A 144179-nucleotide genomic window follows, 5' to 3' on the forward strand; every position below is an offset into this window, starting at 1 on the left:
AATAAAAATAATTGAACATATTTTCTTATAAACTAGAAGAAAAATAAGTAACATCTGACTTTCAGACAGGACAGCCAAAGGTGTATTCTCATGAGCATTAAAAATTTTATGTAATTTTGTCTTTCCATCATAATCACAAAATTGATGTTTCTTCCCATTTAAATGTTTTGAAAGCATAATCTCGATGAAAATATTTCTTTCTTTTTAATTTTTATATTCTCATTAAAATAATTGCAAGAGAATTTTCTAAACTACATGCATTTCTTTAAATAAGAAATAAAAATAGCCTCCTGCAAGCCAAAAATTTCATTAGATATAAGAAAATTAAACATTGTCAGTTTTTAAAGAAATGAAGAGCAGTAAAGGCCAAGACTCACTGCTAAGCATCTATAGGAAATAAAGTTTGTTAAACCAGGTGTCATCTGATTTTAGAAGTGTTAAAGAGCAGAAAAAAGTAAGAGCTATTTATTTTAAAAGATTAGAGAAAAGAAGAGGAAAATATGGAAATGAGACATACAATAACAGGAGGTATCAATTGTACAAAAAGCCTATAAAAATACGGATTTATTCAAATGCAAGTTAAAAGAATTAGATCTATAAGAACACAAAACTTTCAAATAATTCCCCATTTGATAGAAGATGCATGCACCTTTCCATTTTAAGGCTGAGAAAATAGAAAACCCAAGCCCCAAATCTCTATGCAATATTTGCTTTCTCTGTGAAATTCATATTGATTTTCTCTTGCTTTTGTTTGTCTTTGTATTTTGCAATTGCATCTTGGATTTCTACTTATTATTATGGCAAGAAATAAATCACACAGTTACGGTCCTATTGTTTACAGCAACAACTAATTATCCTTTTCTGGAAAATAGCACTACTGAGGTTTCTTGCTGTGAAATTTCTATTCAGTTCCTGGCCAACAGATTTGAATGTTTCTTTATGACAAAGGAACTACACCTACCACAAGGCAGTGGGAAATAAAATAGAAAATAGAGTTTAGTATTGTGATTAAATAATAGAAATAGAAATGTCTTGGTTCCATTCAAAGACAGAGTATGCTTGGATAGGTCAGATCAATGCACAATAAAATAGTTCTTTTTTATTATATCCAAATAATCTTATCATAATTAAAAACGTTTTTAACATAAAAATTTTGAATTACATTTGGGTTTGAAATATGTTTAAGAGAGCATTCAGAATTTAGCATGACCAGGCAGGTTTTGAGTCATAATGGGAATCTGAAATACCCTATTACATGTCCCTTAACCCTAGCAACATTAAAGAATAAACTAAGAATGAAAATGATGACAGTACCCACCTAAAGTTTTTTACATTTGTGACTATCTGATGAAATAGGTATCTGAGGAATATATTGGATTTTCCATTGTCACATAAACACAAAATCATTTACTTTTGATAAATTGCCTAGAGCTTTTTAAAGAGTTCATTACCACCTAGGCACATATTTAGGGGTTACTGGTTTATTTGAAATCAAGGTTAACCACATCAATTACATGATCCTTTTCTCTTTCTGATTCTGGTATATTTCCTTCATTGATTGCTGTTTACTTATTTCCACAGTTCCACAAGTTCTGCATAGATAGAGATGGTGGAAGTGGTGCTTTTCTTTAGTGATAAAGTAGTTAGTGTCATGATCTGACAGCACAATACCTGCCTAATGTGAGCAAGCTGTCATTTCCTTTGATCCTAAGTTTGTCTTACTAGCTTCAAACATCTTTCTTGGTGTTCAAAATTACTTCTGATAAATTTTGGTAGCCAACATCATTTTTATTCATCACATATTTCTTGTCTTCCAGTCAAAGAAGGCAGACAGAACCTACTTTAGACACACACTTGAGAATTCCATTGACATTCAAGTAATATGTAAAAATGATGGCCTTAATTCAGGCTTAAAAAAAAATCAATTTTCCACTGACACATGACAGAGCCTGAGTATATATTTGGCTCATGCAATGACAGAGTTGACCTGAAGTCTAAGTGTATTTACTGGCTTTTGCTGCAATAAATTTTTTCACAGTAGTTGGTATGAGGCTGCGTTTTGGATTTGAATAGAAAGAGTCTTGATAACACAGGGAAGTTTTAATTTCTTCTGAGCAAGACCCTTTCTGCCCCTCACAACACCCCACCAATGAGGAGCCTTGGAGTGCACAGGGAGCTCTGGGAGAGGAAATAGAAGGGACCGCTGGCACCAACTAACCAAGGTGATATTCCAGCCCTCATGTCATCATGCTCAGCATATAAAAATGGGGTTTTATATTTTTAAAGCCACAAGGGTTTTTTTCTGAAATTTGCCCTTCCAGTTCTCCCCATGATCCCACCAAAGGGGAAGTGAGCAAGTGGCTGCGTGGTGTGTATTTGCCAGCCTGGATTAAAACGCAACAGAAGGCAGAAGTGTATTGAATCCAGCCAGGATGAGGTTAACTTTCTTCAAAGCATCCTGTATGATGCTGTGTTTTGAATTTGTGACTAAACCAGTGTTGACAGCATACAAGTGTTTTATTGATGAACAGGACTCACACAGAATCCAGGCCTTCTCTGTCTCCCACTCTGCTCTCACAGTGAGCAGGGTAAAGGTGAAGAAGAGATTGAGACACAGATGGGAAAGCTGACCAGAATTGAAAAAAGGAATATTTCATGCCATATGACACCATGCACTGTGATAAAATCTGGGTGGTATTCTCTTCAAAGTAACTTTCTTGCTGGGTGGCTGTGCATCAGTCTGCTTTTTGGACAGAGCAAATAATTGTCTTTGTGTCTTTTGCTACAGGAAATTCCCCCCTTCCCCTGTCCCCCCATTTTCCTTCACTTTGTGAACTGCTTTTGTCGTGACCCACAAATTTTTCTCACTTTTGCTCTTCTGGTTCTTCTCAGGGTGAGGAGGAGTAAGCAGCTGGGTGAGTGCCCACCACAGGAACAGAACCTTTCTAGTCAATCCCCATTTTACATAAATTTATAGTAAAGGTTGTTTGTGTTTTAATAACAAGGCAATAGAATGTTCAAATTACAGGTTAACATTATCACATTCCAGACATTAACCAAAGCTTCAAATGGACAATATCTGACACTAAAATTCTGGTCTAAGCTGTAAATAAGAGCCATAATAGCATACTATAGTAACAAGAAAGAACTCTATCACAGTTTGAAACAGAGTAGACCTACAACTATCTGTTTCTTCCTCTTTCAAAACTGAGGTTTTTTTCTTTCTTTAAAAAATTACATTTCCTTCATTTTCCCCATCCTTTCTGACTCAGTACTATTTTCACTGATGTACTTCTGTACACAAACATGGAAATTGTATAATTGAAAGAGAAGGCGGGAATGAAATGCCAGTACTCTCTTTGTAACCGATGGTTTATTCCTACCATGTGTTTCAATAGGAAGACTAAATGTCAAATATTGGCAATTACACGATGAATTCATGACATTTTATATATGTGGTGGCTAAAGAAGGGGGAAAATTCTCACTAAAATTATATTTTCATTGAAACTCTTGTATGAGTAAGAGCATTATTAGTCTCAGTTCAAGTAAAATTTCACATATTCAATACTTTGAGTATCTTAGTGCAAACTTAAATACATTGTGTGACATCTCAGAAAGAATGAGTACCATGACTGAAGGGAACAGAAATGTGGAATTTTAATTTTTCTGCATGGATTTTTAGTGCTCAAGGAACTCGACTGACAACACTGGCAACTGAAGTCCCTAGTAATATCTATGCAATACATATCTTTAATTCAGCTGACCTATAGAGTTTACAGCTGTGGACCTCACATTCGTATTTAATTTAGATAATTTTTTTTACATTCATATACTTAGTACCAGGAATTCTCTGTTTCTATTTAATGTTCTAGTGCAGGTAATCAAGTAATTTTCATTTGGAGATAAGCAATGTGATAAATTGCCTTTTTGCACTTGTCAACCACATATAATCACCTTTGATACTTAGTCACCAAGTAAACTGCCACTTCCCAGAAACATTAAGCAGCTGCCCCGATTAAGAGTCTTAAAAATAAAACCTGGTTAGATTTGTCTTTTAACTTTTCCCAAATTGCTATACACTCCTTCATATGTGCAGTAAAAAAGTTCTATGACTAGGGTAAGAAGTTTTCACATTTGTACCAACAACAGGTTTAAGTTACAGTATTTTTTCTTGAAAAAAGCTGTAAACAAGTGTTTGTACATTAGACAAGGGTGCATTCCATCTACCCAGCACAATGCACTCAGCATTGTTACAGTGCCCTGGAGAGCCTGTAGTTACTGTGCTTCAAATCCATTGTGCTTGTTATGTAAGACCATATCTTTTTTTTTTTTTTTCTTTTTATTACCTTGCTGATAATAAAGGTTGAATTAATGGTGCTAATGTCTTGGTTCTTCAAAGAGCCAATAAAACCTCTTGTGGTATAATCACGTATTATGCTTTTATAAGTGGAAACTTGGAGAAATTTTTATCAGCATTGTTTCTATAAGGATTTTCCTAAATCCAGGTGAAAATTTCTCATATTAAACTATCTGATATAACATGGGTGTACATAAATAATATTGGGAGTCTTGGGAAGACTTGCATAATTTACATGAGATTGCTGGCTTTGAGTAGGAAGATCAAGTTTAACTTATGACAATAAATTTTCATTAAACATATGTCACTGTAATGTACTTTCCAACTATCCAGCAGAAAAGCCTAATTCAAATTCACCTTTTCACATATCCACAGCTTTGGAACTTGGACTCTAACGCTTCATATAATTCATTGTTAAAAAATAAGTATCCTTTTCACATTATTTATTTTTCCATGATAAATAAAAAGCATTTACAGAATCCTTCAAAAATATTACTGGATTTAATTTTGTTTCTTCTGAGGCTTTCTTTGATGACAGCATTTTGACCATTTTATTTAAATTTAATTTCTTGGAGAATTAAATATCATGCAGACTGCAATCTTTAAAACTCATTTGATGTATTTTATTTATAGAGGATATATGAAATAAATATTTGAAATATGATTGAAAATGTAATTCCACATTTTAATTTTGATCTACTAAAAATTAATATTTACTACCAATTAATTGGATGGCTGAGGTAAAAAGATGATTGATGACTTCATATGTCTTTAGTTTCATTCTAGAACACTTCTCCAACATATAATAAATTTTGGACAGGAATACAGTGTGAAACATCATTCCCTGCATTTTAACATAGTGACTCATCAAAGCACTACTGAAAACCTGTATTAGCATTCTAATTATGATTTTGTAAAAGTGATGGACACAAAACTGCTGCGTAATGCTGAGCACTGAAATTTCATCATAACAATTCATATTATAATGATGGAGGGTACTACTATATAAGTGGCATTAAATATTGCCAGTGATGGGGCAACCACAGCTTCTCTGGGCAACCTGTTCCAGTCCATCACCACCCACTCAGTAAAGAATTTCTTCCTAACATCTATTCTAAGCCTACTTTCTTTTACTTAGAAGCTATTCCCTTGTCATGCCACTGTAAAATGACCCCCTCCATCTGGTTTGCAGGATTCCTTCAGGTACTGACAGCCACAATAAGTCCAGAGGTCACCAGGCAGACTTTTCCACACTGAGCAATCCCAATTCTCTCAGCTTTTCCTGGTAGGAGAGTTGCTCTATCCCACTACTCAGCTTGGTGACCTCTGGACTCATTCCAACAGGTCCACATTCTTCTGTGATGGGGACCCCAGAGTTGGATGCAAGACAACAGGTGGGGTCTCACAAAGACAGAGCAGAGGAGCGGAATCCTCTCCCTCACCCTGCTGGCCACACTTCTCTGGCTGCAGCCTAGGGCACATTTGTCTTTCTGGGCTGCAAATGCACATTGCCAGATCACATTCAGCCTCTTATCCACCAGCACACCCTGGTCCTCCTTGGGTGGGCTGCTCTCCAGTCCATTAACATATATAATAAGTGTGCCATTGACACAAGATAGACTAGTCAGTGGCCCTGACTGTCAAGAGTTTCAGATTAAGAGTATCCAATATAAGACATTTGAATTAAAACATGAAACTGCATTATCTACTTCATTTCATCTCAAATAATTCTACAGTTTAGGCTCCATGTTAGTCTAAAGTTAGTTGAAATAGTTCATAGAAGATTAGATAAAGATTAGATGTGCCTTGAATTCCTGCTATAAAATAGTTGTGGGTTGCACATACTCACACATTCACCTTTGTTTCACTGTGAGCTCAGTCTTCCCGTTCGAAGATGTCATCAGTAAAAACTAACACATTCTGTTTGGTTTGTGGTCCAATCTATGCATTTTCAGTGGACTTCTGACTGTTACTGTCACAATATAGATGAAAATACAATTCACTTCACTGAGAATGGTTCCTGTTTTTTGTTCCTAACCTTTCCCATAGCCCAGTTGCATTCCTGTTCATACATGCGTAAATATATCTCATATAGCAAGTCCTGCTTCTCAATATGATGAGAAGCATGTTTTACAAATAATTTAAATCTTCTCAGACTAGCACATCATGCCACAGGAGTGTAAATGCTACATTTTTTATGGGATGCAGAAATTATTTGTGGAGCATTTATATGTGTATGTTCAAGTTAATCCAGCATGATTCTCTACTTCACTATATACTTGGGAAGAGAAGGAAGAGGCCATAAACAATAGATGGGTAGTTAGGGATTGCAGAGACTGGAATAGTGGGGAAATGTGGTTTGATAAAAAAAGCATTATACTACAGAGTTTGGAAAGTCAGGTCTATTAAAATGCTGATTCCTAGCAACAAAATTATTAATTGCATATTTACGATTTTCAAAAACAAGGTAAATCTTCTTTTTTTCCCCCTAGGAAAACTATACACATTCTATCAAGAATTTTTTAAAACCTATTCATGTTTTACTTTTGCCAAAAATATTCTCTTTTATGAAGAAAATCTTGCTTAATGGAGTCATAACATTGTGAATATTTGCACTAATTGTGGGATATTTTCTGTTTATTGCCAATCAACAAATTTGTGACAGATAGATATGTAGGCTGTTGGGGTCTTTTTTATAATGCATATAGACACATCTTTTTTCATTATTTAATCTTTGAACAGATCATATAACTGAGATCATATAATATACTGGCTAGAAATGCATGGTCTGCTCATTCCAGAAAAAAAATACATACTGTTGGAAATATTATATGCCTCAAAATAGCTAAAGTCATTGATGGATAAGTAACTTTTCATAAATATTGTACAAAGCAACTGACATTATATGCTTGTCTATTCTCACAGCCCTTTGTTCATTACTGAAATAAAATGACCCGCTTTTTTTTTATTTGTATTTGATCCTGATCACTTTAAAAATTATTTCATCACCTTACAAATGTTTGATACACTCATCATTCAATTCTTCTCTGTTCAAAAGAATAATAACCTATTATGAAAACCAATATTTTTTTTCTACTTTTCAGTTTCTTCCTAGAAAATATTATAACATGCTCTATATCAGATTAATTCCTAACTGCTTTTGGTTGTAGCAAAGATGAAATTTATAGCATTCATACCTTTTGGGTTACTCTGTTTTTCTCTCCCTTCTTTCTCTTATGTGCTTGTCAGAGACTGAAATGTTAATGATTCAAAGCTTAACCATTGTTATGAAGAAATTTTGGCCACTATGGCAAAACTGTATAAAGAAGCTACAGCCACCAAAGCCCTCATCTCCCTGAAGATGCCTCCTAAGGAGAACTTAGGACTGTGAGTTACGCTACCTAAGGGAATACAAGATAAGACACTATTGTTCAATCATCTCAGGTCCAGGAAAAAACAAACCAGGCTGAGGAGAAGAATGCCAAACAAGAAAGCCAAACCCAGCAGCTGTGCTGAGAATCATCTCTGACTGGGTTTGGGGTAGGGGAGGCCACAGCCCACAGACCCATTTGCTGGGGTCTGTTTACACAGACTGCCCCAAGTGGAGTGGGGAGGAGGAGGTTTTGGGTGTGTGGTATCATCTCTGATCAGGGGCTGTGAACATCCATCCTCCATTACACAAACTGACTCAGTTGTAAATGTCCCTGCTGCAGGAATATCCCATATCTATGGGATATTCATGGGAGAGGCAGCTGGGTGGGTGTCACAACCCATCAAAGACCCCCCAAAGCTCTCCCCAGAGGCCTTGCACTTCAAGATGCACAGTGATGCAACAGATCCAGACTCTGATACAAGACAGTGTCAAACTTGCCTCCCCCAGGGGAGGAACCTGGGTGTTCCCACGTGGCCTGAACGTATATTAATCTGTTGGATTCTATGTTTTTTGAGGGATCTTCACCATCAAGAAGACCAGCTAGAGAGGATCATCGTTGGGATTCATGGAATGGTGATATTTTCTTTAATCTGTCTCTGTCACTATCTTTCTTTTACCCACTTCCTTTATATTTCTTTCTCTTCCTTTTCCCTTCTCTCTCATTTTTACTATTTTATAAAATCCATAGTATTGACTCTGGCATATGGTCTCATTTGCACCTTAATTTGGGCAGAGACATTTCTATTACTTTTAATAACCAAACTGTAACAATGCTTCACTAGTATTTGTTGCTCACTGTTAAAAATCATGAATAGTCATTCAAAAATTTGACATATTAGCCTAATGAAGTAATAGAATAATTTTTATTAAGAGTGTCATTCTTTCCTGCCACATCCTGCAACTTCCAAAATCTCCCCCGAGTAAGCTTCATGCTTCTTCAGAGTAAAAGCAACCTTCAGTTTCCAGAAAGATAATCAAAGAAATACATAACAAAGGTAAATAATGTAAATAAATGCAATGACTCTCTGCAGTCTGACTGCAAATAACTGCAAGTTGTTATTATTCTTGTTTCAAAAATTCTATTGCTTTCATATACCTTTTTTCCTATATGATTAGATGGTTTGCTCTTGGCATTCATTCCACATCTCCTGTACTCTAAAAATATGCATCACAGTTTTCAGGAGTTGAATGACTTGGAGCTTTTATTTGTCATTTACAGTACAGTATCTTCACACAGTTTATTAGCTTGTGGGGGTTTCTGAGCTCTGTAGTATATTCTGGGCCCAAGATTACTTCCAGTAGAAGACTATCCCTTTCATTTGTGACAGTATCAGCCTGTTAGCAAGACATACAGTAGTATAAAATACCCTAGGATGCCTATTAGCCCTCGGAGTGAAGACATAAAGTTGACATGTGTTAATTTTGCCTGCCAGTTTGCATCAGTTGGTAATAAACGGATGTGATATATTGTGGTGACATGAAGACAAGCATTGGAGTTTTCTATCAATAGACAATCTCCTTTTTAACGGTTTAACTGAACAGATCCTCCTTCGCTTTTCTCATCTAGAACCTGATAACATGAGTGTTAACATCACTCAATAAAGAAAATGCCATCAAAACTCAGAAAATATGGCATACAGGGGAACATTTCTTTTTTCAGTTCATGTAGGCCATTCTGCCCAGGGACTTCCTAGAAAAAACAACAGTGCAAAACATGACCTCTTTATCATCTCTCCCATATTTTAGATCACTTGCTTCTAAAGATATACACTGTCTTGAAATGTGCTTTTTAAAATGTAGCCACAGAAGGTTACAAGTACAGTTCTTGTTTTCTACATGGCATCTAATTTCTTTGACACCTTTCCAACATTATTATAGATGTATATAAATATCATTATATTTGTAAGTACCTTTTTAGATTTTGTTTACTGTAATATTTTGACAAAGAGTAGATTGAGCATCTTGTGAGATCTGTTTATTTTCCACTGGATGGCTTTTCTAGCCCAGAGTCTACTAAAACCTAACATAATTTTGCCTTGAGCACAAAACTTTCATGAATTCCAGCTAAACCCAGGCCCCTTTAATTCAGGACATTGTCTCTAGCCTTTTTGTCTTGTTGATGCAATTGTAGAAAACCCATCATATTACCACTAAGGCCTTTGACTGTGAATAATTTTATGTGTTTTATGACCTTTATTTGCTTTCCACTTGCAAGATTTAATGCACTGTACACTCCTATTTTCTTGTCTTTTCTTATTTTTCATATCCACCCTCATTCATCTTCTGACATCTACTTGCTTCAGTGCCTCCTTTTTCCAAGCTATCCCTTTCATTCTTCTGCAGACTATTCCTTCCCTTTTGTTACTTCCCTATAGTTTTGTATTATAACTATGTGAAATCAGTAAATTTTGGGCATGTAATCCAGAAAACAGAAGTTAATTATTTTCAGCTCAGTTAATTATTTTCAGCTCAGAAAAATTATTTTCATGCCTCAGTTTCCTTACAGTAAAGAACTGGGGAATTTGTGACCAAATGTTCACATCCACTTCCTGCTCACGTACAGCTGTTCTTGTAGGCATGACAGACCTAAACAGTATGTGAACCTCCTAAAAATTAATTCCGTGAGCAATAATAATCTAACAAATATTTCTTCCCTGCCCAAAAAATTATTCCATTAATTCTGATGATCTACAGATATATATCTTTAACAATAGACACTGAAGCTATGTGGCATATGCTGAAATATTCAATGAAATAAAAATTGAGTTGTGTATTTGCTCAAACAGACTGAATGTGTTTATATTCCTGTATTACCATCTGAATAGTATTAATATTATCAACCATATTAAACATTACATGATTTTGAAACTTAGACTACATTTAATACCTAAAATTATGCAGACGATTTTAAAGGAAGTCTTATACTGCAGACTCAGCTTTAAGTGCCTTAAAAAGCTAATACAAGTTTCCCAAATGGGTTAGGTTTCCTGAGTTAGGTAGAAAACAATGGACAAGAAATCGTTAGGTTCTGAATCCATCTTCAATATTAGATACATATGCAAGATTCACCATTGTAATTGAAATATTTCTCACCAAGTTATAAAGGTGAGCTCTGAGGTGTTATCAGCTGAGAATATGTACTCATGAAGGAATATTTCTGTTTACCTCTTTTAGTTGCCAGACACTTTTGTGGCTAAGCAGATTCTTATGGGAAAGATCAGTCCTAAGACTTGGTCTTTAGTATTCTGTTTCTCATTACTGTCTGATTTAGCCTCTTTGACAGAGAGACTTTTTTATGGGGGTGATCAAATTGTAAAACAGTGTAACTGATGTGAACATAAATGAATAAAGCAACATGACTGCAAAAATCATAAATGGAAAAATTGAGGGAGTGATATTCACTTTTTTTTTTTTTTTTTTTGTAATTTCAGTCAGGGAATTCAAACTGATTTCTCCTCATATTTACAACATATTCAAATTTTGCATGAATTGCAATTTGATTCAAGCAACAAATATCTAGAGATCCCTGATCTACCTCAGTATTCAACATTAGTATTTCAGTTATGTTCTGGGAGCATTCTACTAAATTACTGCCATTCCTTTCTTTTCCTCCCTTGTCATGATTTTCCCACAGATCCTTGATGGTCCTTTCCATGTAAAGAAGGCCAGGAAGGACTACAGACTATTTCCTAGTGAAAATGTGATATTGTCAGCAAAGAAATGGATCCTAGAGTACTGGAAGGAATGTCAGGAGATTGTCTTGCTTATCCAACTGTCTCAAGGCATGAACAACAGCAAACTAGTGAATTCTGAAAGATGTTTGTGTAGCTTGTTCTTACTGCTGAAAACATTTTCCTAATGTCTTACCTAAATACCCTCTCTGCACATCAGCCATGCATACAGAGAAAATATTTTTGGAGATCTAAAAACTGTTCACATTCCCTTGATCCCTTAAATATTCAGTCTTGGATATCTTCTTCAGACTTCTGGATAAATTAAACACATTTTCTATACTTCTCATTATTTAAACTTGCTGTCCACTGGACTTTGCCAAAGCAGCCATTGTCTTTTCTAAAATCTAAAAACATCTAGAAGATTAATAGTTCTAGTTTATGCTTTCCAGTGTGCTCAACTTCTGAACAATGTCATGACCCTTGTTTAGCTTGAGGTTCAGTATAGCTCATGGCTGCTATCTATCTAGACAATATTTCTTCTATATTTAGGCAGCTGATTAATCCTACTAACACATATAATTTTTACTTTTCCCTCTTGAATTCCATCTTGGGTTTTTCAGTTTATCGGTTTAATTTGTCAAAATAATTTTCAGTTTTTATCTTGTCCTTCAATATACTTGCTGTCTCTTCTAGCTTGGTATTGTTTGCAAATTTAATTGGCACACTCTCATTTGTCAATTTCTCCTTCTAGCCACAGTCTTGTGGATCCTATTCCTTATGTCTGAAATCACAAACTAAACACTAAAAATATTTCTAAAATATCTCCTGTGGCAAATTAGACTCTTACCACAATATTAATGCATATTAAGTAAAATATGAGTAATATAAAGGAATCACTTATGCACTTAAATCATGTTACAACTTTACACAGAGGGCATTTATAAATACTGGATAGTGCTAGAAGTTTATTTTATAAACTTATACCAGTATTGCAAGGAAAAATATTAAATTATCTTGTCTATTTATAATACTTATGAATTACATTAGAGCATTCTAAACAAACAGTCATAAAATATTATGTCTTTATCAATTCTGCAAAGTGAGTGGTGTGAGTTTCAGGTATAATTGTCTATTAACTGGTTCTAGGAGAACATTTAGTATTTACTTTTGTGTCATATTCCCCTTAACAGTGGGAGTGCAAAGCGAATACAAAAATGTAAACTTCTTAATTGATGGGAATGGCAAAGACATTCTGGAAATGAACAAATTATATTCATCAAGCATCTTGAAAGTATCTAATTTTTCAACTATTTGTTTATATCACACAGCATTTTACAGATGCCCCAATGTTATGGTTTAATTTAGTCTTGTTTTTCCCTTTTTTTTCTCTAATAGGCTGTTTATTTCAGTTCTAACATGACATTTGTACACTTCTAAAATTGCCAGTATGTTCACATGTATCAAAAATATCTCTAATGTGATATCTCCTGTCTGAGATTTGCCAAGGTCCCACCCTCACAGAATTTACAATAATGTTAAATAATGGAGTCATCTGATTTTAAGAAGGGCTTTTTTTCTTCCCCATCAATTACAGTGTGGCGTTTCTTTAAAGCATAAGGTATCAAAGTACTTTCTAATATGATCTAAAGGATCTGTGGACATTCTCATCCATTTTTTCAAATCCATATAAAATTTTGGCTTCAATGATATCAGCGTTGCTCTGTTCCATGGTTATGTTATGCATTTCCTATTTGTCATATCTCATGGCAGAACACCTCTGACTGAAGCAGATGATACTTTAGGGCCAAGGAAAATAGTCTTCTCTATTTTATCCTTTCTCTCTTAAAACCTGTTTATTGAGCTATATCAGTTTTTATCCAAAGGTACTCTGCTGTGTAAGTGAAGTCTCATGCAAACCAGATACTGAACAGCAACTCACTGCTCCAAAAAACAGGCTCCCTTTTTTTCTGACACCTTCCTAGTACAATTCAGGTCCTGGTCTGTGCCTAGTTTGCTGTTCCATTAGTAGAACCTTTAATATAAAATACAATAATGCAGTAATAATGATATTCCTATTCATAGTATACAACAGTAAGGGATGTTATCCAATTTTACAAAAAACTCTCACACTGGAAGAAATAACTGTATGTTTATTTTTATAGACATCAGGAAAATTATGAACATTAGAGATACACATAATAGACAAACACATAAATGTTTTTAAACATGTAGTTAACTGTTCCTAATAAAAATAAACTGTTTTTATTTGAAGTCATGGAAACAAGGTTGTATAGAGTCATAATGAATGTGCGTGAACTTTAATACAAATCTGTGAACTACCTCCTTAAAGAAATGAAAGAAAATGAGTATATTAAATTCAGCATGATGTCTGAACTAGTGATAAGTAAAATGAACAGCCAGAGTCCACAGAAGGATTATTATCAATGACCTAAGCAAATTAACAGCAGACATCCCCCAGGGGAGAAGACAAAGTAATCACTTGATTGCCACAGAATTTGGGTGAGTACTCTTTCCATCTTCAGTGAAGGAGGACAAAATGAAGCACCCAGTCAATAAGTCTGACATTTCTGACAGGAAAATGACATTCTGAGTAGCCAAAGACCCCAATCAGGTCTGTCAAGATAACTACCCAACACCTCTTTCAGAAATCACCCACAATAAAAAAATCCACAAAATGGCAGCATTTGTTATGAGCATTCAGAAAGATACTTGGAAAAATAATTTTCCCTTCTGTGTGCTGTTTCCTCTAGCCTTCAAATTACTTTAAGCAGTCCAATCTACCTTTTAGCCCAACATCAACAACAGATCTTGCCATCATTCTGTTTATTTCTTACGTGTAGAATCCTATATGAAGTTATTTCAGTGCTCCTGAAGTAGGAATCATTTTCCTTGTATTTTTCCCATTCAATGGAAACTTGTTATGGCTACTTTTATTTCCAAATAGTCATACTTAGTAACAGAATTTACTGTAACTGAAGTTTTGTACACCTACTTTCTGAAGTTGCATTCCAAAGACACATTCATCTTATTTCTTTCCACCACTATCTCTAAAATTCTGTAGTATACCATAACATACTAATTGAATTGACACTCATTTCAAGATTAACTGCTGTGTTTAAAACACTAGCAAAAGTAATGAAAAATTTAATGTACCTTAAAATTTTGAATATATTTCTGTACATGTACATGGTTATAAGCTGCACTGTACTAAAGAGATGTACAGGAATGGCTTCCATCTATATTAGTATATCCTTAATACAATTTTTTGTGTTTCTAAGCCTTGCATGATTGAATTTTTTTCAATTTTCTTTCAAGGAAATGAGATGGACTTCATGGACTCTGCTGAGTTCTTTTCTTTGCAGGTTTTACTAAACATATTTAGGGTCAAAGTTTTACTGTTGCTCTATAGCATATAGTTTCATTAAGTATGTGCATGTAAGCATACAATCATAGATGTCTCTGAACACAAGGGAATTAATTTCTGAGTTGTTTACTTTTATGTAATCTTCAGAGGTGGAATAAAACACCTGAATTATTAGCAGTATGTACATCCTTTTTAAAAAGTTAGATTTTTAAAGAAAAAAAGTGAAACTTCTAAATGGCATGGTTAGTATAGATGCATTTGCAAGTCATTCTATTCCCTGATAATCCCACATGCAAATATCTTATCTAAACATGTTGAAAGGCAATGGATGGCATCAGCAAATGCAATAACATTGCTACCCCAAATGTTCCTTAAATCTAGAATGGAGAAATATAAATTTACTCACGGACTAGGAGACCGAGGAGATATCTATTTTTTTCACCATTTTGTGTACTAAGGTGTTCTCCTGCTAGACTCTACATGATGCTCTAACTGCAACCCTCACAGTCACATATTAAAAAAAAAAACAATTAAAAAGTGGACTACATATCATAGGTGTATGATTTTGGTTTTGCAAATTTCTTATCAGTTTTAAAAGTAGCAGTTCAATAATAAACTCAGCTGGAAACCAGGCTCTGAAACTCAAACACACAAAAACAGGATAAAGGAGAATATTACAGCTCTCTTTCAAACTTATAAACTATTGCAACATAGCTCTTATCTTAAATTGTTGTGGTTTATCTGCCTGCCATTGTGATATGAATCCTCCAGAAATAGCAGGACAGCTTTCCAGCACACTGAGGGCTTCTAAAGACTTCTCAGACAGGGAAAACAGTGTGAAGGAGCACTTGCCCATGCTCTCCTATGGCATCTTCAGAAAAAGGTAAAATGTTGCCACAGTTTTCCAAAATGAGGATCTATGATGAAAATCTTCTACCTTCTATTACAGTCCTATAAAACATTTTAGATAAGAGCTCCTAGAACTGCTTTTTAAAAAGTATTTTACTCTTTCTCCAAGTTATGTCATATCAGACAACAACAAAGGAGATGGGTAAGTCTTGAAATTACTTGCAATTTTAATAACTTCCTGGTTCTGTAGTTGACATTATACTGTACTCTGTATTCTCAGGTATGCTCTGCAAAGAGCTGCAAAGGAATACCAGAATCTTTATTGGCCTCACATCATAGAAAATCTGTTTTCCTTACTGTAAACTAACTAATGAACAAAACCCAAAGTCTCAAAAGTTCCCTCTACACCCCAAAGATGAACAATTATAGAGAGTAACCTGTAGTAAGTACTCATTGTAACTTATGAAGTGGCATAAAAACTAAGTTGTAAGGGAAAGGAAGAGGGCTAAAATATTCTGATAATTAAAAGTGGGAGGAGGGAAACTAACAACAAATAGACAGTAAAGTATGATGTTATTTCAGGTTTTAAGTTCCAACATTGATCTATGGCCTTGAATAACTTGCCGGAATAACTTACAGTAACAGAAATCATAAACCAATTTAATTGCAAGAACATAATAGTGGCTTGGAATAACAATTTCAGAAAAAAAAATAAAGAATTTCACAACAGCTATAGGAAAACATAGGAAGAAATCATATGCATGCCTAATAAAGCCTCTTATCTGGCCTTATTCTCAAGCGGTGCAAGACAGCTCAGGAGCCCAGCCCTCATGGGGACAGGGGGCCCAGAACCAAACTAGCTCAAGGCCGATTGCCACGGGCCAACCTCCTTAGCAAGCTCGGTAGTGATCAGCTCTATAGTGGTATCAGCTCTCTTAGGATCTCAGCTCTTGCTTGCTAGGTAGATTTCCCTTGGCTGAGGCTGCAGCAGACGGCGAGAGAGAGAGAGAAGGAGAGGCACTGGGGGTTCCACAGAGATGGATTTATTGGGGCAGTCTGTGAAGGGTGCCAGCGACAGCTCTTCTTCTGTCGAATGGGCTAAAGTAGGCCTCTTTTATAGGGTTCGGGGGGATCCAGATTTGACCAATAGTAAGGGTTTAGGTATAGTGGCCTATAGGGCTACAGAGAGAGACAGGAACTCCTGTTGCTGTCTCAGCATTCCTATTGTTCAATTCTCCATGGAGCTTTACCTAAGTCCATGGGGTTTACTACACATGCCCATAGATCTTGAGCTTATTTACAGGATGATGACCTGTATCAAGCAAAACACAGATCCATCTCTTCCAACCAGCTTCTTCAAGGAGGTTTCTTCTTAATGAGACAGAAACTTCAAAAGAAGATGGTGTATTGGTGATGTAAATTCTTTCTGCTCCCTTGCTGAAGCATTTTCTCAAAACTACAAGTGGGATATCATCCCTCTTGCTACTGACCTTACTTATTCAGAACATTTCTGCATAGGATGATCCATTTTACAGACAACTTCTGACTACAAGTTTTATGAGTAATGTTTCTAATGATGAAATGTGTGACAGGGAAGTTACAGGACTTTCTCTTTTTCCTCCACAGTTAGATGGTAACTACAGAGCATAAATGATTATGACCTCACAGCTGTGATTTCTCTCTCTTCTACAGTTAAGCATGTACAGTTGTCTCTCACTGCATTATAATGATACAAAAATTAACCAAAAAATGGAGCAGAATATTTTTTTTCAGTTTGAGTCATCATCTTGGTGATATTTTTCTTAAACACAGACTGAAATTAGATTCTCAAAGATCTTAGTGTAACCATGCATCTGTTCTTTAAATTTTCACATCTCTTGCTACTTTCATGAACAAGATTTCAATCTTATTTTCCCCATTAATCAACTGAAATTATTAGGTTAATTTTCTTCCATATATTTCAGAATACGTCATAACATAAAATACGAGTTATATATAGCAAATGGATTTTAAAATGTTTTTGAAGTACACAAGCTGTTTTTAAATGGAAATATTGATTTGCGTCTATTTTATGTAGCATACATAAACCAAGGCGCACATTTCTTATTGTTTCTTTGGCCTTTTTTTGCTACTGAGAATAAAAGGTAGAGGCTTTACATTAAGCCTGAATCACCAGATGCAGAAGCCAGCCTTAATATGACTGCTTCTACAACTCAAGTAAAATGCTATTGACAGTGGCAGCCTTATTATTTACCTAGGATGGCTTGGGGAAGAAGTAACCTTTTATCTGCCAAAGTAAAGGATGTATATTGTGTTGAGTTCCTCAGCCTTAGTATTTCCACAGCTACATTCTCCAGTGGTTAGGCATCATTTATTTTTGTGTGTATGAAATGAGAAATCAAAAGTTCACTAGAGCACAGTGGAGAGTGGGAGTAATCAGGTCTGCAGCCTGGTGATTAAGGTGCTCACATGGGAGGTAAAGAGGGGAGGCTGGTTCTAGACCCAGCTCTACTGTCTCTGACTATGCCCAGTACACACCTGGAACTCCTTGGCACTGAGAGAAATTGGCAAGATATGTGCTATATTAATACTACTAAAGGCTCTCGATCTTATTCAAATCACCTTGGCCTCTTCTATCTCTCCAGATGGTGCCTTGGGTTGTCTTGGGTCATGCCTATGTCAAGATTTTATCAGAACAGATGATAGACAACAGCAACCAGAAATATTTTCTGACACTCTCCGATTTATTGATATTAATTAAGAGGTAGTATTTGAATATTTAATCTAATGATTGTTTCAGATAAAATTAATAAAATATTCATTTAATTAAATCACATTCATATAACTGTTACAAATTCTATTATAAAGGGTATACAGACAAGTACATGCTTAAATAAAAATACCACTAAGACAAGAAAGAAAATTATGATTACATTAAGGTTTCAATTAAGATTATATTAGATTAAAAGTATTTCACCATCTAAAGTACTGGTAATCAAAACAAGTTATGACACTAAAAGAGATTATTACAACATACTCTCAACTTGGGAAATTTAAAGGGGAGCTTTCAGTTTATGAATCTCATGAGGTTTAACAAGATTAAGTGCAAGGTACAGCAGCTGGGTTGTAGAAACCCCTGGTATCAATACAGGCTAAGGGATGAAAAGATTGAGAGCAGCTGTACTTAGAAGCACTTTGGGGTGCTGGTGGATGAGAGGCTGGACACAAGCCAACAATGTGCACTTCCAGCCTGGAAAGCCAAAAGTGTTCTGGGCTGCAGGGACAGCAGGGCAAGGGAGGGGATTCTGCCCCTCTGCTCTCTTCTGGTGAGACACCACCTGGAACACTGTATCCAACTCTGGGGTCCTCAGCATAGGAAGGACATGGACCTGTTGGAGTGACCCCAGAGGAGGGACTTCAAGCTGAATGGAGGGATAGAGCATTTCTCCTACAAGGAAAGGCTGAGACAATGGAGATTGTGCAGTCTGGGAAAGGAAAGTCTGTGGGGTAACCTTATCGTAGCCTTCCAGTACCTGAAGGGAACCTACAAGACCAGCTGCAGAAGGACTTTTAAAAAGGCATGTAGTCACAGGACAAGGGGGAATGGCTTCAGTTTAAAAGGTAAATTTATATTAGATGTTAGGCAGAAATTCTTAACACAGTGAAGTTGTGGGTGCCTCATCCCTGAAGTGTTCAGTGCCAGGTTGGATGGAGGTTAGTGCAGCTTGGTCTAGTGGAAGGTGCCCCTGACCATGGCAGATGAGTTGAATCAAAACAATAGTTACAGTCCCTTCCAACCCAAATCATTATGTGCTTCTATGATTTTATGTCCCAGACACTGTTATAGCTAATGCAGCTGACTGACTTAGGCAAACACAAGCAAAATTATCTACAGATTGCCAGCATCACTTTTTTTCTGAGTCTCACTATTCCAGTTTGTTCAAGGTAGTAATTGAATCTCCTTTCTTTTGGAAGAAGCCAACCTGCCCTATGTCACATTAGAGAACTTTTGTTTGCCTATTTTCTTTCCATTCACACAGGTATACAGATTACTGTCTCACCCTGAACTCAAGGGTGACTGTTAATTTTATGTGATAGAAATCTTTTAAAAAGCACTATGCTTAATGCATAAAAACCTACTGACATTTTAGTGATTGACACTAAAATCTTGCAATACTGGATGGCCCACGTCTATACCCTAACATATCCTGCACAGAAAGAGAAAAATCAGTGTAACTGTAAATTCAATCAGAAAACAAGTTAGTTTTCAGGACCTTTAACTCCCAAAGTTATTAGTTACTAGATTTTGAAGGCTTAAAATACAGATGATTTCTTCCATCAGTGCTTGGATGGCCAAAACACCTGATATATGTATTTCCTGATTTCCCAACCTGATTTGTGTTGGGACTTGCTGTCCCAACACAACTTTAGAGAATAAAGAGTAGATAGGTGCAGTTGGCTTTATGACAGGGAAAAAATGGAGAAAAGAAAGTCCAAAAAATTTCACTGCTTGTGTTTTACAGGGATTATTCTTGGTTATTTCTGCTTCAGTAATAATAATCTTCCATGAATTTGTGACAAATTAGACTAGTTGAAATATTGAATTAGAAGCAAGTCATCCTCTTAACATATCACCTAAATTTGTAATAATAACAATCATCACCTTGTGATAGCACTGCAAAATATCTCTGCTCAGAGTTCCCTGTTGATTCTTTCTTTCTTGTATATGTCAGTTGGCTACTTCCTATACCATATAGTGAATATATATCCTATACCTATAGTAAATTCTATAGATGTGTCCTTTTTTGGGGGGGGTTGGGCTTTTTGTGTGTTTGGTTGTGGGTTTTTTGGTCTCTTTGTTTGTTTTTCTTCCCAGTTTTTGGCACTTTTTTATTAGCATGCTATATAGTACAAAGTCATAAATCTCAAAAAAACCTAATTTATTAAGTGTGATCTGTTTCTTTTATAATCTAGTTCACAGTCAAATAAGAAAATTCATCTGGAAAAAATTTTTTAACATAACATTAAAAGTCCAAAAGTAATTACATTTTTGTAATTTTTTTTTTGAGACGTTCTAGAATCAGATTTTTCTTTTACTGTTCTGTATGGAATATATATCAGACACCCAGGATAACTGACCTTTCCTTTTCTTTCCCTTTTAAAGTGCTCTCAAATTTCTCACAAATTTTGTTTTATGATCACTCCATCTAACACTTCAGTAGTCCCTGTGGGGATGTTTACCTTATAATTTTGTAATCCTTACCAATCTCAGATGCATCTATATTTTATATTCTGTTCCCAGAAGACAGGATATCATTCTTTTTTATCTTTCAAATACTCCAATCTGCTTTGAAAATATGGAATTACTGATGATGATTGCTAAATAAGTTTCTTAATCATTAAGGAACATTTCATGGCAGCAGCTTTCTTTCATGCTTCAAGATTATCAGATGCGTCCTTTCTAGTTTTTCCTTCTGTAAAAGGCAGGTTTTGTGTGACTGATTTGCTGTTTCTCTTTTTTCTGAATTCCATATTTAGAGAATAAAAAGCAAAACCATTAAGGGATTATGCAGATAGTGCTGCAAAGACCATTTTACTTGTTTAACGACATTTACTATTCTACAAATCATCCATGTATCCATGTAGCTTTCTTTTTTTTTTCCTCCTAGAATCAAAGGTTTTTAAGGCAGCTTTGTTTTTTCAGTTTTATTTTAACTTAGAATACTGTTACAGGTTTCAAGAGCATTACCTTCTGAGTTCAGGGCCTTTAGTTGCAGCAGTTTTTATAGTAAAAACTGAATTGGTAATTTCACAACTCACACTTATTTTTAATGTGAAAAACATGAAGAGTAAATTACCTTACTTGCACTGAAAATTGATAGTTATATGATATACAGATAACCTTCTCTTTGCTCAGATCAGCCTGAGAAATATGTCAACCTTTTTTTGTTCAACATTTTAATTTCCAATGGATTTATGCCCAAAACCTATCCACATACTCCCTGATAAAAGATCAATAAAAAAAAAGAAGGTATCCCTTTTTGCCAGAGATATAGCAATGTAGTTATCTTTGTCCACTTGAAATTTCTCCTTCATTTTCAGTAGGACAAAAAATGCTTACACACAAGTATACACATGCTTCTTAAAGGATTTATATAGTTCTACATTTCAGTGCTGTCAAAAGGGATACTCTGATGTGTAAAGATAAGGTTTTAATCACTGTTATTAATAAATATATTTAATGTTTAAAATGGTGATGTAACCTACATGTATGTGCAAAAAACCAAAATTTCACCCACTACCTAAAATATACATAAAGAAGCAATCAAATCAAGGGTTTTTGTAACTACGCTTTCATATCCTTCAGAATAGAATATATGAAAACTTTTAAGCTACATGAAACAAATGTTTAAACCTCTTTCTTTTCTAAAGATAATATATTGCTTTTTGTGTTCAGCTTGCCCCACAGGTATAAAATGTTTCTGCATTTAAAATTAAAGCAAAAGTAATAGCCAAAAAATAATCACTCAAATTTTAGAGACTTCTATAATTTCCATTTAATGAGCTTAATCTTGTAAAACATCTTTATCTGGACCTGGTTGTCACTCTCTGATTTGACCACAGATGTATCACCTTCATCATATTAGTATGTGTGTGATCAAACTAGTAGTTCTATGAAGAGGTAGTTCTCATTAAATAAGTCAAAGGACTTGAAAAAAATTTTTATACAAACATGACATTATGAAATATAAATAAGTAAAAAAATAAGGCAGTGAGTACAACAGTGAAAGTAAGCTTTAATGCTATTTGGAAATCTTTATTAAAAATTAAAAAGAAGTGGCACAAAGAAATATATTAAAGCTAAACTTTGTTAGAGTCTTTTTTCATTATTCAATTCTGTGTTCTTCTTTTGTTTGATCATTTAATTGAGTACAAAGAACTACAGCTCTCAGCTTGGTTTGGTCCATTTAACTATGGCAACATGTGCTAGACCAAGATTTAAAGAACCTCTTACAGATTAGTACAAATGAGACTGTTTCTTATCAAGTGGGTCAGAATTCCAAAATAGGAGAGGTTCAGTATATACTCTTCAATTTAAAGGAACACAGTCTTCATTAGTTTTGCTATTTTCTTGACCTGAATATATTTATAACCATACATTTTTAATAGAACCCATTAGTTAGGCCTGGGCTGTATCATTGTTCAGAAATCATATACAATTTTTAATCAAGCAATGACTTATATTCTTCATTTTTTTCTAAAGATTTATTTAAAAATATATTTCAAGATATAACGTTCACCTTCCCCCCACCCTTTTAAACTATAAAAAGTTTTAGAGGGCGATAAAAAGACAAAAAAACGACGAGAGAATGTCTATTCCTATGACAGAGTAATGAAAGCACTTCATTTTCTATAGTAGAAAGAGGAAATATATGTGCAATTTACAAGAACTTAAGCCTCACTTGTATGTGAGGCTTAACATGTTATTTACCTCACTTTAAATGCAAAGCAATATAGACTACATTTGGTAAGCCAGAGGTTTGACAGAAAACTGACAAATAATAAAAAGCAATGCATGTGCTTGGGCTCCATGAAAACTAGTTATAGTTAAAGCCAAACCTTGGAAGGCAGCAGGCACCCTTTTAGAGCAATGAACACTAATATGTCACATAAACATGCACAAATTCACAGACTTCTGTATTCCTGTCCCCACTGGGTTTGAGCATTTGCAGAAGCTCCTCAGCACTCCACTGAAGTGCAGCCTTGGTGCAGCTGCAGCTGTCAAATGCAGCAGTTAGATGATGCCTGTGCTAAATTACTGAGAGCATGTTCTAATATTTACAGTTGTGGACTCGTTTCATAAAATTATTGGGGGGAAAAACAGTTGAAAAAAAAAGGCAGAAAATTAATTCAGAATTACTGTAAAAGTTGTAGCTTTCCCCTTAAAAATCATATTACATCAGTTACTTTTCCCTTCCCTAAAAAATAATGTAACAGGCCAGTATTCATTAAATGCACAAATGAATTCTAAAACTAGAATTTGTTCTCAAAGACAAGCACAAGATGTTTTTTATCAAACAGCATGAGGCAAATGGAGCTCTGGTAGATTGATGGAGTCTCGGCAAAGGAGTAGATGTGTGCAGTTCTCTCATTTGTCTCACTTGATTCTGTGCTCTGGAGCTATAATCAAGCTTTTTATCCAGTTTGAGTCAACCAGGATCATAGAATCACAGAATGCTCTGGGTTGGAAAGGGCCTCACAGATAGTTTAGTTCCAAACCCCCTACCATGGGCAGGAACACCTTCCACTAGACCAAGTTGCTCACATTTCCATCCAACTGTATATGGGGGGAAAAGAGATCAGCAAGGGCGTAATCTCTGAGCTGAATGGGAAACATTGAAAAGGTGATAACTTAGGATAGAAAAATGGATACATCATGTACAATGTACAAGCAAAATTAAGTTTAGGGCATCTGAGGAATGAGACCAGAAGAGGAAGAACAATGGTATCCTGAGTATTTAGGAAAACGGGGATAAAACCAATTCCCAGTGATTATTCAAAAAGTTAGGAGGAGAATTGAGATGTCAGATGTGAAAATACTCTTATGAAATGATGAAAGTCTAGAAGAAGGAGGTTTTCAGTGGTGATGAATTAAATCAATAGAAAGGTTTCAGGTCATCTGCAGAAATACAGACTAGAACATCAAGCCAAAAAAAAAATGTGCTAGTATGTGTCATAAAGGCAGATTGAGATGGAGTGGATAAAATGGGAAATTAAGCAGTATGATCTGAGTACAAAGAGAAATACAAAAGAAAGCTTTTTATTTAATCCATCATTTGGAAATGGAAGGAGTGTGCTTTGTTGGTTGTGGAGCAAAGAGGGTCAGTAGTCACATGTGAGACAGGAGAAATATCTTGAAAATATTGACTGCAGATGCCTCTCTGTTTACAAAATCAGTTGCCTGTTCTTATATACACAGTCATACAGTCTGAAGTTCTAACCACTTTCCTACATTTTTAACACTTTATTGCCAATATTAAAGATTAACATAATGCAACCACAGTGCACTCCAGAATTTTAAAAATGAAGGAGTAGTGGTCATATTCTATTGTATTTTATTTTAATCAATTTCACAGTTTTTTCTTTTTATCTTGAGTATTCCTTGAAGCTTATTTTAAACTGGAATGACAATGTGGTATACAATTTCTTGATCATCCTACAATGGTGATGATGCTTGCTTTAGTTGAATTTACCAGCTGCATATATTTTCTCAGCTTTCCCTCAAAGAAACAAACATGTCTCTGATCTACAGATAATTGACTCAATGAGCTGATGAAATCTTACTCTGGGTTTACTTACACATTAGCTTTCAAGTGTGATATTTTTAATAAAGCTTCAAAATACATATGATGCTAGCCAATATTTTAAAGGCAAAAATTATAGGAATAGCCATCACCATGAATGACATAATGCTCCCAATGAAGGACTCCAGATCCTGAGCACTCAGTGCAGCAAACTCCACCACTAACATTAGCATGAAACCACTAACTCCACAACCTAGAGGAGAAAGGGTGATTATAACACCAGGAAACGTGCTAGAAACTAGGAAGTGAGTTACAATTTTAATTGCATTATTGCTATTATGATGACTTTTTCTGAACATAAGTACTCTACCTACATTATTATTATTCTTTTTTTTTCCCTGCAATAATTATATCTCTAGACTATTAAGATTTTGCTAACAGTAAACTGTTGGCTTAAGTTGTATATCTATAAACTGTTAATATGGTTTTGCCTCTAATAAGTACTTTGAATGCAGCCACAATACCTTTGCAATGAAGTTTATACATTTCATATGGGAAAAGAATTCTCTTAAATTCTTTATGTTTACTGGAGGGCTATATAGTAACATTCTGAGTGGAATATTGGCATTGTTTCCATTAAAAGGTATCAGAATAAATAAAGTGTGTAAAGCTCTAACTGAGAACTTATACATAAGACTTCCTGGAGAATTTGAAAGGTTGACATGTGAATTTGTGGCTACTTGCATTTTCCCTGTACTATTTTTTCCTCACAAAATGCTGCAGTTCTAGATTGTTATGTGATATTGATGTAGTCATGTGTGTGACTATTCCAATGGAGTTTCTGAATATATTTTATTTTGTGTTTGGTTGTCAAATCACATTTTTTATACACTTCTAATACAAAAGCAAAAACTAGCAAAATTATAAACAAAGGAGGATTAATTAATATTTCAGTCAGCTCTAGTTACACATTTTTTAGTCCTAAATTTGAGGTTATTTATCAAGCTCACATGCTCAATAGATATCTCTTATCATGTATTGTCAGTGCCATGCTTCTTCTTATGGTCAAGAGCCTCTGTAGACAACTTCAAATACTTTTATAAAACACTTGGTATTCTTAGTATTTTTCAGTTTTGATCTTTTAGATTATAAGGATGTTTGTCAATCGGATTAACACCTTTTCCTGAAATATTTTCTAGTTTATAAAGCTAAATAAAACAATATAAAGGAATTTTCTAAAGAAACAGAGGGAAATGATGTGAGGTAGTACTAGCATTCCAAAGTTTCTTGATCTTGCCAGATGAATAGCATCCCACACAGACAAAAAAGAAAATGGGCACAATAATTCTACAACTTGCCATGAAAGTTATTACTTCCTGTGAAAAACAAGGCCAAAAAGGAATGCAGCATATGTTAATATGTGTACACAGAGACATAGAAGGGGGAGAGGATAAATTGAAGCCAATCACATGGTAAATGTAGCATTTCTGAATGTATGACCATTGCTTTCAGAAGAGGAATACTGGATGCTTTTCAAATCCACCAGAATTTAAAACCAGGAAAATACAATAAGCAATCCATCTTTACCTTGCTTTTATTATATCAATAGGATATGAATTAGCATAAATCTTTAATAAGGAAGCTACCAGAGTAAAACTTATAGCTTGTAGTACAGGGACCTCCTAGCCCAGGGAGCGAATGAGCAATGTGTTATGTCTGGGAAGCAGTATGGGATTAGTCTAAAGTGGCACACTTTCATTTTTCTTCACCATTTAGGAGACAGAGCAGCACATCTTATATTCTGAACCTGTAGGTAATAGAATGCACTTCTACATATGCATATATATGGCTTATTCCAGGATGAAAGTACCGCTTTCTTTAAGACTTTTCCAAGTGGAGTTTTCTTACTGGGCTTGAATCTTCATGGGTGTTTAATATAGCAGGTTAACAGATCCTCTTCAGCTGGGCAAATAAAAGATAAAAAGCCCTCAGAGAACTGCAAACAATATTTGACAATACTTCCTGTGGAAAATATGCATTCTCTGGTGTTCTTTTCCCGCCTGCTATATTTCAGGTGTCCGCAGCAGTCTATAAATATAACGTGTCTTAGTGCAAAAGAAAAAAAGAAAGGTCATTTACAGTGATTAATGTTAGCCCCACAAGACAAGAGCAATCAGCTTGCCATTTTACATAACACCCATATCGCACAGCTCTATCTCACAAACAATCTGCAGCTGTTCTGTAGGTTAGTTAAGGCTGATTTAGATATGCAGTTAAGCAGTAATCTCTAATTCCTCTAAAATATTTTGATTTAATCCCTGATCACATATGGATATTATATTTTTTTCAAAATAAATTTTGCAGTCTTAAACAGAGACCATACTTTGTGTTTATTTTCTTTTGCATTGAGATGATATATTTGGGTGCCACAATCACAGCTGCTAGAAGTCACATAAATATCTGTGTCTCTAATCACCACTTTTTTTTTTTTTGCCTCGGCTTAATTGTTTTCTTGATATTAAATTTTCTTTTGGTTTTTTTTCTGATGTGTTGTAAATTTCCTACCCAGGCTCAGACAGCTCAGCAAAGAAATCTGAGTTAGAGAGAAGTATGAAGGATTGTCAAGAAACGTGAATGTCACCACAAGGAAATGGTGAAACTGTTGGAATGACATTCTTTTGATAAATAATAATTAAAAAAACTCTGTTTTCATCTTGCCTGCCTAACAAGATCATGCAGAACATCACTTAATTTAAGGTTCTCATGTTTGCAGGTGATATTCTGTAAGTGGGCTATGATAGAAGCTACAACTTTGTGTCTGAGTTATTTTTATCATGTTTTGGATGCATGCAGCAGTTTTCTTCTGTATTGTATATAAAGTTATTATGAAAATGGAAAAAATTAACTATTTCAGCACATCATAACCAAACACAAGTTAATTTATTTTAGACTAATGATTTGTTTACTTTTACAGTTTACATTCATGAAACCTGATTCTTTTGGAGTGTTTTTATACAGCTGTTTATTTTATATATCTACATATGTCACGTAAATAAGCAGCTACATCTCTTGATCTATACTGCTACTAAAATATCATCATGAATGCAGTAGTACTGTAAGATATTGAAGTAGAGATTACTAATTTGAATATTTAATGAAATCTGAAGTATCAATATTGTCCCCTAAGTAGCAAATATAAAGTAGTGATGTTGATACACTCTTTATATATTGTGTTAAATGTTCTTGACTGAGTATTTATATTTAAGGAATATTCAAGGTAATGTAAAGGCAGATTTTTTTTTTGTTTAATTTTGTCAGGCAGTGGTATCTCCTGGAGTTTGTATCACATTAATCCCATGGGTGTTTCTTTTACCCAAGCGTGCTGTAAAAAGGAAAAATACTACCAGGAAACATGAGTAATGTTAGGTTAGAAAGGACATGGGCCTGCTGCAGTGAGTCCAGAGGAAAACCACAAAGAAAATCAGAGGGCTGGAGCACCTTTCCTAGCAAGAGAGAGCTAGGGTCATTCAGCCAGGAGATGAGTCAAAGTCGTTATTGATTTATTCATTCTGCATATTATACACAAACTAGTCCAAACATGCATCATGAAAAATATTTTAAAATATATTTTTACTTTTAAAAATGTATCCGGACATGCATAAATTGCTTCATTTTCTTCTTTATTCAATTTATCAGAACAGTAATTCACATTGTTTCGTTCCTCTGTCAAGAAATGGTCACTTCTACATATCTATGATGAGCTTGTCTGGAATAAGTGCTAAAGTCTTCTGAAACATTTGCTAGAGTAAACAGGCACTGAATCTACATATTTTGCTGTATTTAAAATTTAACTATTACTTGAAAACTTAATCCAAAAATTACACTGAAGAAACTTGTTCTCTTGACCACATTTCATCTTGCTTCACATATTTTATAATAATTATTTCTTCCAGATTATTATCATTATCATTATCATTGTCGTTATTGTTATTATTTCCTCTGACTGAATGTAAAAAGTCCAAAGTCTTATATTCCCAGATTTAATCTATGCCTATAGTAATTGAATCTGTGTGATCAAAGGTTATTTGTACATTTCTAACTAGATTGTGGTGTGCCTTATCAAGCTAAGGTTTTCCTGTGAGATCTAAGATAAGAAACTGTGCCACTGACTTCAGTATGTTTTAAAAAAGACAATAAAATCCTTGGAAGAGAAAGAACCCTGACTGGAATGTTTTCATTATAATTTCTATCTAGATTTCTATCTAGATTAGTATTTCAGATATATGTGACACTTTTCTTTACAGTTCAGGTACAGTTCTGCAAGCCGAACATAGCAGCTTCATATTTCAGTTCATTACTTAAGTCAAACCCCACGGTAACTCTACAAAGTAGGTTTCAATTTATTTTATTCAGTTGATTTCACCTGTCTGGGGAATTCTCTTTGGAATTTAAAACAAGCCCAGAGGGCTGTCTTACTGAAAGATAATAACAAAAAGAGAAAAAGCAGAAAGTTCATGTGCTGAGCAACAGTCATCATTTACCCTTTCAGCATATAACAATATAGTAAAGGAATACGATAAACTGTTTCCAACTAGCAGCAGAGATTTGATAAAATTTTAGAGAAATATGATATTGCTATTTCAGTTAAGTTGCTAACATTTTTATGGCCTAATTCATTTTGACAAATGCAAGGCAGAAACTCTCAATTAAATGGGAGAGTAGGCAGAGGCGCTATCTTAACAGTTAAAAGAGTTTTCTGATCTCACAGGATGTTAGAACCATGTCCTAAGAGAAATTTCCTTGACTTATCTATCTTTTCTGGTCATTTTACCATCTCATAGAGACCTCTGGCAATTGGAGCAACTGATGCATGAAAAGCTCATACTCAAAATGTCTTTAGTACATTTTGTTTTCTTGGCTTATAATTTACCTCAAAGCAAAGAGAAGCAGCAAGACTAGGACACTCTAGCTCTGTAAATCTGTGTGTTGTAGAAGAGCCAGGTTTCCTGGACCCCCATTTAAAAGCATCTAACACAATGGTCCTAGAGCTTCGTTTACTAATTCTGCTTTGAAACGTAACAGAAAGTTCTGAAAGCATTACCATCCTCTCAAAGCAGCATGAAAAACATAACACATCATCTTCACATCAATATCTGTAGCGCTGAAGTTTCTTCATACACATATTCCAAGAAAGAATATTCATTTTCTGATATTCTTTTAGAAAATCTGGATGTAGTACAATTTTTCATTTTAATTCTGTATAAAAATAATAAAAAGATTTCTGCTCTTATATTTTTTAAACATTTTTATTAACATTAGTGTCAGAGGCAATCCATACAGGTATAGTTTAATACAATTATTTGTATTAAACAAGCAAGCAAAGCTGTTTTTTAAAATTTCTTTATAGGTTTGCTTAATATTCTGGACAGCATATCAATGACACCTCATTCTTTCTGGAACTTATAATAAAAGGTATGATGGGAGTTTAGATAGCAACAGCTTAAATAGAAAAGTTACTTTAGTTGCAACTGTTTTTTCTCAAAACCAAGAAAACAACCAGAGCGTTTGAATTACTAAGTCTATAAAAGAAAAGATTAACAGAACATCATAATGTTTTCACTTTGAAGATAACTAAATTTGCTACTTGATTTAAAAAAAAAATGCTCAGATTGAGATTCGCAGCATTTCTAATTCTTAGTAGAACTGCTGCCCAAAACATGTTTTTGAACCAAATTTACGGTAATTTATTTCTGTAGTGTTTTGTGAGCAGGAAAGTATATTTTAGAGGTTGCTAGGAGCTAATTAATTTACATATTAGTGGCAATAGCAAGGAACTAAATTATAAATAATTATATACTTTTCTACCTATTCATTCTAATATACCAGATTTTTTATTTAAAATAAAGGAATGAAAACCCAGTACATTTAATGTACACTGAATCATGAGTGTTTTCACGTGCAGTCTTTGAAGCTCTTTAACAGAACTGTGACAGCAGAATTATAGCAATGATTTATTGAAACCAAAAGCTGGGGTTTTACCAGTAACCAGTGGTCTCTTCAATAAAATTATCAAGGTTTTACAGAGACAAAAGATGGGAAAAATTTCAGGGAGATACCAAAATGTGTCAAAAAGTGATACAATAAAAATACTTTTACCTGTCAAGTCTCATTAAGAAGGACTACATTTGCTCTAGTGTTTTGCATACGGTATGTCATTGGTATCGGGTATTCTCAGCACCCTTAAAATGATAGTATGAGGTAAAATCTTTCTATACAAAAAACCCTAACCTGGTTCTTGTAGACAGAAGCTTTTTCATTTTGAGTGAGAGATTTTCAAGGCTTTTTAACCTTTGAGTGAAATGCCTTGGATATTGTGTTTAGCTTGTAATGAGTCAAAGATACCAGAAATGTGACCAGGGAAAAAAGACAGGAAAGCAAGCAAAAAAGGAAAAGAAAACATAGAGAAAAGAAAGATAGAAATAAACCCAAAGTCCAGTATGAAACAGACAGGGATTAACAGTGTATTACTCTGAAATTATTTTGAATGTATATGACAATAGGAAATAAGATTGCTTCCTGTTACCTTAGCCCCTCAGAGACTGCGGTCTGAGAGTCACCCTGTCCAAGAAATGATGACCTCAGTTGTAGGAGTTATAAAGACATCATTGGATAAATCAGAACTTACAGTGGTAAATTTCTTATTGCCTTAAGACTCTTGTACAAAGAAGGAAATTCAGAATTGTACCATTTATAAAGGGATATTTGTTTAAGGACCACACTCTAAATATGTCATTATGTTATTATTGCCAGCATTTGACTCAACAACATGTACACATTTCACAGACTAAACTTTTTTCTGGTTTCTTTGGCATCTGAGTATGTTTATAAAGAAATTATAAGAGATTATGAACTTTTTAATAGAACAGAAAAATACTTTAATTAAGATTTTGTTCATAACACTCATTTTCACTCCAAACGTGCTCATATTTCTGGTAAACACAGGAAAAAATCTGTTTATAACCAAACATTTCATATTTCTTGAGGTTTTTAAGAAATAAATAATGAAAAACACTCTTGGGACCTTGAACATAATGGAAAAGATGTTATTTTGTTTGGAACACATTAAATAAGTGGGGTATCTTTTAAAAAACATTTAAAATTATTCATATATTTTTTTGGTTTAGTAATGTGGAGAATGAACAATGTCAGGCAACAGAGCCACTTCTTTACACGGGAGGCTAATCTAAAGGTCACCTCTTATGGAAAAGAACTCGTGAAGGTCAAATTCAGTATGAGAGAAGAGTCCAAATAAAATGAACCTTAGGCAAATATAAATACTTCCTTGGACATTTATTACAGAATGTTAATAAAATGAGAAGCCAAATACTGAGCAACCTTTGAGGTTAGACTTTAACGGGCATAGGGCATAAGGACTTCACTACTTTTAAAAAATTTCTCAGGACCTCGTCTTGAATGTAACCAAAGTTTTGCTATTTGATTTAAATTTAGAAAGGAATTCAGAACTGACTGAAGTGTCCTAAATGGTGATCTCAACTATTCTGCATTAGATAGCAGAGTTCATACCAATTCTGTCTTGGGGGAGTTTCTAGTTCCATAATTATTTGTGGTTAGAAATATGACACCAGTTTTACACATGCATCGCTTAAGCTTAGTTGGAAGAAGAGGAGAGATGTTAGACATTGCCCAAAAGAAAGATGGGATCCTGAAACATGTTTAATTTCTGCTGCTAAGAATATATCATTCTCCATAAAGTAGCTATTTTTATGGTATTTTTTCCATAGTGTTATCTCATTTATAGAGAAAACAGTCCACCATAATACTTGTATAAATCCTAAGTGTTGCTGGATTGCTCAATGACTCTAAAGCCAGATGTAATTGCTAATTAAGTATGTTGTAAACACTGAAGTCTCTGGAAAAATTCACTCAAGGGGTTGGTTTCACAAACTCCAAAGCATCTAGTATTTCTTGTGACACAGGCAGCTAACTGCCTAGGAGTAGTACTTGTGCTTTACAACAATCACCAAAAAGATATCTCAGGCGACACACATTTATTTAATAGACTTTTTTGTCCGACTTTCAGGTAATTCGTGCCAGTTTTCAAAATGGCTGGCAGTACTTCAGGCATTCACATTAAATTTCAGAACAAGAAAGTACCTAAGAGTTTATTTTATTTTGTGAATATTTGTGTGCGTACACCACATTTTCACTTTTTAATGTTATTATTCTTCTAAAAAGTAGGCCTTTCATTGACAGAAAAAGCTGATTTGTCAGAATTCAAGATGCTGACAATGACCTGCTGTTTGCAACCATACCTTCTTCTAATAATGCTCATTTCTCTGTACTTGTTTTTAACAACTAGCATTGGCCAAGATTAGATCTCTAAAGGTTTAATTCAGTTATTATCTTCCTGAGACTAACTTTATAAAGTCTACCTATAGGTGATTTCTTCTTCATTAGAATGAACTCTTTCAAAAAATTAATTTACTAAATTGAGATTACACCTTATGGTCACTATTTGGATTTAATATTTGCCATAAAGACATCAAAATAATTTAACAGAAATTATTTCTGGGAATCAAATCTCTGTTCTGTATCATCAAAAGCAGTGAAATCTTGCAATGTGTTACTCTCCTGTCTGTATTGTATTGTAGCAGTAATACTGTAGTAGCATAGTGCTTAAACTCCCTGCTCCACTCTGTTGTGATTTCAGGGCACCTTGGAAATCAGCGGCAGTACATGCAAGGCATGGTAGATTTTCATAAGCATGCAAGGAGGAATTTGCATTAGCTAGCACAAACACCATTACACATTGCTTTTGGGCATACATACCTGTCTTTTCAATGAGTTCCATGTCCAGCCTGACTTGTCACATGCAGAGTTCTGCAAAGATTCAGCTAAGCATAAGGTTTCATTTTCGCTGGCAAGAGACATCTACCAGAGATAGAAATGTCCCCTGTAGCAGGGGAGACAGTACTATATTACCTCTCAGCAAAAATAAAAGCTTAAGTTAATTAAAAATAGGTATGGTGGCCACTCTAAGAGACATATTATGAGGTGTCAAAGACAGAAATGGTAGCAACAAGAAAATAATTTACTCAAGATCATTGGCTTCTGCTAGAATGATAAATACTGCCCTGGTCAATGCAAGTCCAGGGACTGTTTAGTTATAGCCCACTGCACCAACTCCTGTGGATGTGGCTAGTGATGGCTCAAGCTGATCATGCTAGCAGCATTTCCCTGCTCTAGAAGCTCAGCTGCCCTAACCACAGGCAGCAACTGAATTTTAGGAGTTCTCTATCTTTGCCATATCATGTCACTCTTTTCTCACCTTCTTTGGTACAAGATTCCAATCTTCAGTAGCAGTTAGAGCACAAAGGCTCTGAGTTTGGAGCTAATACGTGCCCAGTGCTATCTGATGCCTGTGGAAGTTCCCCTGTAATACACTGCATGAATGTTTTCCCTTTTTCCATTTTCTCTGTGTTTTTCTTGCCCGTTGGCAACTGTGCTGGATGTCAAAATGTTATGCACTACATCAGAAGAATAAGTCTAACCTTACCATGAAATGACTTTTGCATAAATAGTTTTCTAGGACAATTCTGTCAGCAAAAATATTTGTATGTTTAGCAGATAGCATTAAACCCAACATTGGGACTGACAATTAAATACTTTTAATTTTGAAATCTGCAAAAAATTAATGCTATTTGCAAGTGAACTAAAACAAGAGCTTGCCTAAAGGAATACTCAAAATCTGTATCACCCTGCTTTGAACTGTGGGAGAACTAGATTTATTATTGCAAAGGAACTTTTCAACCTTAGATTAAAACCAGGTTTTTTCCTCTTCTATTACTTACATGAACTGCAAGGGAAGGTTCCTAAGATTTTGAGCTTAGCCTTCTTATAGGGCATAAAATACTTTATTCCAATTCTTCTTCCTGCATAAAGTTAGAACACTAACAAACATACTTCCAGTTAGAGCAGAGGCTTGGACAGTCATAGGCTTGGACTGGTTCACCTTGAGTCTACCTAACACAACTACCCTTTGTTTGTCTTTGCTTCTTTTCTCTATTTCATTGTCATTATATTTTTTTCCTCTATGTTTGTGTTCCTTTAATCTGTGTTTCTATTATTCACTCATCTTCTGTCAGTTTTATCTATCACTGATGACTCCACTGCTTTGTTTTGCTCTCTGTAGCATCTGTTCATGTTAGACCTACCACTCTCTATTTTATAGTCCTTTTGCCCATTTGCTTTCTTTCATTTTAGAATATTATAATACTGTACTGACCCCCTATATCTACTGCAACTCACAAATGAAAAACCTTTTTTCTTCATTTTCAATACCTAGCCCTTCTGCTTTATAATACAGAAAATAATAGTGATAACATTTTGTTTTCTTAGTCCAGGAGAGAAACAAGATCTGAAGTGGGGAAGAGAGGGAGGGAGGGAGGAGAAGGAGCATCTCTTGTTAGTTCTTCTAATATCTCAGGGGTGTCAGGTGAAGAAAAGAATAGAAAATGGGTTGTACAAGCAAAAAAAAAAAAATTAATAAGTCAGAAGCAGTTCCTGGGGAGCTGACAAGCAACCTCTCGGTACATGTTGGCTAGAAGTAATTGCAAGCAGTTTGGGCCATAAATTGCTCTTTGACTTTCTTTTGAAGCTTCTTTCAGTTACTGTTGACATTCATCTTGCCATTACAAACCTGAAGTTCTTCTTTGAGGTTAGTAGAAGCAATTCTGAAAACTGATGCTTTTTTCACACAGCTATTGCTCTACTTTTTGCCGCATCTCTGGCAAGTAATGTTCACAGTGGGAAACAGTAGAAGCTATTTATTTTTTTCTAAACTTATCAGGTATTAGAAATAATCCTGAAGGTGAATCTTCCCACTTGGATTAATTTTATTTAAAACTTGCTTTATATAGGGAAAAAAATAGCATTTACTATACTTTGATCATATAAACCGTTTAACTAAATGTTCTTTAGGAAGGAAAAAGTAGAATTTTCATGATGTGAAAATTTACAATAGGTTTGAATTAAAGGACAGGTGGTTTGGTTTATAGACATTTGAGAACAAAAAAAAACCAAATAATTTTGTCAAATTGCCTGAAATGGGTAATGATTTGTGTATGTTGACTGATTTTGTCCAAAACATTAATGTATTTGGCAGTATACAAAAACAATTCTATATGTGCCTGACCTCTCTGAATAGTTAAATGATTGACTGATAGATTGATTGATTGATTATTGCTCAGTCATTGGGACTTTATAGGTTCTGATATTTTCCCTTGAATTTTTGCTGACATGTAGCATATATTAAAGTCTATTAAAAGCAAGATTACGTATGTACTTGGACTGCTTTTTTTTCTATTTTTTTTCAATATTTTGTGCTTTGAAATTCCCCTTGAAGCCCTTAGATTTTTTTAGATCATATACTGTATATGACTTCCTTTATTTACTTGTCATCTTCTATATTATGCTGTGCATAAAAAGATTCTGTGTGTGTGCACTGCATTTCCAAAGTCTGTCAGTGCACTTAAGGATAGCTGTTATCTATGTAGCTCTAAAAATGTACTGTAGGGATGATACAGTACATTTTCTTTGTATGTCAGGCTACTTCAAAATGGAATCTGAAAAAATTTGTAAATAAATTTTCTTCACACCTGTAAAATCTGCGCTTTGCCTGAATGTGCAGAGTCTTATCACTTTCATGAACATATATATAAAAATAGACAAGAAGCATACACTCATCCAACAATCACAGAAGTTGTGATACAATTGTATTGGTTTAATCTTCCATATTGACCATGATTTTGATGATTTTCATTTGAAAAATATAATGTTAAATCTTGGCAAAGGTGTCATATTCAGATGAGAACTTGCTTTGTTATTTTTTTTAAAAATATATGTCAGCTATTACACTGATTTATTTTTGAGTCCTGATGTACTTTAGACATAATCAATCCTCAATCATTCAGATGCTGATTTACAAAATGCAAGGTTTTCCTGTATAATTACTTTAGGAGGGTGTAGCTTAGCTAATTATTTTAATAGAACTAAACAGAATTGTTGATATCATAAGTTCTTTCACTGAAATACTGAATTTGTAAGTAAAAACAATGGACTATTTGTATATTCCATTGGAAGCAAGATGGTATATAAGCAAACAATTAAGTACTTGCATTATAAATAAAAAAATAAATTATGTTTCAATGAGTTCATCTCACTTAGCATGTGGTTTCAAACTTTGATCAGCTAGTTTAGCTAAAACAAATTCTTGAACACTGTCGGTTATTTATGTGTAGTGGTTAAAATTAGTGGTTTTTTAAATTCTCCAGAATACTATCACATATTGGTGATAATTTGAGGAAAGATTTATTATCTCTGCCTATTACATTAAATGAACAGTGTGTGACATATTTGATCTGCTCTTTCTGATATGTGTTAAACAACTGTTTAAAAATCTGGTTGTAACTGAAATATTAATTCCAAACAGTAACCAAGAGAAGTCATTTATGGAGAAAGCATAGGGAGGAGTTCAGATAACTGTGGTGAACTAATTATGCTTCTGTGTTCAAGAGACTGACTGTTTAAATTTATTGAGCCTTAACAATGCTTGCAGGGTATGAAGGATCATGTGATTGTGGAAATGTTACAATGCTGCTGTATATGGGGGTTTAAAAAGATTGATTTACCAAATTGGGGGATTTAAGAACGTGATATAATTTGAAGGCTGATTTTTGGAAAAACCTTGTCTATTCCACTTGGAAGAAGAGTTCTGAAGAAAAACCTATTTTTTCTTGGTTTTTTTTTTTTTTTTCATGTGTCTCTTCCTGTCAAGAAATCCTGCTAGATACTGCAATTTAGCTCACTCGAATATAATTAAAAGAAATTAGCTTAAAACCAATATGTCCTTGCCCAAGTTAAAAAGAAAAAAATAAATAAATAAACCAGCTTTATGGTGACTGAGCTGTTAACTCACATGTTTTTTTAATGACCAGAGTTAGGATAAGATTTTAAATTTTTTAAGTATTACAAAAAGCATGAAATCCATAAGCCAAATTGCTCTAAAAATAAAACCTGAGTTGAAAAGCAATTTTGCAAATTATAATTATTGAGGATGTATTTTTTATTGGATGGAATAATTTATTTTCAATTTTTTTTCTTCAGCTGTCTACCTTGTACTGCAATATTATTTGAGATGTGGTAATTTAGAACTGAACATGCTATGTTTATTTTCCAGACAAAAATATATCAGTTTCTGTACCTTGTAAGATTCTTTTTTAACCCTTATACATACTTATATATACCAGTAGGTATAAATATGTACGTGTATTTAAAGACATATATGCATGTATACATATATATATATGTATATAAGTACTTTGTTTCAGGCACTAAAAAGAAAAAAAATTAAGTCTTTGTATAAATATTGCCTAATTTGTGCTCTCTCCATCATAAGTAGGTCTGTATTATAAACTACATTCAATGTCATATAGTGCTTCTTACATCACAGCATGATTGTCTTTAGCCCTCACTTTTGAAAACAAGCAATGATTGAGAAACTTGAGAAATAATGAAAAGCTGATTACGGATATTATAAAAAACTAGAGTATTTTCAAAAAAAATGCAGTTAAAAATGTGTCAGTTAAGGTGGGAGGTGTTTTCCTAAATGTACACATTCACCTTTGACTTTGGAAAATGTACTAGCAAATACCAAAAGAAATTGTTTCACTTGTAAGCAGTATTTTAATATTGCTGTATAAATTAGAGGGTAGGTCTACAGTTTCAGAATGGGGAATCTCAAGATAGGTAAAACAGGGAAAATTGTATAAGGAGAAGTGGACCACTAGCTTAGCCACACTCTGAGAAAAAGGGATAAAAAGGCTGGGGTTACCTTAGTACTCTGGAAATGTAACATTTAATTAAGACACAGGTCTATTTTCAGTACAAGTACTTTCTGTCATTTATATCTTTCTCCACTATAAGCATAAAGACGCCAGAGCTGACATAAGTGTAGGAAGTGAAAACTACTTTAACGTTAACTGCCTTCAAAAAGGCATTCTGCCTAGGATTGGGGGTCATAGCAGCTCTGAAGCTACTGCTTTATAAACAGTTCATCACCTTTTCCAAGCTGGCAGATGTGTCCACAATAGCATCTTTTTGGAACCCAAAACTGTGATTTCTTAATTCTGGTAAAGAGGAGGAAATGCCATATTGTCTAAGTGAGAGGCAAATCTTCCATTCACTACCTATCAAATTGCTGAACTTATTCCAGTTTACTGCTGTTTCAGTCACAAGGCTCTAGCCTTTTTGTTCATTGTGCGATAAATAGCAGAACACAATTTTCATATTAAATATCTTCATTTCAAATCACTTGAAACAACAAAATACTATGTAAGACCCTAGGGTCTCCTGTGCCTTTTCTCTAGCATGAGGCTAGATATTCTTCTTTTTAAAGATGTGATTCAGAACACATCTTAAATCCTTGTGTATTATGTTCAACTTGCAAGTCCTGTTTTATGAGCTTAGACAGTGTGATGTGCTTTTCGCTACAGGGCTCTTAGGCACAGTTTACTGCTGTTCTGTGCACAATAAATATATAAATAATTTACTTGCTCTAGTCTGTATAAATGATTTGTTTGCTTAATGTGTTGGAAATAATTTGACATATTATAGTTTCTGTTGCCACAACATTACTACAAATAAGCAAGATCTATATCTTGTTCAGTCTTATGGAAACAATTTTTGAGCTCTTTATTTTAATGTTATTTTTACAAGTTTTCTGCTAATAAATACACAGTGGTGTTATGCCTTGAGAAACAAAGACTTAACAAAGTATTTTTTTAATAATTAGTCTCATTCTCATTTAAACGAGTATTTTTATTCATACTCTCAGTAACACAAAGCATATAGAAATTAATCCATGCAAATTGTGTAAAAAATTCTTGTAATTCCCCCCCATATGACCTCAGAACAGTATAACTCAATTTTTACACAATCTTTCCCTTGTCATCTTCATGTATCCCAGTCAGAAAATCTAAAATAAATCAGGAAACTTTGCCAGTCTTGCTTCCTATGAGAAACATGACAGAATTTTTTTCTTGTCAAAAGCCCAAGTCAAATTTTTACATTAAACCTATGGAGACATGGAGATTTCTGTCATGATTATGAGCACTCTATTAACCTCAGGAAGACCAGAGAGCAACTTTGGTGTGTACAACAGTTATTTCAGATTAAAATACCTTTCAAGTCTACTAGCAACTGGACTATGTATAGTCTATGATTCACTTAAAATTCACTTTCTTTACTTTCTTGCAAGATGGCTTTTACCTGTTTTCTTTCTCCCTTTCAGTGTGTGCCTCTTGGCCTTACTATGCACTATTTCAACTTTGCTTCAAGTTAGAATTATTCACTTCTGCATGGATTTTCTGTGTAAACATAAACAGAACAAAGGAAAAAGATATATTTTCATGTCTTCATATCCAATGTCACTTTCTTCTCTGTGGGAATCTTAAATCAGAGAGGCAAATGCCTTTCACAATGAGTGTGAACAGATTTTCTCATACCAATAAGAAAGGCTTTGGAGGGCTGTCTTTAAACTTTCTATCTCTTTACCATTTTTCAAAAAGTGGCTTCTCAGTTGACAATCAAACAAATGTTGTTTTTACCCATATATTTTTTTTAAGAAGTTGACCATAAGTGACATTCTGGAATGTTTTTGGACTTTATTTTGGTCTTGTAGTCAGGATCCCCTCTTTCACTGCAAAATCTCTGGCACAATTTTTTTCCTATTTTTAAAATCACAAGTGTACCAAATAGATACTTTGTCCAAACTTCTGATTTTCCATGGTGTTTGGAAACAAGCAGAAAAATTTTTTAAAAAGTTACTGCATTTCAGAATTAAAGAATCAGAAAGCAATTTCTTCATCTCTGATATGACTGTTCTTTATTTTTAAAGATGTCAAAAAGAAACTCTTATTCTGAGGCTATTGCTGAAGTATACTTTTCTTGAATTTATTTTATTACTTTGTTTGCATATCTTTTCCTATGAAGATAAGAAATATTTAAAATATTTAAGCTCATCAGCTGTTTACTTGGTGGAAAAATTTAGCTTATGTCTCATTACACTACACAAATTTGCTCAACTTACCAGATGAATGCAATTCATATATTTGAAGGGAGCCTATAAGTCTGTAGAACTGTACAGCCATTCAGTTTTAAGTTCACGTGCAGCAAGTCCCACAATGAGCTATTACTATTTCTAGTCTAGCTAAAGTATTAATGACAGACATGCAAATGCTTGTCTGTGGATGTATGTGTGAATTATTCTGTCAGGAAGAAGAAAAGAAAGGGACTATTGAAGCTCTGGAATTTTGAAACCTTTTTTTGGCAAATAGTAAAACCTATTTTTATAAGGCATTATATATAAGCTTTGCATTGGAAAAAAATACAAAGTGGATGGAGCACCCAGACAAAAAGTTAATTCATGGATACTCTACTCTCTAATTAAAATCTATTATCAAAACCAGAGAGGGGTAGAATGTTCCAAGTCCATTCGCTATTTGTTACAGCCTCCATGACACAAAATTTTTCCTCAGAATTTCTCTTATGGTTCTTGATTCACAAAGTTCAACAATGCAGAAATATGAAAGGCCACATACACGTTATTTCCAGGTACAACCAGGGTTTTTTTCAAAGAAAAATACTCATGTTTTTTTTCTTTTTTTCTTTCCTAATAGACGCTTAAGTTCAGACTTTAAGTAATTTCTTACTACCTGTTCTAGAAGAATTTGTTTGACACTTGCTCGTAATAAATTATAACCAAACCTGTGGCCTTATTATTTCATTGCCATATTGTATGGGCCTTAGACATCAGTTTATCTTCTTCTATATACTCTTTCAGTTTTTCTGGATTTTTTGACAGTAAATAGGTTGGATTTGCGATATGATGCCAGCTTGTTAGCTGTATTTTAGAAAGCTTTTCTCTAATCTTCAAATGTCAATAAACACTGAGGACAAACCATAGAGTAGAGAGTAGAGTAGAGAGTAGAGAGACAGGAAGCCTGAGTAAATTTTTTTCCACTCCACAGCAGTGGACAGCTCTCTGTCTCAGGGAGTTAAGTGCAGGTAAGAGCACTGGAGGAATAAATGCTAGATAAGTTTAAAACAAGGGCAAAAAGGACTGGGAGGCAGTATGGCCAGAGGAATGTATCACCCCAAAAGGGACACAATCTGTGTCTTGGGCTGCTGAATATGGTGAGCAACACTACTTTTTTTCTCTACCCACCCTCCTTCTCTCATGATGTATGTGCTTTAATTTTTATTTTTTTCCTCATGAAGAGTCCCCTGATCAGCAGCAGAAAGGGAGAGAGACAGAAGAGAAGAACAAGGAGTGACAGCTGAGTACAACAAGCAGAAGAGGGCACTGGTTATTGCTGTCTCAGGGATGAGCTACCACTCTAAGCACTCAACCTCCTGAATGGTGCTGAGCTGCCCTCTGCCTTGCCTACCACCCTTCTCAAACTACTTCAAGACAGAATGAATTTCATGAAAAACTTATTGTGTGGATTTTTAAGTGTTTGGAACATTTCCCATCTTTAAACAAAATTACCTCAATCATAAAAGAACTAGTGCTCCACTATGATAAACTAAACTAGCCATGACTAATTCACCTAATTTTTACATAATATCATCCTACTTTGTATTATAATATAAGAACAGCCACACAGGGATAGGATGGAGATATGGAGATAAAAAAGTGCCTGAGAAGGTAAAGAAAGAGTAATGATAAAAGGATAGTGTCCATGCCCCCTCTCTTTAGTACTCCAAACTCCAGCTATTTTCAGCCCAGGGAACTTTCCGAGCAGAACATGGTTCTGTATATGTCACCACTTCTAGAGATTTCTCTTCCATTTACTTGACCTGTCTCTGCTTGAATTCTAATGGGTTAAGAACTGGTGTCGGCTTGTGTATTAAAAATAGAATTTGGCCTATTATTTTCTTCTGGGTGCACACACACTTCAGCAGCATTATACATGCGTTTTGCCTCCCAGCAGAACTCAAAGTGAAAAGGCTCTTCCTTTCAAGTATGTTGCATTGGGAGTTTGAAATTCATAAAATGATAAAATTTAAGACCATGGCCTCTTGAAATGCTGATAAATCTGCACCCACTTTGTAGACTTTGGTTAATATCTGTGAGGAACTCTTTCTGTGGACATTTAAACAAGCATGAACAGTACAGACAGTTGCAAAGGTGTACCCTCATTGGCTATGGTTTGAAAATATCTGCTATTTCTTTCTTATTCAGTCAAAAATTCCCAAGTATGAATCTGTGTATTAAGATTCAATCTAAAAAAAAGCAATCTTCATTAGAACCAAATGTAAAAATATTGTCTTATTTCTTATGGTCTGTTGTAGTGCGTTTTTATATTTTGTAATACTTTGAAGTAGTTTTGTTTTGTATTCCCATATTTTTCCCAAATGATTTATCCCAGACTGTACCCCCCCTCCCTTTACCTGTGTTATCCCTCTCCTGGGATGAGATCATCCCCAAACCCCCCACCCTGGCTCTCTGTCAATCACTCAGCATCCCATCCCCCAGAGATACCTATTGGTTGGTAAAATGTTATCTACTTTTGGTTTCCACCTCCCTTTAAATGTAACCTTGGGACATCCCCCGGGGCTCTCGGCAGGAGACCCCCTGAGGTGCAGGAGCTCCTTCGGGACTCCAAATAAAACCTTGGATTAACCCCTGCTGGGAGTCGGCCCCTTCTCTTCTACCGATGTCTCTGGTGTCTCTGCTGCAGCGAAGGCAACCAGCCTGAGTGCCCTCAGTACCCTCGGGGCACACACAGACAGTGTCTCCCTGCCAGCCCAGGTGCCCTCAGCACCCTCGGGGCACACACAGACAGTGTCTCCCCACTGTCGGCCGTGTTGGGGCTGCTCCCCCCAGTGTCTGCTGACTCGGGACTGGCCCAGGGGCTTTGAGAGGCTTGCAGAGAGACCGAGACAATGGTCCCTACTTAAAGATTCACTACTGCACAGAATATTGAAGAAAATGTATCTGAAAATATTATCATTGCTGATATTGTTTCAATTATATTCATTACTCAGAGAGGCTGTGAGAAGTAAGCAAGTTCAGATGAGCTCCAGATATCTCTTTAAACTTGAATTGATCTATAATTCTGTATGTCTAAGTAGAAAAATACTCCAGCCAACAAAGAAACAACAAAAAACAGAGAGAGAGACAGAAAAACCACAAAAACCTACCAACTAAGCCCTAACTAAACCTAAAACCAAATCAATTTATCAAGAGCTGATCAATTTATAAAATTGCTGATAACTACTAAGACACCATCTTATATTCTAAATTACCAGATTTCACTCAGGCAAGCTTGTCTTGATATTAAGTTGTGAAATTGAATATGAAGATATTCTAGAAGAAAAGGTTTATTTTGTAGCCCTTATTAGTCTGCTCAAAAAAAGACTAAATAATTGTAGTTTTAGCAGGACACAAAGTGATGAACTGAATTAATCAAGCATTCAAAAGTAGAGTGAGAAAACAGAAAGACACTGTTTTAAACATATTTCATGTTGAATTTCTCAGAAGACAAGCATGTGTAGATGTGAATGGAACTTCTAATATACAATGTAAGTTTCCAGTTTAGGGACTACTGATTTTTAGACTGCAGAGTTATTCAGTTTCTTGTCCAGAGAAGAGAAATTATTTGAAATTTAGAATTATTTGTTTCACAGAAAAGCCTATACAAAATAAAAAAAAAGACAGAATATTGAAAAGATGTAAAATGCAAAACGCTGATAGATAGGCTTATCAACCATATTTACAGACTTATTTGCAAATTTCTCCTGGTTTGTGAAAACAAACTCTGTGTAACGTTCAGCAACTAGCTGTGATGAATATTGCAGTTATTCAGCATCACCTTTAATTATAATGTTTGATTTGTTAGAAGACATTCTGTTGGTCCTTCAAAATGGCTGAGCACTTTATAAAGAATACTGTATGAATAACCAATAGAAGTTCATGCTAACAGGTAGAAAAGTACCTGCCATATACATTTTTAGTATTACAAACTTGTATTTTGTGAACACTATTAGTTATCCAAATATCATTTGTTGGAATGAAACTGACCCAGATTTGTTATGTACCACTGCCCTCCAAGTTAAACCTTTTCTTCGAAGGATTGTATGCAATTCAATTGGTGCATAAACTTCATGTTTACTGTTAATAAAGGTGCAAATTGCATGTGGAGAAAATACTGTTCCTAACACTGTTACCTCATTCAATTACCAGTTGAATTAATTATCTTGTTCTTCCTTTTCAGTTATTAACTTACTATTTGTCTACCACTACTTCTGATAAAATGTTTTCCTATCTAATAGCCACAAATTTCCTGTCCTTGATGGCAAATTGCTTGTTTAAAAGCCCTTATTTGACACAAAAATTTTTATCAGCTTTAGTTTACCTCAAAACCTCAACTTCATTTTGTGGGGTTAATTCTTTTCAATTGACCAGGTTACTATTCTATATTTCTAGAGTCATTTATCAGTTTTGCTCCTTTCTTCAGGTATTTACCTCAGGAAGAATAGGATTTTGGTTGTTACTTTTTAAATAGAGGGGAAAAAAGCTATTTATGGAATGGTTCAAAAACAATTTGTTGATATTACTTGCTTGTCATGAATGAATACATCTTCAGGGCTCTCTTCCCTTAGACCACTTCTCTGTATATGTGTAAGTTAAAAAAAATCATTCAAGAAATTTTATGTGGTGTTTACTTATGTTAAAATGTGTGCAATAAATAAACTATATGTATTTTTACAATGTTATTCACAAAAAAAATTTCAAACACACTGGAGGAAATTTCATACCTAATTATAGTATGTAAGTTTATTCTCTCCATAATTTTTTTCCTTAATATTTGCAAAGAAAGATGTGCTGAATACTGTGAAATATTGTAAAAGGGAAGAATAACCAACCAAATTAAAAACAATAAAAAGAGAAAAGAACATTTCTGAGTGTTTTTCAAAACATGTTTTAAAATGTGAAAAACTTTAACAGTAATGAATGATTCTGAGTTCTGTAAATTAAGCTGGTATTTTCTTTGCTTTTTCTATTTAAGTGTGATAAGTAAATTACCTCTGCTTGTTCTATTTACCTTGTCTGTCATTATGATCCCAGTTTGCAATTCTCTTTTTTACATTATACTATACACATTCCAAGCAATGTCTTTTTGCAATTACATTTCTTGTATTTTTGTAAAGAGATTTTACATTACTTATTATTAGTTATTAGAATTCACAAAACAGTTTCTCCTACAGAAGTCAATCTTTAGCTTAGAGCAGCCAGGTTCTTGCAACTTATTATGTAACTTTTTTATGAAAGTGAGTCAGCTATAGCTATCAGAGATGGCACCTACTGTCATATTTGCCTTTGCAGATATCCTAGCATGAAAAAATATACATATAAGTTATGAAAAACTAAGTCAAAGCTACTACTGAATAAAGCTTAAAACAGATTCTTTTTATATAAACCTTAACGAAACACCTAAAAATTTAATGAAAGAACTAAAGGAAGTTGTACTATTGCTTCTTCAATATGTAATTTTTAAGAGAATCCTCACTGCAAAATTCAGTCATAAAAGTTCATTACCTCTTACACACACTTTGAATGGTAAAGCAGCATGATGCAAACTTGCAGCTTATTAAATGTACAAAGTCATGGTGCTGAGTGCACTATTAGCCTTTACTCCCCTTGTCCATGTTTCTGTGGCTCCCCCCATCTCTGCCCACAGACCAGTTTGGGATCATCAGCAAACTCATTAATGTTGCATTCAATTCCTTCTTCCAGATCACTGATAAACAGATTGAACAGGAGTGGCCCTGGAACTGCACCCTGAAAAACATTGCTGGTGACCAGTCACCAGTCAGAGGTAATTTCATTCACCACAGCCCTCTGAGCTCTGCCCTTCAGGCCCTTCTTCATCCAGTGCACCATGAAGCCTCACATATATCTGTTAGCTCCTTCAGAATGCTGGGATGAGTCCCATCAGTCCACATGGATGAACAATTTCAATGTTCTCAAGTGGAGAGTCACTGTTCCCACAAATCATGGTCCTCCAGCTCAAGACCGGACAGCCCAAGCTCTGCTACCATTGCTAAAGACTGCAACAGAAAAAGCATTGAATGCCTTCATTTCTTCTTCATCCCTATTAGTCAGTTGGCCATCCCCAACAAATATTTGTCCAATGTTTATATTCCACCTCCTCTTGGTATGTTAATTGAAAACATCTTTAAAACATCTGCTGCTGAATCAGCAGCCATGGTGAAATCACTCTCCATGGACAGATGCATTCCTCTTCCCAAGGTTATGTCAGACACTACAGGGAGATACTCAACCCATCCCTTACTAAGAGGTATGGCTAAAGTCAGTGAAGCTCCACCTAAACATAAAGAAATAGTACAAAAGTGAATTAGGAATGGGGAAGAGTTGGGGAAGGCTCCATCCTAACTTCTGGGATCAGTCAACAGGCTAAACGTGACTTCTCCCTCATAAGAAGATCTATTGTGTAAGAACCACACTCTGTGAGTGATGATCTCACACCAGTTTTTATTGGGTATTAGAGCTTTTCTGCACAGGGCTTTGAATTAGAATATTACTTTAAACATGTTTTTGCAGTCAGATGCTATCATCAGCAGTCTTTGAACCTTAATCTGTCACAATCCTATTAAATAAGAGCATTATTCAGTACACTGTTAATGCAAGTCCTTCAAAAACACTGGCAATCTCTGGCAGTGGGTAAAGGTGGAGACCCAGGAGGGAGCCTCTCTGTTTGGAGTGTGACTCTGCACAAGTTGGTCGAGCCACCCTCTGATGTGATGAACTGCTCAGTGAATGGTCCTCACAGTGGGACATCAACAGATTAGCTGGGCAGAAGGGTCTCAGATTTTCTGAGGCTCTGACAAACTAATCAAACACTAAGGGTTAGAGTAAATCTACCCTTTTCATGTGACAGAGGAATCAAAGTAAACTCAACCAAAACCATTGTCTTTAGGCTCATAGGCAAGGCTTCCTTGACTTGAAATGAAGGATTATATTCCTCCGTTCCTCAGTACTTCTAGCATTCTGCCAAAATCTCTAGTCTATCAACATACCAGTCCACACTGTTAAGTCATCAGGACTGTCTTGAGTCATCAGGACTCAAGAGTCCTGACTGAAACCTAGTAGCCTCTCCTCATATTTTTTTTACACATAATGTTCCAAAATTAAAGAGATTATTAATAACAACTCATACTGTCATAGAATGTCTGCAATCAATGAATATATTATAATCCAAAATATGTGAAGCTCTCATGAAATAAACCTATAAAGATCTCTGAGAAAATATACTCTTTCACATTTCATAAAAAAAAATCACTTTTCAAAGCTCTTTTCACATTCAGGACGCAGATAACCTGTAAACCAACATAATCCAGATGTAGTACCCTCAATAAAGGTGATGAGACAGCCATAACTGTTTCAAGAAGCTACCATTCTTTCTTGCTTTTCCCCTATTTTCTGCTACAAATAAGCATTCTATTAATAAACACTTCCATTAAAATGAAACATTACTATAACAAAGACAGCAAAGTTTAGATATATTTCTAAATAATTTTTATGAAGATTAACAATGTCAGTATCAAGCCAGAGCACTGAATTTTTTCTGGTAAATATTTTCACAAGGACCAGCATCTACCACCACAAGTATTAAATTCTTCACAATTACATTATATAAATTTTAATAGAAAATTCACAACATAAAAGGAAGAGCTAGAATTCTAACCTTGAACACATACATAAAATACATTTATTGAACTCATTTGAACTCTAAATTGATTTTTACTAAACATCACTCAAGGCTAAGTGAATTTTAGTTAAAGAGTTAGTGTGGCATCATCTGTCCCTCTAACAAGGATGTCAAAAATAGCCTCTGGTCTGCTTCCAACTGAGCTCTTATCTTTTGCAGAAACCCATCTGCTGTCACATCAATGAAGATGATATTTTTTTCCCAAGTATTTTTCAAATGCATTAATATTTATCTTAGGTACTGTAATAGGTATGTGTAAGTTAACTGTAGACAACAAAAATAATCTTTTTTTTTTTTTTTTTAAGGTCCATGTTATTAATTTAAGGACGATTTGTAAACCAAAGCTATTTTAAGTATTTCTATCCTTTGATATCTGAATTCCTTAACAGAGTGACTAGCTTCTCAAGTGAAGATTATAAGGGAGGAAAAGGATGCTCCTGGAGATACTGGATCATATTTAGACCAGCCATAAGAAAATACAACCTCATTGGGTATTATGTGCAGTTTCATCGCAGCTGAAATGATCTATATCTATGAAATTTACAGTTTCTAAACACAACAAGAAAATAATGCCACTGTCACAACCAGAGGCAATGGGCACAAACTGAAACACAAGAGAATCCATCTGAACACAGAGGAGGAGTTTTAATGGTGAAGGTTACAAACATACACAGGTTACAGCGAGATGTTTAGAGGAACTCAAAAGCCATCTAGAAGTAATCCTGGACAGCAATCTCTAGATGGCCTTACCTGAACAGAGGTGGGGTTTTAACAAGATGACCTTGATGACTTTCCAGCCTCAACCTATTCTGTGAATGAAGCAATGACCTAAAATGTCCACATAATGAAGAGTAAAAACTGGATGAAGATTATGGCACACTTGTCAGCTACTTGGTTGTGCTCAAAGATCAGCAATGTGGGGACTAAGTTGACTTTTTTCCCTAAGCTTCATGAGTATCTTTTTAAATGAAATTGGTTCCTTGGCTATTCAGAATTATCATCTATAAAATATGAAGACTTTTTGTCTCTCTTACTGACATGTTGATTAATTCATGCACCTGAAGGTATTTTACAGAAGTAGCTAGAAAACCACTAAATTTATTAATAATAAAATGAATATAAAGTAGTTGTAGTAAAACTGGGAAAGAAGTTAAAAAAGGGAGATCAAGTAGGAACAGGGATTGTTTTGAAGATTTGGTTGCACAGCTGAAGACTTTTTCTGCACTGCTAATTTGAAGTATAAATATTCCTTATTTGCCATTGTACATACATAATATATCAAAATAGGTCTGGTAAGAGAAGTTAAGCTTTACTTCAGGATGAAGTACATCTAGTCTCAGTGTTGAAAAAATAATGAGTCATGTAGTACTCCTAGGGAGGTAGCAATAACCATTTCACATTCAAGAAAGACATGATTACCTGTTGCATCTCTCTTTGGATAAAACAATGTCTAATTGAATAAACAATTATTCTATCAACAAACAGATCTCTAAATGGGATGTCTGATCCATCCTTAGTATCCTTCTTTATACAATTAAGACAAATTCAAAGATAGCACCTTGCGTATATTTATAACCCATACTGTGCAATGGCACCACATGCTTACTTTTAACTGTTTGTTGATTTTCTGACTTAAATTTTAGGGTTTTTAACAATTCAAGTTTAGGCCCAAGCAGTAGATATTTATGAGGAAAATTAAAGGGATAAAAACTCCCTCCTCTCATTATTAAATATATTTTTTCATATTCAAGGGGAAAAAACATCTACATAACTTCAACATAATTATTCTTCAAGTCTTCTCAACATTAGAAGTTCAGATAAAAGACACATTTCAGATCAACATTTGTATCTAATCCATGGCAACTGTCTGTTTGTCACAGAAAATGTAGTGCATTTCAATTTAGTTTAGCCTGCCTCTCACTGAGGGAAACTTAAACTAGCATTTGAGGGTATGGGACCACACAGACCAGAGATTAAAAACAAAACAAAAAAAAAAAGCCATTCTGAAGGAAAAACAGCGTTATAGGAAAAAAATGTTTCTCAGATTAAGACAAGAAGTACTTGGGGTGGGATACTTCATTGGGATGAGGAACAGGTGCACAGGTGTGTCTGAATGCTTGGAAGCAAAGGGAATCTGTGATCCTACTGGCAAGCCACTAAACCATACTGTTTGTAAAATGGGGGTGATTACTTCATCATTTTTTGCTATCAAAATAGTAAAAATTAATCTAATAATCCATCTGCATTTACTTGTGGAACATATATCTTATTCCATTCCACCCATAATAATCTTCAATTGATTGTTGGCGAGATCCAGCTAAAAGGGTTAAAGGGAGGTGAATTTTCCTTCATAAATAGTAATAAAATTTTTATAATTTCTCTGCATATTTTTAAAAAGTGCACCTTGATGTTATGAATTATTTTAAAAAATACATAAAATCCTGCTCTATGCTTCAAATGAAACAACTCAGGAAATATTCCTATCAAAAAAGGGTAAGAAATAAGCTGAGTAGAAGCTTGGCTCTCAATATATTGAATACAATAGGGATTAAAACAAAGTAAACTTAATTTTATACTTAACTAAATGCAGCAGGACCAGACTGCCAGGGACAGAGATGCAGTATCTGCATAATTTGACTTTTTTTTCTCTATCGATCTGCAACTTTTCTAGATACTGCAGCCTGTTCTATCCAGTTAAACCTCACACTCTGAGGAAACACTTGTCCTCACTTCCAGTGCCCAGTCAACTGTTTTACAATGGAAAAAGACAATTTGGAATAATGGATAACTCCAGCTGCATAAGTATTAATGAGCCATTTGCTTTATGTTCATACACCTAGATTTCCTTTTATGACATCAGAAAGGAATGGGTTTTATATCATTGAAATTGCAACCATATACAGGAACGTAGTAAAGCTCCTGAACTAGGGATAAGGGAATCATAATGATGAATTTGAATACTTCCATGCATGTAAACTCAAAGCTTCCAGACTACGGATGCACAAAATCCCTACAGAATACTCCTGTAATATTTTTAATAACTCAAGAGATTGAATGGTAAAAGGTTTTACCTCCCCAAATAGTGGGTACTATGTAACACAGTGGAAAAAAAGCAGAAAATGCATAAACCATATAAACAAACTTACAAGTGATGAAGTTTATATTGTTAGATAGAATACATAATCTATTGAGGGCAGCTCCAGTAGCTGCTGCTTTCAGTAACTGACCATCTTTATTGCTACAGGAAGGCAGCACAAAATTTCTGTAGTAACAATGAAAAAAGTGTCATAAAACATGGACTTAAAGACTTACATCTAGAAAGATTATGGAGAGATATTTGGTGAAGAAAACTAATGGTGCTTTTTCAGTAATATATTGTGGAGAATATCTGTACTGTGATAGGTAAGAATAGTAAATAAAAATCATAAAAGCAATGAAAGTAGAGAATTTTTTGTCATACTTGAAGTTGAGCTTTATTTTCCCAGTGCAACAAAGCTTTCCAAACACTGTTGTAGAAACCAGACTTGTGCTTTTATATCCCTTTTGCTCAAGGGGAGCATTTGCTTTTAATAGTATAGTTTGCACTTCTTTAATATAAATTCTATTAAGGATAACTCATTAACTGTATTGGCCATACCACCTTTTTTCTCAGGTAATTGTCAAATTTTCAGAATGCAAAACTGTAAAGACCTGCTATCATGCAATTATATTACAAAAGGTGGGGTAATGTTAATGTAATATTTTTAACAATTCTTTGAGGATTAAAAAGAATATTTTAAAATTTTTCAAATTTACTGATATGCTTGTGCACATTTTTCAAAAAAGTAGCAATCTTTTGTCATCTTTCAGTTTTTTAGAAAGTACTTAAACAAGTAATTATGAAAACAGCATTTTCTGACATCGACATTAGAAGCTATTTAGTACTCACAAATGGAGCATCTGTAACAGTTGGAATAATTAAGTGACTACAAGAGAAAATGAATCATTAACACCACATGCTGCTTCTTCTGACTTATTTTCAGTTAAAGGCATTTTGCACTTAAAAGAAAAATTTAAGAAGTCAATGATCTTTTCACAAGATGCTTCAAATAGTAATAGTCACAATCGCTATATTTCCCTAAATCTTGTGATAACATATCTCATTAATTAGAACTACCTCAGCTTTCTTAAAACAGGCTAGCCAGTGTTTCTGCCCATGTGTTTACCTTCTGTCTGTCTTAATAATGTGTCCTTTTTTCAACTCTTTAAATAACTGTTCAGATATTCAATTCTTGATGTTGAAGTTACCTAAATCTTTTTCTCAACTAGATAATAGATTCCAATGGTTTGTTGCTGTTGTTCTTCCAGGTTAGGACTTTGTTTTCTTTTCTCTTTGTCATTTTTCATTTGCTATCAGGTTATCTCATCTTTAGGAATTCTTAAGTTCCTCAATTTTTTTTCTATTCCCCCCCACTACACTCTTTATTTATAAAGCTGCCTGCAATATCTACCTCTTTAAAAACTTGCCATTCAATGGATAATGACAAGCCATGACACTTAATGAAGGAATAATAGGATTCTTAATAGTTCTATTTATTGCCCCTATGGTTGGGTTTTCACAGGAAATACACTCATCTCTCTATAAATACATTTATGAAAACCAGAACTGGACTCTCATTGTGTCCTAGTGACTTCTGAATCCAGTTCAACTGGTTATTGAAGCTAACAGCAGAATATTGCAAAGTTTTAATTACAAATGGGGAACTTCAGTATTTTTTCTTATATTGCCAGAGGTATGAATTTCTGTCTGTTCCTGTAGAATTGTAGCTTCAGGAGTCATCTACAATTAAGGTACAACTCTATCACTGTGGTGTAATTCCTCCCTTCATACTTTATCTCTCCTGAGTTGCATTTTGCATGGAATGCTTAGTACAGATAGCCTACTGATTAGGCTATCAGAATTATTAATAGGAAATAACATACCACTACATTAAGCAACACTCCATAGCAGTAATTAATAAGTCAGTGTAAATAAATGCAGTAAAGACCGTATCCTACCATGATAAATCTCTTGGACGTTGACTACTAATGTCAGAACAGTTACATGATTCACATGTAGGGTATTCAATTTTTTAAGACATCTGGGTTTTTTTTGTTTTTAAACAATTGTCTTGCCAATCTTTACAGTCTCTATTCTCAAAGTAACTCTTTCAATCTAGCCTGCATAGGTGCTCAAAAGACAATCTTTTTATGTAGATATCAGCTATTTAATATACTCAGATATCACATTTCTGATATTTCCATTGCATGAATATATTTTTTGTAGTATTGTATATTCTTTGCTATTTACAAAGAAGATACCAAATTAAGGAATGCTTTCTTCTTTTTTGTTGTCTCTTTAAAAATCAGATTCAAATTGGAACCACCTTCTTACCTTTAAATAAGAGTATAGTCTTATCCTCAAAAATGTTTTGAAAGGGAGATTAACTTGCAAATTGTAACATGTTACTTGTACTATATTATCTGTTTCCCAAAGTCTTCTTTCAATCACTAGATTGCAGTGTTATTGAGTAACAAAATAAAAGCTCTCCTAGGAAAAAAATTTATAAAAATAAAAAATTATTGAGCCTTTTAGGTTACAATGACTATTGAAATCTCAGAAAGGAGGACAGTAAATTATCTACAGTTATGAGCTATCTCAACCTGAAAATGATCTATCCTCATCTTACTTTTCTTGGAAATTCTTCTTTTCTCGAAGCCTTAAACACAGTAACACCAGTGGAGTCATCTGTCAAGTTGAAGTCCCTCATAAGTACGAAGACAATTGTGAGACCTCTGCCAGACTACTGTAGACTTCATGATCTGCCTGTTTGTCCTAGTTAGGTGGTCTGTAACAGGCAGGACACCCATCCTGCTGACATTTCCCTTGATCTTTATCACAACCACTTAACCTTGTCATCATTGCTTTTGATTCCAATATAATCAAAACACTCCCTAACATACAGGAACACCCTATCACCTCCCCTGATGCACTTAGCTCTTCCAAAGAGCTTACAACCATCCATTGAAGCACTCCAGTTGTGAGAGCCGTCCAGAACATTTCTGCATTAACAATTTCTATGCCAGTTTCCTGATGAACCATGGCTTCTAGCTCCTCCTGTTTATTACCCATGCTGTATGCATTGGTGTAGATACACTTCAGCTGGGCTGACAATTTCAGCTCCAACACTGTCATGACCCCCACCTCAGCTCTTCTTGAGCGGGCCACACTGTATTACCTCTCCCCTTCAATGATAATTTAAAGCCCTCTCAATCAGTCCTGCCCTCTGGTGGAGGCAAGTGGACCACATCCATTATCAGCTCTTATTGGTACTGATGCACCATCAAAAAAGCAAATTTCCACCTATAGCACCATCATCTAAACCATATATTAATCAGTCCAGTTATCTTTGCTTTCAATACTCACTCCTAGTACTGAAGGAATTGAGGAGAACACAACCTATGCACAGACTCCTTAGACCACATATCCCAGTGCCCTAAAGTTTGATGATCTTCAGTTCATTTTATGGATTATTTGTTTTTTAATGAACTTTATTTACCTTCTAAGCAGTGGTAGTTAGCTAAATGCACACTCTTAAATACTATTTTATATTGAAATTTGCTTATATGAAAGTGCCACACTGACAAATTGAGTGCAAACTTCCTAGAAATAGGGAACAGTTTCTGGAGAACAGGAGACTGCACAGTAAGGTGAATATGAATGTCTGGAGGACTGTAGCCAGCTGCTGGCTGAGAAAAGAGGAAGCCTGGGATGAGGTAACAGACCTTTTGATAGCTGCTGATGCTTTAAACTCCTACTACTTAAAAGTATTCTTTTTTTAGTAGGGAGAGAACCAAAAATTAAGGTCTCTACTGAGGTATAGTATTGTTAGATTAGAGTCAAATTACAGTTAAACATCTTTAGTCACACAAAATGGTACCTGAAAGCTCAGTAATCAAGACATTCTGGCTGAGCTTTGTCTTTACAAACAAATCCTTTTGCATAACATAGTATTTGTGATTGTTGATAGTTGCATCTCTAGCTTTGAACACAGGCTGCACAGTCATCAATAAATTAGACTTTAAAGCCCCTTTTCATGTAGTCTTCAGATGTAACTTTCTAAGTGTCCTTGTCAAAGGAGAGGGAATTTTTTTGCAAGGACAAAAAATATGTAAATTAAAGCATCTTGGATGATCCTGTGGATGTCACTGGGGCTGCATAATTTTTATGCATTTTTCATTCCATTTCAAGCTACATGTTATAACATTTCTTTGTAAAACTGCTTAGTTTAATTTTGAATACATTATTTTCTATTTGGTCAGCACTGTCTACCTTTCTGGGATTTAGCACAAAGGCACCTGAAAAAATAATGGAACCTTTTCTTGAATTCCTGAAACTGTAACACTGCTGAGCAAAGTGGGACAGTGATTCAATTAGTGTTCTTTTGTCTAACACAAGTCAAGTAAAGGACAAGGAGGTTTGAAAAACCAAAACAGTAAACATGACTATTACTAATTGGAAAAACTTATTTGTTGATAACATAAAGATATTCATTAAAGCTTGTGCATAATGTAAGCCATAATTGAAAAATATCTGTTTTAACATTCTTCCAACTACTCGCCATGAGATTTAGTATGAAACTGTAGGGAATGAAGTACCAATTTTAAATAAAAAACTCAAAATGTCATTAACTCAGAAGCTCCAAGACTCCAAAGGCAAATTTTGAAAAGGCAGTGCTACCCTATTATCCTATCAAAAAAAAAAAAATACTAGCAAACTGCCAAGCAGCATCATTTTCATCTCTGTAGAGGTTCAATGAAAACACTTTGTTCTGTTGCAAACACAATTTCCCGTCAAAATCAGTTTTAGAGGAAAATGGTCACCCCTTTTTACTTACAGCTTGTGCATGCTTTCTCTGCCGAAGGCACAGAAGTTTAGACATTGCAATATTAAACACTGAAAGGCAGATGTAAAGGAGTTTTCACATTCCAAAGGAAAAAGAGGGTGGTATCTGGAAGACTAGCAATCCAAAATCATAGAATCATATAATCATAGAGTATTCTGAGTTGAAAAAGACCCAAGGACACAAGGATCATCAAAGTTCAGCCGGGCCTGGCACGGGAAAATTCAAAGAACCACACCATGTGCCTGAGAAACACTGCTCCTTGAACTCTGCAGGGCTGCTGCTTTGACCACTTCCCAGGAGAGCCCATTCCAGTGCCCAAACACCCTTTGGGTGAAGAACATTTTCATAATATCCAATTTACACATTTCCTGACTCAGCTTCATGTCATTACCTTGGGTCTTGTCAGTGGCCACCAGAGAGAAGAGATCAGTGCCTGTGCCTCCACTTCCCCTCAAGAGGAAACTGCAGACTGCAATGAGGCCTTCCCTCAGTCTCCTCTTCCCCAGGCTGAACAGACCAAGTGACCTCAGCCACTCCTCATATGGATTCTCCTCAAGACCCTTTGCATTCTTTTGTGCACTCCATTGGAATCCCTCTAATAGTTTAATGTTTTTCTTATATTGTGGCACCCAAAACTGCCCCCAGCACTGGAGCTGAGGCTGCCCCAGTGCAGAGCAGAGCAGGACAATCCCCTCCCTTGCTCGGCTGGTGATGCTGTGCCTGATGCCCCAGGACAGGGCTGGCCCTCCTGGCTGCCAGGGCACTGCTGGCTCATGTTCAACTTGGCATCGACCAGGACCCCCAGGTCCTTTTCTGCAGGGTTGCTTGCCAACATCTTGTTTCCCAGTCTGTAAGTAAATCCAAGGCTGGATGTAAATACAAAATGTACAGGAAGTATAAACATAAAGAATTTAATCGTTCAACTCTCCAGACCATTTTCCTGTCTTTAAATTGTATTACTTCAGAAATACTGCTAATATATCTCAGGTTTGTGAGATACCATTGTCCTAAGCTTCACCAGGGAACAACCTATGTTGCCCTGTCTGAAAGTTAACTTCCTGCATTATAATTAAATGTGACTTTAGCATTCATACTTAAAAGTAAAAAGACATTAGGTTAGAGGAACAACCTCTATTGCCTATCTTGGAATGCATGTAAAACTCCTTTTTATTAATGGATTTTAAGTTTCAATATTTCATTTAGAATTTTCAGTGTTTGTATTAAAAAAAAAGTAATTATGTGTATTATGGATAAATAATAACATGGAAGATGAAAGATGGCTATATTTTTACCTGAAATGTATTTTATTTTAAAAATTCACTGTACATTGTACATTATATTACTGGCATAATATTTTATCTTCAGTTCTCAGGTCTATTTGTGCCTTAACAATAAGTGTAAATTATTGTCTAACAGGTTTCCTACGCCAAAAATATTGAGACATTCAATATTAGCATTAATGTGGGGAAAATATGTTACATTTCTTATTATTTAATGTTATAAAGTTTAGTTGCATAGAATTGCCAACAATATTTCCTTACATGTATGTCAAACAGCAGCAAGATGGTATGGATGATAACAATGACTTCAAGTTTTAACCATGAAAAACTGCTCATATTTTAATTATTAATATTTTCAATATTAATTAAGTTGGAGTAGACCAATCAAACTTTTATTTCCATTTTTCTCATCTTAATTTTTAAATAAACAATTGAATATCAAATGAACAATAATTTCCTGCCTGAATTTTGGATTAATACTGTTTCCTACCGAGTTTTAGGTCTCATGTTTCCACGTGTGGCAATAATTTACCAAATCCAGAGCACTGAACAGTACAGATCTCACTGAAAGCATACAGTCAATTGGTAATAAAAATGCACAAACCTTGAGACTGAAGAGCACTCACACTACCCAAGTACCATCTGATAGATCACCCAGACATCCTAAGAAGCAGCAATGAATTTAAAGATTTTCTGGTCCAATATTCTACATGGGCTATAGAAGATCACAGATCATGATGTCCATCATAATTCTAAAGTAATAGATCTAATTTTATTTTTTTCTATATTTTTCTTATTGGTGAATACTATAGAACTGATTATTTTAGTGATATCTTAAATCTATTGATAGATTTCATTTCCTTTTTCCTCCATTTCCGTTTGGACTTTCTGCTTTTGGATTCTGTATTCTTTCACACATATTTATATTCTGAATAGCTTTGAGCCTCAATTTCAAAACATCTTTCTAGAACTGAGTACCTAGAATTATATTAAATGCTCTACATGGGATTCCATTCGGCTTTTTTTCACTGATATTGACTGTTTCAAAATACTGATCCTGATGCTTTGCCTTTTTCACAGATTAATCAATTTTTATTTCAGTTTTGCAGTGATCAATTTATCCATCTAGGCTCTTTTCCAAGCATATAGTCAATTTTCTTCCTTTTTTTTTTGTTTAGTCCCCAAACACATGATTATTATTTTTTTCTCATTTTTACACTGCTTCCCTTTTCTATTCCTCTTTGTAACCTCCCTCCAGAATTTTTTTCTACTTTTAGTAGCACTCTTTACCATCTCCTTACTTACTATATGATTCACTGTTGGTCATCAGTTTTCCTCTGTTAAAATAAGTTATTCACAGAATCACAGAATGCTCTGAGTTGGCAGGGACCTGCAAGAATCGCCAAAGTCTAAGTCCTGGGCCTGCACAGCACCATTCCCAAGAGTCACACCATGTGCCTGAGAGTTCACTTCTTGAACTCTGCTAGGCTTGGTGCTATGACCACTTCTCTAGGGAGCCTGTCTGAGTGCCTAACCATCCTCTGGGTGAAGAACCTTTTTCTAATATCCAACCTAAACCTGTCCTGACACAACTTCAAGAGATTCCCTCAGGCCCTGTCACCGGTCCCCAAGAGAAGAGATCAGTGTCTGCCGCTCCTCTTCCCCTCGTGCAGACTGCAGTGAGGGCTCCTCTCAGTCTCTTCTTCTCTGAGTTGAACAGGCCAAGTAACCTCAGCTGCTCTTCATAGGGATCATTTCTGTGGACTGGTGTTTGACTTGCTCAGTTTACGAATATTCTCAAGAGACCTGCAGTTTCATGTGCCACTTTCTTTGTGCGCAGAAGTAATATTGATAGTGGAGCCCTGGAAAATGTTAAAGATAGACTTTGAAAATGTTGGGCTTTGTGTTTTCTCAGATCACTGCACCTGCGTAAGCAGTATGATAAATGATATAATTGTTAGATGTGATGATTGTCTGGTAACTAAATATAATTATTGTATAATCATAAGAAGAATCATGAGAAACTATGTTAGAGATTTAAGGGGGGAACCATGAGAAGCTATGTTTAGCTGAAATCTGTGTATACAATAGAACAATATAAGTTTAATAATTAACATGAAAGTTATATAACGATAGAGTATAAAACACGTTCACCTCGAATGTATGGTCGGAATCAGATTTGGGTGGAAAATACCCCGATTCCCAGAGCTCTTAAATAAAAAGCACCACATATAATCGCTTATGTGATTATGTGTTTTTGAACGCTAACAATATAACCATCACAATTTGAGTGCATTAGGACAGAGACAGGCACATCCTCAGAGTGAATGAAAGTCCTTGAGCACTTCCCCACCACATTCTTATCTTTCAGATGCTTGTCTTGTTAGGTCACAATATAAAGAGCAGTTTATTGCACTTAGCACAATTTAGGGAGCAGTGGAATTACTGTGGGGCAGAGTTGCACAGGGGATGAAGCTGCATCTGAAGATGGAGCTCCCTAAGTATTTCATTCACTTCAAAAATGGAAATTTCCATGTTGAGACTTCCATTTCCATTCTAAACTTGGCCTCTGCTCATGCAGAAGGTTCAGAGTCCTTCACAAAGACTTATGTATAACATTTACTTTGCTTTTAACACAAAAGTCTGTTCTTCTTATTTCAATTTTTACCATCAAAACTCCTCTTTCCCTTACCTTGTCTGTTTGCTTTTTGTCACTATTATTTTTGTCATCAGTGAATTCTTAAAAATTATCAATATGTTTTGCAAATTTTAATTTATTGTAACTTTGGCAATTCCTATTTCACTTTGACTTTAAAGATTAAAGTGTTTGTTTTCTTCATTCTTTAGGGCCTATATTCAGCTTATGTGGCATCAGACTAACACAGAAATATCACTTAACCACTCAGTTTTTTCTCTTTAAAAGATTCCAACCTGAATTAATATTTCTGTATTAATGAACTCCACAAAATGACAGATGACTGTAAAAAATTCACATATTATCAGCACTCTAAACATTTAGTTGAGAAGTTTCCTATATATTAGGAATGTCCCTCCCTGGGAAATGTAGCTTTGGGAAGACAAGCAACATTATCTATGGATATCCTTCCTTTCTCCCCATTTCCCTGAGGCTTTATTGCAGAGAAGGACATCATATGTTATGAAATATCCTTTTGGTCAATGTGAGCATCTGTGTCAGCTATGTCTTCTCACAACTTTTTGGCTTTCCTCAGTCTTTTTGCCTTGAAAGCAGAGTGGGGAGAAGGCTTTGATGCTGTGCTATTCAATAACAGCCAAAATACAGTGTGTTATCAGTGCTGTTTTAAACACACATTCAAAACACAGCACCATATGGGCTGCTATGAAGGAAGTGAACTCCATCCAAGACAAACCTGGTACAAAAGTGGAGAATATCAGTTTTTATTAAGATATATTCTCCTTTCAGGCAAGAAAAGTTCAGATGAAATATTACCAGTGCATCCTATTAAACAATAACAAAATAGCTATATATAACCAGTTGTATATTTTTAATTCACTACAATATCCCTTAGACTTGTTTATAAATTATACCAAAATTGTCAATAGTAGTCTAGAATTTCAAAACCATCTAAAGACAGTGGCTAATTCCAATGGTGTAATGACTTCAGGAATCCTCAGTTTCCTTTAGAAAACACAGCATATGCAATTCTGTAATGAAGAATACAGTGCAATAGAATGTACCACACAGAGTCTGCCCTACTTAGTGATTCTTTCTTAAATCTCTTTTAAGTGGCACCTGTACAACAGTACTATTCCTAATGGATTGCCACCGTGAAGCTGTGAAGTGGCAAATCAGTGAGCTTCCATGTAACACCACACTGACTGGACAAATAATTTGACACTACAAATTCAGCTGGATTATCTGAAACATCACATGTTTACCTCATGATGTTGAAACTCAGTAAACTTAGAGATTTATAGAATGTTGAGTTACACCACTGAAGAACAACTTCATCTTCAAAATTTTTTCCAGCCCCATGGCCTTTTCTGATGTGGTCATTTTTATTCATCTGGCTGTTTCTATTGGATTGTGGTATTTAATTTTTCAAAATCTTTTCAATTTTTTCTATGCCAAAGAAAGATTCTGTAGGAGAAACATGACTGAAGAGTAGAAGTAAAACTCAACAAAACCTCAAGATTTATTGTTAAGTAAGGAAAATCAAAAATAAAATTCAAAAAGTTCTATGACATCAATACAATTGCACGTGTACTCAAAAAATGTGCTGTTATGAGAAAAATTTAAGAAAAACGATATTAATGAAAAGCTAGACCATTATAAAAATGAAGCTCTCTCTCCCCCTTTCCTCTCCTTAAGCACACAAGCATACTTATGAAAGCAACCACAAAAGATCAACCAGAAGTTTTACCACTCTCTATAGCTTTTTGATGAACATCAAAGTATAAAAGCCTTTACCAGAGGGCTGCAAGATTTAGCTGAAAACATATGAGACTAATAGTAATTATATCCAATATGCAAAGAAGTTCCAAGACACACAAACAAAACAGATATTTTTTTCTTCAAAGTTATTCTTTTTCCCCCTCAAGGATTCTATTTTTTGCTGTTCACTAAAGAGACAAGACAATATGACAATATGATGAAAGATGGGTAAATATTTATTTGTGTGTTGTGAAAATGCACATTACAAGCCTGACTCATATAGTTATCTGAAAGAAATAGTGTTGCAAAGAAATACCTAAATTTTGGGCTATCTAAAATCAGAAGAGGAAGAAGATAGTCTGAAATAAAATTACCTACTTATGGTATTGCAGAGCCTCGATCTTCACAGGGCTGTTAGCTGTCTTAACTTTTGTACCCTCCAGATTTTGGAAGTATTTATTAGAATACTCAGCATTTCAGCTAATGCAACATTCCATGACATCAACTGCCTTTTTCACAGCAAAGCTGTGCTTAACTTTTTCTGCAAACTGGTTGCATAACACCTTCTGTTTGATCTCATAGTCATACATTTAATGTAATTCCTCTAATATATTTAAATATATTTCTTATCATTTTGAGGAACATTATGTTATATTTCTCACTAATTTGTGACCAGTTAATATTTAGTGGTTCTTGTGACAATATTGTCTTTCTTCTTTTCTGCTTCTGCAACCTTTATGCACTCCATGTAGTGACAATCTTAAATGAGTTCAGTAATCTTTCTACCCTTCTTACACACTTAAAACACATTTACAATTGAACCTAAAATCTTAGTTATGGTAACAATAGTAAATGTAGGTATTGTAGATATGTGTTTGAAAGTGGACAGAACAGCCAGCTAAGAGGAAATATCCTGGGCTTTGAGAGCAAGGGAAGAAATGTTAATGGATTGCTCTCATAATTCATGGCCTTTGACCTCACCTTGCACTGAATTTTATGAAACCCTTTTGCCTGCTCTTTTTACCATTACAGTCCTTTCATTTTGTGTAATCTAAAAGGAAATATATTAAGGATATGAAGACTTTATTCGAACAAAAGACTTTAATAGTACAACTCTAAATCAAACTTTCCCTAGCAATTAACTACATAGACTAGAAATTCATATGATACTGGTTCAACATCATACTTTATCGTTGCTTTCATTGGGAGACGTGATAACACTGGTATTTATCTACCAGGATCTTTGGAAAACACCTGCAGGCAATAGAGCAGAAGGTAGGAAGGGCTTTAATTCTTGCTCATCTGTAGAGAAAAGCTGTTTACTTCACTTGCATTTATGTGAAGTTAAGTTAAACTTAGCATTAGCTCAGGTTAGTCATGGGTAGTTTTTGTTGTACATCTGTCCCCATGAATGTTTCTGAACTGTCATTCTCAAAGTTTGCTTGTTCTGATGTTAGAGTAGGTGTTTTAAATCACAAGTTTACAGAAAACCAGGCAGCCTAATTAAAGTCAGATAGGGGCAAGTCTGGCATCCACATTTTATAATTAACAAATGAATTCTTGATTTTCCTCTATACTGAAAGGCTAAAGTTTCCTCAAATTAATATTTTACTTAAAGCCAATATGCCATGTCATTAAAACAAAAGTGTCTTCCATTTAAGAGCTATGAAAATATTGTTAAGATGTTATAGAATCAAGAGGAAATATTACATTTAAAAGCTTCATTTATTATAATACATCTCTGTGATGTTCTTAAAAATACTGAATCAGTTTCAAATTTCTATTATTGGATAATTTGTTCTTTATGAGTTCTCACCAGTTTATTTTACATAGCTTTTTCTGATTGCAGCAGGTATACTCCCCTGAAGATGAATCTGTTGAATATTAAGTTGCCTACAACTTTCTAAATGAAAACAAACATATAATATATGACTGTATATAAATTTCTGATGTGCCAACCAAGACTTTTCAAATTTTTGAAGATTTGATAACAGAAAGAAGAAGGAAGAATAAGGTAAATCTTCTTACCAGGTGAAAAATTAAATTCACTCTTCTGAGTGAATAACAGAATTTGTGCTACATGCACTGTCAGTGAGAAAAGCCCTGAAAGTCTAAAACGAAAGTTAAGTGTTTGGTTAAAATTGATAGTAAGGAAATTGTGTACATAATTGTGGAAAAAAATACAAAATTTTAACATTTCCAAGATTTATCTCATACAAATTTGAGTATCAAAATATTGGAAGTCCATACACACAATTATCTCTGTATGCCATTGTCCTTCCCTATCTTTCTTATAAAGTATATCTTATATTGTTTTCCTCTAAGAATTATTTTGTAAGGTGAGGTTCCTGTGACATGACTTGAATCTTTGTAGAACAGTAGAATAAACCCAATGTTTTATACCAGTTCCAATAAACAGCTTTTCTGTTGTTACACAGAACATATTCCTCTTCCCCTTCATTTCCCTAAACTAGCAGCATAAACCAAAGCCATGCAGAGCCATCAGAGTTACCACATTCATCCTTTTGACAGAGCATTTGCAAGATGAAATCCTTTAATATTTCTGTTTTGAGGCTGTATTTTTAAATGGCCTGAAGAAGTGATTCATTGCATGAAAAGATAAGTCAAGTTCAATGAGGAAATAACATATTTCAAAAGGAAGAGACAGATAACTGAGTTACTAAAAAAAAAAAAGAGGGCAAGAGTGAGGGCAATTTGCATACATTTGTAACTGATAAACAAAAAAGATTCTTTTCTTTATTCTTGTCAAGTTGTGAATGAAGACATTCAGCTCCATAAGAATAAAGGAATTCCAACAAACTGGTCTCAACTGGAAAAATACTGTCTCGATTCATTTAAAAAGTAGCAGCTCTTTCCAGTACATGTGTACCTAATACATTTAGTGAAAAAGTTTTAAAGGATGTTTGGATTAAATAGCTATAGTAAGTAACTAAAATCTGAACATTACACTTCTAGAAAAAATTGTGTGTTCTGATCCTCATAAAGTCCCATATATGGAGAGTTCCTTTAATTGTAATCCTCTGTAAACACACCACATTAAACCTAAAAATATAATGGTTAATATTTTATCGGTCTTAATAATTTCCCTTTATCACTAAAAAAATTTTTTGAAACAATTAAATTAATACTGATTGTTACCAGTTTCTCAATATACATGGAAAGCTTTTCTTAGTTTTCAGTATTATGTTATTCCAAAATATTTGTGCAATAATACTTTATTATTTAAATATCACTATCTGTTTACCTGAACATTTGCTTCAATGAGAAACAACTCAAGTAAAAATATTAAAATCTGTTACAACCAGAAAAAGAAAAATCCTTTTTTTTTAAGCTATCTTTCCCTGCATAAATAAATTTAAGTGAGAATACCTTCAATCTTTTGTCATATAGAGTAATGTTCTTGTCAGTTGTTCAAATACCAGTAAAGGTTCACAAACAGCAAATGAATATTAGTATTCAAAAAAAACCTGTGACTTTGTAGTTTTTAGGCTAAAGATAGCGAAAGAATGTTTGATGACTACCTTAGGATAGAATAGAGAACAGTGTTCATTCAAATTTTGTTTTGTTATTTCCTAGAGATCTATAATGTGATTCCCAATATATTATTCTCTTATTCACCAAACTGTTTATTTGACATTGCTTATTAGTTTCAGTTTTATTTATTTATCAGGTATATTAGCTCATAGCACAATCAGTTTCACAGGTTAGGAGCAACAACATCTATGTACCACAATTTCATCAATTTTTTTTACATATTCTAATGACATTCACAATATTTCTTGTCTATCTATCCCTGCTGTTTACAAACAAATAAGAGAAAATGGTGAAATTACTAAGTTCATAAAGAAAATGGTGCTTTTACTGTAGATACAATTTTATTAACAATGAAAGAGGAATAAAGCAAGAGTAATTATGTTTAAGACTCTTTTATTAACAGTAATGTTAAATACAATTTTGAAGAATAGAAAGTATTTGAAAGAATAGAAAAGAAATGTTACTTCTTCAATCTAAAAATTATTTTAAATATCTTATTTATCTTAGCAATATTGTACCAAAATTTTTGACAGAAGACACAATTTACACATATCTGCATAGCAGTTCACAATATCTTGCCTTAAATCTAGGCAAATAAACCCTATGTTTTTCTCTCTAGGTATAGAAACAAGTGACTAAAATTTGAGTTCCAAAAATTTGAAATAAATAATAAATAAACTCCTTTCAAAATGTGAAACAGAAAGCATGATCTCTGTGGCTAAAAAAAGAAAGAAACAGCTGCACAACATTAATAGTTTTCTTATGCAAGAGTCCCAAACTAAATAATTTCATTTTTTTTTCATTGTACAAGACAATGGAAGCAAACTGAAAATTCCCTTTCTCCATTTCAAAAAACAGCAGTAGCATGTGGAGAAAAAAAAAACAAAAGAAAACACAAAAACCCCAAAACAAACAAACAAAACAAACAACAATCAAACTGACAGTAAAGGACATTATCACCAGAGTTAACAATGTGCCATTCTGTGTGAGCAAGAACCTTCAGGATAAAAAACAGTTTTAAAAACAAAAACATTGCATCAGTTTATTGTGGCTGTAATATCAACAAAATTGAAGACAGAGTATAACAGATATATATATATCCAATAAAATATAAGTAAGAATTAAACCTGATATTTCTAGAAGGTCAAGAAAAAAATTTCCAGGTTTTTTTCTTACTGAATTGAAAAGGGAAATCATAAAATCACTTAGAGTACATCTTCTGCTCTACTACCCATACTTCACCACTCAGCACTTCAAGTTAGAAAGTTACAGCTTCTCTAAAGTTGTAACATATCCCCACACACCCTAGCAACACATGTCAATAACCAGAAGTAAAAATGTGACATATTTAAAGGAGCTATGGAAGTGTTACAGGCAAAAAGTTCTCTCCTCACAGACACCAGGCACAAGTATTACAGTATTTGTGCACTATGTTAACAGCTATTTCCCTGAATACATACCTATTGTCAGAAGGCATTGTTTGAACTGGCCCTGTGTGTTTGGTTATATGAAATGACATATGTCTGAAGCCAGAAGGCTGTTCAGCCAGCAGTGCCCTGTCATATGATATGACATATGTGTGCACCCAGGCTATGGAGCCGCCACATTAATACGGGCTTTCCTGATTTAACAGATGAGCTCTCTATTTATATGATACCTATAAAAGAACATTTTCTGCTTCTTTAAGCCTGCTTGTAATAGGGAAACAACAAAAAATTGAAAGAGTAGAAAGTAAGCTCCCTCTTACTGCTGCCTGCTTCCAAGAAAAATCATGTGATACTTAACATGTCTGAATTTAATTCAACAACTCTCTAATTATGGTTTCCTAAGAGATGCCATTTATATGGTACTCTGCCATTTTCTGAAGTGATGCAGTTAAAAAGTTAAGTGTCTTGCAGAAACTTCTGGTAATGCAGGAGCTGTGTGAGCTAATCTTATGCAATTCTATCACTGCCACAGAAATACATATCAGCGCTGTTAAAATACTGCAGAGAATATTTATTAAGTAAGCAATGACTGAAACAAAAGAGAACGTTCTGGGTTTAAATATGGGTCCTTTCTCCCATCTTTTTGAAACAAACTTAACCAAACAAGAGTAATTTTAACAGTTAACAAGGTAATTTAAAAGTAACAAAATCATGGAGAAGCACTTATAGCACCTACTAGGAGCTGCATACTCCAATAAGCATGAGCAGCTTCCAGCTGTAAAGTACTCAATACACCCATAAACCATTCTTCCTACAAAACAATTTAGTCTTCAGTGTACTAATTAATTATTTGGAAGAGAGTAGAAAAAGCATCTGTTGGTATGTTTACTGCTGGAAGGAAAGGGTTAAAAGTGGAAGAATAGTGAAGCAGATAGTAAATTTGCTCAAGTGGCTTAGCAGATGGGAATGGCTAAGAATACCAGGGTGGGAAAACTCCATTTCTTATGCCTAGTGTTGCTCATCCTCTGCCTGTTTTGAGAAGTAGAATTCCTGTGTACAGATATTACACTCTCACAGACATGCTTGATCCTCCTGCTAGGAGAGAAAGAGATCATGAAAGCACAGCCTTGTGCTAAACTGCATATGCACAAAGCTCTTGATTTACTGCAGACCTTCACAGGTATAGGATCTGTATCGGCACAATTTTGGACACACAATCTGGAAGTGCTGCCTTTAACGCCAAGAGGCAGCATACAGAAATCAAGGTCACATCAAAGTTCATTATTGTTAGTTTTCTTATTAAATATTTTTAAAAAGAATAATGAGAGAGATTTCCCAAAAAAGTCTGATATATATCAAATCAAACGCATGGATTGAGTAGTATCAGAAGAACATATCGGAGAAGAAGTAAAGAACAATTCAGCAGAGAATGGGAAAAGAATAAATAAAATGAGTGTAAAACTAATATTGATTGGTTTGAGATTTCTTGGTTTTTACTTTTTGCTATAACTTTTGCTGTATATTTTTTCATGCTCACACTTAGAAAGTGCAAGTGGCCAAATTTTAGAGAGTCAAGTTTCAACAGCTGAGGAAAATTTTACTTCAACAAGACGTTAAATGTTGAACATGCTGAAATTAGGATATTCATTATCCCATGTACCTTATGAGTAGCCAAGACCTTTTCCAGGAGAAATCCATTGATTTAAAATAAATTATTCAACACTTTAAATTGTTTCAGTTGATTAATTACTTTCACAGTTATAAGTGTTTGCTTCAACTACATTTGAATCTGTTCAGTTCAGAGTCCAGCTATTGCATTTTCTTATATATTTCCATGGAATAGGGCACAGACAACTGGGACTGTTCAGGATTGAAAAGCAAGGACTTATGAAGACCTTACTGATATCTATATGTCTCTACATGTAGGGAGGGGATAAGGACAAGAGAGATGGACTTTTTTCGTTGTATCTGGTGACAGGAGCATGGATGGAAGGAGCATGAGTGGAAAAACATGAAATTCCATCTGAACAGTGAATACAACTTTGTTACTGTGAGAGTGGTCAAACACTGAGAGAGGTTATGGAGTCTCCATTCTTGGAGACACCCAAAATCCAACTAAACACTGTCTCTGGCAATCTCTGTAGCTGACTCTGGTCAGATAGGAAAATGTTGGACTATATGACTTCCAGAGGTCTCTTTCAAGCTAAATGATTCTGTGATTTGATGAAATAGTTTAGGGGAAGTATTATGAAAATAATCATGTCTACATGGTTCATATGCCCCATAGCAGGAATTTCCTAGTCTCTGATTGTCTAGTGAGATGGTAGAAGAAGAGGAAAAGGAGAAAACAGAGAGAGAAAAGATTAAAAATGAGGAAAAGTATGAGTTAGGAAGGAACTAGGAAAAAATATAAGAGAGGAGAGAAAATGTCAAGAAGAAATAATGTAGAAACTCCTAGCAAAAACCCGTTTAATTGTACTGTGTAATGCTTAAACAAGAGAAGTGAGAGTAATCAAGAAAAGCAGGTTGGGAACTGAGTATTTTGGAAAAGACAACAGGAACTTTTCAACACATACTCCTCAAGTCCCAGAATAGGCTGTTATAGACCCTTATGCTTCTAGCTCCTGCAGAGATAAACCTCATTCTTCTTACTATCGGTGGTTTGGTCTCTACATGAAGAAACACAGATGGCACCACATCCTGTCTTTAAAATCAAGGGCAGAATATAAAGCTGACAGCCATCTTCAGAGAAGAAAATACCACCTTCCCTCTCTCCACAGATATGCAGGCAAGACAAATAAATAGAGAGGGATAATAAGAGAGATAATGGAAACTGATATAATCACTGCCATTATAAACATCCTGTTTCAGTACATTCTCATTTTTCAGCACCTCTAATTCACATTGTTTATGACTGAAAATTTTAAAATAACATAAAAGAATAATAATTTCTGTGGTATACCACTGATTGTATTTAGATTAAATCTGAGAGTTAGGTAAGGTATATAACTGCCAACACAGGATAAAGGAGATCACAAGCTCTGGGTCCTCATTAAAAGTGAGAGTCTGTCTGGTTTCTTTATGGTATGTTATGGAAGGAATCGGGCATTTTTACCAGCACATTTATGAAGTTTGCTTAGGTGGTAGGAAACACCTTTCATAGATTTTGAAAATCATTTGTTTGGTTAATGAGGCATGAAGATAATTATTCATCCCTTATTTTCCCCTTCCCCTTCTTATTTTATCAGTGAATTTATCATTGAATTTGAAGTGAAAAAGATTTATTATGTATGTTACATTATGCTAAGTTCTTATTAAAACCTTACTGCTGTTTTCATGCAGATGAATAGCTATATTGTTGCTAACAGATATATTAATCTAGCCATGAATTTCAAGGAGCCACAGTACAAGCCTCTTTCTGACAAAGGTCTACCTTACACAATGGCAAGGAAGTTAATACAAATGCCTGAGTCAGTAAATAACTTGCGTCTTCTTATTTTTGAGTCAAATGTGTTTTCCAAGGACAGTTTATTTATGCATAGGCTAAATTTTTAATAGTAGCAAATATCCAAGGTTAGATACAGATACTTGAATGTCATGACCAAATAAGCCATGAGTCATACATTGAGTATAGATCTGATGAGCACTTATTTGTAGTGTCCTGAAAGTTAAATGAAAGCTGTAAGATGTTACATAATGATCAATTCACATTCATATAGTCACAGTAGCATTCTTTCCTTTGTTTTTGTCTGGATGGACTACATCATTAAACACAGAAAAACAAGATATCAGGTTGAAGGCTGAGGTACATACCACAAAGGGCAGAGCTCCAGAGTATTGTAAACATCTCAGTAAACAAAACTCTTGATGAAAAATTCTGGCTATCACAGGCTGCAATATGAAAAAAACAGATCCATAATAGAGTGAGTAGTTTGACACATCTTTAAGAGGTTCTAAATATTTTCTTTACATTATGCATGTTTTACTGTTTATGACAATATACTAAACCATAAGCAATAGAAAGAGAACAAATAAACAAAAAACATCCAAATCCCTTTCATGTTAATTTTTAGGAAATATTTTAAAATTTGACTGTTCTTTATTGGCTTTGCTGACATTTCTTTTACATTTTTCTGATTTCTTAATAGCAAAAGGAAGCCATATAATGTATTAATTAAAAAAAAAAAAAATTCCAAACCTACAATTTGTTGTTCATCAAGCAACCCTACTCTTCTATAGCCACATATGTCATAGCTGAATGTTAGAAGATGGCTTTATAGGCATATTAATTAGAGGAAACTAATTTCAACATCTAACAGAAAAAACACTGAAAGTTATTACCTAATGAGAACATGAGTAGAAATTTCTTAAATCATGCCATATTCTGTTACATTAGAGTCTTACTTTAAAGGTTACTTCCTAGCTAGAAAATATATAATTGCTCCATCTGCCAACCCTACCCCATTGCAGTACTGTCAAAAGTGCCATATGTGGAAAAGTCAGACTGTTGGTCTGTTTATCTAATACATATATATATATATATCCTGTAGAACCTGTGGAATCAAATGGTAACATCTCTCAACAGATTTCAAAATACATAGTGAATGTTTGTTTTTCTTTTTTTCTTTTAAATAAATGTAGGTGATATGGAATTCTTAGGATGAGTGAATCAACTTTATTGTTGCATCCAGGAAGACAAGCTGATTCTGCTCACCACTATAGATTTGACTTTTCTGAAGAGATATGCACACTGAAAAAAAGTCATTGCAAATTTATATTTTGAAATCACCATGATGTTTGGATAAAATAATCTATGCAAATACCATATCTTTTATTTCTATCTTGTAAACATCTGGATGCAAAATTTGAAATTTATGAAGTTAATACTGGAAACTGGTAACGAAGACTGTAGGACAAGGATGGACTGAACGGAAATGATAACTTTACTTGTTCTTTGGTCACAAACAATGGATAAGGAGCCTTTATGTTCATCTTTTTGTTGTCCTGAATGTATGCTACTTACCAAGTGAGCAACACCAATTCACACACTAAAGGAAGGTATTTCAGTGTTTGATTCTAGTTTCCATAAATTAGGGAGCTGGGTGGTACCCCACAAAAGGCTGGTTCCTCTATCATCAAAACTTTTCACTATTTACACACTTTAACAAACTAAGGCCTCAGCATTCACTGCTCATTTGAGCCTGGATTCCATTTTGAGGAGGTGGTCTGTGAGACAGTACTTGTGAACTCCCACAACCAGGATTACTTTTCCCCCAGTTACTGCTCAGTTCTTCTGACTTCATTCCTGGTGGCTATCATCCAGACTGCCCATTAATCTTGGGATTGTCTTCCCTTTTCCATAAAAAAAAAGATTAGCCAAACATGTAATGATCACAGTGCAATTAGTTGTCATATCTGTCCAGCTAAATCTACTGATCAACAACTGAAAACAGAATTTTGCAAAGTTTGATTCAAATCTTGAGGGTATCACATCATTTTTAGTGTACAAGAGAATACAAAGTAATAAGTAATTGCTATCTGAAAGCATGATATATCTCTTAGATTTTTCATCCAGCTTTACTGTAAGCCAAATTATTAGAACAAAGTGGTATTTGCAGAAAGGAGTTCTGTTTCCAGTCTTTACTCTGGGGGTGGAAGGAAAAGGAAGGAAAAAAAAAAAAAAGATTTGATAAAGTTTCCAGAACTTCTACTCTAAGTCGGTGCTTTTCTGTGATTACAGTGTCTTTTCTTCAAATACAACCATTACAGAAACACCATGTCATTTATTGACAGCATGTAATGCTGCATTATAAGTTATAATTCAATCAAGCTATTCACTCAACACAAATATTACCTTCCTGTAAAGGAAGGCTTATAACCTAAGGCAGCAAGTTAATACATATTTGCCCTGCTAATATATTTACAAGCCATTTCAACTACTTTGTTCATGCATGAGAGAGTCATCTGAATAATAACTTTGTTTAGAATGACATTATGAAAAACGCTCAGTTAGAATCAAAGCACTTTTAGAAGACATTGAAAATAGAATCAACTCTAAAATTTTACAAGACTGACTCCAAAGCAGGAAAAAAAAAAAAAAAAGGCAGGTGATTGTTTAAAGTTTCCTTTCTTTCTTCTGTTAATTCATTCCTTTCAGTTGTCTCTCCATCTTTATGAGCTGGTGTGGGTGGTGTGGGTAGCTATGAATCAAAAGTTTTGAGAGCAGTACGAATAAAAGTCTACCACTGCTCTGTAGTTCCTAGGATCCACCCAAAATGGACACCTGCAGTCCATGCTAGTGCATATTCTCCTGGGTATTCTAAGAAATCAGTGTAAGGACAAGAAAATTTGTGTCTAGTTTTTCTGGTGATCACCTACTGCATAGGTATTGCACTTGCTAGAGGACTTGAACTAAGAATGCACATATGACTGTGCATGTGGTGCTAAATCAAAAGATGCATGAAATAAAGGAGCAATATTCCCTTGATTTGCTTACCATTCTTTTACATCTATTCTACTAACATTGTTATTAGAGAAGAAATTCTGCATTACAAACTGACTGAGGAAGTATTTGTGAGACAATTTCATGGATTTATATTTCATAATTTTCCATAAAGTTGTCAATGGAAATGCACACATGCCTACACATATAGAGAGGAACAATCCTAATTCTTTGACAGTAGAGGGAAAATTTTACCACTCTCCAGTTATCAGAGAGTACCTTCCTACTTCTGCTTTTTGATATATCTGTCCATTTTCCACATAGCACAGATCAACTTTTTCATAGGTATTAGAGATGATAGTGATTTCTGCTGTATGCTTATGAAAAATAAGCAAGCATTTTCAGAACATTCATAGTGCTCATGGGGTATCATGGTCTATTTTGTGTTCCAGGCACTATTTACCAAAGGGTGGAAAGACAGATTTTCTTTTTTTTCTTCCCCCAGGCCTATTATTTTTTCCTCCCCAAAGACAATCATAATTTGTTGTCAGTCTTGATCTAGAAACATTAAACATGAAGGGAAGCTGTCCATTCTCTCATCCATTTTGTGATCAGATCCATAATTCCTTACCAGCATAACAAACAGGAATGTATTTCTCAGTGTACAATACATCTCCCATAGAAAGTATGTTGTTTAGAGCAAAGATTCTATTCTGAAGTCAGAAAAGACAAACAGGAACCTCTGAGTAATACTTTGGAAGTGACACAGTGTGGCTGTAGGAATAGAAAAGAAAACATCAGAAATTCAAACATTCTGCTTCGTACAATTCACATGCAAATATACAGTGAGATAAAACAGAGAGAGCTATATCACAGTGAAGGCCATGATTTCCCTCAAATAAATCAAAGATCCGTCAGTTTAATAAAACAAAAAATAAAAGAGAGGTTTGGATGACATTAAAAAAGTCCTTTTTTATCAACTTCTTGTAATTTCTACTAGGTCATATATCACAGGCTCCTTCGAATTTTTTATTTCTCTAAAATTAAAACATCTAGTGCCTTTTCCCTCTCTGGTGACAACATTTCATTTCCTTTGGGATGTGACTTTTTCTATTCTCATCTCTCCTGACACATCTTCCTTCCAATCTAGATTTTGATAAATTATCAAAAGGAGAAATAGAAAAACAATTGCATAGAGCATGGGGAATAGAATGAAGAGACATATACTGCTGCTGACTCCAACAAGATGAACAAACATTAAATACTCATAAGATACAGCTAAAATCAAACATTTCTCTCATAAACAAAGAGGAGGCTTACCAAATCAAGATCTGAAACATCACAGTGGCAGGAGCTGGTAAAAACTTGTTGGTCAGCTTGCACATCTGGGATGATCCAGACTGCTAGCCAGAATTTACACATGGTTCATCCACCTGGCTAAGCTCATATCCTTCCTGAGTGGTTCTGTTTTGTTTCTCCAGAACAAAGCTTTTTTACTGTCAGGTCTCATAAGCGTCTCAGCAGCTAAATTTTCGATGAGTATCAATTCCTTCCTCCTTCTGTTGTGTGGACTTTCAGGCAAATTCTTCTAGGGAAGAGAGAGGTAATTAGAGAACTTTACTAGTTGTGTCCCTGTTTTCTGTTAAGTGAGTCCTTGAAGAAAGAGCAGGGAGATTTTTCCTTAGATTCTTTGTTTTACAAAGACAATGTGCAAAAAGAAACAGGCAGAACATATTTCTGTTTTCCCAATCCTCTCACGTTTTCCATGAGGAAAGAAGAAAGAAAACAATCAGATCCAAAGACACTGGGCTGTTTCCAAACTGTGACAAAAGCTGTTTCCCTGTCTCTCTGAAAATGTGTGCAAATCCTACCTGTTACTTTGGTTTGTCCCCTACATAAATTTCCCATACTATTCGGAAATAAGATCAATAATTAGGTCTCTCATTTTTCTTTACTTTTCAGAGAAAGAAAGGGAATAAGCAGCCCTCAGCAGTAGAGCAGAGAAAAGCTTTAGCTTTCTGCAAAAATTTTGGTGATCAAAATAGATTCCTAACATGGAACAAATTTTTCACTTCATGCCTCTAAGCATGCCACAGATGTGGTCCTGCAATAGGCACCAGGACCCCTCCCCTCCTTCAACCAATTCTCAGATACAGCCCTTCCTCCTCAGGCAATCCAAAAGAAGTCATGGCAGAGTCAGAAACCATTTATTCTTTGGAATATATTGAGAAAGGATAATTCTCATACTTCCCCTGTCAGCCAAATTTATTTTATTACTCTAATGGCAGGACCATTCAAATACATTTTATCCCATTAAGATAAGATATCAGCATCCAGAAATACACCTTTATTACCTTTATTGTCTAGTGATTGCAGACTGCATTACAAACTTGCAGGGAAAAGTTGCCATAACAAATGGGACTTTTCAGGCTTTAACTTACACTTTCCCCTTATTCTCCTACTAAACACAGGGCAATATTTCTTTCATAAATAAAGTAAACCTAAATAATTGAAAGACCTGTTTTTCAGAACAAAGTTTCCTCAAGGCTATCTTCTAAATTTTGTGTGGCATGAAGAAAATTTCTCCTGTATTTTCAAGTCAAAATATTTTCCCTAAAAAATCTTTCAATAAAAATTTACTTTTTGAAAAACAGTATTATTTAAAGACAAAGTAAGGCTAAAGAAACTTATTGCTAACCAAGAAAAATGTAGAACAGTGAGATGAACATCAGGTAAGTGTAAAATGGGTACTTCAATCTTGTACTCGTGTTCACAAATTTAATTTTAATTACTTTCCCTCCTCTTCTCTGAAAAAACAATTTTGGCATTTTGGAACTTCTAATGAAGTCTTAATAATGGAAAATTTTGCTAATCTTTCTTCAGAGGAAATAAACACATAAATGAGTTAGTTTAATTAATGTGGTTTACCATATCATCTAGTATTCCCTCCCACCAAGATTTTATTATACAATGTTAAGTCATCATGAAGTCAAAAACATTCATGGATAAGGAAAGGCTAGAATATGGATTGTCTGCAAGGCAATAATTTAATACCCCTGTGTGTGTCATTATGATAATTCTTCAGATATATAATTACACTGTACCTTATTCCATATTATTTTATGTAATTCTTGCAGAGGGAGGACTGCACTTGGTTAATGATCAGATAGTCCCATTCAGCTCTGTTCTTGTGTGAAGGATCAGTTAATGCACAGTATTCAACCCCTGTTCTGGGGTTCTAGCCAACACAGAATTGCTAGTTTTTTCATTAATTTTTCTACAAGGATTATCCATGTAACAGAAGTGCATTTAATAAATTGAAATTTTTTAATGTTATTTCTTTGTGAGTTGGGAAGATTATATAGACAAGGTACTAAGACTATGAAATCAAATAATTAACTATATTCAGATAGCAAATGTAAGAGATGCAAAACCTAACTTTCCAGATTGACTTGCATTTTCTAGATTCATGTATTTAAAATGCTTAGAATTCTGTTGTATTTATTAGTTCCTCCAAACTAAGCAGTCAGAAAATTAGTAATACACGGCTAAAAGAGTCACAGACTCTTTGACAGTGATGTAGACAGACATGAAGATCTTTGGATCAGTAATGAACTATTTAACTGGACAGTCTTCTTTTTCTATGCTTGCCACTCTAAGAGGCTCAGTTATGCACCTGAGTTCCTTCCAAATTCTGAAATAAGAAGGAGCTATGAGACTGTGCCACTCAGGATTTCTTGCTCTCATCTGAGCCTTGGGAAAAAATGCTTTCCTAGTATCACTGGCTGGGAATTGAAACTTGGGCTGATGGGCAACTAAAATCTTCTTTACACTCCAGGATACTTGTTGTTAGGGATGGCAAAGTTGTTCCTGAAACATGAGAGAATCTGAATTTATTTAAAACAAAATTTTCAACTGCTTTTTCTGTTGTGTATGTACCATGATCCCAATATTTCCTGTGAGTAGTCCATACCCAATAAACTTTCCACGGTGAGTTTTCAAATAAAGGAAATCACAGAGCAATCAATGTTAAAGTCCAAAAGGATGTCTGACTTTAGGTAAAAGGCAGTATAAAACCAAGCAAAGGTGAAATGACCTCTGGCTTGGAACTGACCTTTTGTCAGTTTTATAACTTTTCTTTGAAGGTGTAAAAAAGACAAAGCTTGACACCAAATTCATATTAAAGGGATTTGCATAGAGAAAATGGGACATCAGACTCTCTGAGTTCCAGTGATTAGATTACAATACAATTTATTTAAAAGGTAAACTAAAATTTCTGAGTATTTCCTGTAAATTTTATTCTAATAGAAAATGTTATTAGAGTAAATTTTTGAAGAATTTTTACTTCCAGGCTGAACTGAAATATTTTTTCCTCAATTTGGAACTGAACTGAGACAATAATTCTGAAGTATATATTGAAACTTGTCAGCAAACAAAATATTAAATTATTTTATTTTCTTTTTTTTTTTTACATATTCAGAATATATATTTTTAAAAAGTGTTATTTGTTCAATTAGGGATTTATTCAACACATGGATAATTTGCAGTTGTTAAGGACTTCAGGACAGCAACAAATAGCAGACTCTTCCCATGTCTTGTTTTACTATCTTTACTTTGCAACATGAATCAGCACTTGCAGTCCATACATGCTTCAGCATCATGACTGTTGTTCACTATTCTGTTGATTGTAGTATGAACTCTTTAGAAAAATAAATTTTGTATCCATCTGATACCAGCACTTGCTAAATAGTTACACAGCTCTATAGATCCAAAAAGGAGGGTGCTGTCCATAATTTTCGGGTTTATACCTCCACAGTAATCTCTCTGTTACTCCATTGGTGATACTCCCACGTGCATAGGTGCTGATATATCCCTCTCTATGTTATATACAGAATTAGTAGAAGAATAGAAAATATTTCTCATTAGTCCCATAACATCAGCTGCACTGAGGAAATTCTTACTGCCAGGGAAGCACAGCACTGCAGTCTCTTCCCACCTTCTTATCTGCATATGACAGTGCTAGGGTATTTGGAAAGAAATTGAAATGACATGCTAGAAATGCAAATGATGTGTAAGTGCTTACATGGCCCCAAAAATGTGAGATTAAATCCTTTCACCAGCTGTTCCACACTGTCAGATGACCCTTCCCATTATAAAATGTGGTCTTTTTGAAATTTGTTGAAGTGGTGTTGGATGAACCAAATCAATTTAATCTGTAACAGCTAAAAATAAGTTGGTATGCTTCTCTGATTTATATAGACCATTGTTCTGATCATTCCTTCTCCTATGGGAACTATCAAGGTAAAATTGCAAAAAAAAATCATCCTGTATTCATAACAAAATAAGGTACATTTTCTCCACTGAAAGTTAAAGGAAAGCTGAGCATTAAAAACAAGCAAAAAGCAGTCTATTATTTACATTTAAGAGAATGCTCTAAATCATTGTATTTCAATATATTTTATTAAAATGTCCACCAGTAAGTTTACGAAAAGAGAAAAAGGATCCTGGACAGTGAACATTTTTGCTATTCCTGTGGTGTTTCCCTTTTACTCCTTCAGTGATTGATATGAAAGAATGCACTCAGTCTGCAAATTTTCATTCATATGTTGCTATGAGAGGAAAAAAATAGACTATGACACACAAATGACTTATTACAGGTCCTGAAGTGCACAAAATCCAGTCTTAGTTCCTAATGTGATGACATGAAATGACCTCCATCTAGTTGCTCCTACTCACCTTTTCCAATATATCTTTGAAGAACAGTGCAAAGATATTTAACATTACTCAGACTTTTACCATGAAGGATACTCTTCTCATCTAGATTGGTTGTATCACTTAACGTACTTGAGGCCCTCTGTAGCAATCACATCCATAAACACACAGGAGTCGGAAGAAAATATTCATTCTGAGAGATCCAGGGCAAAACTGAAAGTCAAGAGAATTATTTATTTTTTGCGTTGTGAAAAGAAAAATACTGGTCTTTCGGAATCTTAGGCTGAAAGTAAAAAAAAATTCCAATATCCCATCAGATAAAAATAAAATATATTCAATACAATGCACAAGTGTATAACTTAAGGCAGAAGAAACAGAATATAACATATCTCTCGATTTGTGCTGAACTATTTATAAAGAAATACACAGCACTACATTTCAGAAGAACATTTGATTTCATAAATAATAAACCATGGTAATTTCTATTTTTTTTTCTTCAGTGTTTCAGTTTGTTGGGGTTTTTTTAAATAATTTATAGTAAGTTCTTGCTTAGGTCATTAGTTGACATTAGTTTTTGCTTGACATTATTCTGCATATTTGTAAAAACTATTTCATAGTTCACTTAACAGGAAAAATTTTAAAATCCATTAAAATCCATTAAACTGTACTGAGTGTCAGATGAAGACTTTGAAGTGCTTGAAAAGTCCCTTGATTTAGAAATGAGATTTTCAACACTGTAAGTGAATTAGAAGCACAAGATTTCATCAATGTATTTTAAAAATTCTGCATAAGTTTCTGCTCCTTATGAAACATGACATCAAAATTTTTCAAACTTACAGAACTTACAAAAGTAAGTTCTGGTCCAGAGTGGTTTGCACAAAGTCAGTCATATCTGATTGTGAAATATCTTACATCTTGTTACAGGCAAAAGACAGATAAACACCTGGATGAGCCTAAGAATGCATTGTTAATTAAAAAAAAAAAAAAGTAAGTCTAATATACCCAAACTGTTAATTACAACAAACAAGCTTTGCTAATATAATAGTTAAAAATGGCATGGCAAGAACCTCCTCACTGTCCTGCTGTTTCCCTCCTCCTTGGTGTTAGTGCTCACCCCTTGGGCATTCCTCTGGGTGTTCAGGTGGACAGTTTCATTCTCCCTTGGCAGAAGAGGAGGATTACAAGCTTTCATGCTCAGGGCCTCAATAAGAGGACTCTGATGCTCATGAAGGGGGTCCTTTCCATGTCAGTTTTAGGCCCATTTAAGTTTATTTTCATACATTTCCTCTGCACAGCCTATATCCCTCTCACTATCTCACATCCCTACTGTGCCCTGGGGAGGTAAGAGTCACTTACCTGCAGGCAGCCAAGTCAGCCAGCAACACCTGGAGCTGAACTGGGACAAGGACAACCCCACAGAGTACAGATCTGCTTCCCAAAAGCACCCTGGGACTGGAGGGCTTCTGTAAATAGTGTCAAAAATCACATTTATTTGGTTACACATCTAGGACAAGAATGAAGGAATGTCAGATTAACTTGGTCAAAGCTTCAAAATAAAAAGTGACAAAAGGTTGTGCTTCACAATGGGTGACATTGTGGCTACAAAAAATTAATAAGGGTTCCATAATTGTTTAGCTCCATGATTCAAGTTCACAAAAAAAAAAGCAAAGTATTTAGCCTAGAAATAAAAGGCACCATTTGGAAATCAGAAATTCAATGAGCTATAAACTAATGAAAACCAGGACAACGTCTGTATATTTGCACTCTGTGCTGCTGTTCTCTTACTCTTAACTAAACATCTGCTGCAGACAACATCTGTCAAAAACAAGGGTATTGGTTTGGCAAAATATGGATCTGACCTATACCATTCTGTTCAAACTTACAATCAAAAATTATGATGTTTTGCAATAAAACTTCTATTATCATCATAAGCCTCATAAAATAATTGGAAATGCAAAGAAAATTTGGTCCTTACAGGCACTCTTCATGGTCTTTGCCTTTGCATGTCTGGATTTACAGAATTCTGTAAAATTAAAATATTTTTTCCCAATATGCGAGTGTCTAGACTAATGCAGTGGTGAAATTACTAATGAGACAAAACTATTGGAAGTAATGTGATGTTTAACTATGTGGTCTATCATAAGTGTAATAGAACAGAAGAATTCTTAGAAAAATGAATCACAGATCCTACTCACCCTAGCTTTCTACATTAAATTTCTATTGACTAATGGAGAAGAACAATCAGCTCCACATACTTTAAATGATCAAGACAAAACACAAAAACTTGTCTCAATTTACACCACTGGAATCGATAATATCACAATGCTGAGGAATCAGAGCAAGTAAGACAAGAGTTGGGACAAATACTTTTATGTTATTCTCAGTCTCCAAAAGGAAATTTATGTTTGATTAACTCTATTCCCATTACAGAATATGCTGCTTGTGTGCATATTAATTGGTCTATAATATTTCAGATTTATGAAGACTTCCACTTGTCCTGGACTTGGGAGAAAAAGACAAGATAAAAGGATTGTGGTTTAATTAGGTTTCAGTGTATTAATTCATCTGAGAGCTGTCTGGCAATAACTCACACAGTGCAGGTCATGGTTCATTTTTGTTTCTATCTGGTCAAGAGGTTCTCATGAATTGCCTTTGTTCACCTGCTCACCATTTAAATAATCTCTTCATATGAGGGCCTGTCATCACAAGGCACTTCCAGAGAGAGAGCTAGTCTTTTACCTAACAATCCAATAACTTTTCATGTTATTGATTTCCCTAATAATAAGGGCAAAATATATATATTCAGTTCCTAATAAGAAAGCATGCTCATTAGTTCGGGAAAAATTAAGGCAACAGTTGACCTTTTTCAGCACAAAGAGATTTTGCCTTTACCCTACAATTCATTGGATTGTCAGTGTCCTCCCCCCACCCCCCCAGTTAATTGTTTCCCATCTTAACATCTGCTGCAGCATTTCAGAGAACCTAAATCTGGGAGAATTATTTTCAGTGCCCTTAAATCCTTTTGTCCTACAGTGATTACAGGCATGTAAAGTGATATGTCCAAAGCAAGGCATGCACAAAATGGATACATACAAAATGAGTTACAATTAAAATTTACTGTCTTGTATCCAGTGAAAAGTGCACATTTGGTGATGGTGTGCAAGCATTTTACAGCACTTTAACATCAAAAATAGCATTTTCTAGCACAGCTGAGACGTAACTGAAAAGAGGCCAACAGAGACTCACGGCACAGTTAAACAAGTAGGGTGAAGAAAAGACATGCAAGACATGAAATATGCAGGCAGGAAAGATAGCTTGGAAAGCTAACACAGTTCTGCAGATCAAGCAGGAAGGGTCTATGGTAGAATTAGAACAACCCTGCAAAAGAAGCAGGAAAGACACTAGAATCCTATAATCAGAAAATTCTAGTTTGGAAGGGCCCTCTAGATACCATCTGATCCAACTTCCTGTTGAAAGTAGAGCCTTAGATTAGTTTATCTTAGCACCCATCAAGCTAAACGTTTCCAATGAGAAAGATAGCATTATATTTCTGGGCAACCACTGTTTTACTGTTCCCACAGTGAAGAGTATCCAAGAGAATCCAAGATATTTTCCCTGAAACAGCTTGTGAACATATCTTCTTGTCCTGTCACCTAATTTTGTGAAAGGAGCACATCCATCTTCTCTCTGTCATTTAGGTATTGGAAGGATATGACAACTCACACCACATATACATTTCTCCTTTCTAGGCTGAACAAATCTAATTCCTTTGACCTTCCCTCATATTTAAGATTCTCCAACCCTCCTGTCTTTTTGATGTTTCCCCTAGTGGCTCCTGAACCCCCTCCAATTTTTTAATGCCTTCTGAACTGTGGGGGCCACAACCACGATATCGCAGCTGTGGACAAAAAATTTTCTTTCACTGCTCTAAGGGTGCTTTTATAGTTCATATTCAACTTGTCAACTAGGATTTCCGGGTCTTTTTCTGCAGATGCACCACAGCCAGTCAGACTCTTGCCTTTACTGCTGCTTGGGGTTCTTCCATCTCTTAAGTCCTTGCAGCTCCTGCTGATCTAATCTCTCAGGCTGCTTAGGTCTCTTTGAATGGTGGGCCCTCCTTCTAGTGGATCTAAATTATCTCCCCATTTGCTGTCATCCACATAGCTGACATAACTGGGGTTCTTTCAACCCTGTCATCCAGATCCTTTATAGAGATATTAGATAGCACCAAGCTTCTAAGGAACTTCATCCATTACTTCCTGCTAGTCCCTCAAAGATTCGATTGAACCAGAAGAATGCTGAAGAATAAGGGAACCTGAACAAGCATTGACTACAAAATTGGATTGTCGGAGGCAGATTAAAATATCTCGCTGTGCTCCATAGGGCTTCATATTGGAGGCAGTTCTGCTTAATACTTTTAGCAATGATCTGATTGAGAGTATGAAGGGCACACCCTCTGTCAGTTTGCAGATGACATCTACTTGGATGGGAGTGTTGATTTGCTAAAGGATAGGAAGGTTCTGTAGATGCAATGTGGACAGGCTGGATCAATGTGATGAGACCATTAATTGGAGGTTTAACAAGGCCAAGTGCTGAGTTTGTAGCTGGGTCACAACAACCCCATGAAATGTTACAAACTTGGGGGAGAGTGGCTGGAAAGCTGCCCAGCAGAAAAGGATCTGATGTGTTGGTCAAAAGCCAGCTAAATACGACCCAGTGTGTGCCCAGGTAGACAAGGAGTAATCACAATTACTGTGGCCAGAAGGCCTAGGGCAGAGATTATCCACTTGTCCTCAGCACTGGTGAGGCCTCACCTCAAACACTGGTGAAGGGTCTTTAGTACAAGTCTTATGAGGAGCGGCTGAGGGAGCTGGAGTTGTTTAGCCCAAAGAAAAGGAGGCTTAGGAGAGACCTTATCACTCTCTACAGCTACCTGAAAAGAGGCTGTAGTGAGGCAAGTGTCAGTAACGAGTATTGGAGGGAATTGCCTCAAGCTGCAGAGAAGAGTAGGCTTATATTAGATACTAGGAAAAAAAGTCTTCACAGGCAGGGTTGTCAAGCATTGGAACAGGCTGCCCAGGAAAGTTGCTATGTCACTATCCCTGCAGGCGTTTTAAAGATGTTTAGATGTGGGATTTAGGGACATGGTTCAGAGATGGACTTGACCACGCTGCATTAATGGTGGACTCAGTGATCTTAGACATCTCTTCTAAACTAAATGATTCTATGATTTTCTTTTGGGAATGGGGCTGGCACAGCAATGATGGAAAAGAAATAAGGGCAACAACAGAAGGAGGCCTATTTAGATTCTGACTTATCAACAAAATGTCAAGCTTCATCACCTTAACCTTGGGCAGTGAAGGGCCACAGCCATCAATTCTAACTATACTTCCAATGTTTCATGGTATTGTATGTCAGCAAGTTTGGGTAAGTTTATAGACATCAATTGTTTTGTAGATGCAGTGATAGTGATTGATAGCCATTTGGTAATGTACCCAATCCAGTAAAGGGTAGCTTTGAAATCTGAAGCTATCCTGATTTATTGGTCTTTAACACTTCTGTCACAGTGGTATCTAATTTTCTACCAGATATGTAGATCTATGTATTCAGTTGAACAATCATCAAACGCAACTGTGCAGTGTAGTTATATTAGAGAGGAACTGAAAAATGCAGGCCTTTTTAGCAGAATAATTTCCAAGCAGATCAAGAAGCAGTGTCATTTTTCTGTTTAATTGCAATAGGGACAGAAATGCTATATTCTTTGCAGGCATATAGTGTCCCAGAGACAATTTGTATATTATTCGCAGACAATTCCCAATGATTTGACATCCTTTTTGTCACAGCTTTTCCTCGCCAGTAAGACCCAAACTTAAATTCATTAAAACTTGGTCTACCATGTCTGTGAACTCATTCCCTACAGGAAAGTTCTTTTTAGATCTTCATCTGTTTGGCCTTGTAAAACATTCTTTTAACTGTGTTTAGTCAGAAGTGTGTCACCATTTAAGTATGGGTAAAATGCAGACAAGCCTGTATATATGTTCATCTATTCCTGCAGTCCTACTCATGTTCATAACACTGAAGGAAAAGGCAACCAAAGATACATATGAATTCTAATATATATATATATTTTTTTTTTTTTCTAATTGAACAGAAATTTTCCTGCATTTTACGAATGTGGATGTTAATGTCCCTAGATGCTGCTCTTTGTAATGCTATTTCAGGGTGCACTGGGCTGCAATTAAGCTGAGCGTGAACAAATAAGATCCTGCTTCACCAAGACACCTTCAACAGTAAATGCTTGCTTTGACTCTTATTTCAGTTTTAATTTCATTTCCCTTCCATTCCCTGTTTAAAAGTGTGAACTAGCAGTACCAACAATCTCTGCAGATCCCAAAGCTAATTGGTACTTGCTTGGTAAGGCAAATACTAACATCTTCCTCAGTTTCTCAGACTGTCCTCCTTTTGCCATTTCTTGGTGGTTTTAATTCTCAAATATCAGCTCTCATTCAATTATCACAAATTCCTGAATTTCAAGACAAAGATTCCTCAACAAAGCTGAATTTACAGTGCATCGGGTGTTCTGTGTTAATCGCAGAAGTATATTGCAGCACTTGTCTCAAAGTAGTGAAGCAAACAGCTGCCTATCCATCAACTACTTGGAGAAAGCATAAATAAGAGGTGAAACAGACCATATTTATTCTGAGGTGCTATGAGGTGGGAACATGCATAGATGGATGCATGCAGGATTTGAGGAGAAGCTAATGCACAAAGATCATACTAGAATTTAATATTCCACAACATGTACTTTTACTGATTAACTTAGCATTGTGAAACATAAGTTATAGGAGCTTGTCTCCCAGTAGATTGATTGACGAGAAATAAACATGTGAATGATCTTTTGTCATCCATTCATTCCTCACAATAGTTAATTCTCTTGTATTTCAATACTCTTATATGCATGCATGAGAGTGGGCACATGTCTGTGCCTTGGTTAACTCTCCAAGTATCACTGTCCAAATATGTTGTCATAAAAACAGATACACAGTGCAACCACAGGTTTGTGGCTGAGCCTATTTATGGTAGACTAGATGGTTATGCAGTATGTATTCCCAAGCTTTTGGTTAAGGAAAATGGAAAGGCACTCAACTCCTACCCCAAATAATAGTAATATGACCTGGAAAGCTTAAGGCAAATCTCATTCTCCAAACTACTTTTTCATGAGCTGTTCATACTGGCCATCTGTCCCTATACTAGCAGACCTGTTCAGTTTCAGCATCAGGGTAGAGAGTTAATGTAATTGCAACAGGCTCCTGCTGTTTCCAAAAATCTGACTATGCCTTAGGGCTACGCATATATGAGAAAACATCTCACTTCTTTAGGATAACCTTCCCCAAAGGCAGAGTCAACTCTTTCTTACATATTTTAGTCTAAATCAACCTGCAATATCTGGAAGTGCCTTGTTGAAAAGCACCTTTATTCCTGTTTGTTCACTTGCCTTCAGGTTCTTCCCGGCATAAATAGGAAAATCATTGTGTTCTCAAAAAAACTCTTATCCTCTGGTCGCTCTTTCATTTTTTGGGCCAAAAATGCACTTCTTTTAAAAATAAGGACTATTTGCTTTATTTCTGAGGAAATTCTGTCAATGTCTTCCTGTTTTGTTTTTCCTCTCCCAACTTGTGGAATTGTCTTTTTGATAATATTTTGCCACCTTTCCTTAATTTTCCCCTGTTAAGACAAAGGTGCATTTTGACTACACCTTGAGATAATCACAGACAGGTTTCTGTACTATGCTTTTGCTGAACATTTTTCAAGTTTGTTGATACTTAGTGAATACTTTTTTCCTTCTTTAAAGAGATTTTCCATTCAATGATACACACAATTGGATAAAACTGTAATAAAGTTTGCCCATTGAAGAAATTAAATTTTTTAAGAAGAAAAAATGAAATTGGAATGGCCTTTTTTTTTGTCCTGATAAGTCACAGTTCCTCTGAGTTGTAAATCATCCTGCAGAAAGTATTAATGTTTACTGAAGACTAAGTTAAACAATATGATACAATTGACTTGATCTTGAGAAACTTACCTAATAAGACAATCCTAAAGTACATTTCCAAAAGTATTTAAGACATTTTCCCTTTCTTTCTCTTGTGAGTATTCTTTTTTCTTAGGCATTGGGTTTTTTTTTTCTTTTTGGATAAAATTTATTAAAGAACAAAATCCTGAAAATTTATTAATAATTTCTATATAACTAAAATGAGAGAGAGAGTGAATATACTTTTTTAGAGTAACGTACACTCTTCTTTTTATTTCAATCTACCTTAAAAAAAACCCAAAAAGGAAAAATAAAAATACAAAAGAAAGACCTCCACAGTTTTCTGGCAATTACCATTGCATAAATGTTCTTTTAAGCAATCAGGGATGGGTCTGCTAAAATTGTGTGGCAAAGACTATCACATGTCAAGAAAGAAAAGAAGTAAAGTTAGGCCTTAAATCTGATCCTGTAATGCAAAATAGTATTTACAAAGAAATATTTTGTTTACATTCACTCATACTCTCCCAGTTTAATTTTATGGTGAATAGAAATTTAAAAAAAAACCAAAAGGGACTTATTAATTAAGTAGCCCACTGCCCTTTCCTGCTGCTTATAAGCTTTATTTATAAGCACTTACATGATTTTTTTTAATTTGAAAATGTGTTCAAGACATGTTACTTGAACCTATTAAAGGGAACCAGTGTTTGTTAACACTTTCAGATAGATCTTTCTCAGATTTACTGCATGTTGAAATAAGTGATGGGAGGGAAAAGCATCATAGAGAAGATGAATGCAAAAACTGAAAAAAATAATATTATATATGTCAAAAGAAGCAGCCTTTTAATGTAAGAGAAAGCAAAATTGAGTATTAATCTTGTTGCATACCAATAAGGAGAGGAGATGGGAAAATAACAAACCATTACCGGCCTCTTCCTAATGCACATTTAAGTAGCTTTTCAATTATTTTTAATCTTGCTTTTAATTAGAAATCCCTGCATTCATTGAGATACTGTAATTTGCAATTTTTTTTGTTCTTTTTGGACACAAGCACATAATCTATATCCAATATGGAACATAAGGATGCCTAGTATGAATTCACATATCTCCAGGCAAATGTAGCATGAAACACCAGACATGGGAGAAGGAGCATAAAAGCTATGACTCTCTTCCAAAACTGAAATTACAAGTTATGTGACGACATACACCAGACTGATTTAGATATATCAAAGTCTGTAATGCAGCAGCCCACCTAGACTTTCCATGAGGGAATACTCTTTGACTTAAATCTGAAAGAAAACTTACTTGCAAGACAACCCTATTCAGGTCCTCCAAAGCCTTAAATATGCTGTGCAGTTTACATTCTTGCATCCCTGCTAACCACCGGATGAGATGTATGCCACCATCTGCTTCTAATTCACTTGACATTCCAAATCAGCAAGATGCTTGAACTGACAATATATATGCTTAAGTCATTCCATTGATTTTAGCACTCATGCTCAAATATAGGATTGTTTCTAAGTACCTCGTTGAATCAGGACCTGAAAGTGGATTTAAGGAACTCATAAACACAGTTAACAGTCAAAGATATTATTAAATGCATCAGTAAATTGGAAAAGATCAGAATCTTCCTTAATATCACACTACAGGGCAAAATATTTCTGTAAACTTACTTAGCCTTCAGAAGGTATGGGCTGAAAGAAAAAAAAGTTAAATAGTAAAAAAAATTATAAGCAATTGAATTCACTCAGGGAAGCTGCACTATCAGACATGTATTCCTTGAGCAGAATGGGTGTAGTTTTATTGACATTAACAGCTAAAATATTGCCCACTGATGTGGTTTCATTGCTCACGAAGAATCCAATTTCTATTTATTCCTCATGGAGGTTACAAGAGGTGTGTATTTACTGAAGCCAGTTCAATAACTGAATGCAGAAATGTATATTTACATTTACTCACAGTAATCTATCATTTAGCTGCTTGTACTGCAGCAGAGCCCTCCATTGAAATATATTGCTTTTTCTGTATATAATTTTCTTCTGTCTCACTTCATGTAGACTCTCTATTAAATTTCTTTACCAGCCCCTACTACCCCTCTAACTGCTTTTCTTTCCAACAGACTCAGTGCTTAAAACTAAGTAAACTCATTTTGGTCAAGATCTGTTAAGAGAGTCTGCTTTTGCTCCTCACCTTGTTAAATATCTACAGACAAAAATGGAGAGGGGGAGGGGCTGAGAAGAAAGACATAGCTAGCATAATAAATAATGATGTAGAAAAACTTCATGTAATCTTTAAAACAATGTTTTATATCAGTGGAACATTATTACATAAACTCTTCATTCTCATGGGTCAGGATCCAGCAAGTATCAAATCAGACTCTCACCAAGCAGGTTTCAATCCTCTCTGGATTTTTTGACTGCCCACAGAAGGCAGGAGAAAATCAGGGTTATCAGGCTACACTCACAGAAGAAATCACTTCAATCACGTCTTGCACACACCTTGGGATTTGAGGGGACAGGAGCAAAAAAGGCTTGCCAGAAGAGTAGCCAAACACTTGCTGCCTTAAGTGCTGACTTAAGTGAAGGATGTTACCAGGTGTAAGCATACTGCATGCACCCTTACAGTTTCCTACTCTTTCTTTTTTAAATGATAGCACAGCACTCTCTTCAAACCAGTTTAAACTATCATAACAATGTATAAGCTGAAGTTATACATTTAAGAAAAGTATAGCAATAACCATTTCAACTGATCTGATAATTCAAAAACTTTTTCATATAGAACTGCATATGTATATATATATATATATATATATATATAGGTTTTCCCTATGTATTGTTCTTTTATTTAAAAAAAAAAGGATTTTTAATATTTTAAGCACATAAATGTAGAGTATTCTCACAAGTGCTTTTATTTTTTGTGGTTCAGTCACTTGATTCATGAAATGAAAAGTCAAATTGATCTGAACAGGCAACAAACATGATAAAGAAGTGAAATTTACTTCTGAGGTCATAATATAAATGTCTAAAATTCTGCAGCTGAGTACAAGCAGAAATTGCTTTTAACTTTTATTTTATATGTTTGGCCATTTCCTTTGATGATTTTTATTATTCTGTTAAACTTTTGCCCTTTTTGTTGCCTCTAGCTTCAAGATCAATTAAATTAAAAAAGAATGCATGTAGATTTTGAGCACAACAAGTGGTATTTAACTTGTACCTTTTCTGCTTAACGGAATCAATTTTGCTACTTTTGGAGCTAGGCATGTTTACAAGTGAAAATCCACCTTTGCCTGGGAAGAGAAAGTGTCCAATTACATAACCATATTTCATATAGACTAATTATTAAGTCAATTTAATTATGATGTTGTCCAAGCAAGCCTGGATTTTTCATTGTGTTGTCAGTCATAAAGGAAAGAACTCTGGGAAATGGTAAATTCTGTCACATTTTTCTATGACTACTCTTTGTTTATTTTCATTCAAAACAGAACTAACTTCCTCCTTTCTCAAACGGGTGTAAATTAGGAAAAATTCTACTTAGTGGAGATAATTGACATAGAATCACTGAATGCCATGGCTTTCTGGCTAAAATGTTGTCTTTTCATATTTCTAAATTAATAGTCCTAAAAAGCACAAGGAAATATGGCTAATAAATATAAAATGAAAATTAAGATTTTTTTTATTTAAAATGTTTCTACTTGGTGATTGACATTTTGACCTTTTCAACAATTTTTTTTTTTGTAAAATTATCCTATAGGTTCCAAATAAATATGTGTTTTACTGACCCAAAATCCCAGCTCAGTAATGAGTTGTCAGGCTGCTCTTAACACATTCCCATTTGATTTTCCTTTGACTGTTAAATTAACTAATAGTTTTCTTGTACTATGGGTTTCTAGCTTCGAGTGTGTGTTGATTAAAGATCAGCATACATAGTAGTTGATCACCTGCTTTGTAATTACATCTCTCGGGTTTCCAAGTTGAATGAACAGAGCCTGCTTCTAAATATTGCAAGGGCTTTTTATTCTTCCTCATTGGTATACAACTCTCAAGGACTAATTGACATCCAGAGACAGATGTGGTTTGTTTCTAGCAACAAAGAGTGGAGGAGTGGCTTTGGCAAGAATCAAACTCTATGGACAGGCAAATAGGCAAATTAGGCTCAGCAACATAGTAAATAAAGGGATTTACATCTACAAGAGCAGTGTTGTAGCATGTCTTACACTGCTTGCAGAACTGTCTGATGAAAGCTACCAGTTTTGATGATAAACTCTTTTTTTTTTCTACTAGCTGCATAATTTTGTGAATTTGCAAGTTCCCTTCTACACTGAATCTCCTTTTTTCCCCACTCATCAATGCATCAGCATGTTTTACTATATTTACTGTCATGACTACTTAAAAAGCATAAATTTTAACATTTTTATCTTTCTAAAATTTTAATTCTTATTTATGTGATTCCCAAGTGAATTCTGCATATATTAGACCCAGAAGAGGCTGGAATATTTGTGAACAATGTTGTTCATCCCAGTCTAATCTGTGCACTGTACACCAGCTGGCACTCACTAGCCAAAGTTTTAAAGTGAAGAACAGTCATAACTTGCAATGTTAATGTACTACTCTTCATTCTGCTTAACATCAACAACACACGATTTTTCTCCTCTCAGTGCAGGCTTTAACTTTGGGCATTTTTGTGGCTTAAAGAGAATTCCTGAGTTCACATGCTTCATGATCTACTATTTGTAAGAATGTAAATTATGCAACTAATATCTAAAGCTGTGAGGCTGCAGGCACTTCATCCAATACTGAATAGATCTATCCAAATAACTTCTAATTTCACTGTTATTTCTGAAGAAAAATAAAGCAATAACCATTCTTATCGCCACTGGAGGCACAAAATCCATATAGAAGGCCTAAATGAGACAGGACACTTCCCTTAACAAACTGAAACTCAGCAGTCAACTCCAGGATCACTTTATAACAGGAATCAGGAAAAGTGTCAGACTTTTAGGGTATTGAGGGCTTGAAAAATGCCCATGACAATTTGCCAGATTTTGCTGATATTCCATGAACTGCTAACTGAAATCAGCACACCTGGCAGGCAGAGAGCATTCTAGTTTTAAATTAGCAGAGACTGAAACTAAAAAATACATATTCAAATTTTTAAGGGGAAAAAAAAAGATATTTAGGGGTAAAATTCATAATAAAATGGAAGAGTTTCAATTCACTCAGAAGTATAACACTTCACTCCATGCTTTTGTCATGGTGGGGTGAGGGCCAGCTGCTCTGGAAAGGAGGGCAAGCTTGTCTGAATGCTGCTGTGGCCAGCTCTGTTCCACAATTACAGGGACCTCAAGTTAGAATTTTAAAAATACTGGGATTTAATTTGATGCAGTTTGCCCTAAATAGGAAATCAACACGTGAGTGAGCAGCTAATAGTAATCTTTTTCAGAAGGTAGATATAAATATTTCTATTCTTTCTACTATAACCCTAAAAAGTAAATATACCTGAAAGTTATTCAGTATATCCACATTATGACTGGAAAAATCGAAACAAGACAAGGCATGAAAGACATGAAGCCCACGTAGACATCTCTACAAGATACTCAAAATTATTTTCTTTTTCAAACGTTTCCTCTCAACTTTTGTATGAATTGCTTATGTTCAAAAACAAACATCATTTCTTCATCTGGCACTTACATATAACCTAAAACCATGAAGGTGAACTTCACACAAACTTTGAGCCACCTCCTGAAAATTTCATATAGCGCTAAAAATTCCATAAAATGATGATTTCTGTATTTTCAGTGTTATTCTTATCACTTGCTATGTACCAAGTATATAACAATGAAACTAATATATCAAACACCATCAATTTCTGTTTAGCAACAACTAGTGAGGCACTGCATAGGCTTCAGGTGTATTTCCACTAACTCTGCAATTCAATTTTGTGATTTTGCTACTCTAGGTTACTTATGGAGAATCAACAAGACAAATATAGTCTCAAAGTAACTGAAAACGCGATTTCCCCCCCCCCCCAGTTCATCGTGTCTCCTATGCAGTTGAGGCATCTCCTTTATCAACTAATGGGAAAGAATGAAATGATGCCCTAAAGACAGTGGCTGCTTCTTGGAACTTTTAAAAATTTACTGTTCAAGTATTTTCAGAGTTATTCAGCTTGTAGTGCTCTCATGTGGCTGTCAGACGAGAGATTCAAATATATGACAATATGACAAAAAACATCTCAATTAGGTGTAAAAATAAGACCAAAATTAATTGACTAGTAAAGTGTTGAATGAGTCTCTAGCTATCAGCTCATAATAATCAGATAGCCTCCAAGGTGTAAAATTTGAAGGAAAAAAACCCATAATATCATTCTTCATATTGTAAATCCACTGATTTAAAAATGTCTTAGATTATATTTTATGACACTGTGATCTTGTTTGGGGCACTTAAAATCTGATAAACTCACTGATTTATATGGAATTCTACCAAACATGCATGGACCAGACACTGCCTCACTGATATGAATGAACATTACTTTTTATATTACAAATAAAATCCTATGGGTACTAATAGTTTCTCTATTTACTGGCACATTTGAGTGCATTACTAGATTTTATCAAAATATTAAAAGAAGAGTTATACTTGGAAAGTTCTGAAATTACATTCTTTAATATCCGACATATGTAAGGCATACTTTCAAATGCCAGAGGTGAGAAAACATATTAAATCTTTTCCTTTCAAGGACTGAGTCTTAGTCTAGTAATGTCAGAAATATACATAAAGCCTAACTTCAAGAAAATAACTGGATTTACATGAAGAAACTAAAAAAAAATAAACTGTGGAGAAAGATTATCTAGAATTAAAATTACCTGGGGAAAAAAAATGTGAAGCAATACTGCTCTGTAGCTACTACATGAAAAAAAATTCAAAGAATAATATATTTTTTATAATATCAAGATAATATCACACCACTTTTTTAGTTTTATTCTGTTCATTTACTAAACACTAAACTACAAAATATTTACTAAACTAAAAAATATTTCAATAAACTTCTTGAGTTATTTAGAGGACCATAAAAACTTGCTATATCTAGACTGAGTTACAATATAAGCAATATAAGTTATCTGAAATAACTCTTATTTTGGGTGCAGAACAAAAATTTCCAATATTATAAATTACTAGAGAAAATCAGTGTATCAGAATTCTTGAAAAATGCTTCACTAGTCAATGTGAGTTATTACCAAGAATCTGCATTTCATTAATAGTTAAAATTTTCCAAGCTATGTGCCATCATATCCCTGAGTGTAGAGGGATTATTGTCAATATAGACTTACTGGCTTCAACTGTGTTGTATGAGTGAAACTAGTTTTATTACAACAAAGTAGGCTGGTTTTCTATATTGTAGATGGTATTTCCTTACTCTTTAGAGTTAATTAATTGTGTTCTTTCTTTTCAGCTTACATTTCATCTGGATATCATATGATTTTTTTTAATAATTTCTAGTATGTTTTATATACAGTATATATTACATATTTAATTCTATATGCTCATTTTTTGGATTGTACAACTTCATTTATAGCTTTGTAGAGAATCTTAATCTAAAGCATACATTTAAATTATCATGATTGGTGAGGAAATCTCAAAACACATTAAAAGTAACTTTGTCCATAAAAAGACTGGTTTTGGGAACTTCCATGGCCATGGCACATTAGCCATTTCCTTGCCAGTTTGCTATGTCAGCCTCAGCCCCAATACAGGTGATACCAGAGGCAGCTCTTATGTACTCAATTTTTAGGACAGTTAAGTAATGCACTGTCAGTCGTTATTCCTGATTCAAAAAAGGTATATGATGACTATCAATGATGAGAATTCAGTTAAGATGATTTAGTGATTCAGGATATTCTCTCCAGAATATTCTCTCTCATATATTGCCATATTCTGCTATTCAAGAGAGGGAGTTCACTTTTGTGATATCATGGGAAAGGAACCAGAAAGCTTTACTTAAAATTTAAAACCCCATGGGTGTTGTGGGAAAATCTCATCCAATAATATGCCAACAGGCAGGACAGAGTGCAGTCTTCATGTGGTGCTGGAGACAACAAAGGCTTAGTTTCTTCTCTCTAATTAACTAAATTTTCATTTTTAATTGATTACCTGGTAACTATTCAAACAAACAAGGAAACAAACAACAAGCAAATTAAAAAATAAAGTGTCTCACATACCCTGCTATAATTGACTGATAGTATCATTTATCAGTTTAAACTGGAAGGACACACTTTCATGTCTGGCTTTCCAGCAGTATTGAAAAGGTGGATGTTTTGGACAAGGTTTGATGCTTATTATATGCTTTTCTGTGTGACTGCAAAGGGAAGAACTTGGCTGCTTCTAAAATCTGTTCCACTTAAGCTTATTTTACCTCTTCAAATATTTAAAGAATAACTCAATCCTCAGATATAATGATGCTTTGGTAATATAAGTATCCATGCTGGATAAACACTAAGAATGTTCACTGTACTAATGAAATCATCAAGCTTCAGTAATTTTCTGCTACATATAAGATGAAAACCTTCTCCTCGAGAAGTAACCTATGCAGAGTGTCCAATTATCTTTTGGCAAAGGTGCATTACCTTTCAAAATTTCATTTCACTGGCAATGCTCCATAACCTGCTGCCTGACAGTTTTTGTGAGCTCTATTGTGGGAGCAATTCCGATCTAGATCAGGTCCTAAATTTTAACAAATAGAAATCTATCATTTTTCCACTGTATTAAATTGTCAATGTAAACAGTATTTTGGTAGCAAGTTATCACAGAGTTTCAAAATACTTTCTCTGCAATTCCTGATTAAATTTGAAGCGACTCACAAGTAGTGTTTCTCAGCTATGTAGAAAAAAATAGCTACAGATTTTTTTAGTGTATGAAATATAGTATACTTGTGGGTTTGCAGATGGCAAATGAACATTTCTAAATAAATTTAATATGTCATACCAAGCAAGTTTGAAAACTGACCAAATAAAGTTAGGGTTCTGTATTGACATTTTCATCTACAAGACATTAAATACGTCCTCTTGTACCAAACTGCTGAGCATGAGAAATTTGAATTTAAATCAGTTGTAAGAGCTGAGCACTTTGAAAAAAACAGACTTAAAATACCTTTTCCATTAAGTAGGCACAAATATATTGCAGTGCAATCAAATATGTATGAATCTAACTTTAAACAAATTTATTTTTAAATTTTTTGGCTGACATTTTCTAACACAAATACATGATTTGCATATTTAACATTCTTTTGATTAAAGTAAAAATCAGGAGATAATATTTAAATTAAATTGTTTCTCAAATATTACTATTACTAATGGACTCACACATTATACTAGCTGGCAGTTATATTTTAAAGCTTAGTGAAAGCATCAACAAACTAATGTCTTGCAATTGATATACAGGAAAGCAAATCCTTTGGGTCTTATATTCTTATTTAAATCATAGGGTGAAGCTGATGATTCACTAAAAAGAAAGGACAAATAATCTCAAAAAATGGGGTATGTATATTTGGCTTTGTGAAAACCATTCCTCTGATTTAGTATTGAATCCCTGACTGAAGATGGTAACGTATAATATTTGGCTCAAGGGTAGATGCTGATTAATTAAATTGTATTTACTGAGGACAACAAGTTTATTTCTGAAAAACTTCTCTTAAAAGCATATACATTATCTCCAGAGTTTCCTGTTATGTACCTCCTCTACATAAACTCATACATATAATTTTTCCTAGATATCTATTCTTTTATGCTTATTTACAAGAGGGTTAGTTTTTCATAAAAAACAGCCATATCCAGCTTTTTGAAATCTGGTCAGATGTTGAAGGTGGCCCTCTTTTCCAGGCCTTGCCAGTCAAGAGGTAAAGTTCAGCTAAGGACATGAGCTCAGTTGGATATGACAGATCATGAGAGGGTAGCAGAGGATACTGACAACATGAGGGCTAAGGGCATAGCATGAAGAGCAAGGCAGAAGTGACAGTGACAGGACAAAGCCACAGCACTTCTTGGGGGCTGTGCAATTAAGCTGGAGAGGAAGTGCTGCCTAGGATTGCACTATTCGTGACAAAGCAGAGACTGAGAAAAGTAATTTCCATTTTCTTTCTCACACTATAATTTTAACCCCACCTTGCAGATACTTGCTTGCAAGGATTCAAGACAAGTTTCAACCATCTCTGGTGCTCTGTGACACAGACAGAAAGGCAAGATTTCTAGTTGTCTGGCAGTTCTCTGTTGGATTCCTCTTATCTTTCTTATCAATGTCTTCCATCACAATGTCTTTCAGACTATGAGACTTTACATGGAAGCTCAGAATCAATGGGATTCCTGGACACCAGATCTACTCAGCATTTGTGAGGAATTACACCTTCCTAGCATAACCTCTGCTCTGCTGTTGATTGAAACATTTTCTCTGGAGGAGAAAAGTTAGATCCCTTGAAATATGGAGGTAATGAAAGTAGATTTTCAGGACATTTTTACCGGGGTCCACAGAGAAGAAGCATATACAGGGAGCTCAGGAATAGAACATTAAATTGAGAATTGTGATGTGAGGGCCTGATTCTCTGCAGTGAGGTAAGCAGGACCCACAGTGGACTGGACTGAGAGAAGCTCTGCAGTAGGGTGACTGGGGAGTAGTGGTTTGAGAATACTACAAACTCTGTATTGGAAACTTAGCTCACCTCTCTACTTAGAGAGGTTCAAATAAAATAACTTTCAGTGGAAGATTAGGATCGAAGTTAGGGAGAAGTTATTTTCCAGAACCCAGTCTGTACAATTTCATGGGGCCAAAGGGGCTACATCCATCAGTACTGAGAGAGCAGGAATATGTCCTATCAAGTGTGCTTCTGTCTTCATTGTAAGGTCATGGAGATGTGGACAGGGTCCCTAATGTTCGGAAAATACAAATGTTCTAATGTCAAAAATCCAGGGGGCTACACACACTTCAACCTCAGTTTTGACTAAGAGAAAATCATGGAACGTTCTGGCAGCATGTTTCTGAGCACAAGGAAGAAAATAAGGTACCTGGGAACAGTCAACATGGATTTGCCTAGAGTAAATGATGACTGACAATGTAGTGGCTTTCTGTGATGTTATCTGGGACTGATGGCTCTAGTGGTGCTGAAATGGGTTCCATGGCCAAGCATGGGCAGCAAGAGCTAACAGTGCCCTCAAGGCCCTAACATATTCTTTCCTTCACACAGTTCTATCCACCAAGGTGAAGTGCATTTTTGTTGCTGTAATTTATTTTCCCTTTGGCTTCATTGTAGCATTCCAATTTCTTCTGCACATTCATTTCATCTTTAATCTTGTTTCTAATACATGTGCCTAAACTTATAAAACCCTGTATGTGTCAGCCTCTGTAAATAATGAATCAAAATCAAAAGTGACTCACCAATTAAATTTTAGTCCAAGAGGTAGTAGAAGCTATGAAGTTCCATTTTGCTTCACTGCTACTAATGAGGAAGGAACATCTGTATCATCTAGATCTTTTCACTGAGAAGACTTGAACCTTTGAAGGACAGGTTCATTAATAATATTTATAGTTTCATTTATTAATATTTATAAATATTAATTCTCATTTATGTTCACACCACTGCTAACTAAATCTGATTGACCTTAAATGGACAGGTCTTTACTTTTGGTTTGTATCATGCTTTAACTGCTCCTCTGTACATATTTATTCTAGTTAATAACCTGTTCTTCAGCTGAAGATAATGTGATGCTGACAAAAATGCAGTATTGTATTTTATGTGAAGGCAAAGAATGCAACACAGAACCTAAACATTGTTTAAAAAGTAATTGTATCCTTTTGGTCAAAACAAAAAAATCACTCTGGAATAGGGTGTGTGTTGCGTGCATGAAAATACATTTTGCCAGCTGGAACACTGAAAATGTTTACAGTATGTTCACAATGTGATTTATTGGAGTTTACAGCTCTGGGATGGGTACATTCTCTAAGGTACTAGATTGCCTGGAGCCTACACATTTCTCCATGTTCTTAAATCACTTTCAAACTACTTTTAAAGTGTATTAGCTATACTTGCTAAGCCTTCTTGTTCTATGACAGCCAGAACCATAAGCGCAATCTGTGGAATCTATGTGAACAGATGGATGTTTAAAAAAAAAAAAGAAAAAGGAAAAAAACTGAAAAGAAAGCAATCTTGCCTATGTGAATTCACCCCAAATAAATGACCAATGACTTGTAGATATGACTTCCGTAAACAACGTGGGTGGGGAACAATTTAAAACACCATTTTACAGCATTTATGTAATTTGCAGCATTTAAATTCTATAACATTTTAAAACAGTATTAAGGTCATGGCTACCCAAGAGGGTTTAAAAGACATGACCTTGAAATTAAAGTTATTATTTGGGTGAAATAGTGCACTAGTGCAAACAGACAATTGTGAAAATAAGCTTTTGAAAAGTTTTTCTGATAAATGAAATATTGTGGTACTCTAGTACACTTTCTTCATAGATATATTTTTATATTGCAACTAATCTTTTCTTTAAAAGTTAGAAACTGTTTTCTGCCTATCCTTCAATGAAGTTTCTTCACTTAGAGACTAATTTTCATGGCACTTTTATGTATCACCTTTTTTCAACACTCTCTTAAACTAAGGATGCTAGAAACACACTATGCCCCAAAATACATTCCAAAGATGCATGTGGGGGGGGTCATCAGTAGGTCAATAGATCCCTACTCATAAAGCTAGCTTCTCCATTTTTTTTTTTTAATATCACATTATCACACAAAGTATTTACTGTGTCATATTCAGGTTTGTTTGTTATGAGCTCTACATTCTCTGTAGAATCACTGTCACTCCACACTCAGGCATTGTAATATTACTCTGTGTTTTATTCCCAGGACACACTATAATAAGGTTTCTTACAGAATGAAACCCATCAGAATCAGGTCATTTGCACAGACACAAAGACTGTTCACAAGGTGACTGTTCAAATTAGATAGAAACTATCCTTGTCACAAGGGCCAAATGTCACACTAGATAAGGTAAGGAAAGAAATGCATGGCCCCTCAGATGATTCCAAATAGAATAAAAAAGTATCATATAATTGTGGTTTATTTGTTCTAGCATATACCAAGCTTGTTGTAGTCCATCCTGCTGTACCAGTCTCTAACAATTCATGGTTTACTATTACATTAATGTAACATTTTACCCTGCAGATGGTCTACAGAGCCATAAACTCATTAAGCTGCATCAATGAGTTTTCCAAATCCTTCTAAGAAAACAAATCCTCCATATAAGAAGCAGTCATTCATTGAGTAGGTATGACTTGCATTCTATCTTTCTAGATTTATAATTGTAATATTGCTGTACAGAGTAAATGCTATCTAAGTGCATCACTTATCAAATAATCCAGACAGGTTTTTTCTGAGTGTGTTTTCTGCATTACGTCTCATTCCACTAACTTTTATGGCACATATAAATCTTCCCAGTGATGGTTTTCATGTTTATTTCCAGATCATGGATTAAAAATATTGAATCTCACTGGTTCGGATACTATGGAAAATGTTTGAAATATACTCATTTGATTATTGTGTACTTCAGCTAACATTTGTAGAGATTTGAGAATTGCCCATGTCTTAATTAATTTAGTAAAGACCAATGAGTTCTCTAGTCATTAGCATTCACAAAAGAAATCCTAGTTCCACTGTAAGAAAATGTCAAATTCCGCTTTTTGTAATGAGGGAAGTGTGACCCATTCTTACACAAATTACTATAAACCTTACTATAATATTTATCATAGAAACATAGAAAGGTGTGTTTTGGAAGGGACCTTAAAGATCATCTGGTTCCAATCCCCCTGCTGTGAACAAGAACACTTTTCGCTAGACCAGGTTGTTTAAAACCTCATCCAAACTGCCTTGAGCAGAGGGATAGGACATCTTCACCTTCTCTAGACAACCTGTTCCACAGTCTCACCACCCTCCCAGTAAAGAATTTTTCATAACATCTAATCTAAATCTACCCTTTTCTAGTTTGAAGCAATTGCCCCTGTCCTCTCACTGCACACTCCTGTAAAATATCCATCTACAACATTCTTGTAGGCTTCCTTCAGGTACTGGATGGTTGCTAGAAGGTCCTCCTAGAGCCTTCCTTTCTTCAGGCAAAACAGCCCCCAATATCTCAACCCATCTTCACAGGAGAAGTACTCAGGTTCCCTGATCATTCTTGTCACTCCCCTTTGGACTTGCTCCAGCAGGTCCATGCCCCTGTGCTGTGGGCCGCAGAGTTGAATGCAGCACAGCAGGTGGGGTTTTGTGAGTGCAGAGGAGAGAGGCAGAATAATCTCCCTCGACCTGTAGGCCACATATCCTTTGTTGCAACCCAGCACAGAGTTGGCTTTCTGGGCTGCAAGCCCACACTGATGGCTCATGTCCAACTTTTCATTCACCACAAACTCCACATCCACCTTGTCTGGGCTGCTCTCTATCTCTGGCCAACCTGTATTTGTGCTTGGGATTGCCCTGACCCAAATGCTGGACGTTAGTTACAGCAATCCCAACTACTTTACCTGTGCTCATAATTACACTTAATAATGCACAACAATACTGAAACAATGAGTAGAAAAAACAATTTTAGTTTTCCGCACTATTCATTATTATGTTCTTTTTGCTCACTACTTTTTAATTTTTTATACTCTACTTATCATTATTTATTCACCACTTAGTATTATACCACTTTGCCATAAAATCATATTCTTTAGCTATGCAAGTAATCTATATCTAGGCCATCATGGTATCTGAGTTCTTAAAGATCACCAGTGCCTTTGTTTCCTTCTTTCCTTCCCAGTTGTCTGAGAAGCTGAAGTTATATCACAGTAGCTTGGAAAACAATTATAAATAGGGATTTAGAGAATAAAGTCTTTTGTTAATTCTCATTATTTCTATTTTCTCTAGAACAATTGGCAACTGTGATCAAAGTAACTGTGTTCTAGGGTATTGCATTTAAGAGCAGTGAGCCAATGAACCTAGGAAACTGAAAGATAAAGCATATTTTTAACAATTTTTTTTTAAAGTTTCACTTTTACTTCCTGTGTCCAGTTTTATTTCTTAGAACTGTGAAAATGTTGTGATAACAAATTCAGTATTTAGCATCCATGCAGTGCTAAGAAATTTGAATATTTAATTCTTGGTTTTAGAAAAAAATTCCTGAACTTACAAAAGAAAAATGGATTTTATATGACTATAATATATTAATTCTTATTTTTTAGTTCTTAAGGCAAGTGATTGTAGCATGAATAACATTTCACATTCTAGTTATTCCTATACATATTTACATATTCATCTGTCAGCTACAGTAAGTCAAATAGGCTGATATTTTTCTCAAGGAGAGATTTGATGTGAAATTCAACTTGTGACCCTACAGGATACCACAACTGACTCAATCTTCATATACTTCCCACATTCTGTTTTGCCTTCTCTTAAGGCAATCACCTTTTCTCAGAAGGGAGTATAGCCATGGGCTGGCATTATAGAGTAGAATAATAAAGTTACCTTAGGAAACATGGATAATAGAGTGAGAGTACCAGCTGTTTACACATTTGGTTTGAATTTTTATATTTCAGTGCCAGGTGGTACATTTAGGCATAAAAATCAGATGGAGCATAAGGATTTTTGACCACTTGATATGCATTATCACTGAAACTCAAGGTACTTTCATTGAAGAGCATGAATCTGGATTTAATTTTAGGAAAGAAGTAGCTAAAAATTGATACAGTTGAAGCACACATAGCCGTTTTAGTAACTCAATTTTTCAAATGTATGTAGAATCATTGAATAATAAGATCATTAAGGCTGGAAAAGATCTTTAACTCCATCAAGTCCAACCATTAACCTAGTACCACCACCATGTTTGCCACTAAACTTTGTCCCTAAGTCCCATATCCACCTCCAGGGATGGTGACTCAACCACTTCCCTGGGCAGCCTGTTCCAATGCTTGACAGTCCTTGCCACAAAGAAATTTTTTTAACATTCAATCTAAATCTCCCCATACACAGCTCGAGGCCATTTTCTCTTCTGACTTGTTAACCAGGAGAAGAAAGTTATATTACCCTTATTAAAATCATCTTTCAGGTAGTTCTAGAGAGCGATAAGGTGTGCCCTGAGCCTCCTTTTCTGCAGCTAAACAGCCCCCTGATCCCTGAGCTGCCTCTTATCAGCCTTGCCCTCCTGACTCATCACCAGCTTTGTTGCCCCTCTCTAGACACTCTCCAGCACTCTCATGTCTTTCTCAGAGTGAGATTCCCACAACTGGACACAGGATTTAGGGTGTGGCCTAATAATACGTCCTTTAGTTACAGGACAAGGAGTAAACGTTTTAAACTAAAATAGGATTGATTCATACCATATAAAAGGAAAACTTTTTTTTTAAAGTTAGGGTTGTGTAACATTTGAACAGGTTGTCCAGAGATGCTGTAGATGCTACATCCCTGAAAATGTTCAAGGTAAGGTCAGATGGGGCTTTAACTAACTTGATCAATTGGAAGACATTTTGTCAAATCATAGAGGTTGGAACTGGATCTTTGAAAGTTCCTTCAACCCAAATTATACTATGACTCCATGATTCTATGATATATGTTGTTTTGTTAGATAATACTTTGTTATTTAAAAATTTTAGCTCTCTTTATAGCTATTTTATTTTTGAACTAAGAGAAGAAGAAAATCATGTTATTTGAACAAAGAAATATGCCTATTAAATACTATTCCAGGATGGCTTTATAAAATTCTTGCATTTTAATCTTTTTGACAGCCTCTTAAAAATAATCTGGTTATTGGTAGGGTATAATCATATCAGTCTTCCATCAATTTTCACTTACACTGCTGCAGAGCACCAGAATTAAATGGATTATATGTGATCATTAAGAACTGCTAAATTTAATGTCATATTGGGAGGTAAATTACCTTAGTCATATTCTAAACCCTGAGATCCTTAGAAATTGTACAACTATTAAACTATTCAAAGTATTCAAAGCATTCGTGTAGCTCAGTGTTTTCACCTGTAAATATTACTGGCTCATTTTAATTTGGTTTGTTTCTCAAAATTGCCTGTGAAAATATCCAGACTCTTGATCTTTTAAGTTATTTGAATGCCATTTTACTAATCCCTTTTATCTTTTTTCCTTTTTTCCTTTCTTTCTTTCTTTCTTTCTTTCTTTCTTTCTTTCTTTCTTTCTTTCTTTCTTTCTTTCTTTCTTTCTTTCTTTCTTTCTTTCTTTCTTTCTTTCTTTCTTTCTTTCTTTCTTTCTTTCTTTCTTTTTCCCCCCACTTTTCCTAGATGCTTCTAGAGTATTTTGAACTTGATTCAATGAGAAAATTGAAAAGACATGTCATAGGGGAAGATGTTGCAGTCCTTTTCTTCAGTATTTTCAGATAAAACATACTAATCTCTGTTCGTAAAAATGGTATTCTCATTGAAAAAGATTTGTCATCTGATTTCAGCAAGGAATCCTATTTCTATGTGAAAGAAATGACATTTTCTATTCCTGCTTTACAACAAAAGCGGATCTTCGGCTAGGAAAAACATCTCAGCTTCTCTTGATTTTACACTTTTGTTAGAATAAAATTATCACCATTATTATGGTCATGCTTCATGATTTCACAAGCATAAATTATTATGAACACAAACTTTGTCTTTTTACAGACATTCAGTTACAGAAGTATAATTAATTAAAACCTTTTTGTGAGTTTTGTTGTAAGTTCCACTAGGTTTGTAAAATCCTTTAACCTACATATGGAAATTCAACGAGTAGAAAGAGTGGAAAAATGTAAAATCAGAAATCTAAAAACAAGCTTACATTTAAATTCAAAGAAGATATTGAGAGTAAATAACAGTATTTTTTGGAGAAAAACCTGCCTTAGCATTCTAAAAGCCTCTCTATGTTACCTGCATTTTCTTCATAGACTTGCATTCTTGCAAGACTGGGATTCAGAATCACCATTTAGCCCAATGCTTTGGATGGTAACATCATATCTCAGTTCTTTGCTGATAGAAACCATTTTCCTTTTACATTTGGCTTTATCATTTTTTTTCTAATTTACTAATATAGAAGTATTTCATTAATTTAAGTTGGAGAGAGCCTTATATTAATAGAATATATAATATTTGAAACACACTTGTTGATGCATTATTCTAATATCCTGATGCTAGAAAAATTGAACTGTGGATTAGTTCTTTACTAGTTGGGTCTTAATGTTAGCAGGGCTTTCAGGCTGTTTCCAATAGTCTTATATGCACACACTGAAAAAATGCCTTTGATGAAGTATAATGAATTCTCTACTGGATATTAAATAAGTTCAGTGACATTAATTATTGATTTTGGAGCATATAATTCAATGTAATATACTTAGAGTTAGTCAGCTAATTGATATTAGCTGGAAATGCTGAAATAAATGATGAAATACTGTATAGACTTATAAAAACAGGATGTGGATTTAATGCTTTTGAAAAAAAGGAAGGAAGAATTATTTGCTAATTACAAGCTAAACAAGATGTAAAATAATGTTTCTGAAGTATTCCTTCACTGTACTATATATTTCATTACTTTTAATATAAATGTAACATGTATTTTGGTGAAAAACGAAATTGAGACTGTCTTGTCCCTTAGCGGTTTTTAATAGTGGTGGAAAAATGAAAAGGACATAGAGGCACTGAAAGAGTGCACAGTAATCGGACAAACTTAGGATGACTGTCTGGTAGAGGAAGCTTGTATATGCCTCTCACACAATTTTTGTCAGAAGCTTAAAGTTGCTTAGTCTAACATCCTGAATGAGATCACAGTCAGTGCTATTTGTAGGATCTTATTCCAAAGCTTCAGAGAAAGACACCATATTTTGGGACAAGGGGGAAGAAAAATATTCAGAAATTGAAGTACTGCTGATTAAATGGATTCTACATGTCACCACTCATAAACCACACCTAGTTTTTAGAACAAGTCAAGGGCAGGCTTGATGAGAAAACATCTACAGACTCACAGTGATGTCATGTGACTTCAATTTGAGTTATATCACTTTATGAACCCTTGTAGTGATTTCTTTTAATGATTCCACTGTTGATTATAATCCATAAAATGCACTGTGGTTACTTAGTGTGACTATTTGTTTAATATATATTTATTTTACAATTTATAGCCTTTATACTTTAGTCCTAGAGAGAATTTTTAGTTTGAACCAATCTGTTTCCCACCAGCACTCTTAATCCTTAAAACTGGACATGGGTGTCATTTACAGCCCTCCAAAATCCTTAACATGTCCCCAGAGGGACAGAGATCTGGAACAGGTCTTCAGCAGGCTCAGCACCAGTATGAAAGTTGTAGCTGTAGCCTAAAACTGGGCTCTTTTAGAACACCTTTCTCTCTGGACAAGCCCTACTGCTGAAAATTTACCATGTATTCTTACATATTCAACTGGGATAAAAGGGATTTCTCGACCTTGCCAATGCTTGTCTTTGATTTTGCAAATTGTTAAATGTCTTCTCAGGTTGAAAACTTCCTATAATAGTTAAAATAATATATGCAAGGCAATAGAAATTTAGAAAGATAAAAATTTTTAGCAATGCATAAGACAGCAGTTCTGCAGAGGAGGTTAATAAACACACCTCCCCTGATTGCTAGGACACTTTTACAATGCTGAATTAGAAGGAGCAGCAGCACTTTGAAAAAAGTACCCAGCTACTGTTTGTGAAATTTCCAGTGTACACAATGCCATTTGAAATCAACTTTTTGCCTACAGATTGGCTAGTAATCACCATTTCTTTCTGCGTAGTCTCTGAACTTCAGAAATCATCAACAATCTGTTAGCAAGGCAATTAGTGTAAGACCAAAATCAGTGGGTGACAAACAGCTCTTGCTTGTAGGTGGAATTATCCTATAGATTTCATTCGAGCAAAATCTTCTGCAAAGTTTTGGTGTGTCTCCACATGGGATTACACTGTCATTTCAGGAAAGCTGATTTGGAACATTAGAGGCTAAGGCTGTGACCCATGGTAACATCCCCTCATGAGCAGATCATCAGTGAACTATTAATGGTATAACTGTCTACACTAATGTTAAAAATGCACATTAGAGATAGAATTTTAGCTTTGTGTTTGATTTTTTATCTTTTGCTGAAGGCTTGCTGAGGTTCAGAAATATTCATACTTTCAAATTTTCTGCATGATTTGAGCTTCTTTGTGTTAACAGACAAAAACTCTAAGGGTCTGACACTCATGAAGTTACTTCAAAATTGTTTAATGATGCTGAGTGGAACTACTACTACAGCTAGTTTATTTACTCATAACAGAATTATTCTCATGCTTTGAAATTGGTATATTGCACTTTTTTGTGATAGCTTACTGTTTACATTAGCAAATGTCTGGTTGGTTTCTGCTATTTTGAAAATGCACTAAAATGTTTACTGAAATTAGAAAACTCATTAGAACCTTGGCAGGTAAAAAAGCGAAGTGTTACTACAGTTCTATGCTAATAGCATAATGCAAAGTATTGCAATAGGTAAAAATTTGGTCAGTTTAAGACACTTGTATTTGGCAGGTTTTGAAATGTTCTAATTATCTTGCCCATATGTTTAAATGTTTCTTGGCTTTAGGCCAGAACAAAATACATTGCAGCTGAAATACTGCTAAGTAGAATGAACTGAATATTCTTCATAGAAAACTTCAGCCAATGACAGTGAAAATTTAAATTCCATCTCTGCCAACTGATAGCCCATCAAAACTACTTAGGGATAGAATCTGTCTATGTCTGTGCAGAATTACAGAATATACAGAAACAAACAAACAAATAAAAAGGACTGAGTTTTCCTTACTTCTTAAGAAATCAATATTAAGACTAGAAAGGTAGCTTTTCCTAAGATGAGGAATACTTTTATGTAACTAATTATACATAAATTTCTCCATTTCTCCAGCTGTAGGTAAACCAAAAAAGGAAAACACTGGCAAACACCAATTTGATTTTTGTTATATAAAGGAAGGAAATACGCTGTATTTTAAGTATGCAGAAGCATAAAGACATATAAATTAACATATGAATATTCAGGAATATTTTAAAAGCAGAATGTTGTTTACCAAACACATAAAAAAAGAATTACTACTCAGTTATGAAATCTAATGTTCTATATTTGTAAGAAACTTTTTTTGCAGTTATTTCTTTCATATTTGTGCTTTGTTATTACAATGTAAATCAATTTTATTGAAATGCAAAAAGGTTTTGTTAGGAAACAACATTAAGTTTAACTCAAAAGCAATGTTGTTTCTTTTGTTTGAAATGGTACTAACTAGACCTCGTGAGGATTGGGATTTTTTAGATTGTGTTACTTTTGTACTTTTTCCTCCAGCAATGCCCATTACTGTAAGAATGAGATTTTTAATTCAACAAACACTGTGTAAAAAGTGAACAATATAGTGCTACTTTGACCTTTTCAGTGTTCTTTTTTTAATGGCTGCTCATGTAGCCTGCTACTGTGGGTATTACAACCTCTGAGGATAAAAGAAAAGATGGCCAACAAATCAAAACACATTACATCTAAAAAGATAGAGTGTACATGAAGGCTTTATGGCACATTCATCTTCTAAATGTTCATTTTAAAGAAAATGGAAAACTGAACAAACTCTCACTAAAAAGGCTGTTCAGGTTTTCATGTCGTCTTGCAAATAATTCCAAAATTAAGACATAACTTCTTGCTAGGAATTTATTCATTATAATGAAAATATTAACACCATGCATTTGAAGAAGAAATGGGTACAGAGAATATGCAAAAAAATTACACATTGGAGATTACAAAACATAAAATGGAAAAGTGAATATCAAAAACTTGTGGTCGTGATTGAAATTCAACCTTTTAAGAATGGCCTTTCTGTTGGCTTGAAACACAATTAAATTATATGGTATTTCTGGCATTATTATGTTACTATAATGTAAGAAGGAATATTTAATTACTATGCATTGCCTTTTTAAGATCCTTGTTTTTTTTTACTTTTTAAAAATTAACTGATTAGTAATAGAAAAAGTGTGGTTTTTGAGACTGAGTGGTATTTCCTCCTAAAGCAGACATTCAAAGTGAATAACATTAACTATATTTTGAAAGTGCATGCTTTTAGTCATCAACTGAAAAAATATTTCATATTGTTAGCTTAGATATAAATTTCAATATCTCTGGCATTAAACACGGGCTGAAACACTAGGTGGGACGAATCCTAATTTTTTTAAGTTTAAAAAATTCAAGCACAGTTCATCAAGCCTAGCCGCATTTTCATTCATACACCTTGCTATAAGAAAAACTAGGTTTTTTTTCCCCATATCTTTCCCTTGAGGTGTATTTCAGAAACTCACTGCTCTAATGGATATGAGACATTCTTCTCATGTCCTGCTTATATGTTTTTCTCGACCAAACTTTTTCAATAAATTCTTTTATCAGTACCATCTTTTGTCAAATTAAATATCAACACATGAAAAGCCTTGTTCAGGTCAGCAGCCTTTGCTATTTCTGCTTCTAACAATTGAACATACCCTGAAGAGTCTTTACATTGTACTTCAGGTGCAATTCAAAAACACCTCTCAATAATGTTGTCTTACAGCATTAAATATAAAATGTTTTTGTCAATGTAGATTCTTCTTAGTTTTGTTTTATCTAAAATTTTCTAATGTATATAAAAGAACAAGTACTAGCTCATCTCAAAAAAGTATGAAATTAAATTCACCATATTTCACACAAGTTTCTCTCAATACCTTTCCTGATTTTGCAACATCCTAGGTAGCTGGCACTTCTGATTGATCACACCATCCATGAATGAGTGAAGAGATCATCCTGAGTGGAGCACTCACAAATGTACCTGAGAAGAAAATCTGACCAAAATAATTTTATTGTCGCTAATATAAAAGTGTTTCCTATTTAATGAAAATTCCATGATTAGAGGCCTTTGATCATCAAAATATTGCCAGGAGTCTGAACTTTAATTCTGTCAGCTATGATGCATCTTTGTCATGGGGTAAAGACTCCAATAAGATAGCAGGTGGTTGTAGGCTTTTAAATATATCTAGCAAAATTTTAAATCTCAAGTGTAGAAGTTCATATTCTACGAAGTTTACCACTGGAAGTTGTAAACATTCTCTTTTTGAGCACTTAAAAATTAACTGAAATTTTTAGACTTTAGGAAAAAAAATAATCTGAGCCTATCTATTTCTCTTGATGTAGAGGTGTAATTTAGTCCTAATTTCCATTTTGAAACAAGAGAGGAGTCATGTAAACTTTACAAATCAAAGGCTCTTAAGGTCATTTGCAATATTTATTTCGTTCTAAGACCATGTTTCCTCATGGGAATTTAAACTTCTGTTTGTTAAATGCATTGAGCTTCCTTTAGAACTACCACCAAAATAATCCATGATTTATCCTTTTTCAAGTGTTTCTGGCAGCATTACCTGAGTCCTGTGATAATTCGGAAAGAAACATTTAAATTTAAGATATCAAGAAACCATAAAAAGATCATACCTGTTCTCCTAAAAACATCAGTTGATATTAGGGGTAGCATTGGAGAAATGTAATCTTCATGGAAAATATTTCAAGTGTTATACATATGAGATGCATATGCATGTATTATTGTATCTATCAAAGAGCTACAAATATGCTGCAGTTAACAAATAACATTCCCTTAGAAAGCCATCTCATTAGTAAGGGACAAAAAAAGAGTTTATTATGAAAGAATGCCATGAAGTATTTGAAATAAAAAAAAAATAAAAACAAAAATCAAATAGCATCTCATGAAGTATGGTACAGTACAACACAATGCAACAGGGCTCTCAGATACTGGGATTCCAGCTTTCAGTTAAATATGATTACTTTCAATTTTTACAATATGATGAAATTTCAAATAATTTTAGCATGCTTTAGTCTTCTGAAGAACAATAATTGCTTAGTAACTGCAGTAGCCTCAAACAGACATAAAGTTGTCTAATAATAAAAGATGGAAAAGATAAAATGAAAAAAGAGTAATAAAAAATCAGCCAGAAAATAGCAATTACGTTCAACTTTCACCTTAAACTAAGCATACAGGAAAAAAATTAATATGGCAAAATACAACATTAAAAAGTTATTCTAAAACTATGTTATGCATGAGCTGTTTAGTCTACATGAAGACTGCACTGCTACACTTTTAATGGAATATAAGGTCAGTTAACTTTTTTATTCATTAGCAAGTAGAATTTCAGCTTTCTTGTTTCTCTCCTTTATCTTAATCTGAATGTAACAAGATCAAGCTCTCTTAAAAACTCAGAGCAGGTTGTGAAAAGAAAGGCAAAACAGCCATCTGCCCAAGTCCCTGTTTTCCGTCCGAAATTCATTGGCAATTACTCATCTCAGGGGTTCTTTGAGTCAGGCTTCAGACTAGGGTTTGATTTTTGAAATTTACCCCACTACAATACTTTATGTCAAAGTCACTCACAGATGGTGCAGTAATGCTTTTATATTCCCATAGTGTAAACTTCGACGCAAAATTGGCCTTAAAGAAAAGCCATGGACTTACATTTGAAACTTCCTAGGACTGAAATTCAATTCCAGCTCCATTTAGTTCTTTAAATCACGTCCATAATTAAGGTCAAAGTCATGTCAACATGTATTTTCAGGGACCACCAGTTATTTCCCCCACTGTGAGCCAGTGGTTACAATATAGATTTCTGTATTCTATTGAGAATTACTCCATTAGAGGTGCTGATATATCTTCTGACTTTATGTTTAAATGGAAGAACTGAAGGCTACTACACTTATTAAAGTGCAGTGGAAGAAATAAAGTACAGTTTGACTAGTCTCTCACAGAAGTTACACCTGTGTATTTCATCGCCATTTACAAAATATATCCTTAGAATGTAAAGTGACTCTGGGGTGGGTTATAGCTGGTATGGGCAGCCTTCACAAATTACATTCAATAACTAAATAGGAGGGACATTGTCCTCTTATTCTCTGTATTTGTCTTTGTTCTTTACATTTATTCTTTAGATACCTAGACATAAAGTAATGGTTTAGATTACTCAGTACCACAGAACAGGGACAGCCCAAGTTCAGTGTTCTACTAAGCTAGAGAAATAAACCCCACCTATTAGGTTTGATTAAACATTGAAGCTTTAATGCCTACTTTAAAATAATTTAGATAGGTATTTTATCTAATAAGTAATTAAAAAAATATTTTTCAGACAAAATAATTTTTGGACTACTGAATGACACCCAAACTTTCAGCATTTGAAATTACGGTTAATGTTGTGCCTACTAACTAAAAGCTCAGTGAATGTATTACAGGTTGCAGTGTAGTTAGCTAACATATGTTAAAATGACAGCATGAGTTTTCCTGTGATCACTATAATTGAGATTACTCTGAATGTTTTATTTCCTAGGCTTGATATTAGCTTTGTCTTTTGCAATTACAATTCAAAAATGAGAAGCTTAGGTATGACAATAAAAAAAGGGATTTTATTTTATTTTATTTTTATGTAGTTCTGAAAGGAAATAGTGGAAACTTGATCTATTTCTTGATGTATGATATGTAAAGATGCTAATTATATAGAATAGAAAAATAATTGAATGCATTTGATTCTTCTTTTTCTGGAATTGTATGGCAAAAAAAAATTATATACAGCTTTTTATTCTGCAGCAGGTAATTGATTATGTTTGGGGTTTATTTTCTGCACACTCAAGGGGAAAATACATAAGTAGAATTCCAGAATATTTTCATGATTTTTTAAATATGATTTCTTTGGTAGTAACTTTCAATTTGCTTGTCATATGTTCATGTATGTTTACAACAGTAAACATAATCTTTATGTTTTTCCACTGTTAGATAAACTTGGTAACTACTTAATTTTTTTAACTTGATTGTGGTCTCATAATAAGTGGGGTTAAGTTATGATGCCACATCAGAATAAGCTATGAAAGGATGGCACGTTTGATGACTTTGTCTCCTTCTCTGCATAAAAGGTACACTATCAAGTAGATTGCAATACTATTTTTAACACCTAATTTAGAAATTATGCTTTTTGTTATGGGTAGACCATAAACCTTGTGACAAACCCAGATTAAGTAACTTTCAGAACAGCATTCCTTTTGATATGCAGAAGGGAGAGCTTGAAAATGACACATTAAATCAAATTTAGACCTTAACATATTCAGAAACCTTTCCCTTCCTTCTCCATGCCACTTCCCAATGCTCTTCATTAGCTCACTTGATTGTAAGCGACAGAAAACATTATTTTTTGAATATTACTTTTTTTACTGACTGTTAAACAAAGATGGAAGTATAACAGAGAGGATATTAGTACCTACTGTCCTGGGTGAGTGACTCACTGTCATGGATGCTTTTTATCAACCTAGTAAAAAAAATCTTGAGATTCTTGAATTCCATGTTTTTAAGTGTCTCTGTTACCCCAAAATGGCAGAAAGGTTGACAAAGGAAGGGACCACTGGAGATAATCAGGCCCAACTTCTAATATGTCAAAACACTTCTGGCTATAATATTTTAGCGATAATGTACATATGAATCCAGGTTTAGGTTTAGCATCAAATGTTGTGTTTTTCTACATGAATTAAGATTATTTTATCTGTAAATCTATGACATCACAGATCTTAGATTTACTTCCACATATAACAATAGTTTTAATTCTTCAAACTTCCTACTCCTTTGGAAAAAAAAATCTTATGCTTTTAATTAATTTGAACTACTAATTTATTAATCCATAATTAAAATGAATAAATTACCAGTAGAAACTAATGAAAAATTATACATTATCTCCAGGATTTTAAAAATAGCTCTGAGACTTTAAATATTCTATATCTCTATGTAATACTATGGAATGGTTTTAAAACCCTGTCTGGTTCTGTTAAATTGTGTGTATAATTTTTAAAAGAAATTACTCACATTGGTAAAGATATTTCCAATAAAGGCCTCTTCATGTCAAAACTCAAAGGAGAAACTATCTGATTCTCCAGAATAATTGTAATCTACGTATTTACTATATCAGTGGTTGGTGGATAACTCTGAAAGGGTTTTTCCAAAATTCACATATCATACTCATTTTTCTTTTGTTGCAAAATGAAGATTAGCGGCTAACAAAGTTGTGCAGAGAATTTACTTATTATTATTGTCATACTTTATTATTATTTATTATTATTACATTACTTATTATTATTTCTATTATTATTTCCATCATTAGGGTGTTTTATCCCAAAACAGCATATAGTCAAGAGAAGGAATATCTTCTTTTATACAATAGTAGTCATTTACCTTATTTGGTATGATCTGTAGTTCAACAAAGTGGCTGAGTGGGTCATAAATTTTGATCACGTGCATTGTAAGAATTAAGACAGATTTGAGTAAAAAGAGCTGAAGTTCCCACCTTGTTTTAAAAGCTAAGGTTGAAAGGATTAAATACACTACCCTGATAAATTTGAAACTGGAAAAGAAGAATAAATAATATTTATAAAGGTTGTATCATGTACTGGATTAATACTTATTTGGATGACATTTCTAATTCAATACTCCTAGAAAAAATAAGATTTTTTTCTTGATATGTCCAATTTGTATTTCCCTGAAAAAATATTTTTGACCTCATAATAAAGGTTTTTATAAGATCTTAATATCCTGCCAAAACTGAAAGTGGATTTCAGATGATATGATGTTTTATTTGAAAACTTATTTAAAAAAAATTATCTCCAAAATTTGCTTCCTTTAAAGAACAGATAATAATATGAAAATATCAACATCATCATCATCATCATCATCATCATCACCTAATAATAATAATAATAAGTAGTAGTAGTAATAGTATTTTAATTCCCATCCAAAAATAGTATTACATTGTAGGCCTCTTGGTTTAAATGGGATAAATATCAGCTCTGCAGACAATTAAAAACCTCACTTATATACAAAATAGCAAACTAGTTGTGTCCATCTCTTATTGCTTTTGGCCACTAGAATGCGATATAAACAAACAGACCACTAATTTCCTGTTTTGTGCTAATTGGGTCTGCTGGTTGCATCCAGACTCTGCATGCCTTGGCATGAGCAACTGGAAGAGGAAAGAGGGCTAGCAGTTAAGCTGCTGAAGGCTCTCAAATCTATGCCAAAAGTACCACTCACACTTTTTAACTTCCCAGCACTGCTGTGGCAGAACTGCAAAAATGAAAACTACCTCTCCACGCAAATGTGATGACACCATCTGCCTAGCAGAAGAGGACTAATATGGTAATAATTCCTGTGGTTTTTTGCACTGGTTGCCTAAATCATCAAACCGATCTTGGTTTTAAATATTAGTGTATTTAATTTGCTCTTGAAACGGGAAATTGTTTATCAGTACTTCCCATTGGTAGGCAACAATACAATGCAAGTAAATTTGAAGCTACCATCAGGAAAGAATAAAGCTTTTCATATTGAGTACCAACATTTATTTAGCCCCAATACAAGATACACTAAATGGCTTTGATGGAAGTTACACATCTTAAAGGTAGGCATAACTAATTGTTAGCTAAAGCATAACTATGACAAATGTGAAGACAAATTATGTTATTACACAAGCAAATCTGGCATGGGATTTTGAACTGGCAATATCATTTAAAGTATTTTTGTTTGCATGCAAAGGTATCCATTTGGTTTCCTTCAAACATTTTTTATAGGTGTAATAAATGAAAAAAAAATCTAATTAAATTCCTTTAGAAAAAAGTTCTATTGATTTCTTTAAAATTGTTAATAAGAACATAGTAACTGCCACACCTATGTCAGATCATGAAATGTTAATTTAATGTATCCTATATTTCTTGTAGGATTGCAAAGTGAGGAACATTATATGTTGATTTCTGATGCCAGTTTGAATTAGTTTATTGATCTGTACTTCAGTTCATTTTAGAACTCTATTTCTGTTTGTTCCCTGGAGGGTCAAATGTTTCTCCATCCAGAACTGAAAAAGTATTAATGTTAAACAGCATTGTGGTCTGTTTTACTGCTCCAGTATGTATTTGGTATGTCCTACCTATATCCTGTATAAGAGGCAGTCACCTCTCTGCAACAAAATATTAATGTGATTGTATAATAACAACATTTCTCAACTTTGAGTTGAGAAATATGCTTCAGTGGTCCAAACACTGTTTTGAAATTCTTGTAGAGTTACTTAATGTAATTTAGCTTTACTGCTATATAGAATATGATAAGAAGTATCTCCTTGATTAATGTTTCTTGGGAACATTATTTCTAAAGATGGTCAAAGTTTTAATGAATTAATTTGGCCATCATTATGGGTAATGTGCTGAAGACACATTAATCTAAGTGATATCTTATAGCCTATGCAGATCTAATTCATCTGAATGGGAATTTGGCAAATTAATCTCAGTTCCAATATGGAAAAGGAATTGATGTCCTGTTTTGAATCAAACAGTGAATGCATTCTGGCATTTTTCTGTTAAGGGGTTATGAATATGGGGGGATATATACCTCACAGACCAATGTAGTTATGTCCCACAAGTGTACAGTCGTAAGGAAATGTATGAGGCTATGAATTTTAATGTCTAATAAATTATTCTTTCACTAGGATTAAAAAAAAAATCTGCAGATTACAAAAGATAATCATGTCTCTAATTATGTAACACTTTCCAAATCATAAATAATGCTGCATGTGTTGTATTCAAACAGAAAGCAATAACGGGATTTAGAAGTATCTCCTGAATTAATGGTCTAGCACAAAGTTCTGCATTTGTCCTTTCCAGCAGATTGGGATGTTTCACCCATTAGCTCACTAACGGTATGTTAGATTTCCCAAGCTCACAGTCATCAAGGGCTTTCAGCTTGGAGGTTTTTCTGTAATGTAGGCTTTGTGATGGCCAGAAAAAGGACATCTTATCAGATACTGATACATTTTTCTGTATTTGCTTTTTCCATCTTCTGTGACGTGTGTTAGCAAGCAAACAATGTGCAACTCTCCAAACCATGGAGAACGAAAGTCAAGGATATGTCGGAAAATTAATCGGAGCTTCACAGGTTCCTTAGTGAAAACGCCTACAGAGCATTACTAATTATATACAATGGCAGCTTTTGTCTAAAAAACTGCACAAAATTATACATGATTTTCAGTATAATCTAATTTGCTTTACTTTTATATATGAAGCAAAGTATAACACATCTCTATTATAGGACATAAATGTATGGCAGGAATATGTTAATAATGTAGGGTTTGTATATATAAATAAATATTCTAATAATGGAGATCTCAGAGCACATATGACAGAAATAAGACTCTATTAGGACTTTTGGACATATTTTTGCATGTTTGAGAGCCTGGGCAATCTATGACAGTCATTAGAGTGAGCTGATAATTCATTTTCCAGCTTCTTGTTTTCTCTTGTGCTCCATATGTGGAGAATGAAACGAGAAATTAAAGTTCATTATGCCAAAAGAGTAAAAATTTCCTACTTCAAATAATTTTAAACACTAATAACTTTGCTGACTCCATCAGAATAAATTGACAATTGTTTTTTATAGGAATCATGCTCCTGTAGGGAGAATTGGCAGAAGGTTTAAAACCAATTTTCTGACAAGCTTGTTAGAGTGCCATGAATAAGAAGGATAATGAAAAAAGAAGAAACTAGAGGGACACCAAACTTGCCAAATATCAGGAGCCTTCAGGCTTCTGTTGCATTCTCCAATCCTCTGTTTACTCTCTACTGTAAAACCAGTGACAAGTACTGCTGCTCTGAACCGGGGATTTAGCAATTTGTATGCCCAAACCCTGAGGGCACCTCCAGCCTTACTGTGCCTGCCAAGTCCATGCGGCTCCTCTCATCCTGCCCAAAGCCTGGGGCCCCCTTTTGGCCTCCTGCAGCTCCCACCTCATCCCACCCAAGGACCAGGATCCCAAGTCACCTTCTGGGGCCTTCAGTCTCTGTCTTGGTGATTCTGCAGCAATGTGTGATTCCAGCTCCTCCATGATCTCTAGATACTGCTTAGAAATTGTGATCCCTCTGAAAATCTGACATGTATCAGTTTCAGGATAGGTGAACCTGTCTGGCTAGGCCAAAAGCTTTTCAGCAGAACAGGAGACCTGTATTACTGGATAACCAACTAAATGTTTACCAGCTCAATCAACTGTTTCTTTGGTGTGATGGAAGACCCTATGTTAAATAATAGTGGTTAGAGTTCTTTTCTTTCAAGCTCACAATAATTAAAATCTCTCTGTACAACTATATTGATTACTTTTACTAACTACTTGGCATATGTGTAAGTCTCTTTAAAAATCTGTTTACCACTCTATTGAGCTTGCTTATAAGTTAGCAAAAAGATGTTACATATGTTCTGGTAGTTTAGCAATGCAAAAAAAATTTCCTTATGTCACTTACAGAAATATAATACTCTTCCATTAAAGTGCATATAGTTTTCAGAACATATTCATTTCCAAAATGGTTCTTTACACCAGAAGTTTTACAGCTGATACAAAAGGGTTTTCCTGATCATTTTGCCACAATAATTCCGGCTGAAGATCACAGAAGTAAGAATGTTTGCAAATGGAATGGAATAATAATAATAATAGTATAAATAATAAAGTAATCTTAATAAATATTAACTCAAGGAGAAAATGTTGCTTAAGAATTAATTATGATCAAGAGTAACAGAGTACCTTTGTAGACAGTTACAGAAAATACCTTTGTATTTTAATCTCAGCATAATAGGTTTCATTTTTTTTGAATCATGCACTCAAATATCATTGACATTATATATTGTATTTACTTCTACTTTTAAATTGCACATCATTGAGTTAATAATCTTGGCAACAGCATAGGAACAACCAAAGAGGCATATGTTACCTCATCAAAGAAATATCTTACTTGATTTCAAAAGCAAAGGAGGGAGGGGCAAATAGCTAATTCTGAAGAAATTATAGATGTAGAATGAAGTACAGTTATAGCCTATTTTAATTTTGATATTCTCAAGCATTCAGTCTCTGGTTCTTGTAATTATAATAATGCACTTCTAACGGAATAAACTGAGGCTAGAGAAAGTTTCTAGAGGGAGACAGGTTGAAGGACTGTGTCTCAGGAGCATGGAGACTGCAGCAGAAACCAACAGCAGGCCACTCTTCAAGTACAACTAAGGGAAACAGTTTTCCCAAGAAACTGGGAGAGGCCACAGTGCTGTTTGTCTTCATAATAACACCACTGAAATTTGCTGGACATGGAAAATGAAACTTTAAGAACACAAGGAGGAGGGATATTTTTTCACCAGCCCTATTATTTTGGATGGTCTTATTCCAATCTTTAAAAAGAGCATCATTCTACATTCTGATCAAATTAGTACTTTTTTAAGGTGCAGACAAATTTGATGTGCTCTGGGTGTTTACTTCCAGGGAGGTCCATGATAATGCACCTCAAAGCTCTGGCTGCCAGGACTCTATTACAGAATGAAGAGTTACTGTTACTGCATCCAAAATATGTATTTGCTATGAATAAATGAGACAGAGACAATTCTAAACTTTTAGCACTACAGCTTATGAAATACTTTTTAAAATTTTTGATTACAGTCTCTGCTATTGGAGAGAATCTCACATGATTCTTTCTTTTCTTACATGAAAGTGTCTTCACATGATGAAAAAAAAACAAAAAAAAATTATTTGAAAACCAAATTGTACATCATCCCATAGGTTTTTCATAAAGCAGTTACTCTGCAAACATTTAGAAAAAGTTAGCATTTTTAAAAATTTTATTTAAGAGTCACACAGTCTTGTTAGAAAAATTCTTAAGCTTCTTATAAAGTGAGATGCATTTTATTTTCACAAAAATATAAGGAATAAAACTAGCTCAAGAAAAATCTGCATAATGAGAAGACTATATAGGCAGTGCTACAATGTATGTATAATTCCATTATTGAGAACATATGAGAAAGTAAACACATAAGTTACAAGTAATGCTCTTTATATATTAAAATAACTAATTTTCTACTTGGATGGGACTAAATTAATTGTTTTGGAATGCATCCTTATCAGTTGTTCATACTCTGGAGCACATACCAACACAAACCATCAGAGAAGTATTTTGTGCAATAAAACCTTCTCCAGCTGGATACTACAGTGATTGGAAGAGCATATATAAATCTGTGCAATAGGCAGTAGAGATGGAGAAAAGGACATGAGCAGGAATCCAATTAAGACAGTTTACAGCAACCAAAAATTGCAAGGCTTTTTTAATAAAGTAGTTGCAAGAAGAATTCTAAAAAAAAGCTGCAGGTTGTAAACTGATATAATGTTAATTTGGAACTTAGAGTGAACCATTCTTTTAGCTCATGCAAATTAAATTTCCAAAGATAAAAAAAAATTGCATGCCATCATCATGAAACTCTTGAAAGATTGGGAAGTCTCCCAGACCGAGTAGTGGGCATATTGTCAAATCCTCTTATATAATACTTGTTTTAGTGTCATTAGAAAGCAGAATAGAAGCTAATACCCAACTTGTTTCCCTTCAAATCCATCACCAATGAACCTTAATTAAAATATTTAGCAATTAAAAGGAAACAATAATTTAAAGAATCATATTATTTCCTTTTTTTTTATGAAAGGAATGAAAGTAAAATTAAATTTAAGGTTAACTTTGAATTCCATCGATTAGTGCTTTTGTTCAGTTCAAAATAGGTTTGAACTGTAATTGTTAAATTTGTCAAAAAATGCAAGATGATGCACCACAGCTTCTCAAGCAGAAATATGTATAAAAAGGAATTTTCCTGTGTATTTGACATCTAATTAAATTTTATTCTGTCAGATTGTGATGTCAACTTTCCCTGAGCACTGATTACCTAAAAGTCTATATGAACATGTAGATTTAATGTAAGAATCAACATCCCCTGAAATTTTCACATAATAAATGGGATCTTTTGGTCTCTATACAAGTTAATTCATTATTTATCAGTTTATAAGTGATATTACCTTCCTAATATCACATGAGAATGCCAAATTTTTCTCTTCTACTATAGTCATGTTTTTGAAAATGTACGTATGTCCAGAGATAAAATTCAGTCACATTTGATGTATTTTACTATGTATATGTTTCAACATTTCTATGCATTTCTATGCATTATCATTTTAGATAATAGTTTTGTCTTGCTCTTGTGTGTATCTGCTAATAATATCAAGGTTTCCTTTACACACTACTGCTAAATATATTTTCCTCCAAGAGCCTAAACAACTGATGCTGTATAATCTGGCTAAATGTCAACTCATTCTTTCAGTTCAGCATTCCCTTTTTATAAATACTCCCAAGCCATGGAAGTATTTGCTGTCATGAAAACAACAGAAGTGAATGATTTGTGTATAGACTGCTTCTTCCAGTCGTCCTATCACCAAATGACCAAAGTGAAATTTATAGTCATAGGTTCAAGAGATTTACTGTTTAGGATAAAATGTCCATTTAGCAGCTTTCAAGCTCTTACTCCTCAGAGGTGAGAAATAAATACGCAGGTGGTGTTCACTGCCCAGTAATCGAATTCTTACCCTGTGCTTGTAAGCAGTCAGCAATTGCAGCCTGATTTGTTTGTCTATAATCAGATAAGAGGGTCCTGCTTCTCCTGTACATATACAGTTCTCAGAAAAGATACAAAAATCTGAGACTGCAGATGACAGGGAGAGAAAAGAAGTGAGACTGTCACATTTGGATATTCCTGTCATATTTGGATATTCCTTAAATGAGTCACCTCATTTAAGAAAGCAGGAATATCCAAATGTAAGTTAGTCGTTTGCGGTTTTTAGTTGGTTGGTTTTTGTTTTGACTGTGGCTTTTTGTTTGGCTGGTGGTTTTTCGTTTGTCAGTGCAAGTATTTTGGTTTTGGTTGCTTGGTTAGTTAGGTCTTTGATTGGTTGGTTTCGGTGGTTTTTTATGGGTTTTTTTGGTTGTTGTTGTTTTTTGGGGGGTTTTGGGTTTTTTTGTGGTTTTTTTTTTTGTGGATTTTTGTTTTGGTGGGTTTTTTTTGGGGGAGGGTTGTGATTTTGTATTGTTGTTGTTGTTGTTGCTGTTGTTGTTGTTGTTGTTGTTGTTGCTACAGACCTAAGTCAGAGTGCAGCAACATAAGAGCTCCCTTAGATATTTTTGATGAGGTTAACTTAGGTAGGGGAAACCATCTGCTGCAGAAACTGCTTAAGACTTCATTGGCACTAGCATACATTGCTTTTCAACCTGTGTAGGGTTGCACAGTCTGCAAGGTAGGTTTTCTCCACAGATCTTAGGGCAGAGGAGGGGGGTTTCAAAATAGATTTAATCTCCTACTGTGATAGATAGGACTGGAGAGGAAAAATTTCAGACATATATTTTTCTTCTACTGAAAACTCATGAAAATTTATCTTAATATCTTTACCTTCTTGACCTGGCTCTGTATGACTTGGTCATATGTAAAATGTGCTGGTCCCAGAAGTAAAAACTTGCCCTGGTTCAGAAAAACTTCTGTTTCTGATGAGAAGTTCCTTTAGTTTGCTTTTATTCTTGCTAATTTTCAGTTAGTCTCATGCATGTTTCTGTTTGCTATGGTCTTATTCTAATGATTTTCCTTAGCTTATACACTAATTTTTAAAAGGAAATAGATTTAGACTCATACAATAGTTTGCCACATTACATGTTGCTCTTAACACTGCTATTTTAGTTGCTTTTTTACTCCTTGTATTTAGAAATCTATTTAAATAGGATGGTCTCATGTGGAAAAAAACCCTAAATTTTTAGGTTTCTAATACTAGCTGATAGCTAATAAAGTTCACTGCTGATATCTTGAGTCTTTAAAGAAAACAGAGGGGACTTGGAACAATGCTGGAATTGCAATATTCAATATATATGTGTGTGTGTATAATCTCTGAGGCAGCTTGTTCAGTATATTTAAAGCTGCTTGGAAATAACACTATGAAATATGTCTTACAATATAAAGAAAAATATTCCAATTAAATTAGTTGCCATAAAGTTTAAAAATATATAAATAGGTCTGATGTTCTTTTCTGTGGCAAATCATTAAAGTTTAAAACAAATATTCTATTAAGCCTTTTGATTTATGTGTTTATAATTTTCACATTTATATTGTTTGACTATTTTAAGTGATAAAATGAGTATTAGCATATTTCTACAGAGGAAGAAATTTGTTTCTATAAGTCTTTACTGTGCATGAAATATTATAGCGCTGGAGAGCTTAGGGATAATGTTTGTGTTCAACAGACAAAAGTTTCTCATGGTTTACAAAAATTTGGAAAGCATAGGCATACTACCTACTGCCAGACAACTTTTTTGTTTTAAATGTTTAACCTGGTTGTAAGTAACAAAATACTGAATGTGATTTCAGATGCCTTAGTATCATTTTCACCATGCAGAAATATAAACACTGCACACATTGCTATACACACAGAGAAATCTAAGACAATGAGAGCCATTTTTATCTACTCCTAATTCTGCCCACATGCAAGGGTCACTTATTACTACTCCAGGAGTTTTTAACCACTCTCAGCGTGCTGACAGCAGAGCTCTTGTCTTCTATCATTCTTGAAACAGTACTGAAAGTCCTTTTAAAAATTGCTTACATCAGCCATTGGATTGTATTAAATTAATTTAATGCTGCTCATTAATGGCACTTCCCACACCTGTCTCCAGAGACTATTTTTTAAATCTTATATGACAATGTTATAGTGTGAAGATTCAATCCCTGTTCCAAACAAAACGTGTGATCCCATAGGTTACACCTTTACTATCCATTTCTCAGAACACAGGATGTTATTAGTCCAAGAATAATAAGAAGATTAAAAAAAAAAAAAGCTGCAGAAATTTGTTTCACCAAAGACCAAGGAAAAAAGTTATTAGGATTAGATTTTTTTTTCCTTCATTCTGGCTATAACAAATTTTATCCTTATAACAGGGGGAAAATTGTATTAAAATCTTTAAATAATTTGGTTTACAGTTGACTAACTTAATGAACTTAATCCCAAATTACACCAACACCAAGAATTTGTTTTACCTGTTATTTGTATAATAATTCTAACTTGCATCTGTGTGTGTGAAGCCTCAAGCCAAGGACATTAAACTATTAGTTAGATTGTCACATTTTCATCTACAGTCACTCTGTAGTTCAAATGACATGGAAAAGGAAAAAAGAATTAATGTAATACCAAATAGATTGTTCACTAAGATACTTCCATTGCATAAAGTAATTCTTTGGATAACATTTGAGTCAAAGAAAAAATGATGAGCACTACACAGTACTTAGAAAAATCTAACAAAGACATGAAAGGTGCCTTATCCATAATGTATCTATGCACTATGAATCGCAGTTTCATGAAACACATCTGTCACAAGAAAGAAAATACTACTATATTTATTTAACACATGAAAATATTTTTGCAGCTTTTGGTCAGAAGAGGATATATTCCCAAGAATTGAACAGATGAGAATTAGGTAGACCAAGGACAACACATCAACAGTTGCTGTTTCCTCTGTTTTTCATTATAAGCTTGCAGTATTCTGAACATTTGGATTTCTTTGTGGTATAGGTATTCACTTCCCCCTTTCCAAATTTTTTTAGTTGAAAAAAGACACAACCTCTTAGTTTAGAAAAACAGCATATGTTTGTGTGAAAAACAGAATTTAAAAAATTGCAGAAAAAAATTAAGAGCAACTTTAGGATGTTTTCTCAATTAAAAAACCAGCTGTCAGTGTCTCAGAAGGCACATTGCATACCACAGAATGTTTTGCATAAACCTCTGTCATTTGGAGTCACCACCATTGGAAGGTGTCACTGTATTGAAATGAATCTTCTATTTCCTTTCTCAACAAAAGATCTTGTGAATAAAATGAATCCAAGGATACATCTTGTAGTGTGTAAGGTTTGGACAAAGTTATCGGTGACATTCTCATGAAATATGAAAATGTGGTTGATGAAAATATAAGATAAAATTTGACACTGAATCTGAACTTGAAGATTACATTAAGGGTCTGATACAGAACACTTCTAAGATGATGTCAAGCATAGTGGCCAATGATATAATTTCAAACTATTTTAGAAATACTGTGGGGAATCAAATTGAAATTCAGTGAAAACAAATAGGAAATATTATACTTCAAAGGAGATGTCAATATAAAATGGAAACTCCTGAAACAGAAACACTGCAATGCAGACTTGAAGAAATATAGAGTAAAAATATGCACTTCAGAGTATAAAGGTAGGCTGGAGCATGGCATTCTAATATTGTTCACAAGAAAGCTTTGGATTACCTTCCTTTTCTTTTTTTTTTTCTTTTTTTTTTTTTTCTTTTATTTTTTTTTCTCCAGAGGTGGAATGAATGATTTGAGAATACTGTGATGCTTTAAGGGCCTTGTTTAGACACAATATTAAGAGTGGACATGGAAAAAAAGAAAAAGAAAAAGAAATTGAAGGAGAGAAAGCTACCCCCCCTTCTAGTGATGATGAAAACCTGCATATAACAGCTAATTCAGAGAAAAGAGAAAGAATCTTTTCCTAATTCAGAAATTAAATAGCTTTTTTCATGCATTTCTTCAGAGTTCAACAGAGACAAAAGTTCAAATACCCTCTGTTAACAGAGAAAAAATTTATTATTTCTGCCCACTGTTAACCTTATTTTCCAGCATAATTGAAACATATTTACTCAAACCTTAAACACAGTATAACACCACACTTGTTTATCTTAGCCCATAATGCTAGTAATCCTTTTTCTAACCCTAAAATTAAATATCCTTTAAGATATCCTCCTGGAAATCCATAAGTAATTTAATAAGTTGTGAATATCGTTAACAAATATCAAAAAATAATAGTATTTCTTTATGTATTCTGTAATGGATTAAACTTACTGAGAAAAGCAAACAATAATGTAAAATACTTGTATATGCCAGCAATATTCAGTGTTTAGACATATACATATTATTCATTCTTCAGGTACTGGATAAGACTAGATTGTGTAGATGGTCAGGCTTCATGTTTCATGTCTCGTATAAGATTAACAAGACCTCATTCAGTTTACAGATGTTGCTCTACAGGCACCAAGTAGTTTCACAGCAAACTAGAAAGTCTCTTTAGGTAGAACATCGTTATTTAATTTGACAAAGCAGGCACACAGTTATATTTAGATTTTCTGATAGGTAAATTGAGTTTAACTTAGGAAAATGGATTTTGCCGTATTAATCAAGATACTGCTATCATTATTCTCTGAGCGGTTCTTTGTCCCAGTCAATTTTTTTATGCCACTGTGGTAGGTGAAAAGGAGCAAAATTAATCTGCAAGACTCCCCTCAGTATGGAAAATTACTAACAGAATAGACCACTGCTTCTTCTATCTCCACAGTACTCTGCACAGGGAGATCATCAGGAACCAATTTCAAGTAAGTGTATTAAAACTTAGGCTCAGGCTAATGTCAGCTGCAGCTCAGCTGGGGAGATGCCAGTCAGGTGGGGAGACATGAGTCAGCTGACACAAATTAATGCATGTCCCAGAGTCTGAAGTGCTACAGCATACAGCTAATGAGCTGTAAAAGGAGGAATGGAGATAAGGGAAGGTAGCTAGGAGCGTTAATTGCAAGCAATTTAGGTCTACCTTCGGAAAGCAGAATGGTATCAGCTTTTTGTTTGATAGACTTCCACATGAACAGCTTATAATTGAAAAAAAGATCATGTTTCAAAATGATTGTATTCTGACTTCATTCTCATTCTCTGATTTTTAATGTTGATCTTGAGGGCTGGAATTTAACCACTGGTCTAATGTTTTAAGTAAAGTAGCTTTGATTGACCGTATTGTTTGATCTGAGGATCACAGTTGCTTCAATATGACTACAGGAAAAACTAGCTATTCAGTTTTGTATAGATGTGGTTTTCTTTGATAATGTCAATAGGAAATTTCCAAGCAACTTTTGCAATATATAAATTTTATACCGAAATATTTTGCAGAGTATTTTGAAGTTCTATGACACTGAAGTATAAAAGCCTTGCAATAGATATTCTTGTACTACTAAAATGAAATAATTTATTGTAATATAATAATGTAGGTATTATTCTTACAGCTTTCATAGCAATAACTAAACTTTTAATGTCACCAGAGTTGGGCATTGCTTTTGAGTATGAGATAAGAATTATTCTTTCTATACACAATGCATTATTAAGAAATTAATCCACATTTGTTTAGTAAACTTCTAAGAACAGTAGGTATTTGAAAAACAGAGTGATACTAAAATACCAAGTAAATCTAACATAATTCTATGCTCCCTTGTGTCAAGTATACAGAAATAGGGAACATGTGATCTCACAGGAATTCAAACGCATTAATTACTAAATAAACACAACAGAAAATAGGTCATGATAGCTTTGCTTTTTCCTGAAAATTACACATTCTTTTCTATATGCAGTTAGAAGTACCATTCTTGTTTATTACAATTCCTTGGCATGTGCTGTATATTATACATAATTCTGGCTTATTAAATTCCTGAAGCATGCAATACAATGAACTTAATAGATTTTATGCAAATCATTATATAAAAAAATAAGACCAGATGGTCCTCAACACATCAGAACCTTTCTATAGCAGTTTTATATTTTGTTTAAATTAAATAAAATAAAATTGCCTTTGTGACACCCAACTTATTTTAATTTATTCTGCTGCACTGTGTTTCTTACAGATTTTCTTTCTTTATACAACATTAAAGTAAAATATTCGTGCTCATGTTCCTTAGATATTTAGATGTTTACCATTTGTGAGTTGTACTGTGAACCTACACACATATTTGCTTATTCCTACTTTCCCACAAGAAGGAAATCTATTGCTATCAATAGAGCACATAATTCATCTCACAGAATGGCCTAAAGGAGAGAAGGTGAGCATTACACTGGGAATCTTAAACTAGTATCTTTTAAACTCTTTTGCTCTACACCTCTGTGACATCTTTGTCTTACAACTCACTCATTTTGTGTTCTCCCTGACACCAGCCATGTCAGAAGATGAATGGTAGAGCAAATAAATCTAAAAGAAGTTATGAAAACTAAACAAAACAATCAGCTATCAGAAATAAAGAACTAAGATAAAATTAAGAGCCATATTGTTTTGTCGTCTCCTAAGAGATTCAAACAGCATAGCTAATGATGGTCTCTCTCCTGCTGCCATGGAAAATATGTATCTTATGATCTTCCCCACATACCCCAGCCAATGTTCCAAAATCATGTCTGATTCATACCCTTGTCTTTGAACTTATGCAGTAAATAATTAGCCTTATAATAAACAATGAACAAAGTAGTGAAAAGAGCTATCAAAACCATTGGAAAAAAAAAATCAGTCATATTTTGAACAAAGATGCTTATTATAAATAAATATATGGATAGTATAAATTTTGGGGTCTATTCACTTACTCTATCTTATACTACAACATTTGAAATAAAAAAAAAAAAATCTTCTTTTCACTATATTTCCCAGTTCTAGAAGTGCCTATTTTCATGAGACTCTATAACCTTACTTGCTCCTATATAATTTAAGGAAATAAAGCACTGGACCATATACTCTACTGCAAGTGGTCCAACACGTGCAAGAGTTATACCAAGCATAGTTAAAATTCAGTAACTTTCACCTCTTTCCCTCTTTCCTTCTTTCTCCCCTTTTTAAAAAAAATTAATTCTTTAAAAGCCTTATCTAAGGATAGGACCATTCCAAGATATATGATCATATAATAGGTGGGGAGAGGACAAAGCCTCCAGACAAAGGAAAACCCTGTTATTGGTCTTGCCACCTCATTTCATTTTTCATTTTCTAGGACAACTGTGACACAACTACTTGAGTGAGTTTTCATGCTTTATTTCTATTTTTTACTGAAACGATACTATGTATTCTGAAACAAAAGTTACATTTTTTTTAATCCATAGAAGCATAATTCAAGAATACTTTTCCAGAAGCTATTTCTCAGCATTTCAGGTTTTCTGAATCTTGCTAGAAAGTGAGAAAACTCATCACCAACACAGTTAACCAGCACAAGCTACAGAATTTAATTTCCCTTGTTTTCAGGAAAAAATAATAATTCTCTTATTTACTTAATATAAGGGAATCATTTGTAACAAGTTCTGGGAAATTAGTAATACCGAGAAGTAATCATGCTGTCAATTCTTATGAGACTGCATCCTGTTTGATCTGCCTGTGTTCCAACAGAAGCACTACAATCCTATTTCAAGGGTCACAGTTAATAGGAAAAGAGATTATTATGGTCAAACAAAGCTAAAAGTTTTGGTTAAAATTGAATATCAATGTCCAGAATAGAGAAAAACACATTTTCAAATGGTTTTGCTCTTCAGCAGCAGGTTAATTTTAGCCTTAAAAATAGGAAGAGGAGCCAAAACAACCCCAAACAAACTATGTGATCTATCTGGATACTGAAAATCCTTATAATTTTTCTGCTCCTAAATTCCAGAAAGCTATCAAGTTTCCTCCCAGCCTGGATGCCAGAAGCTGTCCTCTGAGGTGGCAGTAACAATATTTTTCCATCTAGCTGTGCTTCTCATTCATTAAAAATGCCAAATTTTCCAGCTTTCCCTTAAAAATGTCTGAGTTCAACTAATGGCACCTTATGTAAAACAAATCAAAATGTCCAAAATGATATAAAATACTTCAGGAAAGCATCTAAAGCAATATTTATTATGTAGAAGTTGCAAGGTTACTTTGATGATGGGAAATAAGTCACACTTTTAAGTAATTGGAATCCCCCAAACTTTACACACTGTGAAGAATAAGCAATGACATAGAATGATGCTTTTTGTTTTTCCTGTCAAAACTATGTAATTTTTAATGTCATCAGCATGTTTTGGGCTATAACAACACAAATAGTACAGCTCTGAAGGTGGGGAGAAGTTTGGCTGATGACTGTAAAAATAAAATGTGACATTGATAGAGACTAACAAGAAGAATAGTCTTCTTCTACTTCTTAAATATAGCTGAACCTACCTCCTCAAAATTACCCCACACAAAAGATCAGAAATGTCAAACATGTTAATGGACTTAAGTAATAGTTAGACATAATTGTAGACACTTACTTGATTCCCACATATATTCTGTATTTGTCAGAAAAGAGCAAGTGCTTCCTAAAAGTTTACAACTAAAATGACCAAGACCCCAAAAATGGGAATAAAAAGCTGAAGAGTAATGATGATACCTGAAAAAAAATTTATTGAAACTGCAGGCAAATAAAGTATCACCTATCATTTACTTATGTCTCTAAAGTGAAAGAGAAACTAATATTTAGTAAAAGAAAACATTCATTCCATTAACAATATGATTAACAATTTGAACAAGAGAAGAAATAGTAAGAAATGTTTCATTTTGAGGTGGTCTATTAAGTTCAAGTTTGAAGAACAAATCAGAAAACAAAGCAAGACCCTTACTGAGTTTAAACATTTATAGTTACATGTAAGTAAGATGACAAAGTAAATATTTCTGCAGCAGGTCCACCACATACACCTGAAGAAGGTTAGTTTTCTGCAGTACAGAGGGATTCATACTCAGAAGCTAGCAGTCTTCACTAATGAAGACGAAACAAAGTATTTACCTTTTAGACATGTTGATAAACTCTTCTTGATTTCAGCACAAGTAGAGAAAGACTAACTGGGAGTATTTCTGAAGATTTTACCTCAATTTTTTTAATTCTGCAATAACGATTTTATGTTTTTTCTTGAGAATCTGAAACACTTTTCTCAAACTTTAGTATTTAGCCAGGAGTCAAGTTTTATTACATTTCCTCACAGATTTGCTGGACTTTTTTTTCCTTTTGCTACTTATTAGCATCTATTTTTCCGCATGTTTTAATACTTAAATATATTCCCTTAAAAAAGAAAGAACCTCGTGACCATGGGAAGCAGTGAATGAATCCTTATTTTGCTTTATTTTTGTGTGCAGCTTTTTCTTTGCTGATTAAAAGGTCCTTATCTCAACCCATGAGTTTTCTCTTACTTTTTTGACTCTCTTCCCCATTCCAACCATTCCAATCACTCTGTGGTGCTGAGTTGCCAGCTGGGGTTAAACCACAATATGACGTTAGGCAATGTGTTTTGAAAATTTTCAGGAAAACATATTTCTTAAAGGAAAGTCTGTATTTCTTTTAAATTTTTAAAATCCTTTTGATTGCATTTCATGCAGCCTTAAGTCACTCAACCAATGACACTCCTATTAATTAGGAGTGACATTCCTATTAATTACAAATAATTATTTTTAATTTTTTCCTTTCAGACAAGTGACCCTGAGAAAGAGTCTGGTGAATTCTCATTATATTTATGACTAGCAAATTCTCCTTCTGTTCTCCAAATTTCAAATTTTTTGTACAAATCCATAGAAGTTTATGTTTTCCTTCTACTTATTACTACAATATGTGTATCCACTTAAATTTTCAAATTGGCAAAGAATGCAATATTCTTAAGGTAATGGTAGAGACAAAGAGAGGAAATAGACAAACTTATCTGTCACTATTTTGAAAACGATGAAACACACTTCTTCCAGTGCTTAGACTGTCCAAAGGTGTCACAAGAGCTCAGGATAAAAATTTGAGCCAAATTGGTTCTGCAGTCATTTGCCTTGATTTGGCCAAGCTACATTAAATGATTTCTTTATCATCCTGCTCTTGGAATTAGTCATGTATTCTCTGTAATTGTTTTGCATTCTTAGCATATATGTCCTCTGCCTTGATTTCATTTTAATGTGTTTTTAAATTATATGCAGCAGTTTGCACGTGCATGTGTTTGTTTAAGTAGATATGTACACAAGATAAACACAGAGATGCACAATCCAAATCTTTTGTTTTGAACAATATGCATAGTGCTAATTCTGTTTTATAGTTCCAGAACTTTACTTTTGATTTACTTGAAAGTAATCAAATGTACCACAGGAATTTTTTGCCATGATAGAACAAATTCTTTATCACTTGGCATGGTCAATTGTATTCAGCTCTTTCATGGTTCTTGTGTTCACCAGCTGAAATTTTTGCAACATTTTAGTTTATTAACTCTTTAAGAACACTGACTTTGAACATTTAAAGGTTACTGGTCAAAAAAGTCCCAAAAATCAAACAAGCAAAATCAAGCAACAAGAAACTAGTACTTCTTATCTGTCACAGTCAAAGGTGGCAATAAAGAAGAACAGGTTAGATTTTTCTAAAATCTCTTATAATAATTTCTTTTATCAAAGTGTGGGATTCTAATGATGTGATATAGGTTACTCTAACTTATGGGTTCTGCCAGAGTGACAAATAAAAACAAAATTTTGCAGCAGCTCTCCATTCTTCCTCATGTTTCTACAATGAATATAAATCTGTTTTTTCATTCTGTATAAACATGTAGCTGGAGCTAGTCTCAGCAAAGAGGATAAAAGTGGCTCTACCCTGTCAGTCTCCTAGCTTTTGTTTTCTCATCCATTAACGAACAGCAAAAGTTACTGCTTAAGTCCTGCTCTAACTTGAAGGCTTTAAAAGCACCGTTCTGTCATGTAGTAGTGGCATGTGTCAGCTATCTGCATACATAAGTTTTGGAGGTTTGCACAAAGTAAATGAAGTTACTAAAAAGAAGATCTCTAAAGAGTCTTAACTTGGGACTGTTAGGCATACATGGACTGAAATAATATAAAGTTTTGTGATTTAGAAAACTGTTTACTGTTTCAGTTGACCATTAAGAATTCAGCAAACAACATATATAACTATTCATCTGCCAAAGTCTTGCTTCAGAAAGGCCTTCTAAAGAATTAATTACTTGCACACCAATTACTGCTAGTTATACAAAAGTGCATTTGCAGAAATACATCATACATGCTTCCTGTCCACGTACTTCCTAGTAAATACTAACACACATTCATACTAGGAAAAAACATGGAAGAAATATCAAATAAAATTTCAGTCTATGTAATTAAAATTTGTCATGGTTATCTGTAACTAAAGAAAAACAAACCCCAAATTACCTATTTCTACAAAAAAAATCAGACCACATTAAATAGTAATGACATTAATAAATTCATATCTAATGATGAAATTGTAGGTGTTTGTGTGGTAAATTAAAAAAAGAGATAATTGACACTAAAAAGAAAAGAGTCATAAAACAAAAGAGTTGATTTACAATGCAGTTTTCAAAGGCCAAAACAAATTATCATTTGCAAAGAATAGATTGAAATAAAAATTAAACTAAAACCAGGGAGAAGTGAAAACAAATAAAATACAATGGCAAAGGAAACCAAAATAACAAAGGAAGTACTGAAAGAACTCAGTATATAAACAAGATGACATGCAAAAATGGAATGACAGACAATAGGTACCAAAACTCATCTAATTATCAGACACATTATGAGGGAATATAAAATATGAAAAGACTTCCTCTTGACAGTTTTTAAATTAAAGCATCTCAATTGTTTGGTTGGTTGATTTTGTTTTGGCTTTGGTTTTGTTTCTGTTTTTTGAATCAGGAGTCCAAGACAGTTAAAATCTTTGAAAAGGAACTGCTTTGACTTTAAATGAGCATACCAAAGACAGCAAAAGTTTCCAATTTCTTAAACTGTATTTAATTACAACACAAAGAGAAAAACTGCTACAAGTCATTCTTTGAAACAGACTTGCTCTGATAAAACATAAAAGAGTTTTGAAAGTGATTTCTGCTCTACCCACCGGGTCATCACAGAAAAAGAACAATTCCCATGATTCCCCATTTTTGCACTGATTAATAGGTTTAAGAAAACAAAACCAACCTTTCAATTCTTAGTTTTCCTATCTCTTTTAAACTGTGGCACTTGGTGTGGTGCTTGTTGCTGCAACTTCTCCATTCATATCAGGAATCTCAGTTGAGATACTACAGGATCAGGGTACACTGAAATAAATCCAGTTGAACTCAGAGCACGCCCTTTATCCCTTCTTCCAGAAGATTGCCTCTGCTTTGTAAAGCAGTTTCAAAGACAAGGTGACCAATCACATGTTTTTAAACAGAAGATCAGTCACACAGAAAACACACAGTAAACCGCAAACAAGTCAGTAAGTCTCCTGTCATACATTTCTACAAGCTATGGGAGTTACAGCACAACAAAAATCATAATAACAGCTTTAGCTTGTCAGGGAAGTACCCACTGTGACTTAAGTAAACTCTGCTGGAGGAGAAGAAATGCATACAGATAAACACAAGCTCTTTGCTGCCTAGAATTGATAATAAATAGAGCTGTCTCACTACTTACTGAGACTGGTTCTGTATTTTGGGATGCACTATTCTGTGGTAATGATATTGTAGTAGGCCTATAAATACCACAATATGGACTCTATTAATAAAACTATTCATGAGTTTAGTCTCCATGCAATTTCTTGTGAGGTGTGTGCTTTCTAAGTAGAAGTCCTTTGCCACAATTTTTTTTTCTGGTCTACCAAAGGATTCACACTATCCTAATTATACATGTAACATTGTCACCTTATGATTCGCTCTCATCCTCACTTTCCTTCTTTGACTTCATAAAGTGCAATGGTCACTATAAGGAGTAAAAACTCTGAGGTTTTTTAAGAAAGAAGAGAAGCAATAAACAGTCAAACACCAAAACGAAAAAAGATGTTCCAATAGAAACAGGAACAGAAGAGTAGGCAAGACTCAACCTTAAATGCTTATGGGAAGAAATTTTATTTCCTACAGATGATGACACTTTTCAGAACTTTTGAAATCTTATACGATTGTAAGGTATTTTAAATCTTATAAGTCTTACTCGATGAAAACTGTTCAATTTCTGCATAAATAATGGCATTTTTTTTTCAGAGTTATAATCAGAAGCGCAATTTTTTCTTTCTGTCACAACCAGGTTTATGGATTATTAAACCTAAATAGGTTTAATTCCTAATGCAAAGCTTTTCTCTAGTCATTATAACCAAGTAGCCCTCTAAGACAAGGAATATTGGAATTGATAGCATCTCGTTATATGCTTTGTATGGAATTTGCAAGACCTCAAGATAAAGGCATCTTCATCATCTTCCTGTAGTTTTGCTTTACTTGGTTCAGTGTGACTATTTTTTCTAATTCACTGGATATCTAGCATTAATTTGTTTTGCTTTTGTTTTTCCTTGTGTGATAGAGTCATTGTTTTATACAGATATCTGTAACAAGCAGGTAGCCTATGAGAATTCCATGTTTGTGATTGGAAAATAATGATGAAGAGTAGTGAAATGTAGGCCTGTTACAAAGGCAAAGTTTTTGAGAATAGACACACAATGAAGTACAGAGGAGAATATAGATAGAAAGAGAAAGGCATAGGATCAGCAATGAAGACCCTGCAGCATTAAACAAATCTTTAATGGTCAGTCAAAAAAATGCAGACCTGGATCTAGGCAAAACTGGTGTTATGGACAACAAAAGAACTAAGACATTTTATATAATATATATAAAAGGGATTTGGATACAACATGGACCTGCATACCAAGGAAGAAAGAGAAAAGTGTAAAAGCCTATAAGAAAAATATAAAAAATGATCCTAGTACATCCTACAATAAGGATGCAGAAAACCTCAACATGGACAACATATTTCTCCTGGAGAAGGATTCATAAATACTGACAACTCACCCAACAACTCCCAGCCACCCACCACCACAATTGAAGCAAGACAATTCACCATTCAGAACAATAGGGCAATGAGAGAATAATACCAGGAAAAAGAAATAAACTAAGGAGTATGCATATTATAATTTTAACTGCACTACTTTTATTTCTTTTTCTCTGGTGATACTTATTTTAAGCTAACAATTTCTTCTGTTTACTTATATGTGATGTTTGCTTCCTCTTTGCCCGTGAACAATATTTGCAATATTTTGAATGCAAAATTTTCAGTTACGCTTTGTGGTTGGGATTCCCCAAAGAAGAGTCCTATTTATATACTATCTGTAATGTTGCAGAAAGTCAGATATAAGTATAAATTCAATGTATAACTCGCCAAGATTTGTTGCTGCTTCAAAATTTTTATGATTGGCTGGGACAGCCATATACCAGTTCAACAAGTAATGCTGTAAATTGCAGTGGACATAGAGATTCACAGAGCTCTGCTTGGCTGTCTGTTGTAAGGGGTTGTCAACATATCATGAATATTAAAACTCATGACCTGATATACTTTTGAAACAAGAATAGCTGTTCCAGGAAAGAGACAATCTAGAATTCTGAATGAATTTAGAGACATCTTGGAATGAAAAATGGGATTTAATTTTTTTTCTGCAAAAGAGATACCAACAAAAGTAAAAGAGATGGTTTAAAAATAAAGATGAGGTTGAAAATACAGACTCTGAATTCACAGATCAGACGTAAGCCTCAGGGTTTTCTCATCCTGTGGCACAGCAATACAGAAGGCAAATGAGAAAAGAGACAGAAGCCCAGAAATCTGAGGTTTAGGAGCCAAGACTGGCAGGAACTGCAACTGTCTCTGTCTTATGAGAAGTTCAGCATGAATAATGCATTTTCACTCTTCTCTCACCCCTCCAAAATCATATAATAATTTTCTGAATGCAACCTGTGGCACTCAAAAACTTCCAGCCAACCCTGTTATATTGATACCTGGAATGATACTTAAGTATTGCCACATCTGCCTTGAAGTATTGTGGTGGCTTGGGGCTGACTGGACAGCAGGTGTCCAAAAAAGCCACTCTATCAATCCACAATCTCAAATGGACAGGGGAGATGATATTAGGTGGGTAGAGATAAGGACAGGGAGAGGTCATTCACCAGTTACATTGGGGAAATTAGATTAATTTATTACCAGTCAAACCAGAGTAGGATTATGAGAAGTAAAACCAAGCCTTAAAACACCTGGCCTCCAACTCCTCCCTCCTCTCAGACTTAACTGTATTTTCAATTCTCTATCTCCTTCCCCTGCCATCAACACAGCAGGACAGGGAATGGGATTGTGCTCACTTCATCACATGCTGTCACTGCTTCTACTTTCTCCTCAGAGAGAGGACTCCTCATATTCTTCTGCAGCTTCAATGTGTGGTCTCTCCCACAGAGGCAGTTCTCCATGAACTTCTCCAGCGTGACCCCTTCTCACAGGATACAGCTTTTCATGAACTGCTCAAGTCTTCCACAGGGTGCCGACCTTCAGGAACAGATTCACAAGTCCGGAAAACCTGCTCCAGCGCGAGCTCCTCCAGAGACTGCAAGTGGATCTCTTGCTCCACCATGAATCTCCATGGGTTTCAGGGACACAGCTGCTTTACCATGGGATGCACCATGGGCTACAGGGCTTCCAGCAAACTGTTTTCCAACACCTACAGCATGTCTTCACCTCCTTTACCAAACTTGGTGTCTTGCAGGGCTGTTTTCCCTCAGCCTCTCACATATTCTCATTCCTCTCATCTCTGTTTTTTTCTGCATAATAATTTTTTTCTCTTCTTTAGTATATTGCCCCTGAGGTGCTACCACTGTTGCTGATTGGCTTATCCTTAGCCAGCAGAGGGTCTGTCTTGAAGCCAGCTGGCATCACCTTCACTGGATATAGGGGAAGCTTCCAGCAGATTATCACAGAAGCCACCTCTGTAGCCCACTGCTACTAAAACCTTGTCATGTAAGCCCAATACAAAAATTCTTTCTTTTCACAATTGGAAGTTTTCCCCCTGGCTATTAAGGAAGTTTTATTGCTGACAAATTATCTATTAAAAGTTTTATCAAATATTCCTTTGCTGTTTTCAGATTGATAATGCTGAGTTAGTAATTGCCAGATATATTTCAAGGTGAATAAAAGATAGTACACAAAGACTTAGTATCAAAATTTTTTTAACACATCTGTTCTCTAGGAAAATCTCCTTACTTGTGATTGAGAGTATTTTTAAAGCCTGCTCTAAGGAAAGATTGTGACTGGTTTTGAAGGATGATATGGGCTTTGATACACTATGGCATCAAGAGAAATAATAGTGAGGAAATAACCTGTTTTGTGGACAGTGTGTTCTGCTAACAATAATCAGAAGTCTGCATTAGTAGGGACCTAGAAGGGGCATCAAATGCAACTCTCAGTCTTGCGCATGATAGCCCAAGAACACCCATGTGCCTCACAGCATTGTCCAAATGCTTCTTGAACTTTGTCATATTTAATTCTTATTCTAGTTTTACATGACACAACTCTCTTAAGAGTTAAATTTCTTTATGTGCAACCCAGACTCATCATGATGCATGTTTGAAATTTCCAAATTTCTTCTTTCCTTTATCATTTTTACACTTTTGCCTACCAGTACTGATTCTGCCTTGGTGATACATGCAGATCAAGATCATTACCTGCTTTTACTTGAAAATCCCAACAGAAAAAAAAGGTACTACACATTCAGAACTGTAGGCACACAGTTTGTGGTGACTGGGAGTGGGGCTATGGCAGAACCTCATCCCTAATGGGCTACAGCTGTGAAAAGCAGGTGAGCAGCATTAAAAGCAATAAGACATGGAGTGCAGAGGTGCACTGACCAATCATGAAAAGGAACAAAAAGCACACAGTGTAAAGCACATAAGATGAAGAATATAAAAGGTGGGGCTAAAGAACAAGAGGGCAGGTGCTTGAAGCCCACTGAAGTGGTGTGGTGTTACTCTGTGTGGGGATGCTTAACGCCTTCTGACATTGTATGATGGTATTCTATGTACTGTGGCCGTCTCACCTGTGGCAGGTGCAGTGACGTGTGCTGCAACACACAACCTATTAGTGAGGCTTCTATATTAAGGTACTTTCCTCAAATTGTATTGCAAAAACTCAAAAATTGCATGATTCCTTACACTTTTTTTTTTTGTCCCCTGTTTTGAAGTGTCATCCTTATTAGTTACTTGGATATATTTCTTCAGGTGGCTGATGATTAATAAATTTCCTTTTCTTTTTATTTTTTTTTTATTGTCTGAAATCCCCCCCCGACCCTCCCAAGCCAAATATCAATTTGCAATTAGTGTGACAACATCTATCACAGAGTCATCTGTGAGCTCTCCCTGAGCCTTTTCATCTACTTGCTTTCTCCTTTCCTTTATTTCCACCCCCATCTCTGCAGCTCCAAGGGGGGCACTTTTGGAAGTATCAGGCCACATAGAAGGAATATTGCCACTGTTCCCCATGCCATCAGTGGCTTCTCAGTCCCAATATCCCTTAAGGAGATGGTGCAGCCTGGAGTCATGCTCTCACCTCTCTGGCAGGTGAGTAGGTCACAGAGCAAATCAGTAGGTGGTTTCTAAAATTGAGGTCATGGGCATATGATCTACACAGAGCCATATAAGATAAGGAGCTCAGCAATTTCCCAGGTAGTTAACACCACAAGAAATCATATGCTCCTTCTCCTGTCACATTGGACCACAAGAAAAGGGGGTCCGGTGCCTTCCTTTGTTGTGCAGTAGGGACCTGCACCTCTCTTCTCCCAGACCCCAGGGGTCTTGAGCAGAGCAGGACCCAATAGGAGGTAGGTCAGCTCTGATGCCCTGACTTACCCCATATCTATATGGTTATCCCGCTTGTGACTTGTCTCATCTGTACTAGAGAGCCAGGGCCAGCACCAATCAAGTGTAATTCTGACATGGCAAGTGGAATAGAACCAACAGATCTCAACAGACAGATAAAAAAAAATGAGTAAACTACATACTGGCAGAGGTGGATGTGTGTTTGTATCAAAGGTTGCCTGTAAAGGGAGTGGTGAGGAAACACACACACACGCACATCTAACAGTGCTGTACAGCCTGCCCAGCTGTTTTCTGGTAGCAACATTTCAAACCTGTTTTATCACTATACACACAATATGAAGAGATAAAAACGTTTCAGAGAAAGTGGATGTTTGCATACAATACTAAACAAGCAATAGATGCCTCATGTTCTAGTCTTGCCTGACATAATGGCAAATGCTAACAGATGGAAAAATTAAAGTTTAGAGGAAAGGCTAAGTGTTTCCTTGTAAAATTGCTGTATAAGTTGATACACTCAAATATCCTCCAGCTGAAAAATTTAAAACATGGTTGCATAGTTTTGATATTCATCAATCAACAGTTACCTCACAGTAGACTGTATTTCCAAAAGGATCTGAGTTCTGCCTTTTTAATTAAGATGGCTGCAATAGACTGCCAAATATATTTTGAAAGGGGATAAGGGGATTGACTCTCTTTCCCACACACCAATACATTTGCAATGAATAAACATATGTTAAAGTACCAATTACTTTAGCTATCTGCTCATCATGCTAAAGAGAGATGGGGTGTGGTGAATAAATGGTGCTGTGGATTTTTTCCCTCTAAAATTCACTTAATTTCCAATTAAATTAATCCAATGGGACAATATAACAGGCATTCTAACATGGAAATCAAATTCTAAATTGGTGTTTCTAGCTAAAATAAAATGTATTCCTCAATTAAGTTATATATTTGTTTTATTTTGGAGAACATACAGAATGATTCCTCACAGAGATATTTGATGAATAAGGACTCAACACACAAAAACTTTAATCAAATTTTATATACTTCTTATGGCTTTTGCTATATAAGAAGTTGTAATAATGACATATGTTATCATACTGCAGAGGAAGAATATCTCAGTATCTTAATTCCAAGCTCACCTAACAAATTCTTGGGTTGTATCTAATGCCTTCAAACCTCTGCTATATAGAATCTGAAGCAACTGTAAAGTTTTCTACCTGACATGTTTCTTACTTGTGAAAACAATGTTCTGATGACTTAAAAGAATTAAATATATAATATATATATATTTTACACTTAGAGGGCATAAAGAATATGTTGTTTGGAGAAAAAATAAATTACCATGGTAGTTAATGGCTAAAGATTCATAATGCATGATTCATGGGGCACTGGATATTAAAGATTCAACCTGGGATGCCCTGGTCATTTTAACAAAACAAAACCTCCAATCTTTTCAGAGTTTATTATTGTGTTGTTGGTTTGCTTTTTTTACAATAGACAGTGGGGATGTAATTTCTGATGTTCTGCTAACAGTTGTTTGTATCTTGGATTATTGTAAATAAACTGTCTTCATTTTATAGAATCTCTCACAGTGCCTTTTTCCAAATTGAAATCTCAGTGGGGCTTTGATTAAAATGAAAAAGAACTAAAATGAAATTTTATTAGGTGATACAGTGTACTTTTCTCTTCTTAAACCTCTTTATTCTTTCTATGATGATTGTTTGAGTTGTTCTTTCATACTTGGAGGTAAAGATAAATGTGCTACACAGTGTTGTTGACAAGCAAAAAAGAAAAAGTTAAAAAATATTCTGTTTCACTAATTTATGGTATATCTATATTTAAACTGCAGCAGTATATTTTTATGATATGTACTTTTTTGTTTATAATGTATTTTAATTTATTTTATTTGAACCTTCTTTTTCAAAGGTAGGGTGGGGAGGTTGTTTATGGGTGTGGTTTTGCTGTTGTTTGGGTTTTTCTGGTTTTTTTTATTTTTTTTTAAATAACACAAGCTATAGAGCAGATATGCATTCTGAGTTAAAATATGTTCCATGTTTCTCTCTAAGAGTTACTATATTTGTTATGTACTTCTATACTAAAAGTTTTATTACTTTTATAAACTTAGAAAACTTAAAAAAGTTTTAATACTTTTTATCTCACAGGGAAAACATTAAGTTTAACTCTCTGGATTTTGTGAAATTTATACATGTGATGATGACCACTGCAGAAAAATCCCACAGAAATCAGTAAATGATAATGGTAGTGCCTCCTTAGCTGATTTAATCATTCATATGGTAATGTTAAGGAGCCTATAGTGTTGATTCAGAAGATTCTTGAGAATAATTATAAGAATTTGCTTATGAAAGTAGGATGTCTGAAAATTAGGTGGCCCAGTTTTTCTAAGGAAATTTTGTGTTTTGAGAATGTGACTTAACCAGCTGCAGAAGTCTACTGATGACATGCATGTTGCCCTCATCTTTTTGTCATTCAAAATAGTACAGAACCACATAATCACAGAAATATAGGATCATAGAATAAAAGATCCATAGAATCACAGAATAAATTCCACTGGTGGAAGGGCTTTTGAAGGTAATCTACTCCAATCCACTTGAAGTGAGCACAGGCATCTTCTACTGGACCAGCTTGCTCAGAATCCTATCCATCCTGACCTTAGACACTCCCAGGGACGTGACATCTACCTCCACTTTTGGCAACCTGTTCCAGTGTTTCACCATCCTCACTGAAAAAGATTTCTTCCTTAATTCTACTCAGAATTCCCTCTCTTTTAGTTTAGAACCATTACAATTCCTATCTCAACCAGACCTACTAAAAATCTGCCCTCATCTTTCTTACAAACTTCCCTTGTAAATGGGAAGTTTGAATTAATATCTTCCTGTACCCTTCTCTTCAGGCTGAACACCCCAGCCTGGCCTCACAGGAGTGTTATTTCATCTCTGATAATTTTTGTGGCTTCTGGATGTCCTCTCCTGTGCTGAGAACCCCAGAGCTTGATGCAGCTCTCCAAATGGAGTCTCATGAAAACAGAGGAGCAGAATCCCCTCACCCTGCTGGTCACCTTGCTTTTGATGCAGTTCCAGGATATGATTGGTTTTCGGGGCTACAAGAACATGTTGTAGGGTCAAGTCCAACCTCACATTAACCAGCAACCCCAAAACCTGCTCTCAATCCATTAATCTCACAGTCTGTATTGATATTGAGCCTTGCCCCAATTCAGGTGCAGAATATTGCACTTGGCTTTGTTAAATTTCATGAAGTTCCTATAGGCCCACACCTCAAGCTTGTCCAGGTCCCTCAGATTACATCTCATCCCTTAGCTGTGTCAACTGCACCACTTCAGTTTGATGTCCAAAAATTTTCTGAGAGTGATCTCAACCCCACTGTCTACATTATTGATGAAGATATTAAACATTACTCATGTCACTGGTAACCCCTGAGGGACATCACTTGTCTCTGATCTCCGTCGGGACATCCAGCCAGTTCCTCATCCAGCAGTCCACTTATCAAATCCATATGTCTCCAACTCAGAGAGAAGGATGTTGTGGGGGATCCTATTGAAGGCTTTACAAAACATTCTTCATGGGTTTTTCTTCCCAGTAACATTGAATTGGTTGCCCTTCACATGCTACAATTTATTACAACCTTAGCCCAGAAAGTAAACTATTGAAATATTAAACAAACATATATGTGCTAAAAATTATGTAGACTGACATTCAGAAGAAAATCATGTGTTATTAAGTAGTTGTCTCTCAGGTTAAGAGAAAATTGAAAGTATGATCTGTGACTGTGACAAAGTCAATCTGACCACATATAAAACCAAGCATAACTAATGTGCATTCCTTCACATGTTTAGGTTCTATGACACGTATCATTTATATATAGACAATAACTGATTCTTCTTGATAGCTATCCACTTCATGTATTTTACTTTTTTAGTTTTATTGTGATGCACCTTACTTGTAATTACAAATATCCTGTTTAGCATTTTACTTAAAGCAATTTTTGCTGTCACATTAATCTTAATACTTTCTTCATGTTGACATGCTATGTAAGAATAATTTGACTT

The sequence above is a fragment of the Agelaius tricolor genome, unplaced genomic scaffold (assembly GCF_023055355.1).
Source record: "Agelaius tricolor isolate 1412-34295 unplaced genomic scaffold, bAgeTri1.0.p SCAF_2, whole genome shotgun sequence".
In the NCBI taxonomy this organism is placed as follows: domain Eukaryota; kingdom Metazoa; phylum Chordata; class Aves; order Passeriformes; family Icteridae; genus Agelaius; species Agelaius tricolor.